This window comes from Miniopterus natalensis, chromosome 6 (assembly GCF_054644295.1).
Source record: "Miniopterus natalensis isolate mMinNat1 chromosome 6, mMinNat1.hap1, whole genome shotgun sequence".
Taxonomy (NCBI): Eukaryota; Metazoa; Chordata; class Mammalia; order Chiroptera; family Miniopteridae; genus Miniopterus; species Miniopterus natalensis.
In genome coordinates this window covers 21423878-21568056 of record NC_142086.1, presented here as the reverse complement: position 1 = coordinate 21568056, position 144179 = coordinate 21423878, and the positions used below count along the sequence as shown (strand labels likewise).

The following is a 144179-nucleotide window of genomic DNA, read 5'->3' as shown; positions in this document are numbered from 1 at the left end:
GCTCTGAAATTATTTACTTCCATCAAAATTATAAAAACAAATATATTACTACATTTCTGGGTAACACACGAGTTAATAATACTTTTAAAAACTTGGAGGAGACAGATGGACAACTCAACTTGGTCCAACTGATGGATTTGAGATAAATCGTTAGTGTATCACTCCTGTAAATCCCTTTTCCTACTGGTGGATCAGAGGCATTTTAATCCCTAAGAAATGATGTCAGCTCAGATTCAATGTCTTATAATCACCCCAAAGCTTGGGTATTTTTCTCTCCTTCTGTGCATAGTGACCCTAGCAAACATCTACAGGTCCCTTTGGGAAAGGTTAGGAGGAAGATTTATAATAAATATTTTGGGCAGATTTTCAGGGTTCTTCATTCAAAGAATGTCAGGTATGTAAACTGGCTGAGATCTAGGATCTTAGTGAGAGGCTGAGAACTTCCATTTTAATAATTACAAAGCTTAGAGCTTTTTCACTGAATTCTTAAGGAGATTGTGCCATGATCATTTGATCACTGTCAAAAATCCCTATAGAAGAAAACATTCTGATTACTATGCCAGCCCTAAGACCCATCTTGGTAGTCTTGCCGACTTAGTCTCAAGCATTTAAAAGCTGCCATTCTCAGACCAGATTCCTAATAAAATCAGAGAGCCCGTTCTGACAGCATCATCTCACAGTTCTAGACATACAAAAAGCATAGCAAATACAGAAGTTTTCCTAGATTCACCATATTAGTGCTTTTCTCTTGCAACATATTGGTGAAGGCAGTCCTCTGGGCCTTCCTAGGAGCCATAGTTGGAGAATATACCTATTCCAATATTCTTTTTTCCCTAAACCTCGAGATCCTTTCCTTTACATATACTAATGCATTTATGACATCTGAACTTGCACTGTTAGGTTGAGATTTCAGTCAATCACCTGAACACTTGTTGGAGCCTCTACTCCTTGAATTAGTTCGATGAATCCAGGGCAGCTATATCTTTAAACTTAGCCCAAACCAGTGATACATATTTTCTTTCCTAGCCATTTCTAATAATATCCCCCATGGTTTTGTTCATAAAAATTAGCAAAATGTTGTGGTTATTTTGGAGTATAATGTGTTTCCCTATGGGAGACCATATATGTTTAATCCTGGGGCATGTTCTAATTATGGTTCTGGAGAAAAATAAGGGGTAGTGGGTGGATCTTGAAGAGATTAGTCACTCTTTGTAGGATAACTGCTTCAGATGAGATAAGAAAGGGTTTGTCCCCCACTCAAGGAAGAAGAGGCTGCTTCCTCCAGGAAGCACAGTGGACTTAGAGTCTCAAGTTTCTAAGATTCTTCTAAGTTAACCAAAATTTCCCTTATCCAATTCCTTGGTTCTGATTGGATTGTTTAAGTACTAAAAATTTCAAATTAGAGTTCTATTAATGCTCTGAATTCAGTTTACATTATAATTTTTCAAACTCATAGAATTAAAATGGCAAGCCCTGTCTTTTGCCTGTATCAGTCACCTTATCTCTTGTAGATAAGAGGTTATTTTTAGGTTAGTCATTGAAACACTCTTGTTTTTTGCTTATAACTTGAACAGAGAATTTAAAGCCCTGAACTCATCGTTTTCTCTATGTCATCCTTTCAATGTAGCCAGGAGTAACCAGTCCACAGAGCACTTGCAATCATCACTTATACCCTAATGGCCACTTTGTCTAAGTGATCTGTATGACCAATATCCCATTTTCTCCTGGAGATGAGGTCATCACTACCTTCAAACAGAATCAGAACAGATAATTACTCCCAGATTCCCATCTTTGAGGGACTGTTTCTTGGAACCACTCCTGGGCAAGGAAAACTACATCCGTCGAAGTTCAGTCAGGGAAACAGAAATCAACTTATATATTTCAAACAGAAAGGTTAATACGAGACCAACTGCTTGCAGCATTATTGGAGAGGATTGAGGAATAAATGCAAGCACTGCAGAGGCCGGCCAGAAATTCTAAAACTGCAGGAAGCTGAGGCTGAAATTGCACCTGAGAAGCAGGACGCTGACTGTGGACTTTGGATTTTCAGAAGCGGCATGAAACTGATGCCATCTCTCCATTAGTCTCTGCTGCCAGCACCACACTGGAAGAAGAAGGAATTCTAACTCTTTTCCTTCTTCTCGATCTTGTGTGAATGCACACAACGGGCAGAGTCTAGACCAGAGGCTTGCTGGTGAGGGCCTTGGGGAAATGTAGTTCTCAGTATGCAGTACCCACAGTAAAGGGGAGATGATAGGAGGCGGGGATCACGCTGGCTACCAAAACATAACACCCAGCACATGCCCTGCCAGGGGTGCCCAAGTCCAAGCACTGTCATCTCTGTCTCATATTCCTGCTGTTGCTTCTTAGAAAAATTGATCTTGACCACCCATAACTCATTTCCACAAAGCAGCCAGAACCCCACCTTTTCTCCTTATTTTGAACTCTCTGGTTACCTTTCATTGCAATTGGAATAAAATCCAAACCCTTGCAATGGCCTACAAAGCCATATATATCCGACTCTTGCCTGTGTCTCTGATCTTGAAAATGACCTCTTTTTTCCCTGTTGACTCCGCTTCTCACTCACCAAGGAGAGCTTCCTTGTGTTTTTCACCAGAGCTTATTTGAAGGGTCTCTGGTATAGTCCAGTATTTCTCAAGTCTGATTCCTCCATGCTTTTCATAGGAAAGAAAAGTTTCTGCTTCTCACTTTGGGCTTTTGCAGTTGGGACCTTAGCATGTGAAGTTTTAATAAGCCACCAAGCTGATTCTTACATAGATTAACTATGTATTTCTTCTATTTTACTTATTTTTGTGGTTTATATATTTTTGAAGCTGCTGGATTAAAAATTATACCAGGTATTTTTATAAGAAAAAAAAAAACCTTTCTAAAAATAAATAAGTGCTAGCCTATCTCCAAGAATATCCCATGAGCATAGTAAAACTGGCCATTAGTGAGGATTTAAGCATATCTCATCTTCAGGCCTTAAAGAGAAAATATATCATCTAAACACAAACTACTAGTAATTCAATAAAGTGTACCTTGCTTACAGACTTGGAAACTATTTAGCATCCTGTAATTGTCCTAATGTTGGACAATTTATGGCTTATTTTCTTCTTTTGATAGGATTTTCATCTCACTTAAAAAAAACCCCAGAAAACAACTATATTTTGGATAAAGAGACATTGAGACACCCACGGGACTGTTTACAAGGCTCACGGAAGCCTTGACTGGAATCTAGAAGTCAGGAGTTCCTCAAAGGCCTTAGCCTTCAGCTGAGGGTGGATATTAAGCTCTCTTCTCCACTATGGATGAAAGCGCAAGGGCCTTGCCTGGACTTGGTGGTGCACTCACTCCAAACATCACTGAAGGCGAAACTGAAGCTATCCTACTTTGGGTACATCCTGAGAATCAGCAGGGCTCTTCGAAAAAGACAATAACACTGGAAAACAAAAAACGAGGCAGCAGGAAAAGAGAAAGGCCAAATATGAGATGGACTGACTCCATGGAAGAGCTATAGGCACGAGTCCACAGGAGCTGAGCAGGGCTGCTGAGGACAGGATATTGTGGACATCACTCATTCACAGGGTTGCCAGGAGTTGGAGCTGACTCAAAGTCATGTCACACACACACACACGCGCACACACACACACACACACACGCACACGGGTGATGGGACTGATGAGATAGGAATAGATATCTTGAGGGGGTGACATTTTTCTGTAATCCTTAAATGAAATAATTTGCATTCTGATCACACTTTAGACTCCAAGAAATTAATATTCCTCCGAAATATTTTTTAGAATTCCTGGAGACTGTGCTTATATGTCTTGGTGGTTATTTATTGGCTCTTGAGCCAAATTCCTGGTTTGGCCGTCTCCTCCCCGATCGTTCTGGTCGTCTCTTTCCACCTCCACATGACCCTTTAGCCTTTCTCACTGGCTTCCCCTCAAAATGTAAATCTAGACTTTATTCCCCAAAGCAGGGGCAAGAGACACCATTACTAAGCTAGTAGTTAATAAATCTGTATTAAAGATATGGGGAGGGTTGGGTTAAGAAAATTTTAGCAAGAATAGGAAATTGCTCTTTCTACACTTATTAATCACACACTGTCTGGGGGAATGTTTGGGCTTAATCTGTACCTATGTTGCCGGGACCTGTTCTCTTTTTGCAAGTATTTTCTCCTAGATATTTTCCTCTTCTCTCTGTCCTGACCACTCCATCTCTTCTCCATGTTTCACAATCCCCACCCCCGAAAAACTGCCAAAAAACCACGGCAACCAACCCTCCTCCTCAATACACAATTATTTTCTCTAGGGTTACCTGTTCAAAGCTAAAAGTATTTTACGTAAAAATAATCTCTTTACATCAGCAAGAACAAATATTAACTTTATTATGCAAAGCAGTTAATTATGTTTCTCTATGTTTTCTCTCATTCTAATTCTGCTGTATGTCTTAGCTTTCATAACAAAAAGTGTAACATAAAAACATTTTTTATTGATTTTATAGAGAGGCAAGGAGAGAGAGAGGGAGAGAGAAATACTGATGTGAGAGGAAACATCGATCTTCTGCCTCCTGCACATGCCCCCACCCCCAACCAGGGATGGAGCCCATAACCTTTTGATGTACTGGATGACACTCAAGCAACTAAACCACACCAGCCAGGGCAAAAAAAAAATAACATTTTTTAAAAGAAAAGAAGTCATTTTCTACTTAGGAGGATTTATGAATTCCTCCAAATATAAAAAAAATCTGCCATCTTTTTCTTTCTTTTAAAATAGCAATATTTCCTGATAGCTACAATGAATAGTGGATGCTTTCTTTCAACTTGGAATACACCCGGAGTGAGGCAGAGAGACTGATACAGAAACGTGAGCACAGCATTTCTAGAGATCCAGACTTTGGATTCCTTCAACACATGTTCATAACTCAGAAGAATTCTCAATATTGGATGCTCATTAGAATTACCTGGGGAGCTTTTAAAAAATTCCAATGCTTAGGCCCCAAGTGGACCTGTTAAATTAGAATCCTGGGAGTGGAACTCAGGCATCAGTAGTTTTAAAAGCTTTACAGTGTTCCTCCAACATTTGTTTGTTTGTTTTTTAATATATCTTTATTGATTACAGAGAGAGGAAAGGAGTGAGAGAGAGAGACAGAAACATCAATGATGAGAGTCATTGATCAGGCCCACAACCGGGCATGTGCCCTGATTGGGAATTGAACCCCGGTCCCCTGGATCTTAGGGTTATGCTCAATCGCTGAGCCATGCCCGGCCGGGCTACAGTGTGCCTCCAACGTTCAGCATGACTGGTCTAGAGATAACAGAGATACAACCATGGCTAGTTAGTGGCCAAGGACACTTTGTCAAGAGCACAAACTACATCAAAAGTAATTGGGGATGTTGAGCAAGTCCGAGGAGTTTTTCCCATTCGTGTTATTTAGAAAGAGTAGAGGTTATTTCTTAAAGAATATCTACTCATCCATGGAGTGTACCATATAAATGAGCAAGAATTAAAGCAAGCTCACATAGTCAAAGATGGGTGGTAAAACTTTGGGCTGGGTGAGGTGTAGGTAGCTGAGTTATGTCAACTTGACCAAAGCATTTGAATAAATATCTTATTGATTTTTCAATATTTTTGAGGGAGGAGTCAAAACCATCTGGCCTTATCTATCAATTCTGAAAGAAGCCATCTATATCAATTCGCCACTACCTTTGTTTTGTAAGAATATGGAAATAGAATTTTAACATAGAAAGAGGCCTCTATGATAACATAATCAACATTCTCACTTAACAAATGAACAAAGTAACTTTGTCCACATCCATATAGCAACTTAGAAATAGAGTTGCTATTAGAATCAGACTTGTTATCTTAAGTGTGCAACCACGCAGAAACTCCATTTCTTTAAATGACCTTTCTCCTGTCTTTCCTCGTGATTCAATCTGGCCTCACCTGCCTCCCTACCCTTTGCACGTCCACTCCCTTAATCATTAAGCCCTCAGGACAATGGGGTTCTAGTCAGCATCAAATGACCTTAGGAGTAAAGCGTCAGGTCTGTGGACCGCAGAGCCAGAGTTGCCGTGTTACTGGAGATAACATCTAAGCCTCAGCTGTGTTTCAGTTCCAGGCCCAGGAAAGTGGAAGGACCCCACTGACCACACCCTTGCAAAACCAGAGAATGAAGTCATGGCTGACCTCAGGACCAGAGGCAATGATCAACTAACTACCTTCACCCTAGCTCAGACCCTTAACTCCACCATGATTGATGATTTCCCCCCTATGTAACTTATTCCCTAGAAGCCATTGGGGAGCCAGGTCTTTGAGAACAAGCTAACTTATGACTCTGGGTCTGGCACCATTTCCTTAAAAATAAAGCTTTACTTTCTTGGCTGCAAACTCCTGCTTGCGGTTGATTGAGCTTTGATGCAGGCAGGGAAACAAACCCCTTTAGTTCGGTAACAAGTATAATGTTGTATAACACACTCCTTTACTTTATTTTTATATTATTTTTTAAACTTATCTTTATTGTTGAATGTATTGCAGATGTCTCCTTTTTTCCCCCCATTGACCCCTTCCACACCTCCCCTGCCGACCCTCTCAGGGCTTATGGCACTACCGTCTGTGTCCATGGGTTATGCATATATGCAGAGAAGTTCTTAGGTTAATCTCCACCCCCCTTCCCTCTGAGATTCATCAGTCTGCTTCCATGTCTCTGGATCTATTTTGTTCATCAGATTTCCCATATAAGTGAGATCATGTGATCTATGTCTTTCTCTGACTGGCTTACTTTAAAAAAAAAAAAAAAAGTCCATCAGTAGGTGAGTGGATAAAAAAGCTGTGGCACATTTACACCATGGAATACTATGCAGCTATAAAAAAGAAGGATCTTTTATCCTTTGGCACAGCATGGAGGGAACTAGAAAGTATTATGCTAAGTGAAATAAGCCAGTTAGAGAAAGACAAGTACCACACGATCTCACTCATATGTGGAATCTAATGAACAAAATAAACTGATAAACAAAATGGATCCAGAGACATGGAAGCATGGAACAGACTGAGGGATCTCAGAGGGAAGGTGAAGAGGGGGCAGGGGGTGGGGAGAGATTAATCAAAGAACTTATACATTTGTAAGAATAACCTATGGACACAGACACTGGTCTGGGGAAGGCCTGGGGGTGGGGTGGATGCAGGGTAGAGGGGATCAGTGAGGGTCAACAAGGGACATCTGTAATATTTTCAACAATAAAGATAAAGAAACTTAAAAAAAAGTTCTCTCTTTCTACGTATACTTTTTCTCTCTCTAAAACTTAAAACTTGTATAAACATCTAGTAAGTTTATATTAAAATCCTCTAAAATTATCTCTTTCAGCCCTGATGAGTATTATGTAGATATAAAAAAAAGAGTAAAGAGACTGACAAAATCACAAACTCTTTGTCTCACTACCTGGTTAAAAAAGTATTGATTAAATCATTGAAAAACAGAGTTATTCTCAGATTTTTATGAATATGAAATGAAAAATAATGTTAAAAAGGGAGATGATGTGTTGAGCCAATTATTATTGTATTCAATTTCTTGTCAGTCTATATTTATTTTCAGGACTAAGACGGTATCCACAGAAGCTATTGTTTAATATCCACAAATGGTAGAATCATTGATACTTATGGGTATAGGCTTGTTTTTATGAGTGTGTTTTTTTCTTTTTGGGTTTTTTTTTGGGGGAGGCAGATGGTGAATTGATTCAGAAAAATTGCTATTTTGTTATTCAAGTGGCCTGACTGATAAAAGAAGAAATGGGATTGTGAGAGATACTAGATAGAACAGTAACTAAAAGGAAGCTTGAAATAGTGATTATCTTCTGTCATATGGCTTTGGCTCAAGAGTATTTGGGTTTTAACAGAGAATTTGCCACTTACTAACTGCAACTTTGGACAAATTTCTTACTGTCTCTATAGCTCAGTTTCCTTGTCCTCTATAAAATGGGAATGAATAACCCCTATGTTATGAGTCAATGTGATGTTTAAGTGAGTTTATATCTTAAAATCTACTTATCTATTTCTATGTATCTATCTATTGATTACTTATAGCAGTGCTTATTAAAGACTCAACCAATATTGGCTATTATAGTACAGCAATGGATTTGTGGTTCCATATCAATAAAAAGTTCATAATGTAGGTAATGAAATACAATATGCACTGTATTTTAAATTTGAGATTAGATGTGACAAAGTGTTACTGTTGGTCATTTGGGGGCAGCCTTGTGTTCAGGTTGTAGCTGGCATTTAAAATGGTACCTGAATCGCTCTGGTCCCTGCCTGGCAAGATCTTCACTTTGAGAGTTAAGAATACTTATGTGGAAATAAAGCTTATTGTCTGGAAGCTATGTATCCAAGCAATGGTATTGAATTAGATGCCAGTACCACTGGAGGTTTGCAGATAATAACAGAAAAGTAGGGTGACTGGTGGAACTATGCTTCTCCATTGTGAATCGCCCTCAGTTATAAATCTCTAAGGGAGTAATTCACTCTTTGGAAACCTTTATCAGCAGACTTTTTGGGGTTGCCTATAAGTATATGACTGAAAGGATAAGCCAAAATTATCATTCATCCCGAAAATAACTGAGAGTTTGAGTACCACTGGCAAAGAATTTAGTTGTGATTCTATTAGAACAGTTATCTCAAAGCTTCTCTTTCTGTAACATTGCATAGATGGCCCAATGTGGATCTTATTTTTATTGCCAACAGGCTTGAAAGGCCACAGTCTGGAAGCTGGGGGTAAAGCAATAGAACTAAAAATGCTGGCTGTAATAATATGAAGAACTTAATCCACATTGCAAATTAGAGAAAATATTTCTCATAGTTGCAAAATAGGAAAATATTTTTCCAGTTTTATAATTGTTATGCCACTTAAAGTTAATATTTATCTCGGTAAGTGATGTTGTGTATGTTTGTGTGTGTGTAAAAGTCCGTGTATGTAAAGAGCAATCAGATAGCCTCATGGCTGGATGTATATTTCCTCACAATCTCTACTCAAATGTGAACTTAACCTGGAGAGCCTCCCAGACCCTCTATCTAAAATAGCTTCCCCATTGTTCTTTCCCCTTACTCTGCTTTACTTTTCTTCATATCCTTTAGCACTACCTAGCATATAAATGGTTTTTAAAACACTGATAGTAGCATTTTTTGTTATTAATAATTCTTGGAGCCGTATAACTTCATAAAATTAAGTAAGAATAATTTTAGTTTTTTTATCTTAAAAAACTGAATCAACAAGCAGTTATTTCTAGATTTGAAGTATAGTAAGAGTATGCAATAGTTGAAATGATTTTGCTGTTTGGAGCAATAATTATGAGTTGTAGAACATGGGCCCTTTCTTGAGCATTTTAGTCATGTTTATTTTAGTTCTCTTATTGTCTTAGACTCATTCATTCATTCAAACAATAAAATACTGAGTAGTTATCATGAACTAGAAAATATGCCAGGAATGCACTAGAACTAAAAACATGACAATTGTGGACTGCTGTCACATTGCTTACATCCTAGCATGGCAAGCAGAGGGTAACCATGTAATAATTACTCAAAGAGATTTAATTTCAATTACAATTAGTACTCAAAAGCAGTAGAAAGTTTATGTAGGGAGATAAAATCTGGTTTGTGAGATGAAGGAGAGCTTCTCTGACTAAGCAAAAAAGGAGAGAGCTGGGTTCTAAATCAGCGGTAGAGATAAGTAGGAACTGGGCAAATTTGTACCACTGGGTTTCCCAAGGTCTGGGGAATCAGTCTTTCCAGGTCCCTGGAACAGGGACAACCGGTGAGGGGCTAAATTAAGGTAAATGGGTTGTAAGCTGTTTACAGTTAGATCCCCATATCCCTTCCCAGAAGAGCTGAAGGATAAAAGTTTATAGTTTCTGGCGAAGTAAACTCCACACTGGAAGATACCGTGTACAGCTGCAAGAGAGGGATGGAGGAGGTGAGCACTGATGATAAGAAAGTGCCCTCGGGCAATTCGACAGGACCCAGAGCAAGAGGCTAAGGACAGTGACTGAGGGGGGTAGTGCGGGCAGATCTCCCTAGTGAACCCCCCTGGCAAAGCCCCGCCACACTCTCAGAAATGCCATTTGATTTTAATCTCCCACTATTAAATATGAGTAGTCAGCTAAGAATTACCAAACATCTGAAAAAACAAAACAAAACACACACACACTTCACTTTAAAAATAAAGACCAAAATAGCAGGGTACAAAGTCAATGTGCAAAAATTCATTATGTTCCTATGTACCAACAATGAAATATCAAGAAAAGAAATGAAAAAAACCAATTCCATTTGTATCTTCAACAAAAAGGGTGAAATACCTAGGAATAAACTTAACAAAAGAAGTGAAGGATTTATACACTGAAAACTACAACACATTTTTTTTTTTTTTAAAGAAATTGAAGTAGATACAAAGCAATGGAAAGATATTCCATGTTTATGAACTGGAAGAATCAACATAGTTAAAATGGCCATGTTACTTAAAGCAATATATAGGTTTAATGTAATCCCCATCAAAATCCCGATAACGTTTTTCAAAGATATAGAACAAAAATCATCAAATTCATATGAAACCACAAAAGACCCCAAATAACCAAAGCAATTCTAAGAGAAAAAGAACAGAGCTGAAGGTATCACACTCCCTGACTTCAAATTATGCCACAAAGCTACAATAATCAAAACAGTATGGCAATGGCAGAAAAATAAATACAAAGGTCAATGGAACAGAGTTGAGAGCCCAGAGCTAAACTCACATGTAATGGGCAACTGATTTTTGACAGAGGATCCAGAAATATACAATGGAGAGAGAAAAGTCTCTTCAATAAACAGTGTTGGGAAAATTGGAAAGCCACACGCAAAAGATTAAAACTGGGCTGCTATTTAACACCATATATAAAACTTAACTCAAAATAGACTAAAGACTTAAATATAAGACCTGGAACAATAAAATACACAGGAAAGGAACATAGGTTACTAACCTCATCAACCTGGTTACACTCTGGCACCCTCTGAGCTGCTGTCCCTCCAAGGTGAACACCTACAAGTGAGAGTTTGTGCCTGCGCCTTTTATAAAAAAATGCCTGGGTTTCCCGCAGCCTTCTGTCTCACCGGGTAGACAGAATCCCTGCTGATCTTCACAGCCAGATGTCGTGTGGGCTCCTTTTCCTGGCACCGGTGCTCCAGGCTGGGGACCCAGGCATGGGGGTGAGATCCATTGATCCTCAGGAGGGACCTCTGCAGCCATGACATCCCTCCAGGTTATGCGGGTGTGGGGCCGGCCTTTTCATGTCTCCACCCTTCCTACCAGTCTCCACGTGGCTTCCTTTGTAGATCCTCATTTGTAAGACTTCTGTTCAGCTAGTCTTCAGATGGTAATCAGGTTGATGTTTCATAACTTAGTTGCAACTTTGATGTGGTCACAGGAGGAGGTAAATCCAGCTCCCACCTACACCATCTTGGACTGAATCTCTGCATAACTTTTCACTTGAGGAGTTGTTTTTAAAGCAAGTCACTGAGAAGGGCCACTAGATTTGACAAAATTATGATGAACTGGTGAATTTTTAGTGTAAATTCAATAGAGTGATAGAATCATTGGTGAGACTGAAGAGTTGCTTGGATGGAAACCCTGACTTTTCATTCTCTCTTTAGACATTTTAAAGTCCTAGGTAATAGTTAGTGAAAGCTTAGCATACCCAGGGGTCGTGGTAAATATTAGGTTTAAAATAAGAAGTAATAAAACCCTTTCATTTGAGGTTTTTCCTCCCCCTTTTGAAATTGAAGATACATAGCTTATACTGTACCTTCGTTTTAAATATACACACATTCACATCTGCAAACATGATAGCCAATATCTGAATGAACAAAAAACAGACAAAAAACTACATTTTCCTATATTTGACCAACTAATTTTGCTCCGTTTACATTTTGCTAGTGAAATGTTCACTTAGCTGTATGGCCCTGAATATAACACAATAAATACAAATTTAAGAATTATGGAGCAGTGTATTTTGGCATAATAATAAAAAAATCACAAATCGCTTAAATTTCAGTCGTTTACTATTTATTAAAACTCTAATTTATGCAAGATCCTTTACCTTCAATTATATAACTTTATTTGCATAATAATCCTATAAATACAAAATAAAACTTGTTGAGGAAGAGAATTAGAGGGAAATTAAGTGAAATTGTTTTTAAATTCGGTTATGCTATTGCATAAAAGTTTGTTTTATGAGCCAACAATGGCAAGGCGCACTCTTATTAATGAGTCTGGAAGCATTCAGGTCACGTAGCTTTCAGGATCATTTGAGATCCTTCTATTTGAATAGTCTTGGCCTGTGTTAAAAGTCTTTAGTCTTCCTCTGTGTACATTAGAGGGATGCTTAGCAACCTGTGGCTGTAATATTTCTGAAACTCCTGGGTCACTTTCGATGAATATCAATTCAAACCTCATCGGTCTTGAAAAGGTTGACTTACAGCTTTGCATTTAGAACAAGACCGACACATGCCTTCCTGGCTCAAGGAAGTCATCTCAATCCCTTCCTTCTCTCTTTTCCCTACGCCGTTTCCTTCTGCAATATCCACCCAGAATCCTGGAGCATGGGGAAGCAGCCTGAAAGAGCCATCCTTGTATACTCTACCCTTCTCAGGGTCTGAAAGGGCCTGGCTTCCCATTGTGCTTGGAGCATCCCTGGAGACGTTTTTACCCAGTCCTTTCTGCTGATTCAGGGGACTCTAAGAGCCAATCTTTTATTTAGGGTTCTTATTTGACCAATGCCATCTTGAGCTTTACCACTGCGGTGGATAATAAACAAAAAGCCTTTGGATAAAGAAGAGAGACACAGCCAAAATTTTGTTTGATATGGTAAAAAAATTAAAGAGGGGGTAATTTTTTACTTAAAGCATAGTTGGTAGAAGAAAAAGTTGTAACAGGATGAAATCCCCTAAAACTGTTTCCCAGAAGCCTCTAAATCTTTATTTAAACATTTGCTAAGGGAATAAATGGTGGTAGAGTAGCAGAAGCAGCAAAGTGATAATGAAAGGCCAGAGTATCCAAGACCTTTTTTTGACTCTGGACAAATCACTTTTCTGGTCTGAGTTTTCATAATTAATAAAATGAGGAAGTTCAACTAAATGACCACAGGGGATCCATTCAGAGCGCATGTTCAAATATTCATTCCAGCCCTCTGGACAAACCTTAGAGGTGAGCTCCGAATATCTGTCTGGTGAGATTACTAATAATAATTTCAATGACTCATTGATGTCAGCCTAAAGAATCGGTTTTCAAAAACAGCTCTCCAAGGTGTTTTAATATAACTCTTAACTTCAATATTACTTTATTAATGTTTGCATAGATATGCAATAAGATAGGAGAATTTGTTTTAACTTCTGGAATATAATTACTCAATTACTTTTAATTCCATACTTAATGCATTTAAAAGATAAAGGATATTTAGTTCCCTCTCCAATGTGTCATTTCCTTTTCTATGAAATATCATTACATTTTAATAGTAGAAAGCAAAGAAAGATATTTATTTTTAAAATATTAAAGTTTTAGGGTTGAGGGAGTGATGTCACCAGGGTTTTAGGATTCAACAGCAAATAAATAATTAAGTAATTTTTTTTTTTTAATTGTATTAAGTGTGTCTGTGAAGCAAAGAAAAACATTTTATGAAACACAAAATGCATGGACTTCTCATTTGCAATATGCTAATGCTACAGAACACAGTGGCTAACATAATAAATCTTTTTAAGTAGTCCTGCAGTAAAAATTTGTATAATGTGATTATTTTAAAACAAAGTCTAAATTAACAAGATGCATGGAATTAGCTTATGAAATCATTCAGATATGTGTGTGTTTAGCCTACACATTAGAGCAACATTCTTCCTTTGGGCACTTTAAAAGGCGATGGGCTGCAGCTATTTGAACATGCTACAGTTGCTCCTTAACACTCTTGGCTGAAAAGCTGTTGTCTTGCAAGGTCTCCTGCTGTGCTGTTAATAGCAATAGGCTCTTAAGCGGAGCTATTACCTCCACTCTGTAAATCACAATTGTTTTTAATCAAAGAACGTGGAAAAGAGCTAGGTGCCACTGAGGAATTATTCAGGTTAAAGGGATTTACTTCATGCAGATTTAGGGTAGATACACTCATTACTTTTTTCAGACAAAGATTTGGTTCATAAATCATACCAGGGGAAAATTCTAGTAGCAAAGGTATAGCAGAATAATTCTGCATCTACAGTAGGAGGAGAACACAGTCTTGAGCTAGATGCAGGTCCCATCACAGCACTTCTACCCTGTGCATGTGCTTCACAAAGTTCAATAATTCTGTTGCCCGGGATCCCGAGAGCACATGAAAAGGGTTCTACGGAGAGAGATATCACCTGTGTAGTGACTCTACCTTTGAAGTCTTCCAGTGATTGTCTACTACCTGACTTTTTAAATTATTAATTTTTAAAGTAAAAGGAAGGGAGAGAGAGAAACATCAATGAGAGATTAAAATATCAGCTGCCTCTGCACATGCCCCAACTGGGGATCAAACCCGCAACCCGGGCATGTGCCCTGACCAGAAACTGAGTCAACAACAATTTGGTGCAGGGGACAATGCCTAACCGAGTCACACTGGCCAGGGCACCTGACTTTTTTTTTTTAATTTCAAAATATTTCACACCGTATGTGATAGTTATTGGATGATTAGTGTCCATGAATTATAAAAACACATGAGGCTAAAAATCTATCATAAGTACAGAAACTCTTAAAAAGCTATTTTAAATCATAGCAACATTTACATACTAACATATTGTAAGTACATGTGTGAGATATATGAGACAAGTTTATTCCATGTCGAGGCAATTCCTGGTGCATTTATGGATTTGCAGATATCAGGGAGGCATAGATCATTTCAAACTTTCTGCACCGTGATAGGCTCAGTGGAGGAGATTCCTGTTTGTTATATGCTGTGAAGTATTCGGCATATCAAGTGGTGCCATAGTGGTTTTAGGTGAGCCATTCTAAAAGCAGTTAGTGATTGCCCTGGACGGCGTGGCTCAGTTGGTTGAGCATCATTCCATACACCAGAGGTCACCAGTTCAATTCCCAGTCAGGGCCCATGCCTGGGTTTCGGGCTCCATCCCCAGTAGGGGGTATGCAGGAGGCAAATGATCCATGTTTCTCTCTAAAATCAATAAAAACATATTAAAAAAATAAAAACTGTTAATGATTATGACAATAATGAAAACATCTATTTAAAGAGGTCACCAATATTCTGGGTGATGCACACTTTTTGGCTTAGTAGTTATAGTACCACTCCTTTTCTCTGGCAAAAAAAAAAAATCTAATGATGGAGCATATGAAACAGATGCATTTTGTACCTACTCTTGAATCTGCTATAATTTTTAAGAGTTAATCATACATTTTGTACTTTCCTATTTTTGAAATGTGACTCAAAATCTATCTCACAGTAGCTGCATTCCACTTGAAAATGACTATAGATCATAGGTTTGTTTTTGATGTTGCAGGTATCCACACGTTTAGATGCACAGGACCTGGGCAAGGTTGCCTCCCACTTCTATGAATCTGATGAAATTCTATTAAGCTCACTATAGGTATGCCTCTCCCTGGCTACATACATAAAATTCTAATATTCAGCTGGGACTTCAACGATTCAATAGCATCGATTGACGTAAGTAAAAAAATGCTGGCACTAACTGCAAAGATATGCTCATTGATCCGCTATTGCTCAGAGCACATTGAGGAAGACATATGCCCACGTAGCAGCAGTTCAGCTCTCAGCATGTCACTGTCATTACATGCTTCAGTGTGTGTGCTCAGTGACAAATGGAATGGGAGCCGGAGCTGCCTCGGAGAACACAAGGCTGCTGCTTCAAAGGTCTACACTTTCCTAGGCCCTAAAGCTTTGATCATTTTTAGAAGATAGGACCTTTCCAAAAGATGTTCTCATTAACTAAATTTCTATTTCCTATCTTGGACAATCTTTATATACTGAAAATCCATATTTACTTATTTTCAGACATATTTCGTTTGTATTTGCCTGTTTAATTGTTGGGGCTGGAGATGTCGAGTTGACAGGGGACTGGGTAACATTGCTTTCTCCACGGCACCAATACTGAAGAGACCATGGGAGGAAAGGGGTGAACAGAAGCCTGGGAGACAGGTGCAGTGTGTTACGCAAAGTGCTGCCCCTCCCCGATTCCCAGTGCTTTCTGCTCAGCACATTATGCTGAGAACCTCATTGCTCACAGAAACTCAATTTTTCTGAGCCTTGGGTTCTTCCTTGTCTCTTAGTAAAGACTCTGAGACTTACCCATTTTTTATTTCCGAAGTGAATTTACTGTCAAACTCATATCAAATCCCTTCTGTTGCATAGCCCCCTGCCCAGTTCCTGTACCTAATTTTTATTCATAATCGTGTATTACTTTTTTAATGATAATTTCAGGTCTCACAAAACTTGAATTCGCTCCCACTCACACAGTTTAGTCTGGCAGCTCTTTCAAAGATCTGGCATTTACATAGAGCCCAAAGGCTTAAAATAAAGAGATGAGTTGTCATAACTGAATTTCAGGTATATGGCAATGAAAAACAACATCCTTTCCAGGGTTTGAAACCAAATATTTCAGCCTCTTTACATGGATATCTCAGTGAACTGAATTTACATGGGGGTCCTCTGAGTTCTCTGTGGTGTGGCTAGATATATTCTTATAGTTGTGCAAAATTGGCAAAAATAACAATAACTGCAAGAATAGTTTAATGAACACTTCATAAATGCCAGGACCTTGGCTAAACTGTGGCTTCCACTACAAAATTGAAATAAACAAATTGAAGAAGTTTCCTGCACCTCAGATATGAATCAGAAGGTAAAGAATTCCAGTTTGGAAGAAGCTTGGGGATTTAGAAAATGCAAGAGTACAGATTTCTTTTTAGAGATATTGAAAAAATAGTCAATATTTTTAGCCAACTTTTTAAACAACCATATTTCAATAAATAGCAGAATATCTTTTCACCCCTTAAATTACATTTCAGGATACAAGACCAAGGAATCACAGAACCTTCCAGTTGGAAGTCATTTTTTTGGGGTTACCAATTTCAGTCTCTCTGTTTTTATTTGTTTTTAAATATGTTTTTATTGATTTCAGACAGAGGAATGGAGAGGGAGAGAGAGAGAGAAACATCAATGATGAGAGCTGTTGATGGGCCGCCTCCTGCACGCTCCCCATTGGGGATGGAGCCTGCAACCCGGGCACGTGCCCTGACTGGGAATCGAAATGAGAGCCCCTGAACCCTAGGCCAACGCTCAGCCATAGAGCCACGGCCATGAGGCTCTCATTTGTTCTGTGAAGATCCTCTCTGCCACCCTAACAGAGGGACCATCTAGCTTCAGCTTTATTGTCAGCACTTCGTTTTCAGCTGCATCTGTCTCACTAAGGCCGAGAGTCAGCAAACTCAGCCCTTGAGCCAAATTCTGCCCTGCTCCCTGTTTCCATATGACCCTCTGGCTAAGAATGGAGACTGCACTTTTTAAATGGTTGAGAAAAATCAAAGGAAGAATAATACTTAATGACATGACTATTACACAAAATTCAGATTTAAGGGTGTATAAATAGATATGTATTAGGACACAGCCATGCTCGTATTTGCTGCTTATTTTCTATGGCTGCTTTCACGCTACAGTGGCAGAGATGAGCAGTTGTAGCAGAGGCTTCATGGCCCACAAAGCCTAAAATATTTACTGCCTGGCCCTTTATAGAAAACGTGTGCTGATTCCTCAGGAACCGCACAAATTTATTATCTTTTCCTCTGATAGAACAACAAATATGTTAAACTCCTCTCTCTGTTTCTATCTTTTACATTTGAAAAATATCTTCATTTTTTCTTCACATTTAAAAAAATTGAGATAATTATAGATTTGCATGCAATTGTATGAAATAATATGAGAGATACCTTGTATATTTTTTCCAGTTTTCCCCAATGGTAACATTTTGCAAAACGATAGTATAATATGACAACCAAAATATTGACAGTATTACCATCCATTGATCCTATTTAGACTTCCTTAGTTTTAGTCATGCTTATTTGTGTGTATGTTTTATACCATGTTTGAGACCTGTCTATACCAATGTACCCAGCACCACAGTCAAGATACTAAACAGATTTCCCTCTTTTATTCTTAAATCTTTTCATACTTTTTTTTTAAATTCAGTCTCATGTGGCATACTTTGAAACGTATGTCCATCTTTGCTAACTTCGGATAGCTTTGCAGTTTATCGATATTCCCGTTAAAGCACCTACATCTGCACCTAGTTCTGTTGCGTACGGGGAGCTGCAATTTTCCAAAGAACTTGGAAAGTGTGCGCTGAAGCGGAAGGCAGGCCGGGCTGCACAGCGCTCCCGCAGCCGCAGGCCGCAGTCTTCTTGAGGGACAGCTGTGATCCCCGCAACACAATAGTTAAAATGCAATAGCCAAATCGAAACCTGCGTCTCATGTAGTAAATTAAACTAAGAAAACCTAAATCAGTAATAAAGTAGAGAAACAATGTAAAATAATGAGGAACTTAGGGAGAAGAATGCCAACCGGGGGGAGGGGAGAGGGAGGGAAGGAAGGAAGGAAAAAAGAGAAGGGGTCGTGGGTTACTAGATGTGAAGGGTAGAGAATGGGAACCCAACATAGAAATAATTGTTTTCAAAGAATAAACCACTGAAAGAAAACATAAGCAACCAAAGTGACACTCTCCCGTGCTGAATAAAAGCATGTATCTAGAGATTAAAGCTGTCTATTATTAATATTATGTACCAAGTAATAATAATGATAACAGTAATGAAAGGCCTATACCCAGACGTATTCTAGTAACATTTTTAATCTCTATGACAAAGACAGAGCTCTTTAAGTTTCTAAGGGAGGAAAAATAAAACAGGTGACTACAAAGGAGCCTCAGGTATTTGAGGATATGTTGTGACCTGATCATTATAAATTGATTTAGCCATTTACTTCTAAATACAAGAATAATTAATTTTCAGGTAATGACAAGTTCAGAAAACATACTACTCATGTGTATTTTCTGGGGAAAAGAATAGGTGTCGGCACTAATTGGGCAATAATTCAATTTAAAAAGGAAAAAGTTCAAAATCAGAAAATTATATGATAAAAAATCTGTGTGAAGTGTAACCATATTACTTCATTTTCATCAATTAATTACTTTCGTTTTGGTGGACCAAGCCAACAGTTCTTAATCTTTACTAGGATTAAAGCTTATAAATAAATAAATAAAAATTATCATGTTTTTCAGGATTTAAAAAAAAACCCTACTCTAAACATTTTCTGGCATCTCATTTATTGAGCCTGTTCTAGTTTTCATTAACACAGACTTAGTGCTTCTGATAACTACTTCTCCTAATTTATTACTCACTTCAACTCTGTGACACTGACTTTTAAAAACTTTTTATTTTGAATTAGTTGTATATTTACAAAATAACTTGCAAAAACAGTGGAGTTTCTTTATATTCTTTACTTTCATCAGTGATAACACCTTATATAACTATGGTGCAATTATCAAAATTAGGAAATTAATATTTATATACCACTGACTAAAATCCAGGTATTCAAATGTCACCAATAGTTTCACTAATTTCTTTATTTCTGTTCGAGGATTGGATTCAGGCTCCCACATTGCATATATTTGTTATTTAATCTATCCTTAGTTACAGTTAGAACAGTTTCTTAGTCTTGTTTTTTGTTTATTTGTTTGTTTGTTTAATTTTCTTTTTTTGTTCATTCGTGACCTTGGTAATTTGAAGAGTACTTATGGTTACGTATTGTTTTTAACTCCAGCACGTGGCTCTCTGAGGTCAAACAGAATGCATACAGAAAAATAGGAGTCTTATTTTGAAAACTATGAAAGTGAGATCCATCTAGTGGACAAAATATTGTATCACACAATAACCAAATGCTGCTCCATTTTTCTGAATGTGTGTAAGTAGATAGATAGGTACATACACATACAACTTAAAGTGTAAGCCAATCAGTGAGTTTCTGCCTGAATTTTTCCTGAAACAAAAATTAACAACCCATTTTATAATCTGATATTAACTATCTTGTGAAACTAAGATAGGAACCCATCCATAAAACTCACAAGATTGTTTTGAAAACACTAATCTCAACTCTCAAGAAAATGTAGCTCCAGCATTTACTTATCTATGTTTGTTCTCAGTGTCTTCCAAGTAATGGACTTTCACAATTTTGGAAACTACACCGAGTAAGTGCCCTGGCATTTTACATACATTTTAATAACTTTGCATCACCCCGTGGCAAATATAAGCTCTCTGCCTGCTGGTTAGTGTCAAAAAAAAGGAAAGAAAACTACCAGGAATAATTCAAGCTGTTCTTATTTCAGATAACTAGTCTTCTAAATAAAATGGAGCCTACTCCTAATTTGTCTGGCAAGATGATTTCAATTCCTCCATTAAAGGTGGCAAGTGGAGCAAGGTAATACTTAAGTGTGAACGCTACATGAGAGCAAGAATATGTGTCCTTCATTTGAACTGAGCACCTTCTAATGCAGACAAGCGATGAACCAAAGGGAGAGAATAATTAGTTCTAAGACACAGGCTCTGAAACTTTTCAGTAGGCACACTAGCTTGACGATGGGCTAAGGGAAGGAAACCATGAAGCTTAAACCCAGCAGGCAAGTGGAACTGGGAGCCGTTCAAGTCAAAATCAAATGAGAATAAAAATGAATTTTGTAAATAGATAAAATTTCCCCTTCCTCTGCACACGGCAGTGCACCTTCTGGTTTCATTTACATTTATATTTACCAAAAATAGTTTTCTGTCATGAAAAAATAAGTTTTCCTTTTAGTAAAATCTGTAAGATGTAAACTGTTCGATATCTGTAGGCTCTTCTATAATGCACAGCTGGAAAAACAAGGATATTTAAACTTTCAAATGGTTTGGGTCTATTTCAAGGTTTTGTTCTTGGCTTTATGCATGAACCAAAAAGTTGCCCTTGGCTTCTATATTTGGGAATGATAATTTGAAACTTTCAAATACATGTGTTTCATTGGTGTATATTATACATAGACTTTGTCTGTTTAAAAATATTTAATGTTGAGCAACTTTAATAAAGGGTTAGCTGAATATTAATAATACTTGGTTTCTTTTCTATGAAAGCAAGCTTTCTCCTAAGCCTGGACATTAACTACAATCCTATCTTTAGGCACATTATTTTACCTTAAAGTCGATCGATACTTTTCAGTTTAATATTTCTAATGTAGTTAAAAAGTAATGTTTTGATATATTTAACATGTTTATTGGACCAAGGCAGTAGAAGAAAGAATCTTTATGCATAAACATTCAGATGGTAACAATAAAAAATGATATTATCCTTTGTAACTATGTAAATCAAACCTGGCAGTTGGTGGTTGGCAGTTAGAAAAGACCCACAGGATTATTATTGCAAATTATGATGAGTAACTGAACCCACAGCAACTCCTGGCACAACAGAACAATGGGTTAGTCAAAGGATTGCTAGAAATTATGTTTTCTGATTGCCTGTAAGTAGACAAAATGTGTGGATGGTAGTCTCATGCATATCTGTTTCCTTCGCTAGCTCCTTGGACTGCCCCTTCGAAGGGAGAAAAGGAAAGGGTTTTATTTTTTCCTTCAGAATTAGGGTATATGTTGATCCTTAACTATCTCCCTGCCTCTGCCCCCTGCTAGCCTGTGACCACAACTTCCTGTAATGCAAGTGAGATTCAGGTGCAAAGATCAACTGTTGTGAATTTACTATTATTAAAGTTTTCACATTTAATGGTAAATAACTGTTAAGTGAGCCTTTCCTGAAAGCATATTTTAGTGGGTTCGGGAGGAATTGGGCAAAGTAAGAGAAGAGTTGAGATGATAGAAGAGATGTGCTGTCTGAAGATCAAGTTCTTCCACTTCACCATTTGACCTACAGCAGCCTTAGAAGAAATCAGTAGTTTTGGGCCCTGCCAGTTGTCTCTGTGTTATGTGTTAGTTGTAAAGATGTTAACAATATTGCTTTTTCCCACCTGGATTTATTCTTTCCCTTCCTCCCGACTGGAGCAGATAGACTCTCCTGTGTGCATCATTTCCAGGACAGAGGTGTCAAAACAGAAACACAATGACCACAGCAACAACCCAAACAGTATCAGTTTCGAAGAGGGAAAACGTGTGGGCTTCTTCAAGGGTTTGGTTTTCAGATACTTAATGCCTTGAGGAAATGAAGAGGGTTTGAGATATAGATATGGATACATGAACAAAAATGGACTCTTTCCCACCAACTTTCCCAACAGGAGGAAAGAGAGATGGAGGGGATGTTATAAGAACAAAGGTTGGGAGGGACATGGGGACTGGACAGAGACTGACTGTGCACTTCATGTCTATGGTTAGGTTCCTGGCAGGTTGACCTCTATATCCAGAAACCATTAAAATCATTGCAGCAATTTATGTGATTCTAACATGTCATAGAAGCATCGTCATATTAGCAAATAACACCTGTGCACTTGAAGGGGCCACGGGATTACAGACTCCACTGCTGTGCTGAATGTCCTGATGACTAAGGACCACTCGCAGCGATACATGGACGGAAGAGTTAAAGATGTGGTTTCCCCACTCCATAAGCACTTGGAATTGTTTAACTCTACCAGAACATAAACCCAAGCCCAGGGGAAGAAGCGGAAAGCCTAAATGGACTTAAAACAATTTTCTGCTATATTGACAAAATGAGTGCCCCAAATAGAATTAATTTGTATTACAAAAAGTTACGTTTCTTGCTCACCGAGTTCTTGCACACTTACTGACATTCACACCTACTATTAACACGCACACCCATAAGCAAACATTTTGCAATAAGAGAAGACTTTGCACTATTAGCAAAGGTGGCAACATTTGAGCAAAGTTGCAAAGATGAGTAAGCATGTGTCTACTGGATAATGGATGGGGAGCATTTAGAGGAAGTGAGAGTAAATGCAAAACTATGAAAGGACCAGAGGGAACTGTGCGTTTGAGAAGGATTGAGAGATGGTTTATAGAGTACATTGACCTAGGAATTAGCTAAGGGAGAGATGTGAGGGTGGAAAAGTAGACAGAGCTCGAACATTAAAGTCCTTGATAAGAAGTGTTGGTTTAGTCCTATAGCTGATAAAGATCTCTCAAAATAATTTTCACCGAGGAGTGGCATGAACAAATAAAATTTTTATAAGGATAATTTAGGCAGAATATGTAGGATTCTTTGAAAGGTGGTAAAATAGAGGCCAGCAGGACATTTAGGAAGCTGATGGGAAATTATTACAGTTAAAACCATGGGAGTGGAGATAGAAGGCAGTTGAGGTTTCCTTGGCATGTAGAATTTATGGGACTTGGCGAGTAGACTAGCTATGAGGGAGTGGTTGATGATAGCTCCCAGTTCTGAATGGAATGCTAGTCTAATTAATCAAGCAAGATAAGGAATATGGGGAGGAGATATGTAGAGATGGCTAGTGGACCATTGGAAAGAGATTCTCAGATCTCTGGAAGATTTCTGGACTAAAAGCAGATTAGGGAAATTCCATGACCGCAAAACGTGGTTTGGGTAAATTTGTACAGACTTTCCAATCTTTGCAGTCTCTGCCAGGCCTTCCTACTTCTCTGTCAACTTCCTTCTTCAGCCTTCTATCTGGCAGCAAAATCTGGTATTTCCAATGCTGCTCAAGTTTGACATCTCTCATCTTTGACTGACTTTATATTTGGCTCCAATTTGCCTTTTATTGCACTGTCCCTCTACTGGTTTAATTTTGGTATCTTGAACATAATCCTCTTGCCTCAGGATGATTTGCAATGATTTTGTCCTGCTTTACCGCAGGAAATAGGCCATGAACCATTCGAACAAAGCAAGAAACTAATAGACTGGGAGGAAACATATTTCCATTTGTTTCTGTGGGGAGACAATCACCTTGCCCACGAACCAAGCTGACTGAGCAGCTGGCAGCTACCCGGAATAAATGAACTGCCAGGCATACCAATTGCTTCAGTACGTATAAGAAGGGATTTCTTTATTTCAGGCTCATACTTTAAAGTGCTTTATGTATGTCAATTTATTCCCTTGTTTCAACCCTATGAAGTTCTATTATTACCCCCATTTTATAGATAAAAAACCTGAGATATAAAACAAAATAAATTTGAATTTCACACAGGAATGTGAATTCAAACCCCAAAAGGTCTGGGTTTGAGACTTCACTTTTATCCAATATAGAATGCCCATTTACATTAGTTTCCTGTTGCTGCTGTGACAAATTACATATGAAAAATCTAATGGCTTAAGAGAGCACAAATTTAGTATCTCCCAGTTTGGGAGGTCAGATGTCCAAAAGGGCCTTAGGGAATTACAGCCAAGCGCTGCACTCTTTCTGAAGGCTCTAGAGGAGAATGTGTCCCTTACCTTTTCCAGTTTCTGGAGGACACCTGAGCTCTCTCTGGCTTGTCGCCTTTCTAACTCTGCTTCTGCTGTCAAGCCTCCTCTGACTCAGGTTCTCCTGGATCCCTCTTACCAGCATTAAATTGGCTCCACACAGGTAATTCAGGATAATCTCTCTACCTAGAGAGCTTTACTTTGATCATGTCTACAACGTCTCCTTTGCCACAGAAGGCAACATCTTCATGGGTTTCCGGGGTTAGGATGTGGACATATTTGGGATAACACTATTCTGCCTGTCATCCCATTCTTAATGTTTCCACAGACCCAGAGGATATCATCTCCCTGGGAGACCTCAATATTAGCCTTGCACTTTTATGGAATTATTTAATCTAAAAATAACACACATACCCCCACAGACACAAACACACATTTGCCCACTCATACAACATAATTTTTCAATGCGGAAAAGAAAATTTGCATTAAGCAAATGAGACCTAATACCCCATAAAGGCCAAAATCTGTGCTCTTGCTTAGACACTGAGGAAGCACCAGAAAGCTCAGTCAGAAGCTAATTTGGAAGAACACCTCCTTTAATTGTTTATCTGCAGGTATTTCTCATACCAGAGCCCTGGCAGATGTTTTGGTTTATTTTTTTGTTTTACACTACTTTGTTTTCCAAAGAATTTAAAGTGATAAAATCCCATTAAAGCTGGATCAAGATTATAATTTTTTGTTCTTAGGATGCTAATGTAGTTTTACCAAACATGTAGAAAGATGACAAATATACAATGGTTTAGAGCTGTCATTTCTTCTTTCCAGAAACCCTATGCTTGAGTCAAGGGTAAAATATATATATGTTAGGAATCACACCATAATGCTTTCAGGTGGCATGAAGTTATAGTCTCAGGCTGGAGAATTGTTCACAGAAGAATGAAGTCTGGATTCCTGGGCCTTTGTTTTATCCCAGACTAATCACCTAGCTGCCATTTGCTTTAACAGATTCTTCACAGTCTTATTACATTCCCAGATGTACCACACGTAGTGTTATACGTTTAAATAGCACAAGTGAAACTCGCATGTCTTAAAAAGCATTGTTCAAATTTTGCCTCCATTGTGGGAATATTTACAAAAGATTTAAGTGCTAATTCTTTTGACCTTTATCACATAAAGAGGACTGGAACCCACCTTTGAGTCACTGCTCGTTGGACAGAGTCCTGGGCTATGCCGGGCTTTGAAAGGTCTTTAGCCCTGAGTCTGCAGGAGCTTCATTTCCCCCACGTACATACTACTTATAGTCTCCAGAAATGAGTAGAAACAATCTCTTTTTCCTTTTTTGTCCTTGGTGCTATTTGGATAAAATAGGGAGTTTTTTTGTAAATAAGCTGTATTTTGTGCATATCTCTTAAACTGGCAAATTGGTACAATTCCATGTTATTTTTAAATCTTCTTCCTAGAACCTGCTTATCTATTTTGAAATATTTAGAAAATTATTCTTTTTTATACACTGATAATTCTTGTACATACTCATCTCCTAAATACTTGAAAAAACAAAATGTCGAATTTAAAACTTTTGTATTGTTGTGGTACAGCCAGTTTTCCATAGTTATGATTAAGACAGGCAGTGCTTATTAACTAAAAAAGGGCCAACCTCCCAAACTCCCATTTGCTATAAAACACTTGGGAAACAAGCAAACATCTTTTCTCTTTTTCCCACACTGCTTAGATTTAAAGAACATTTTAAATTAAGATAAGAAAACATCTTTTACATCACTTTCTTTTGAACACTATTAACTGTTTAAAGCCTGGATTTAGAAAATAAGGCAAGTTAACTATTACGATGGGCAGAAATGATTCTCAAGTTCTGGCTTTTCTTTCAAGAGGTAACACAACCAGCCCTAGTAAAACAGCAGATTTGTTTTAGCTGAAAGGGTGGCCTAAGGGTTCCTGGCCTTTTCTAAACCTTTCTCACTCAACTTGCCCAAGCTCAGCTGTGTGACCAGGGAGGCTTGTGGGCCCTGCAAATTCGTGCCCATGTGCCCAGATTCACATTAAATGCCTGCTGACTGCGTTGCGAGCTGGAGTACGAACTGGCACTGAAAACGTGGCCTGGGAAAGAGCTGGGGTGGGTGGTTAGGGAGGAAACATGGGGAGCAATGGGAAAGTGTGCCACTGAAAGCAGGAGGAAACCTCAGACTGACTCCGGATTTATGGAGTGAGGGGAAGAGCAGGAGGGAGTTGTGAGATACATGCATATTCTTTCCTAGAAGAGGGGTTTCTCATTGCAAAAATGGACCACGATTGGCACTAAAAGGAGAGAACTGGACACGAGCATCAAGAGAACTGGACTTTAACAAATCTGAGACTTGCTGTGATGTCACCTGGAGTGAAATTCTTCACCGGTGCTGTGTCTGGTTCTTACTTTTTACAATTCTGCATGTAGTTCCAGCTCTCTGGTAGAACATCCCCAAGCCCTGGGGACTGTGCGGATGCCTGTCTCTTCGAGAATAAGTGGCTGGCACTGCAAGTCTCTGGGCATCAAATTCTCCATCATTAAAACGAAAAGATTGAAGCCGATATGGTCTAAGGTTGCCCACAAATCGTTTGTTTAAAAATATGAATAAATATAAACGAATCCTAAAATCCTGTTAATCAATGTATCAGAAAATGTGTTATTCACTCTGCAAATATTCATTGAGCAACTATTATGGACCAAACATTTCAGTGGAAAGTGGAGACATACTGATGGGCTGAAACAGAGATCTGCTCTCATTTGTCATAGAAATGAGTCCCATATTAACATGTTTTTGTAGGACCCCTGGGAAGGGAACTTGAGCAAACGTGTGGTGTGTAACATCCCTGCTCCCCTCATTCAGGCGGCCAAACTCCAGACATTGTCTCTTCTCTGAAGAGCTACTTTATTGCTTCTGGGCCAGGTAACCAAGAACAATAAAATTTGCAATAATTTGGAAGGATAGACCTGTTAAAACAATCTGTACACTTTTCCCCAAAGAAATTCTGGGCTAGAAGGAATTCAGATCCTTCATTCTCCTTACCTGGATTTCTCCAGTACATTGTTGCGGGTTTTTGCCAGTTTATTTACAGGAAAAGAAAATGTGTTGCTTCACACGCCTTGGAAAAGTCCTTTCATGGAACTATTTTCAAAGTAGCTGGGGCATCCTAGCTGGCACTTAGCTCTATTTTAAAAGAAAATGAGAGTGTACCCCGCTTAGCAGTGAAACAAAGATACCCCAGTGGTGCCACACCAGCAGATACTCTTGGAATAGCATGAAACGATAAATAGCATGCAAATGTGAATTATTCGAGGAGATATGTGTGGTGACAACACATGCACATGCTGTCTGGTTCTTTTACCCCCTTCTTGCAGGGTTTGTAGACATAGATTTATTTACTAATCGTTTTGGGATTAGGAGGAATTTTACTACAGCCTCAGGTTTCTGGATTTGTCTTGCATCCCAAAGAGTTGCCTTCGCTCAGCTAACCTCATTAAGCCTGACCCAGGAGGGATTTCAAAGTTCTGCTCATTACTTCTTTGGCTCATTGCAGGACTTCATAGGGAATAGCAAAACTCCTGAGCCAAGAGGGCCAGCCTACGAAGAGGTCAACTCCAGGAGGGGTGTCATGTTCAGCGTTTCAGTCTTTACGGTCCTCAAGTGATATGGCCAACGCTGTGAGGCAGAGAAGGGTAGTTAGATGCTGATGCTTTTTCCATAGAGTGACCTTGACAAACTCTCCACTAGTCTCTAGAAAGATGCTTTTAAGAGGAGACAGAGAGAGAGGCTATCTATGTGCTCATGGGGTAAGTGGGAGCATTTGGTAAAGTGTGATTGAAGAGAAAAAAAATCTGAAAAATATGTGTATAAAAACATTGTACACAAAATAAATTCTAATTAATAATCTTTATAGTTGCCCTAGCTAGTTTGGCTCAGTGGTTAGAGCGTCAGCCCGTGGACTGAACGGTCCTGGGTTTGATTCCAACCAAGGAAACATACCTCAGTTTCAGGCTTGATCTGTGGCCCGGTTGGGGCCCGTGAGGGAGGCAACCAACTGATGTGTCTCTTTCACATTGATGTTTCTGTCTGTCTGTCTGTCTGCCTGTTTCTCTCTCTGCAAATCAATGGAAAAAATATCCTCCAGTGAAGATAAAAAAAATAATAATCTTTACATTAAATCAACTGAATGAATATCTCTCAAGTGAATTAAATCCTGAAAGCAAAATGATTACAATCTCTGTGGGCTGATATAGAATCCTGAAAATAATAAGTGGCTTTTCATGAATGCCATATAAAGATTTTCTTTATATTAGTCTAGGGTCTTAGATCATCTGACTTATAAAAATTATAAAAATTGATCAAAATATTTTTTTTAAAGAGTCAGGCCATAAAATCTTGGTTCATTTTTAGGATAAAAGTAAAGAGTATATCATAAAATAGTAATAATAGCAATAATGGTAACTATCATTTGTAGAATTTAGCCAATACGTTGTACATTATGTAAAGGTCTTCATTCAGTCATTGTTCCATTTTATTTATTAAATGTTTATTCAAGCATTGACTTAACAAACATTATAAAAGTCTCCCCGGTGTAAGGCATGGTGACCGCCAGGGCTACAGAATGAGCGAAACAAAAAGCCTGTATGGAACCTGTAGTTCTGGAATTTAATATCCTATCTCATCTACCCTCATAACAAATGGGTAAGGCTGATAATTATGAACACCTACAGCTGTAAATATGGAACGGGATGCGTGGAGAAGGTAATTCTCTAAGGACAGCCAGCTGCTTGGCTCACTGCCAGGAGTTTGAACTCAGTTTGTCAAATAACAACTCTGTTCTCACGGTCTCTGGGCTCCTTAAATTTTAGTGTCATTCAGATTCCAGTATGAGACCAGGGCTGCTTTATTATTAGTTAGCATGAAATAGGAGTGGAGATCTGAAGTGTTTCTGAATGAGTATTGAACTAATAGTAACTTAATTCTTTGGCTACACAGTCTAGTCCGCAAAAGCAAAAGTTTTACAGCAAGTGAGAATGTGATTTATTGATAAGCTACTAAAATATTTTCCCTTAGATAAGTGTGTTTTTAAAATAAAATTGAAAGTAAATTGCAAATCAATTTAATATTGTAAAATTTTCTGAATAAATTTGAAAAATATTAGTCATCTTTTGATCAATGACCAATCTCAAAAATTAGAAACATGTGATGCCTAAATTTTAAAAATATTTATTTGGGTTGTTTTAACACTGGTCTAACTTTCTGGTGATAGTGTTAAAGTTGGGAGAAAATATTTTTTAAAATTTCTCTAATATTGAAAAACATTACCACATAACTCATGAAATTATGAAAATGTATCACAGCAGAAAAGGGAAAAATTAGGCATTTTTCATGGAAAGAAGAATGACTTGGAAAATAATATACACAAACAGTGCATTTTTAGTAAAATTGAGTCCATGTGCAACGCTGTTTTCCAAAATATAGAAACTAAACCATCTTTTCTGAATATAAATTAAATGCAGAAGAGGAAAATAGTTTCTATTCTACCCCACTTCTCTTTATGGTTTATATAAAACTAATTTTGAAGTATTTTTATTTTATTGTAATTGCTTACTGACATTAAACACAAGAACATTCTAATGCTTCAAGTGTTGTTGATAGTTTTAAAATAATCCTTATAAATAATACATATTAACTTAATAGATTTTTGGAAACCATAGCTTCTATGGACTTGTAATCGAAGTGTGCATCTTCTCAAATTAAAAAGAATTACAAAATGTAAGGGTTGAACTCAGTCAGGAAAGCCTATGCTAAACTGGGTAATAAATGCCAAATCTGTGACACAACAGTAGTTCTGCACTCATGCTACTTGTCCGAAACAGGCCATCACGGTGCTCTGTTCCATTTCGGTCTTTGCTTCAAGTCATTATGAGGGAGGGAGCGGGAAGGGGGAAGTGGGCACTACAGTCTCTTACACTGACAGGGACCATGTGTCATTTCCATTCAACTCACTTGACGATACCCTAGTCCAGCCTTATGTGGGCCTGAGAAGTGAAGAAAGAGAATATTTATGAACAGCCCTAATGAATATAATGACCACCATAGAAAGAACCTCTCAGGTCATCTAGTTTATACCCATTTTACAGATGTGAAAACTAGTAAATTTAAGAAGTTTGCTTGAAATACTAACTTAGTTAAAAACAATGGTTATAACCAAAGGTTTCTTTTAATTATGCTAAAGTTATACATCGAACGGCGTCTATGGGCCAGCTCTACTCTGGGACCTTGGGGTTAAAAGAGAATAGGATGAATTATTAAAACAATTCTCAGAGTAACATCTTTGAGGAAAAGCGAAGACTCAGAAGAAAAACAAGAGAGAAGAGGCAGCTTTAGGTGGACAGAAGAGAATCGGAAGGGAGGCATGAAATGGCAGTGTGTTTTCATGGAGCCACGAAGAAAGTTAGTGTGGGTGGGTCATAGGTATAGATGTGGGTCTGGGCCACCAGAAAATAAGGAGCTGGGTATGAGGGAAATACCGAGGAATTTGAGAGCATGTGCTGATCTACTAGGGAGGGGGAGGCTCTTCTGACTTCCAATCCAACATTATTTCAAAACTCCATTTTAATGCCAAACACGGCATGTCAGTTAATGACCCAGTTTTTCCGAGGGAGAAGGCTGTTTCAGGGACTGTGTTCGGTGCTCATTTGCAGGTCTTGGGGACAAAGGAGCTGGGGCTGAATCCCATCTCCATGACTAGGTGTTCCGGCGTTTCACAGCCTGGGTGAATTACTAAGTGATTCAGAAGGTCAACAAGGACAGGTCCAGATCTGCAGTCTTCAAACAGGATTCAGCAGCATGGGGATGGACACCCCTGAGGTTCTTCTGCACGCTTTGCAGGCCCTGCGACATTCCCGAGGAAGGCCTGGCACGCACTGCACCCCGGCTTAGGAGGCTTCTTCCCCCAAGTGCAGTCAGGGCTGGGTACCAAAAGGGGAGTAGGGCTTGATTTTCCTCAGCAGCATCTGAGTCCAGCTGGATGAAAGAATTTAGAAGCACATGAAAAAAAGAGAATCTTTCATTTCACCTTGTATTCCACCCAACTCCCATGCCTGGGAAGATATCATTGATTTTCTTGACGAATAGGGGAAATAAGTACACAGAAGAAATATTAAAGTCAGAGCAGCAAGAAAATTGGTTTAAAGTAGAGTCTTAATGAATACGGCTCTCTGTACGAGTCAATATTCAAAAAAGTATTGCTCATGTCTCATTTTCTTTCAGACCTGTAACTTTCCTTATGGCAGGCATTTTTATGCATTTGATAATATACTACTAATAAGCATGATTGAAATTAAAAACAAAAACTAAATAAAACAGCTTTTGCAGCAGCCCAAACACCCCAGACTACAACAAACCCTTAACTCTGACCACATGCAGAGCATGTTGCTTAGAAACCCAGAGCGGAGAGCTTGCCCAGCAACTTTAGATCTCGCCAGCTGCCCCGGGAAGAAACTGACACTGGTGACCACAGCATTAAGAAATGTAGAAATGCAAGTCATCTGTAAAGGATAAGAAAAGGAACATATGTAGGTCTAAACATTCTTGCTTTTGCTTCACGTTTAAGAAACGCTATGAAATCTGAAGCCCCGCTCTCATTGTGTGTAAGATCAGAATCCATGCTGCTTATGGGAGTTATTCCCCATGTGCTGTGGTTTTCTGCCTCTCTGACTCGAAACTGTTCACCCTGATGTTAACTTTTAGTAGTCAAGTTGATGCTAGGCTTAAATGTGTTTTGTTGGTCTGAAACATAATTTCACCCTCCTCTCTGTATTAAACTTCCCCGGGGTTTCACATGAGGCATAACTGGATCACAGGTGTAGTAATTCAGACAGTTTAAGTTTTGGAGCTATGAGTCTTCAAAGTCATGTCTTATCCCAAAACTGATGAAAAAGACAGATTTCAGAGTACAATTCTTTCCTTCATGGAGTATGTAGAGTGAGGTCATCCCTTGGCCAGATTATCTCTGTAGTCGTCTGACTTTGTCACTCTCGTGGGCCGTATCCTCAGATCGCACGCAGTTAACACTAGCAGCAGAGAAAAGCTTCCTAAAAAGCCAGTCTGATCTTGTCATTCTGCTACTTGGAATCTGCTATTGGCTCACCATTAAAAAACATAGTAAAACCTACATTTTTTAGTATGGCCTATATACTGTCATAATTTCTTCCCAATAATTAATTCTATTTTCTCTATTCTCCGAACAGGCAACACCCTTTCAAACCTCCATGGGTCAGTCCCAGGTCTTCCATAGCCCTGGAGTGTTCACCCCTCCTCTCAGTCTGAAGAGCAGGTACTCACACTTAAAAACCCAGTAAAAATAGCATTCTTTTGGGCAAAGTCTTTCTGATTTCCCTCAGGAAAAGACGGTTATTTCTAAACACCCAAAGTTTGAATCTGGCCCAAAGGAGGAGCTTAATAAATGTTGTGAACTTAAGATTTAGAGCCTTTTTCCATTGCACATTTGACTTTCTGATATAAATAATTTTCTAGTTAAAGTTGTAACTTCATTGTATGTGAGTTATAGTCCTAAAGTAGTTGTAGTGAAAAAACTTAACACGGTATCACTATATAAAATTGTATGTTCATTAACTTATATTTCAGTTTTGGAGCTATGATTCTTCTAACAAAGTTATGTCTTATCTCAAAACTGATAAAAACAACAGACTTCAGAATACAACTTTTTCCTTCAAGGAGCATTCTGGCTTAATCCAGGTATAATATAGACAACTCCAATTATATATATATATATATATATATATATTTAATAAGCACACATGAGAGACTTACTCTTTATTTAAAAGAATAACAGACTATATGATTATCTGGTAATTCTTATTTTATTTGAAGTGAGAATTCTGGGTCTTCAGATTTCACTGATGCACCCCCCATTTCCCACCAGGTCCATTAAGCACTCTTATAGAACCAATTGAGACTACTTCACAAAGATGTGTAAATGAAAATATTAGGTATTTGCTTTCTACATGTTTCCTTTAGAATGCAAACTGCATAAAAATAGGGACTTGGATATGGTATCCTGCTCAACACTCTATCCTTAGTGCTTTGCTCAAAGTTTGAAACATAGTAGTCTCTTAAGGTGTATTTGTTGAAGGAAATGCTTAATGCACATATTAGTCTTTCTATTTTTCAAATATTCAGCACAGAGTTTTATTTTTAACATAAAAGGCCTTGAGGATACATATTTTAATAAAAATGATATCATTTAACAGTAGTAGTGCCACTCTCTCAAATACTATTTCCAACAAGAAAAGGGTTTCAAGTACTTATTATTTGTTAAGAACAACACTTATAATAAAGACTGAATCAACATGTTTCAGTCACCATAAGCAGCTACTTGTGGATCTACAATGAGTTTTGCGGACCAACGTAATTTCCAAAGATTATTTTGTGGCAAAATATCTGCTACTCAAAGCACTGACAAAGTTTTTAAGATACAGATACATGAAATTCTACCTCATACATATACAAATATAAATGTTTACAAATATCCTTGTTTTGGGGCTATATGGATGTCTAAGTATGAAAAAATAATAAGCCTTACACCCACAATAATACTAGGAATAGAAGATAGGCTTTTGTGTGAAGTCAGGGAAAGAGCAAGAGAATGATGGGCAGCCCTAGCTGGTCTGGCTTAGTGGTTAGAGAGTTGGCTTGGGGACTGAATGGTTCTGAGTTTGATTCCTGCCAGGGGCACATACCTCAACTGCAGGCTCGATTCCTGGCCCTGGTCAGGGCGTTTGAGAGAGGCAACCAATTGATGTGTCTCTCTTACATTAATCTCTCTCTCTCTCTCTCTCTCTTCCTTCCACTCGCTCTGAAAAGCAATGGAAAAAATATCCTCGGGTGAGAATTTTTTTAAAAAAATTAAAAAAACAGAGAAAGATGGGCAGGGGCAAGGGTGGGGAAAGAGATAAAGAGAGGCTGGTTTGATCTGAGTAATTATATCCAAGACCTGATGGAGTTTCTATTGAGGTATATATGAATTTATTTCCATCAAGTTGAAAAAAATATAGCAGGGGTGGTAGAGTGACATTCAACATGAAAGAAAGATCATTAAAGATCTTTTCTTATTAGAGAGAGGAAAGAAAGTAATTTCTTACTGAAGAGGACTGGGCTTCTAGATGCTTGGCAAAGCCCAGTGACAATGCTTTTAACAGAATAAGAAATATTTGCTTCAGTTCTTTTTCTAAATCAGGGAAGGATTTTATTCTAGAAGAAGAGTATACTTTTGACAATTTATGCAAATGAGTACATTTGGAGGCTGTGCTCAAGTGCAAATCCAGTGTCGTGGTTAAAGAGCAGTAACACTTGGGGAATGTGTAGAAGTGAGCAAAGTCAGCAACAGATGCTGCTCTTTGTTTTTCACTAAAACTACCATTTAATAGCTTTTTTGACATTGTTCTGACCTGAAATGATAATAAGATTGGTTAACATTTTGGCTGCTTAACTCTCTATAATTTCATGCATTATCCATTTAATGTTCATAACAGCCCTAAGAAGTTGGTGCTATTATTGTGATTTTTCAAGTTAATAAATTGAAGGAGAGAATGGTTGAATACCCAGCCCTAGGTCTCACAGCTAATAAATAGATCTGGGTTTGAACTCAAGTCTGTCTGACTCAAGAGCTGCATGGTTATCATTTTATTTTTGCCACCACATCAGAGAATGGGGGCAGCTTATCTCTGGTGCCCTCAGTGACAAGATCTCAGGCGAGTGGTGCGAGGAAGGTGATTAAAAGTGAAGGAGCTAAGTTCAGTGAACCAGGGAAAGAAATGTATAGGTTCAGTCTGGGATGTAACCATTTTAAAACTGTGTCTAAGACCCACTGCTTGGTGAAATTTATCTCAGGATGAAGGAGCAGGGGTTTACTTTGCATGAAACCCAAAGAGTCTCATTTTCCTGGAAATAAGTCGTTAAAAGAATGATTGAATGCACAACACCTTGAAGGCCCAACATTCTTGACATATGATATACCTTAAAATTTCTTCCTTACCATCTTTGAAGCTGATATTTAATCTCTGCACAAGAATCACTTAATCCATCACTGTGCGCAAGCTGCCTTTTGGATAGAACTCAGGAACTATTTTTAAGTCACCTAACAATTCAATTTAAAGGGAGGGAAATTAGAATTAATACTTACAAAAGAGATTCAAAAGTAATAACTTTTCAAAAAATGCACCCATTCACATAATATTTTCATGGTTACAGTAGAAAGCACTGGGTGGTCTGTTAATATTGAAAGTTGCCACTGAAATACAATGATGAATATAGTGGAAATCTTTATAAACCCTCAAAGAAAACTTGATCTTGGAGATGTTTTTGTCACCAGGGGAGATATCCATTACATTGATCCAAGGACATTAAAACTATATCTAGATTTTTTTTTTTTTTATTGTAGAAAGTCCTTAAACAGTTAACTCATGGGTAATAATGGACCCAATGTTGTAACTTATACTGGTGGTGATACTATAGCACATTCAGAATCCATAAAGTAGCTAAAACCTCTGAAATTCCTCAGGGAGTATCAGAAATTCATTTGCTGTTTCACAAATCCAAGGCTGGGTTTTACAGTGGGACCTCTGGATTACCACAGCTAAAAGATATTCAGAGCACTTGAGGACAAAAGTCCCTCTGTTGCCTGGTGCATGTTCAAGAGCGTAGACACTGTCAGACGGGGCAATACAGTCTAGTGGTCGGGAATGCGGGCTTATCTACCTGAGACACGGGGTCAGACTTGCCACTCTGATCAAATTCTTTATTCTGTGCCTTAGTTTCCCTATGTGTTCAAAGGGAGTGTTTATAAAACCTACTCATTTGGGTGTAATGATGAAATAAAATAATCAGTAGACAGCACACGGTGCCCTGTTTGACAAACAGTCAGCGCTCCATGGAGAGCAGCCACGATCACTTCAAAAAGGATCATAGTTAGAATTGCCAGACTCAGGAAATCAAAATAAGGGATTCCCAGCTAAACTTAAATTTCAGATAAACCTCAAATAAATTTTAGTATCAGTCTGCCAAATGCAATATTAGGAATATACACTAAAGAATTATTCATGGCTGAAATTTTATCTGGCATCCTTAATCACAGTGCTGATGATAGTAGGCATTCAATGGTTTCATTTAATCAGTTTGGTTTGAATATGTAAATGTAACTATAGATTAAATTTTTTTGAGTGACTACATATTCATGAATTTAAATATGTTAATTTTGCTGCTTCAACTAACCTTCAATCTGAGAGTATTCGTAATTGAGAACAACTAGAAATCACTCATTTATTCAATTACTAGAACCTACTAGGTTCCCCTTGTTTGCTGGTACAGCGATGAGACATGCAAACAAGAAGAAACGGCGCTACAGAGTGATAGAGATCTAAATTGTAAATAAATACTAGACTACAAGTCAGTATGGTACAGACACAGAGCGAAGGGTGCAGGCACAATGGCTGTAGGCCTCTGAGAATTGCTCCATGGGTGAAATGGGTCTACAATGCTCACGGGCCCAAACAGATAGACGATGTAATAATCGCACAAGTAAATGCAAAGTTAAACCTGTGGTAAATACACTGAAAGAAGGTTGGTAAATGGTGCAATAAGGACATGTATTAAGAAGTTTGAACCTGCTCAGAGAAGTCAGGGAAGGGTTCTCTGAGGAAGTAACTAGGAAGAGAGAGCTAAAGGATTCCCATTCCAGGCAGAGAGAAGAGCAAGCGGGAAGGTCCAGGCGGGAGGGAGCATGGTGTTTAATGGAACAAAAAGAGGACCCCTTTGGCCTGAATGCTAGAGAGAAGGGAAGAAGCTGCAGAAGTAGAGGGGCCGACTCATCTAGGCCTCAAGATTTTAGTATTTATCCTAAGTGCCCAGTGAAATAGTTTAAGTAGGGTAGAGAGAAGGGGTGATGGACTTATGTTTTGGCTGCTTTATGGAGAATGACTTAGAGGGGCCCCTGGTAACTGAGTGGAGTCAGAAGGAAGGTTTTCCTAAAAGAATGAAATTTAAGCTATGCCTTGGAGAGTTTAAAACAATGGGGAAAAGTAGGGTTCAAGGGAAATTGAAATATCTGTGGCAAATCCTGAAACAAAGAGTTTGCCTGTGTGACTGGGGAGAGTTTCGGTGAAACAAGTAAAAGAAGATGTTGTAATGGCAGAAGTGGAACAGGAGGGAATTCAGGAACCAACCGAAAGTACCTTGTGAACAAGAGACGAACCCTATGCGCAACAAGTAGTTGCTGAAGGTTTTTAGTGGAAACAATATAAGGAGAGTGCTGTTGTTGTTTTTTGTTGTTTTTTCCCCTAAAAAAAGTTTCATATAGTATCAGGAATACATAATTTAGGAAGGGGATTCCAGAGCAAAACTGAGACCACTTAACCATCTGCTATGGTATCATCAGTGTGCGGAGGTAAAGGTGTGAGTTAAGGACTTAGATTTATTCAGAACAGCAGCAGGAGAAGTGAAAATAGTGATGAAGGAACAAAGAAGCATTTGGAAAAGCAAAGCAGTCCTAGATCAAGTTCAAGCGAAGAAAGAAAGACGTTGAAGGAAGTAGATTTCAAATGTTACGGGAAATTAAGGAGGGTAGAAGGAAGCCCTTTCTAGGGTTTATCCACCAGCTGTTGGTAGGTTACACTGAGGTGACAAACTCAAAACCTCCATTTCATGCATCAGCAAATGTTCGTTTTTCACGGAGGGTCCCCGCAGGCTGTGGGCTCCCTGTGCCTCTGCGCCCCACCTCTCCTTCCTCACGTCCAGGCTGAAGGAGCGGCCTCACTGGAGACACGCCGTTCTTGTGGCCCTGACTCAGAAGCTGCACAGGCGCTTTTGCTCGGGTTTCACCGGCTAAAGCAAGTCATGTGGAGAACCCTGATATCAAAGGGGGAAGAGTATAACCTTACAGGAGGGGCTCGTAAGTAAACGTTGAAATGAAATTATACATTGATTAGCATTAGGGCTCAGCGATCCCATTTCTAGCTATGTTCCCAAAAGAAGATCTAGAGCGACACAAAATCTGTATACTAATGTTTATAGCAGCTTTGTTCACAATCATCAAGAATGGGAGGAATCGGGATGTGTATCACTTAGTTTTGGAAAAACAAATTGTGGCACATCCATAGGGTGAAATAATACTCAGTAATAAAAAAGTAGCAGACTACTGATGAGACATGTAACAAACACGGGTGACTATCAAAGACATGATGCTAAGTGAAAGAAGCCAGATGTAAATGGACACATACCGTATTATCTTATTGATATGACATTGTGGAGAGGACAAGACCGTAGAAACGAAAAAACAGAGGTTGGTGATGGGAGAGGGGCATTGACTACAATTGGGAATAAGGGAATTTTGAGGGCTGATGAGAGCATTCTATATCTTAGCTGTGATGGTGGTTACACAACTGGACATGTTTGTCAAAACTCATGACTATAACCCTAAAAGGAGAAATTTTATTGTAGGTAAATTATGACTCAATATATATGAGTTAATCGGAAATCATATTTACTTCCACTAGATATTGTTCCATACTTGAATTACTTAATACACACTTTAAAAAACTAACAAATACCTAAAAATATGTAACCAAACAGAGGCAAAGCGAAGTATTCATTTATGTATAGTTTTGGGTTTTTATTGGGAAGGGGCGAGTGATTTATGAATTTAGCTCTAGCTTTTTATAATGCTAACTTAATTATTAAACTGTACAATTACAAAATTTAATATTTATTTTCCTTTTAAGGAAACAACCCTCAGCATGTGATGCCTATCATGGATTTTATGGCCTGTGTGTTTTATAGGAGAAGTAGGCCTCAGTAAATAATTATAAAATGCTTCTTAAGTCATTCACATTCCCTAACGAATATTGCATAATATAAATAAGGAGTGCTACATTTTAATGAGCATAATATTTTAATTTGGTAGTTGCACAAAACTGTTCTGGCAGTTTATAAATTATGTGAACATGTGCAAGTTCAATTGACATGCATTATTCAGGAACAAATAATTGTCCAGAAAGATGAGTGGAAAAAAAAAAATAATGAACTATAATCTCTGTTCTCTCTCTCTCTCTTTCTTTCTCTCTCTCTCTTTCTCATTTCAAGATAACATAGTAAATACAAAAAAAAAAAAAAAAAGGAAGGAAAGGATCACTTTGTTACTTCTCTTAATATCCCATCACACAATAAAACATAAGCTATGATAGTATAGGGAAAATACGGTTCAAATCTTTGTTTCTGTCTCAAGTATCTTAATGATATAAGTAATTCCATTGGAGAACTGATGAATCGAAATAAATATACTTAATTTTTAACTAAGTGTTTTAATACAGAACAAAAACAAATCACATCGACTGCGTATTTCAGTATTTTGGGGGAGGGCCAGGGAAGATTAAATTTATCAATAACTATTATGCATGAAACACTTGTACCATGATGTATTAGACACTCATTCTGTCTGCTCTACCCTGAATCTTTTCACATGAAGAGATGATTGCTGATCACGCTGTGCAGTCTCTCCTTGTGAACTCTGAGGCAGAAGGACACTACTACAGCTGTGGGTCTCTTGACTGCCAAGGTCTGGAGAAAGTCTGAGAGGTTGCATTTTATGCTCTGGCTTCCCTGTCTTGATTCTACAGTTTTATGTAGGATTTTAGTGGGAAGAGTATTATTCCATTTGAAATCTGAATCTGAAGTGGTTTTTCTTCGGGGCGGTATTATGACCCTTCCTGTCTGGCCATCAAACACTCCCTAGACAACTTTACTAAGGGGCATTGCCAACCACTTTATGCCTAGCAGTGTGTGCATTACAAGGGCACTATGGAGTCTCATTTCTCTCTTTTGCTTCCTAAATCACAACCCCTTTGAAGACCGGAAGAGCTGATAAGATATGCAGCGTCATCATAGATCTACAAGTATTCATCTATACTCTAGAAAAATCAATAGCAAGAAAAGATCAACTTTAATAAAAAGTGAATGATAAGAAACATTTAAATGTCCTCAGCTCCTTTACCTGAAAGTTATGAAATAATTATACTAGATCCAACGGTTATAACAATCTAAGAACCTATTCCATCCTGGATTTTTTTTCCGTTTAAGCATTGTAACAGTCTGACAATATATAAAAGTCACTCCCATTTATTGACTCCAGACAACTAAAATGTTGCACTAATGAGTTGCACACCTGCTCCCTTTACCCAGCCAACTATACACATGCTTGCACTTGGACAGAATTCCTTCATGTCAGATAATCCCATAGTAGGTATTTCACATTAATGATGAAACAAAAAAAACCCCTCATAAATATGCACAAAAATGTACTTGCCTGCAGTGTGTGTAGAGTGTTCAGTGGACACCACTAGCCTTCTGCTTTCTTCTTACATCCTGTGAAGCCTGCTCTCTTCCTGGCTCTTATAATAATGTGGAAAATTGTAGATATGCAAGATATTAGTATCACATTGGCACAGGCATTTTAAAAGAGAACAGAGGTGGAACTCTAACCTTGAAGTTTCAACTCTCATCTATGGTAGCTGAGATTTCAGGACCATCACTCTTAAGTGCCTCTGAAGTAATCCAAGGACAGTTCTGCTGGCAGAAAATTCAATGTCTTAAATGTGACTCTTGCACAAAACAAGGAAGCAGAGTGCCCAAAGGCTGCATGCACGAGACCAGGGAAAACATAAGCTGAAAAGATATATTCGTATAAAATATGAAGGAGAAATTGATCTGTCGAGATGTTCGTTGTGGGGTTATTTGCTTAAAAAAATAAAATATACTGACTACAGAAAAGTTGTTTAAATAATTAGCTATGCAGGTAAGAGAATTCAATTCACACCTTAAAAATGATGGATATAAAAACCAAAGGCTAACAAGGGAAAATGTTTATAACATATTTAAAATGCAGTTTTCAAAATTTGACATATACTATCTAAAAAGCCATCTCTAGGATGCACAGCAGTAATATCTGACTGTCTCATTCTGTACACCCTTTATCCCCAGCATCTTAAGGTGTCTGGCATATAGTAGATACTCAATAAATACGTGTTTTGTGAGCTTACTGATGAATCATTTAAAGTAAAAATTGGAAGAAAATATACAAATTAATGTGATAATGGCTCTATGTTATTTTTTTTTCTGAAGTTTCTTTCCCTTCTTCCACCTTCATACATATTCTATTGATAATTCAGAAATGCATATTTCTTGGTCTCTTTCTACCCCAGTTCATGTTTGTGTGTGCCACCTGGACAAAAGAGTTAATTCTATGAGGAGGGAAATTAAAAACAAATACACAGATTGCATTTTTTGAAAAACAAAGACAATGTGGTATGTACTTTGTGCAACTCCAGCCCTGTCTACATCTAGGGACAGCTACATAGCACAGAAATGACTTCTCTCCATTTCAGTCATGAGCTAATTTTTCCATTGTACATTTATTCCACAGCTAATAAAACAGAGCAATTCTGCTTGTTTTTAATGTCCTGCCAATGAACATACTGCTAAGAACAATAAGTATGAAATAAATTCTCATATTTTTTCCAGAGAGAATTCGTTTTTAACCATGAAGTTTGGCCAAGTCAAGCAAATTAAACGTAGGCAGTAAAGCTTCAATTAGACATGTTACAGCACAGACGTCTATATAGAGTCCCCAAGCACATTGCAGTTACTGAAATAAACAGATACTATAACAATCTGCATTAGCCTCTGATTTTTGTCTGGTTTTGGTGGTATGTGAGGTCTGGGACAGAACTGCCCTGTGTTCAAACTCAAAATTGCAACCTGGTCCATAGCTTGATGCATATCATTGCATTTGCTTATGTTCTGTTTCAAAGTTATTCATCCATCCACTCAGCCCACTTCTTCATGAAATGCATAGTTAAGTTCCACGACTTGTGTGTTGTGTGACCTTGGATGAGTTGCTAAAATCTTTTGGCTTTAATTTCCTCATATGCAAAGGGCAGTTAATATTTGTCGCTATTTTATAGCACTTGCTGGAATTCAGCTGGTTAATGCATGCAGTGTTGGAAAAGCTCTGACATATGATGAGACCTCAGTAAAAGTGAGATCCATTGACTGCGTCCCAGGCACGTGCCGGGAATGGAAGGCGTGGTGATGACAGGATGGGCTCAGCTCTGGTTCGTGGTAGCTTGTGATCTAGGGTGTCATTATGGCGAGGCAGCTCTCCATGGATCTCTAGGGTTTCAGGGCATCTTGCGAGAGAAGCGCTGACCGCCTTTGTTCTGGTATCTTCTCAAGGCACGTTTAATAGAGACAACGCTGGCAGGTAGAGACAGGGACAAGGTCTCCCTGCGAGCAGAGAGCAGGCTCCATCTGTGATGAGACGTGGGAGGCTGAGGTCTCCCAAACTTGGGGTTCCCTTTCTGCGGTGCGACCCACGGCCTGCGCTCGGGTCACCTGGACCTCACCGTTCCTCCCTGTGGAAACCGGCCTTAAGCAATCAGTGCAAATGCCGATATTTTGGCTATAGCTCTTGCTGTGAAAAATAAACTGCGCTTTGTTTCTGATCCAGGAGTCTTTTGCCTTCTGCTAGCATCCAAGCTAACTTGTTCACTTCCAAGCTGAATAAAATCTCAGATTCTTCCCAATTTCTGGCAATCATTATGTGAATTATCAGAAATATAAGGAGTGTCTGTATGAATACAAAAATGCATATGTGCACATATTCTCATGCATATAAAAAGATGACTATGGCTAAACGTTACAGGAACGTTATCCAGTAGAATGTGGCAGTAACGACCGTCTATTAATTTATTGACTTGACACTAGAAACCTTAGAATTGGGAGCAAACATGAGAATCACCTCATTGAAACTACTGGTTAGTGCTGAGAGGTCATGCTGATCTCACCCACCACTTTTTCTCCAACAAATGAGAAAAACTGGCCCATAGTATGTACTCAATGAACACATAGGTTAATGAACGTATAAATAATTTATGAATACATTTATTAATAAATGTATTGTCTTTGCTGCTTCACAAGTTCCGCAATAGGATAGTGTGGATGAAAAAATGGTTCTCTGGCAAGTAACCTCCCAGGGTGATCTGATCGTAAATTCCTCACCGGGCGAGTCACGGTGGGCAGTCACGCCTCAGGCCTATAACCTTGCTGGTGAAAGATGTTAAGCCAGCCCTGTCCGTTGTTCTTGCGCCTCTAGGTTAAAACACCTTTGAAATACCAGAAGTAATATTCCTCCAAGGGGATATTAACACTCGAGAGAGCACATAATCCTGTTAATTATTCTCTAATTCGATCCCCACCTTGCTCTCTCCAATCTTCGGCAGCCTCTCATTAATTTCAAATGCAGAAAAGAAGCTAAAAAACTATTATTTTGGGGGGGGGGGAGGGCATCTGAGATCTGCTCCCTGGCATGTGTCATCAGTTTGTTTCAAATAAACTCATAAAAATTCTCTACAGGTTTGGACTTTTCTAGGCACTTCTGCATGAAAATCTAGGCCGTGGCTGAGCTGCTCCCGTTGGAAGTTCTTCGCTGTATGTTGTGCTCGCAGGGAACATGCTGTGGTAACATACATGTCACAAAATGTTAGTGAATGACCTTACATGACAGAAACGTTCAATTTTCTCTCACATTAGCACTGAATAGGGGTTAGGAACCTCACCTTCCTGGTGGCTTTCCCTTTCAAGTGATGGCTTAGAAACTGAGGCCCTTCTATAATGTTGCTCTTTCCAGGAGTTAAACAAAAATGGCATTGTTGTCTCCGCCATATTTACTTTGAATTAACATTTGATTTCTTCAATTTAACTCATTGATTCTAATTCTTTCTTTTGATCCAAACAACAACTAAAGTTTACTCTTTTTCACATGATATGACAGACATTCCTATATTTATTTCCTCTTAGCCTTGTCGGTGTAAGAATGTCCAAACTTGTAGAGAATTTTTAGAAAAATTTATTTGAGCCAAATAGAGGATATGACTAGAAGTAAGTCTCGGCAGACAAAGATAGATGCTTCCAAGGAATGGCAGGGTGCATTTGGAACTAGGGAAGATTACATGAAGGTGGGAGAAAGCAAGGCCGGGATCAGATTATGGGACAGTTTAGATTATGTGCTGTCTTGAGAGTGGTTTCTTTGAAAAAGATGCATTTCAAAGCTGTGTTCACCTGGATACACAGAGCAATGGACAGGGCTTGCTTAAGGTAAAGATATCCTTTCACACAAAACTTTATATGCCTGGGGTATGACTACCCACCATGACCTCCCAAGTTAGGAATTTATGGTCAGATCACCGTGTGAGATTTCTTTCCATTGAAACCCTTTTTTGTTTACAGTTTCGACTTTGTCTAGGCTAAACCAAAACAATTCCTCTAGCTAGGCCTCACTGAAAATTATTCTCAGACACCTCACCATTTTGAATGTTTTCCTATGGCCATCCCTTAGGGTGCCAATAACATTTAAAGAGTACCCCTGAGACCTGAGGATAGCACTTCAGATATTGTCAGACAACAGATAAGAGTGAGCCTAAACTCCCGTGATTTGAACTCTAGAGAGTCCAATGTCTCGAGTTCAGTGTCTCTGGTCTGTCCTATTATCTCACAAGAATTACAAGACATCAGGGACAATGTTTTTAGTATTGATTGATGTTTGCCATACCTCATTTCATTTTACCCTGTCACCCCTGCTCCACTTAGGCCACCAGACGCAGGCAGGCATTGCCACAAGGGGGAGTGGCAATAAGGGAAACCGGAGAACAAAAATATCAAATTCATGACTTTTAAGCTTGGAAAAAAAAAGCCACATGAGAATACTTGAAGATCAAGTTTTTCCTGCCTTTGGAGAGATAAGACCTCTGTGGGCTAGAGGAAACAGGGACCAGTTACAGGAGCTAGAGAGTTAGACACGGGCGAAGGCCTATGGGAGCACCTATGTGTGTCCTGCCCACTCACCTCCCACCCTCGCCTTTGGAATCAGTTCCTGAAGAAGAGGGAGGAACTGAAGAAGTGAGGCATGAGCAGAATTTTCAAAGGACAGAGTACCTGTGCCATTGCCCTCTGGCATGCTGAAGGCAGAAGTCTCCAGGAATGTCAACTGGAAATGGGTACAAATGGCCATGCAAGGTGTCAGGACTAAGAACCTGGGGCCACCATGGCAGAGGGACACACAGGCACTGCCCAGTAGCCTAATATTATCTCAGGCAGGAGAAAAAGGGAGAAATTTGAAATGTTCAGTTTAATATGAAGTCCCTGAGTGTACCCAGAAAAAGTTGAGAAAATCTTGAAGTCCCCAAGTTCACTTGTACTTGATTAAGTTGACCTTCTCTGCGTTCAGGAAGACCAAACGCTCTACTAGGGAATAAACTGTGTCTTAGAAAAACTCGTCAACTCTTTTGCGTTTCCAAGGACACAGCTTAAAAATATTCTCACAACTGCAGATGATTCGCTTGTGAATGGGAAAGGTGCTAGATTTGGATTGAGAAGATCAAGGTTTAAATTACCTCCTCTACGGATTTGGCTCCATGACAGTTTCTCTCTTAGCAACAGTTTTATCACAAAAAAACACTCACATATTCTGACTTTCTCATAGGCAGAATGAGGATATTAAATGAGGCAAATGCCTGGGAAACAGTTTTGTAATATTTAAATGACCATAAATATATTACCATTAGTCTGTTTCTACCCGGTGTCTGTGGTCTTAGAATTAGGCTTGATTTAACGGAAGTCATTTGATATTGGGTATAGGGAGACACCCTAGTTTAGTGCTTCTCAAATTTTAACGAGTATAGGAATCACCTGGAAAATCTTATCAAAATTCAGATTCTGAGTCAGCAGGTCTGGGCTGGGGCCTGAGATTCTCCACTTCTAATAAGGTCCTAGATGATAACCATCCTGCTGAACCATAGACCACACTTTGAGGAGCAATGCTCCAGCTGACGACTGATTTTTTGCACATTTTCTGAGCTTAAAATAACAATTAACATCCAATATTGCCTTTCACATTGCCAGAGAGTATCTCCCACATTTCTTTATCTTTCCCATCTGCTGATACAAAGTTCCTCATATTCTCAGCATATCTGAAGTAGGTGATGTCATGGACCTGATTATCAAATGCTCTCAAATTACTTTTTGTTTTTAAAAATGTTTGTTATTTCCCGTAAAGAACATAGTGTGCTTTCAGAGAAAGTATACACCGCTCAGTCCTTGAGAATTTATGAGATTTAGCCCCACAAAATTGGCAGCTACATGCCATTATTTCAGTTATAGAACAGCATTTATGTTTGGCTATTGTAAGTAAGAAACTGGGTAGGAATGAAAGCAGTAGAGGTGCTCTTTTATTTTAGTTGGCTTGTTTGATCTTTACTGTCTCTATCTCCTTGAGGTTCCAGGAGGGTGGTGTATGTAGGACAGGGTGTTACCTCTCACCTGTCCCTCAGGTGAAGACCACTGCCATCTAGAGTACAGAACATCACCGCAGACATTAGGCATGGCCTTGTCTGTTAGCTACTAAGAAAATTTTGTAGACAAGAGACTGTGGCTTCCTCTGACAGAATGGGTAAAATTATCCAGAACTGCCAAAATTACTCATCCACTTTCTGGAATTAACACCCCCTTTGAGACATACTATGCACACCAGTTAAAAGCTGGACTATGGAAACAGATGGCCTAGGTGGATAATGTTGAGAAGATCAGTTCACTCCCTGATGACTTGATTTCCGAATCTGTATAATGGAAGTAATTATTATACTTACCTCATGTGGCTTTTGTAAAGAATACATGAGTTAGTATATGTAAAGTGCTAAGACCTGCCAGGCACATAGCAAGCATGATACAAAGGCTAACTATGATTGTTATTATTGTTACTATTATTATTACTCTTACTGTATTTCCTTACTTTGATCAAGTTTCTGTTACAGTTAGATAATTTCAAGAAGCCTATCCCTCATGATATCATCATGGGTTTGGTTTTGCAATCCCTTTGGACACTAACATACGAAGGATGATCTGCTATAATTTGTAGTTACTGGAGATGATCTATATCTTTTGAAACCTGAATGGGTTCTTTGGTTTTTAGCTGTACTACAGTTGTACTAAAGAGACTGCTCATGCTAAAATCTTTAGAAAATGGAAAAAAAAAATCATCAAATATTTTCAATATTACTCATCACATCCGACATTTTGACATTATTTTATAGATCATAATGAAAAGAGACATGTATTTGAAGACAAGAAGGGACTGAAACTTGGGCCAAAAAATTATGACAGGATAAATTCTGTGTAAAGTTCACATAAAAATTCCTTAGCATCTATGTTCTTCCTATTTGGTACTGAAAGAGACAAAAGCAAGAACATTAAGATTAATAATCTTACAACATTCACGGATCACAGAATTGTTCAATTCAAATTAACGTCTGCAGGTTTACACTGCGCCCCCTTTTCTGCCAGCCGCTGAAGAAATATCCAACTCCACCTTTTCCCTCATGGAATTTGTGTGGCTTTTTTCCCCATAGGGAGGCAATTATGATAATTAAAATAATCAGAGCAACACGGTTCCCGATTTATGAAGTTTTGTTTTACGGTATTTCAATTTCATGATGGTGTGAAAACAGTGTGATTCAAATGTACATTGAATTTGGAATTTCGATATTTTCCTGGGTGAGTGGTATCCTCCTGTACAATACTCTCTTGTGATGCTGGACGGCAGCTGCCCAGTGATTTTGCCCAACTGTGGACTATGTAAGTGTTCTAAGCACGTTTAAGGTAGGCTGGGCTGAACTATGATGTTTGGTAGGTTAGGTGTATTTTTTACATACAGTGGTTTCAGTTTATGATGGGTTAGTCTGGATGTAACCCCACTGTAAGTCAAGGAGCACCTGTAATAGCTCACAAACTAGTCACCAAATATAAGGTGCGGGCAATACAAATGGTGATGGTATGAAAGAAGTGGATTTTCAGATGTGAAGGCATGCTTCCTAGAAGAGGTGCTACTTGGAATAGGCCTTGGAAGTAGGTGGCTTTTCCAATATATTCCAGGCATCCAAAGCCAATGTTAAGACATCTTCTCTCCAGTGACCTATTTACACAATAAGAATGAAGTGGCAGCTGGGATGCAACTAAATTACTTTTAGGTAAAGTAAAAGATACATGCATACCTCATTTAAAAATACATGCATACCTCATTTAAAGATACATGCATACCTCATTTTTTGATAAAATACAGCGCATGAAAATCTGGCAAAAACGAACCAAAAACAGTACTAATTTTTTTCTGTTTTATACAAGTTATTAGTCTTTAAAATGGTTCCAAAAGTTTTTCTTAAATACAAAGTTTCTTTTGTGCTTATTAATTATAAGTTACTTGTAAAAACTGCGGCTCACTCTCAGTCTTGCATGTTGACACCTTCTGTAGAGAGTGAGAGCACAGCCCTTTCCGTCAGTTGGGGAAGCTGTGTAGGGTAGCTTTCTTTCTCTGCTTTCTTTCTTCTGAATGACAGCAACATGAGTCTTTGGCTTCATTTATCCTAAAATATTTAAATCAAATTATAAAACTAATATATTAAAAATGAGAAATAAACTCAAACCAGATTGTTCTGGCTGCTGCGATTTATTAGTCCAGTTGGTCTTTGTCTGTGGCTAGTTAGCTGGTGGGTTAGAACACAGTGCTAATGATGCCAAGATCAAGGGCTTAATCCCCCCTGGCCTACTTCGCTTTGTTCCATTCCACTGACAGAGCTGTACCCATACTAAGGCCAGACTTTATGTGAATGTATTCCACTTGTCAGAGCTGACAGAGAGAATGTGGTTAAATTAGTCCAGATCTGCCATTACCACCAGGAAAACTAGCAAAGAAACAAACAGCGAACTCAAGGTACACATTGAACTAATGGTCTGTCATTATCTTCCGTGGGGACAAATGACCTTATTTCATGGGTAAGTACATTGCTGATTTTTTAATACAGGCTAAGAAGTGTCTTGACATCTCTTCATCTCACTTTTCCAACTTGGATTCTTCTATTATTAAATCTCTATAAAATATATTAGGTGAGGAGTACTATGAAATCCTATAATTCCAGCCAAAATTACTCAAGGGAAAAAAAAAAAGACAAAATAAGCTCTGCAGAGAGCATGCTGACTGTTTCAGGAGTACGTGGTAATGGTAAGGAGAGGCACTAGGAGAGGTCGGCCGCAAACGGCCCGGGCCTGAGGAACTTAGGAAGCAGGGGCTGCCGTTGCCGTGTGTCTTTACTGGGCCCACTGGGGATATTCACAATCTCACTTTAGATTGAACAAGCCAAACGTTGAGAGTTAAAAACACACACTCATCCTCAAAGTCTTTAAATAAGGTCTGCAGCCTTTAACTAGCACTGCATGCTCTCATCTAAATATGAGAGCCTGGCCAGGCGTGGCTCAGCGGTTGAGCGTCGACCTAGGATCCAGGCGATCGGGGTTCGATTCCCGGTCAGGGCACAGGCCCGGGTTGCGAGCTAGGCAGCCGATCAATGACTTTGTCATCATTGATGTTTCTAGCTCTTTCTCTCCCCCTCCTTTTCTCTCTCTGAAATCAATAAAGATATGTTTTTTGTTTTTTTTTTTAAAAAAAATCATTATGAAAGGGGTAAATTTATCAGGTGTTAAAAGTTATGAGGAAAAAAAATAATATCAGAGTACAAATCATATCTCTATAAGAAGCACTGCTCAAGAAATTCTTGCATAGATGTTTTTAAATCACTCTACAGAGAGAAAATGCTGATGGCTATGAGCTTACCCATTACATCTTCCCAGGCAGAAGATAATAAAATAATGGGAAATATAACAGGCCCATGCTATGCATAACTCTCACGCGCCTCACACCCCAGATTGTCCTTGAGCTCACAGGACTGGATGGTTGGCTTGTGCATTTAAAAAGATCCCCCAAGTTATGTTTTTTTAAAAGTTTCTAGTTGCTCAATGATAGGCCTTATTCCGGATTTTTGTCTATCCCACAATTTACCTAGGGAGGTTTGTGGCAGGCCAACACACTGACATTTTAAAGTTCAGCATGGGTCAGGTCCCCCCCCCCATGAGCTTACTACGCACGGTTTAATCACCCTCCCAGACGCCCTGTGGACATGACTCTCTCCACTTGGATATGAAGATCAGAGTTTTGTCCGAAGCTACTGTTCATGCTCTTTTCATTCTTCAAGTGAGACCCTGAGGGCCCAAGCGTGACCCTGGTTTTACTAATCACCGTACAGCGTGGGCAGCCTCTGCTCTCCGGGCAGGGAGGTCTGCCGCCCGGTGACCTCTCCGGCCACCCCCACCTGCCCAGCGCGCTGTCCGGTCCAGCAGCCTACTCGGCCACTCTTCGCTATTCCATCCAGAGCCTCTGTTTCCTGAAGCCAAGGCCCTGTTCCTGGTACTATAAAATGCTTTTTTATTTATTTATTTATTTAAATGTATTTTTTATTTTTTTAAGATATCTTTACTGATTTCAGAGAGAGGGCAGCAGAGGGCGAGAGAGAGAGAAACACCAATGATGAGAGTCATTGGGGATCGAACCCGCAACCCAGGCCTGTGCCCTGACCTGGAATCGAACCTTGATCTCCTGGATCCTAGGTCGATGCTCAACCCCTGAGCCACACCTGGCCCGGCTGCTTTTTTATTTTTAATAGGTCATGAAAGAAACCAAAAGGAAGAGAAAAATTTAAATAGAAAAGTGCTTTTGAGATAAAAGTTTTCAATTCTACCCAAAAAGAAAGTTTTGAATGTGCTTTTATAATCCCTTGTGATTAATTTTCCCACTGAACTTGGGAATTTTCAGGAGTCTCCTACTCACTCCATCCAAACCAGTTCTTAAAGCTAGAAACTTGGGCTCAACAGGAATTTTAATTAAATTGACCCATTAGACAAATCATTGACCTAGGAAGTTTCCTCTGAGCTTGTCAATCCTCTGATGAATCTATTTTCTTACCTCCTTTATACAAATATGTGAAGTTAAATATGTACATAGGCCATCTTATTAGAATTAGTGCCCACTTACTATTAGATAATATGGTATCATTATAATTTTTTTAATAAAACACAAGTGTTTTGGAATCCAACCTATGGTCAAATCCAAAATTTAGTTTCTTTAACCCTCAGCTTTTTTATATCTAAAATGGCAATAATAACTACTTTATAGGATTATTGCAAGAATTAGCTGAATGAGAGAAAGCAATCTTAACATAAGTGCCTGGTCCATTGCAGAGCCTCATAAAATGTGAGTTCCCTTTGTCATCATTTTCCTCAGAAAAGCACAAAAAATCATAAACACCTGATCTTTATAAACCCCCTTTATTATTCTTCATTCTCTCATAAAAGCACATGCTTTAAATTATCTAACAAGTCTATAACCTACATTTGGGGTAGTAAAAGCCTACTTTTAAACAAAGCCTATCCCTACCACTGTGACTATGTTGAATCCCAAAGGAAATTATTCCTTAATAAAGCATAAAATCATTACCTCATTCAATAAGTATTTAATGGATACCCATTAGGTGCTATGATGCTGTAGTAAATAAAACATACATGATTTATGCCTTTATGGACATAATGGGGAGACCAAAAAAAAAAAAGTTGAGAAAAAGCTTGTATTTCTAAATATGGTAAACACTAGGGAGGGAAGTGAGCAGGCTATAAATGGAGAGAACGGTGGGCGTGGGACAGGGTGTACTTTAAATCGGGGAATGTCTTTGAGGAAGCGTGTTTAAGCTAAGACCTAGATGGCCTTAGAAGATGGTGAGGGGGAGAATTATCCAAGTAAACAATGGGTGCAAAGACCAAGGGAGAGAGGTCCTTGTACTTGTCGACATAAAAATCATCTAAACCTATAGCTAATTCTTATGACTTAATTTGAGCCAAACTGATGACGTATGCCAGGAAGCAAGATCTCAAATGCTCCAGATAATAATAGTTTTGAAGCTTCTTTTATGCATTTGAATTTATGCATGGGATATAAAGAAGATTGGAGAAAGCCTGGCAAGAATTAGATTACAGGACAGTTAACGAGATTACGTGCTCTCTTGAGGACTTATACCCCCTTGGGGAGGAATATTTCTGATATTTTATAGGTGTGTTAACCTAGGTGCACAGGAACAATGGATAAGGTTAGCTTAAAAAGAAGTTAAGGGCTGCCCTGGCTGGGTTGCTCTGTTGGTTGGAGCGTCATGCCTGATGCACCAAGGTTTCGAGTTTGATCCCCAGTCGGGATACATACAGGAATCAACCAATGGATGCATGGAAAAGTGGAACAGTGAATCAATGCTTTTCTCTCTCTCTCTCTCTCATCTCTCTCTACAACCAATCAATAAATAAAAATTAAAACAAAAAGAAGTTATGGGACTGGGGTGTGACTACCCACCATGACCTAGTTAGGAATTTATGACCAAATCACCTAGTGAGGTTATGAGGTTGCTTTCCACAGAACTTCCCCTCCCCCCCCTTTTTTTTCATGCACACACTGAAGCAAAAGAATGTATGATATATTCAAGAAGAAAGCTGTGGAGTAGACAGGGAAGTATTGGATAGGATGTGAAGGTAAATTGGCAGAGGTAGACAGAGAGAGAGAATTTATGATAAAGAAGCACTATAATCATCATTCAGTGCCTTCAAATCCATGGGCATTGAGCTAGCCCACGGTAAGTGTAAGATGGAAGACATGAATCTATTACTTCTTTATTTGGTTTAAATTCCCACATTGCCTCTCTCATATTATGTGCACAGCTTGCCAATGTGAGTATGATTTTAGCATTTAAAGATTGGCATTTTTTAAAAAGACATGGCTCATAAACATGAACCAATATTTCATTTGATGGCCAACCTAACAAAAGGTAGCCTTTTCAATGCTGGAGATCAAATTGTCTGTCGAACTTACTGAATATATGTATGTATATATATATATATATATATAGAGAGAGAGAGAGAGAGAAAATGTTCAGTACTAATCTGGGCTACATATGGTTTCATTTGCTTTATTTATTGACTTCAGAGTTCCATATAAGATATATCTCCACCCTAGAAATCTTTGGCTAATTTTTGTAACTTATTTGTGTATAGAGGTGATTTGGAAATTGATGAGATTTCTTTTTTATCATTTTTTATTTTCAATTACAGTTGACATACCTTATTAAATTAGTTTCATGGGTACACCCCAGTGATGAGACATTACATAACTTACTAAGTGAGCACCCCGATAAATCTCGCACCATGTGACACCGTACATAGCTATTAGACTATTATTGACTATAGTCCCTACTCTGTACTTTACATCCCATGACCGTTCCATAAAAAATCAATGTGTACTTCTTAATCCCTTCACCTTTTTCATGCATCCCCATCCTCCAGGAGAAGAAAAAAAGATAGAAAATGTAAACACTAAAATGACAATAAACACATATCTATCAACAACTGAATCAAAAAAACAAAATAAATGAACAAGCAGAACAGAAACAGACTCACAGATACAGAGACCATTTTATTTTTTCATCACTATTTATCTTTCTATGCCCTTCCACCTCCACCCCCACCCCCGTAATCTCTACTGTAGTCTTTTTCTATGAGGGCTCACCCTCTTTTTTTTTCCTCTTTTGCTCAACCCTTCCATCCCCCCCAATACCAGCACCCTCCAGCCCGAGCTGTCTGCCTGATACAGAGAACATTTTGCCTGTTGCCAGATGGGAGGGGGGTTGGAGAGATGAAATTTCTTAGGGTGAGAGAATAGAGTCAGATGAGAAAAAGACCCAGGACTAAGCAACTAGGAAACTCAATATTTAAAGTTTAAGTAGAGAAGCACTTGGCAAAGAAAACTGAGAAAGAAGACCCAAAGTGCAAAGAAACTGATCAAGATGGGGAATGTCAGGGAAGAATGTCATGAGAAGAGAGAATTTTAGGGAGAGGCTGATCCATAGTGTCAAAAGGTAAGAAGAAGCATCAATTGGGACGAAGTTTTAAAAAATGAACTTCAAACTCATTAACATGTCCATTACTGGCAACCCTAATAAATGTTGGTGGGGTAGTGGGCCGGAAGTCTGATTGTCAGTGGCCCCGGTAGTAAACGGGAAGGAAGAAAGTAGGGAAAGTGAATTTGAGGGATTTGAGAATGGTAATGACAGGTGGCAACAGCAGCAGGACATGAGTAGCTATTCCAGAGAAACACAGTTTAAGGCAGGGGATTCTGAAGGACAAATGAATAAAGAGATTTTATCGCCTAATGTGTCAGTTGACCTGTTTTCACATCTATTCCATTGGTTTATTGACACCACCCTTAGATCCGGCAACCAGAGTCCATCCCCGGCCTTGAGCTTTAGAATATTCCTCACTGGCCCTCGTCCTGTTGTGCCTCTCCTCAAAGGACTCTGTAGTGGAAAGGGGACAAGCTCACCCCAGTCCCCCGTTTCCTTTCGAGTGCCCCTGCCCCCATTAAACGATTGTGTTAGTTTCCTTTTGCTGCTCCAACAAATTACCAAAACTTTAGTGACTTAAAACTAAGCAAATTTATGACCTTACAGCCCTGCAGGTCAGAAGTCCAAAATGGTGTTGGCAGTGCTGTGTTACTTCTGGAAGCTCTAGGGGATCCCCCATTTTCTTGCCTTTTCCAGCTACTAGAGGCTGCTATGTTCCTCGGTTCATGGCTGCCTTCCACCCTCCGTCACCTACGGACTGTAGCATCTTCTCATTTTACGTCAGTATGACAGGCTCTTATGCCTCCTGCCTCCCTCTTAAAAAGATCCTTGTAATTACACTGGGCTCACCCAGAAAATCCAGGATAATTTTACCTTAAAATCCACTTATTAGTAGCCTTAATTCCATCTGCAATCTTAACTCCCTTTTGGTATGTAAAATAAACATATTCATAGGTTCCAGAGATTAGAACAGGATATCTTTTGGGGGGCGGGAGTGGCATTTTTCTGCCTAGAATAACCATCTATCTGTACGTAAGACCTGGGAATGCCCTGTGCAGATGACCCAAGCCCACTTCCTCAGAACCCTGATTTCTAGAGCAGGCTGCGTTATCAGTGGGTTCAGCCTGGCCAGAAGGCTGGCCAAGAATCAGGGGTTTGTTTGGTGGCCTGGGAGGAGGGTTTGGATACATAGGTTAATACATCCACATATGCCCACTACAGGTCCCATATGATCTCCTGCACTGAGAGCCAAGTGAAAGACAAGCTTGATTGTCAAAAACAACAAAAACTGCCCTCAAACGAACAAAAAGCTGCCCTCTTCCCCCTCCCCCCATCTTCTTTTAAGAGATATTGGGAAAATCCACTTCAACTTACCCCTGTAAATAATCCTGGCTTGGGGGGCTCACTTCATTCAATTCCAGCTGAAAAACTTGGGAGCATTCTGGGAAATTTGGTGAGAGGGGCCAAAAATGTAGTAACTGTGAAGCCCTGACTCAGAGGGGTTGGAATCATTTAAGGACATTTGGGTGTTGGGTTCAAGTTGTGGTGGCTGGACCAGGAAAGGGGAGGTGGGTAACCACAGATGGGTAGGCTCGGGCTCCACATCGGCACTGAACCAGGAGAGGCGGGATAGCGTGCGAGGAGGGAAAAGTTAAAAGAGTAAGTTTTGAGGAACTTAAGCTCAGAAGTGCAAATAATCAGGTTTCATCCCATTGCCATTTTATTCCGAGTAATTGTGACACCTCTCCATGAGCAACATGACCATGACTACACCAGTGGTCAGACCGCATTCCCTGATTTGGATGACTCACTATTGTTACATGCGATCTTAAATGAATGTGTATAACTAGGTACACATGTGCATACATACGCACACATAACTTATGCATGCGCATGAATATACATGTGTGTTTATTTACATGCCCTTATCATGGGGCGATAGAAAAATAACTGAACCAAGAGTCGAGAGACCTGAGGCTTTGGTTTTAGTTCTGCTTCCTGTTCCCTAGAATTTAATCTGACTACATGTTTGCTTATCTTTGAAAGAAGACTTTTAGACTAGATGACCATTATGATTCTTTTCTATTCTAAAATCCTTAAACATCCCCCTGGGGGAAGTCAGGTACATCTGTTCTTCTACCAGAAGTCTAGCTTAGTTCTTCTTAATGGGAATTATCCTGCATTTTATTAATGAGCAAACACTTGAGTCTTTGGCAGGTTCTTTTTCTCCCTCTGCTCTTTCTAGATTTTAATTTGGGGCTGAATTTATCATTATCATCTCATTTTCTTCCATCCTTACAATATAGAAATGAGGGAAGTAACAAAGAGTGATATTGCATTATAGGAAGATTTTGCCAAATACCTCCAGACTTTTGAGTGCACAAGTTATTAGTACCCAAGAATTATATCTTTGTCATATAAAAATTTTGAAGCATACTGGAGGCCATGTGGGGTGCAAGCAAGATGAAGAAATGGGGTGTCTGTACATGTTGGATCTAGTTCTGGCTTATTTTTGAGGTCAACAAATACATACTGAATATCTTCTACATTAGCTATACAAGAGGTAAATGGTCTCGGCAATGGTCTAGCTGAGGAGAGAGATGCTGAACACAGAATTATACCAAAAAATAATCTACTACAGATATGTAAAGTTATTTAAGGATAAAGTGGAAATTGTTAAGTACATAAAATAGGAGGTCTGGGTTTTGAGGAAGGGCTGCCCTCACAAGCTAATTGTGTGGCCTAATCCACTCACTTGACACGGTGGGTCCTAATTTCTCCTATTGCATGGTCCTTCTCATTCTAACATAGGGGAAAAGCCTGAAAAAGAGTCTGAAACCACGCCCCATGTTTCAACCTTCACTGCTTTCATGTATGTTTGGATCCTTCACAGGTTTGTAGGGTTTTTCTCCCCCTTTTATGCTCTCTTTATCCACTGGATGTTTACTAAGGTGGCTATTACACGACTGAGGTTCAGAGATAAAGGTCACAGTCCCTGCTCTCAAGCAGGCACCGTCGGTCATGTGGAGGAAACAAACAAATGAGCAATTTCAAATCGGGTAGTTGGTTCTTACTACGGCGGGAGCAGTATTCATGGGGTGCCGGGGTTGCCACGAGCGAGGGGCCTTGAAGCTGGTCTTCGGCAGATGCGTTGGAAGATCACTCCTTGAAGAACAAACAGTTAGCAAGTGAAAATGGTGGGGGCGGGTATGGGGGCAGATGTTCTGGTCACGTGTATAAAAGCCTGGTAGGAGTGGGTACCATGCTCATCCTTGGAAAGGGAGGTCTCCGTTCAGGTGGCTGAGAGGACAGTTGAGGGAGACAGGGACATAAGCAGGGGCCAGAATTTGGAGGTTGGGACTGCAGACTGTGGGGAGCCACTGTGAAAAACTTTAAGAGTGATGAAACATTACTCTGTTGGATTTACAGTGGCTAGGACAGAAAAGAGTGGGAAGATAAGTTGTGAAGCATGGATCAGAGGAGGGTTCAAGCTGGGGCCTGGAAATCGGGGAGAAACCTGGGGGAGAGATGCTGAGTGAACTAAGGACTACAGCTGCAGAGATAAAGCGGTGAGGGGAGAGAATCAGTAGAAAGGCCAACGCTGGGATCAAGCAGACTCTAAAATCTTAAGGAGGGACTGTGGGGTCGAGGAAGGAGTGTTGGAGGATTCCCAGAATTCTAGCTCAGCAACCGGTGGGTGAGAGTTTCAATACCTGAGATGTAGGTTAAAAGAAGAGGGTCACTTTGGGTTGTGGGGAAAATGCTAGTGCTGCTATGATTGAGGTTCCTGTGGAATATCTATGTGGAGCCATCCAGACAGAAGCTGAATGGATGAACCTGGAACTCAGGAAAGGGGTCTAAACAGGGAATGTCAATTTGGGAAAAGGCAGTAATAAACATTGTAAAGAAATTCTTATATATCTTATTGATAGGAAAACTGCTCTACTACAAAGGACACATTTAATGCCCAAACTGTTTAAGCCCTGAATAAATACATTTTTAATATTCAGTGGATGAAAGAATGGGTGAGTGAATCAGGGCTGTTAGGAGTAGCAAAGTGTTCCTATCCAATTATAGTTTGTGTGTTTAAGTGTATGAAGTTTGTGTATGTGTAAGTGTATATGTATTTGTGTATGTGTCTGTGATGTTATACACACACTTTTACAAAAATTAATAATGCATATTGGTACTATATATCCGCATTAGTCTGATAGGCCTGACATAACAAATACCAAGACAGGGAGGCCTAAACAACAGAAAGTTATATTCTCATAGTTTCAGAGGCTAAAGGTCCGAGGTCAAGGTGCTCTGGGGATTACTTTGTGGCAGACCTCTCTTCCTGGCTGGTGATCTGTGCCTTCTCACTGGGTCCTCACAAGGCGCATCCTCTGTGCCAGCACAGAGAGAGATCCCTGGTGTCTTTTTTTAATAAGGTCACCAGTCCTAGATTAGGACCCCACCCTATGATCTCATTTAACCTTCATTTTCTCCTTCCAGGCCCTGTTTCTAAATAGTCCCTCGGGGGTTAGGGCTTCAACATGCCCCCCTTGGGGGCGGGGCACAGTTCAGTCCACAACAACATCAGTTTATTTGACACCTAGACGGACTCTTCCTCTACAAAGGATAGTCTCCGTGAAAATAAAGAGCTTGTTATGTCATGGTAGGATACCTATGTGTAATGGGAAAAATATATTTGTTAAAGGTCAGAGCTAGAGTTTACTTATTTATAAAACAAACACAATTCTTTTCTGCTTTACCTGACTCTATAGCAATTCCTGCAACAGATTTTCTTTTTCTCCTTGGGGGAAGGTTGTAAGCCACTTGCAAAGAGATAAACCTTTAAATAGCAGCTGAATGGGCTTCATGGATTGTTACTATATGTTACTCTATGGAAACCAGGCTGGAAAAGTCAGAAAAGATTGACGTCCCACAAGAATGTGATACCACGAAGGTTACTGAGAGCGGAGATTACTTGTTGAAAACTGTTGCATTCCTGGCGTGCGCGCACTTGCAATCAAGTTAACTTTCACTTATGTTACAGTGCATGGAGGGGAGAGCCCCGCTGATTCCGAGCCTGCTCTGTTTTACCCCGGTACCCCGGGCTTCCCTTTGGCCCGGCCTCTGTGCTGCTCCCCGTGGAGCTCCCGGGGTTGGGGCGCCCTCGCCCTGGCAGCCAGGTGACGGAGACTGGGTGGGAACCGGGCTCCGAGGGCGCGGAGCCTCTCGCATACCATTCCCCTCCCACCACCGTCCCACGGCCGGGAGGCGGAGAGGGCTGCAAACTTCGCTCCAATCCGCGGCCGGCCCTTCCCGGGTCCCCCTGCTGGGTGACCCGCGCGCCGCCGACGGGCTCGGAGGGACTTCGCGGCGCTCGGCGTCCGAGCCCGGGGTGGCGAGCGCTCCCTCCTCCCCGGCCGACCCCTCCCTCTGCCCCAGCCCCCGGCCCTCGCCCAGCCGGGAGCGGCGGCGATAGGACGAGCCCGGGGCGCGCATTGTGTGCATGCAAACCGGAGCTGCGGGAGCCCGCGGGGCTGCGGCGGCGGCCGAGGCTGGAGCTGCCCTGGGCGCAGCTGCGCGCGCGGGACCGGCCCCTGTCATGCCCCCGCCGCGCGGCGGGCCGTCCCGTCCCCAAGCCGCTATATAAGCGCGGGCAAGGGGACCTCCGGAGGGGCTGAAGATGAAGGTGCCCGCGCACGGGCTCCCGCCGATTGCCAACCCCTCCCGAGCCCGCGCCCCGCACGGAGCCCGCGGCCGCCGAGGACCCGCCTTCGCCGCAGTAGCAGCCGGAGCAGCGACAGGAGCGGCAGCGGCGGCGGCGGCGGCGCCGGGGGCGCGAGCGCGCGGAAGGGCGGCGGCAGCTCCGGGGCCGCCGCTGCCCCGGCTGCCATGAGTTGTGCGGAGGTGATGTATCACCCCCCGCCGTATGGAGCGCCCCAGTATCTGCCCAACCCCGTGGCAGCCGCAACCTGCCCCACAGCCTACTACCACCCGTCGCCCCAACCTGGCCAGCAGGTGAGTCAGCGGCCGGGCAGCCAGCCGGGGGCGGGGGCGGGGGCCGGGGGCACCGGGAGTATCGGTCTGGGGCTTCGCCACGTCCCGCCGCGCGGGGACCTGCGGCGCCCAGGATGCTCCGGGACCCGCGGCAGCGCCCTTGAGCCCAGAGCCATCGGAAGAGAGGCGAGGCTTCGGGGAGGGACGGCCGCCGGGTGGCCGGGCGGGGACCCGAGCGAGGCGGCGCCCGGCGGGGGCTTCACCGCGCGCTGTCGCCGGAGCTCGGAGGCTGCCCCGGGCCAGCCTAGCTCTTAGGGCTCAGTTCTCTGAAGCTCACCAAGGGCGTCTGTCTTAGGAGTATGTGAGTAAACTTCCCTTAAACCGGATATTTTGTTTCCTTTGGCAAGGTGGAGCGTTGCAGGATTTTCTTGATTAAGGGCATGAACTGTGTCCCAGGCATAGGAGCGGCTCCCTGGACCCTGAGCTCGGGGAATAAATGGCCTTTTGGGGATTTTTAGGGTGGGTTGCTCTCCATGGGTGCAGAGGAACGTCTAGCAAACGTTACCAGGACTTCTTTGCAGTGTGTCCTCTTGTGACTGCGACTTAGGGGACAGGGATTGATGCCCAAGTTCCTCATTCGCTTTTCAAAAATTACATTTATCGGGGTAACGCTGGTTAATAACGTTAAATGTTTCAGGTGTACAGTCCTCCGATACATCATCTGTATAATGCAGTGAGCGCTCACCACCCAAAGTCTAGCCTCCTTCTGCCACCATATGTTTGGCCCTGTTTATCCCAGCCCCACCCTCACTCACCTTGCATTTCCCCCAAGCACAGAGGTGTTATAGGGCAGCTTGTTGGATGTGTGGGGTGTGTGTGTGTGTGTGTGTGTGTGTGTGTGTGTGACTTCTGGCCAAGAGGTAACCTTGGATAACCAGTTCTGTACCACACCAAGAGTGACCGAGAATGCTGTTGATGAAAGGGGTTCGGGAACCAGGGAGATGACATAGTTCCTTCAGAGGAGGGGAACTTGGCACTAGGTACCCCTGGTGTCCTCTCCGGACACCAGCACACTGCGTGTCCAGGCTTAGTTAGTGCTGCGTGAAACACATGTGAGTATGTGGCACTCGGCTATACTGAAATAGGGTCCTCAGACCCCTGGAATTAGAGTGGGTTGATTCGGTGAGACTTAAAAAATACACATGTGAGGGAACTAGGTAACGTTAGAAAATTACAATCCACACAACCTGGTAATTTATTTTTTAGTTTCTTAGGAACCATATGTTTTATGATGGTCTTAAGGGTTTGGCTCTTTAGTTAATTTTGCCTTTTAATTTCTATATTTTCTTTTCCTCTGTCTCTTTGCTGGATTTGTAGCGCTACTCTTTGGAAAGGAATCATAACTTCTGTTTAGAATTTAGGGACTGTGCAATTCATCTGATCTGGAAAGGGTACATGCCTCAGATTTCTCTGCCACACAGTACGAGGTTCACAAGGACCAACTAAGACAAAAGAGGAAGGAACCCCACTTTCTTGCTGTCATTTTTATTATTTAATACTCAGCAGGTTCAGCATTTCAGAGAAGATTACTTCTGGGGAGGAGAATGGGAGAACATTTTGTAATTTGTGGCCAAGGGTGACAGAGTAAAACACTTTGGTTATGCTGTTTGTCTTTCTTTGGCTTTAAATATAAAAGATATAAATAATGGAGAAAACCATTTAGTACAAGTTAGGCAAGTGAGGCAAAGAGGTGCTGGAAATCAGTTTATGTGTTTTATAAACACTCTGTCCCAGATGAACCACCCTTTCCTTGCTTCCATCTCAGAGACTGTAGAGGCCTTCAATTATCGACTGGAATGTGGATGTGTAACAGACTCAGGCTGGACTGAATATTCAGGGAAGCATTTTTTCCCTTAAGAAAATAACTTGAACTAGCAGATGTCATGAACAAGGTTTTATTTTCTAGAGTTGTGAAAATAATTCCATTAAAATATGACTCTCTGATGGGGGTTAGAATTGTAATACTTTTTTTGAGCTAGAAAATAAAATTCAATGTCAGAAAAATTATAAATTAGAAGTCAAGACATTTAGTTTTCAATAAGAAACAACTCCAGTCCTTTATCTAGCATTTGCAGTAGCCCTGAGAACTCAGTCCCCAAATTTCGTTATTTTGCTAAGACCATCAATAAACTGAAGAATGAGCTTTCTCTGTCAACATTGACGAGTGGCACATATTAGTAAATAATGGTCATTTTCCACTGTACTTCGGAATTCCGTAGATCTCGTTTGAATAGATGTGTGTCTGAGTTGACCTAAATAACTTCGTTGAGAGATGTGCTTGGAAATTTTCATGTTGCTTTTACCAAAATGGCTTGTTCAAGATTACATTTTTTTAATCATATGGAGAAACTATTTGCCTACGACTGGCTAACAAATTAAAAAGAGACTTGATAGTATAAATACTGTTCTTTTACTGTCAGGAGTTTATTTTGATGACCTATATTTTCTATTGGAAAAAAGAGTAAATCAGGAAATTCTTATCAGGCTGACAGCATTTTTAGACTGTGTGGTGCGTGGGTGAAGTGGGACTAATATTGACTTGGCCCTAATGCAGTCATCTGAGAATACATATTTTGGTTGTTTTTGCATTCCATAAGGTTTTATCATTATTATCCATGAAGATTGTTTTCTCTGTACATGGGAAGTGACCCCTAATAGCATCGTGCCTGGGAGACAAAAATAAGGGCTACAACTTCTACTGCATTTAAACATTTGATTTGCTGAGGAGAAAAAGGGAAAAGAGAGAAAATGACAAAGTTACAAAGAAAGTTTAATGATTATTTATAAAATGTTAGAAAACGGCATTGAAGTTTTATATTACTTCTGTGTTCAGTTGTAGTAGTGTATCTTTGAACTGATCCCCCCCCCAAATCTGTATAGCTCTGAAGTCCTTGTAAATTGGTAATAGCTCATTATGATAGATTTTAAACAAGTATATTTTTCCTCTTAATGTATGATCATATAGCTGAAAATTCTTTTTGAAACAGTAGAACTTCATACTCCAGGCATGTGTACTTTCAGCTTTTTCCAACAGCACAAATATACACTTGAAATTTTAAGCTAAGTTTTTTATTGAACATATGCATTATAGGTATGTAATAGGTCAGTATCTTAAAGCCATGCTAACTGCATATAAATCAGCTGCACTGCAATGTGTTACTCAGACATACAGTAGGCTTAATGAATCAAAGTAATATGTAAATATGTCTGAAGGGTGAATTTTATAGGCCCTGATGTTAATTCCTAGAAATTGTGTGGCTGTGCATAAATCTTTCAGCGTGCTCTGCAGAGTCAGGATTTGCTGAGGGATGCTAAGCTCCCTGGTCCCTGTGCTCACCATCTTTTTACATTTTTTATTATTAATAATTTTTAGAGAGAGAGGAAGGGAGAGAGATAGAAACATCAATGAGAGAGAGACAACATCAATCGACTGCCTCCTGCACACCCCCAACTGGGGATCAAGGATGCAACCCAGGCATGTGCCCTGACCGGGAACGGCACCGGTGACCTCTTGGTTCATGGGTCAATGCTCAACCACTGAGCCACACCGGCGGGGCCCACCGTCTTTTTAAAGTCTTAATACATCAGCCCCTAACACGTCGAGAGAACTCTGGACTCAGTGTCTCGGCACATCTCTGAAGGCACGATGACACTCGGAGCGTATGCAGAGAGGAATGCACTTGTCTCCTAACAGGGACAGTAGGAACCAAGAAAAAAATTCAAAGTATGTGTCAGGAAAAAGTGAGGGAAATGCTATGAAATCACAGATTCTCTTCATACCCAGTGGATTTCTCATCTTAAATGCAGACAGTCTGTTGTTCTCAGCCCCGCCCCACCCCCTCTAATCATAACGTTAACATCAGGAAGGTGCTTACAGCAAAGCTTTCAGAATTGTATAGTTCGTGGATGGGGCAGTGAAAGCTGAGAACAATCGCTGGTTTTCTTATTAGGCATAGGAATTTTGAACAAGTGTATTTTGGGCTTCAAATAAGTTAGAGCACATTTACTCTGTCGTCTTTAAGGGTGGCAGTTACTACATATGAGCTTTCACTTGAAAGAGTTAAACGCCCTTGGCAAGCAGAACTCCAGATATAAGGAGTTTTTTCAACTCTTTCTCTGGACTCTGCCACCTCGTTAGGTCATAAAACCTCTCTGAGATTCTGTTTGTCAGGGAAAAACTGGAAAAACATGCCTCAAGCCCTCCTTTTACAAACTGGGGCAAGGATAGTCATAGGACTGAGATGCCTAGCTACACACCTCAAAGCTAACTGGTGACAAAATTAGGACCATCAGAATCCTTCGCGCCCCAGTGTAGCATCTTCCCACCATGCCATGCAGTATCCCAAGCTTTTTTTTTTTTTTGCTATTGCACAATAAGCTTATTCTTGTCTTTCGCACTCCAAATCAACTTCTTGATAAAGAAGATTAATATGCAGTAGATTCTTTGGCCTTGGAGCTTGAAATTCTTTCCAAGTCCTTGGTAGTGTACTTTTTTAGTTTAGGCATTCCAAAGTCCTTTTGCAAGCATTTGTGTTATGCTAATGACTTATGCTATCCATGTTGTATCCTTTGTTGATGAGGTAGAATATCCATTTAACAAACGAACATTTATTTATGTAAAGTAGTATGCAGGAAGTGGTATTAACAATTAGCTTTAAGTGCCTCATATGTCATTACTATTCCAACATAAGTTTGAATTCACTAAGAAGAAAGAATACAATTATATCTTAGGTAGTTTCAACACACAGTCAACTTATTTAAGGTGCGGGATCTAATTTTTTTGCAACAGTAAACAAGGACTTAAGTTGGTTTAGAAGAATTCATCCAGGACTTCTTTGAGGAAAAACAGCCCCTATAATTCCACTCTGCACAAATTCACTTGATTGTAGAGACTTAGAAGCTTAGTGTACCCCACAGGGTTTTTCTCCCGTTAACTTTCCAGCCAGAAGATTCAAAGCTAGAGAAGAAAATTAAACTTTAAAATAACTTACCTGCCCTATTGCCTCTGGCAGTCAACCAGAATGAAGATTACAATAATGATAATAAAGGCAGGCTTGAGGTCTATGAAATCATGTGGAGTGAGGATATGCTCACCAGGAAACCAAATGCCAAGAGAAGGTAACACTCTTTTAGCTTAAGTGCAGGGTGCTTTGGATAAATGCAAGGAAGCCCTACTTCACCTAACACTTATTAAGCATGCTTAGGGCAGATCCTAAAACAAATTTGTGAGTTAGATGACTATCATTCTAAAACCTGGGCACTTAACCTGGGTCCTACTCCCATAGTTCCTGTTTCAGTTAGCATAAAAAAAATTCAAAATTAATGCATCTAGTAATGGAGACTAACTTAAGGTGTTATTTCCAGAAAAATATTGTCTTATGACCCAGTGATTCCACTTCTAGGAATGTATTCAAAGAAACCCAAAACACTAATTTGAAAGAATATATGCACCTCTGTGTTCACTGGAGTATTATTTACAATAGCCAAGATTTGGAAGCAGCCCAAGTGCCCATCAGTAGGTGAGTGGATAAAAAAGCTGGGGGACATTTACACCATGGAATATTATGCAGCTGTAAAAAGGAAGGATCTTGTACCCTTTGGGACAACATGCATGGAACTGGAGAATATTATGCTAAGTGAAATAAGCCAGTCAGAGAACAAGAAATACTATAATGAAGAAAATAAACAAAATAGAAACAGACTCAAAGGTACAGAGAACAGACTGACAGCTCTCAGAGAGGAAGGGGGTTAGGGGGCTGAAGAGATTAAACAGTACAAATTAGTAGTTGCAGAACAGCCACAGAAATGTGGATTGCAGCATAGAGAATATAGTCAATAATGTTGAAATAACTGGGTATGGGGCCAGGTGGGTGCTTGGGGCAGCAAAGGGCGACCACTCAGTAGAGTGCATGGTTTTTTGGCCACTTTGCTGCACATCTGAAACTGGTGCAGAATGGTATTGAATGTAAACTGGGGTTGAAAAATAATAAAAAATTAGTTTAAAGAGAAAAAAGAAAGAAAGAAAAGCTGTCTAGTACTTGAATACCAGTCTCTGGCAGAGACAAGTGAAGGAAATAATTTGGGGCAAAACGGTGCCCTGAATCTTTCAAAAAGCATGTCTGTAAGCAGCTGGTTTCTGCTTTAACTGTTCACTTAGGAAGACCCTAACAGTGCCTTGAACCATTAGAGCCAACATCTGCTGCTAGGAATAAATGCCATATTTATAGATATTTCAGTGGATGCCAGATTTATGCCAGTAATTTACAAGTGTGGTCTGAACTGGGGTAGCTGAACTATTTTTCACTTATCTCGTACTTTAATATAGGAAAAAAAGAAATGAATGACCTAAAGTAAACAGGTGCCTTTTGCTCTGAAAAGTGTATTATTTTAGTATGCCAAAACACTTGTCCATGTGGGATTTAGTGGAGGGCCTCAAAGGATACATTCTTTCTTGTTACTGTGAAGACGGATAAAAGAAGTACCCAAACTAATTCCTAGGAATTGGGTTAGATGACCCATGTCTGGAAATGAATTAGTCTTCAATGGTCTGTGGGGTGTTTTTGGCTAGTGTCCTGCAAAATCAGATGAGGCAGCCAATGGAAGAAACAAAATTAAGTGTGAATTTTTCTAGAGCTCCAGCATGTTGCTTATTAGGATATAGAATTGGACCAGACCTCTAATATAATCAAGTCAAAATATCTCATTTTCAGAAGAGGAAGCTGAGGGCTATGCAGATTCATGGACTAGTTTTGGTTCAATCCTCCCTCCCATTTCAGTCCTTTCTATTGTGCCTCTTTCCCATGTAGGTTTCCTTAGAAATAAGAAAACAATTAGTAACTTACCTAATGCTATCTTCTTACTTTTTTATTTTATTTTTAAGTTTTGAGTGTTAGCTACTTGGAGAAATAATACAATTAGCCATATGGATAAACCCCGAGATTCCCTTTATTTTCTGTTGCCCTTACAATGTTTCCCAACTATGAGCTTAGAGACAGGCTATGACTTTCATCTTGTGGCTCCCAACTCTTTGCACAATTACTGACACAAAATAGGAATTAATTGACAATTCAGTGAATAACAGGTATATTTTTTAAAGATGAAATAATACCCTAAGTCTTGTAACAGACTTATACAAATGTACCGGAAAGATTGTTTCATTCATAGTAGTCGTTTTGAGAGAGAACACATACCCTTAGTTTGTGATCATTCCTTAAAACATTTTGGGAATGAAAATTTTGAAATTCTCTCTAAGCCTGTGGCATATTTTTTTCGAACATCATCAAAACTGGAAATTTTTCAGCCTTGGAGGAGATGGGTTCGACTTTTGATAGTGACCAGAATCATTGCGAGGCAAGTATGCTAAAAAATAGCTGATCATGTTTAATATTATTTTTGGTTTGCTCCTTCCAACTGTTAAGAACAAAACAAATTTTTTAAAAAAGTAAACAAACTCTCAAGGTGTGACTGTGCCTCATACACTGGCTGTGCTCACTGTCCCAAAATAAGATTTCCAGAGAAATGGTAAGCAATTGCATTCCGTATCTCACTTGTCAAGGGGACAATTCATGTTTAGATACGGGAGTTCAGTTTCATCGAGAGATACATAGATTTGGAAGAGTACTGCCTTTCTTAATAGCCATACTTCTAATATATGCTTACTAATTGTTTTAATGTTATAGATAACTTTAGACTCTCCTTAGCATGTGATGTCACCACGCTGACACTGGGCGTTCGGTCTGGATATTCAATTAAAATAAATATCCTATAGAGACTCATTTCCTTCAGTCTATTTTTTTGGTACATGCTTTACAGTCAGACAGAAATAGGTTCTAATTCCATCTCTGCCATTTACCAGTTAGATGATCCTAGCCAAGTAATTCAGTTTTTGCATATGTAAATTGAGAGCAATTATTCAGACAAAATGTGAGTCAATAAAAAAATAAAATAAAAATTTGTGGCATATCTTCCCTCTCCTGACCCACCCTCCCCTGACCTGATTCTTACTCTTTTAAGTAGACTGAGGATCCAAAGTTCATGTCTCTCTGACATATTTTAAAAAATCTGTTATTCAAGGGAATTCAGAAAAATATGATCAAAGAGCAATGTGCTCTTTTTATGGATGTTACGATTTTGAAACAGTTACTCCTGGCTAGTGTTATAGGCTACCCTTATAGACTCCAAACATGTTTTGGACATAACAACAACAAAAAAATGTTGCATTTAGAGAAGACAGCCAGTAGAAAGTAAAAAAAAAATAAGCAAAAAGCTGTTTCCAAATATCCAATGATTCATTAAAATACTTTTGTTTCCTTAGGAAAAAAGTTTCCACATATGCACAGTAATCATTTGGCATTTTGTAGGCCTAAGCCTTGGGGAGTTAGTGGTATTTGGCTCCTGACATGGAAGTCTTTCTCTTGTCAGACAAACCCTTTCCCCTGCACATTCCTGTGCGAGTCCGTTTCGGCTGTGCCTGGTGGCAGGCGCGAGGTGGCCGGGCCCTGCCTGCACCGCCCCGGCCGCGCTCGGCCCCTTTGGCCTTTCCTGAGTTAGTTTTAACTCGGTGGCTACTAACTCATTCATTGTCTCTCTTAACTGGAGTGTCATTTTACCTGGACGACGGTTGTCATTGCTCTGAGATGGGGATGAGCCAGTTTAAGTGCATTAAATAAACCAGCTTGTAGTGTTTGAAGTCACTTAGGATGGTTTCTTTATTTTTGTTAACAAGTCTTCAGGGTCTCATAAGAAAAGCAGGGTCTCATATTTCTGAGAGATGTGGATCTTTTTAGGAAGTGATTGTGCGCTTTGAGAAAAATATGGACTCGGTTGCCTTTCGATGTTGATTCAGGAAATCTAGGTTTTGAATATTTGAGATTTATCGTTCTCAAGAAAGACAATAACACTAGGGACGTTTCATTCCAGGGAGCCCGCACTAAGGCAGTACAGAAGAGCACACATGAGTAACATAGTTTAAAAAAAGGCAAAGAATTGATTCATAGTCACGGAAGCGCACAGGGCACGGAAGGAGCTGGGGCTTGAGTCCATGGAGAAGAGTATTAGGATGTTGTGAGTGTCAGCATATCAACCAGTTGCTGTTTAAATTCTGTGTTCTGTTTTTTTCATGCTTACACTCAATGTTTGAAAAATTATGCAAATAAAATGTTCACATTTTAGGTAGCTCTCAGGCCATTTGGGTACTTTAGAATTCTCACTTTAAACATTTGTGGTGGTGAGGCTGCAGGTGTGTGTGTGTGTGTGTGTTGTGCTATGTGTTGTAAATGTAAATATTTAAATTGATTCACTGTAATCTGTGAAAATTGACCCAACTTTATCTGAAAAAAATTACAAGAGGGAATGAATGATAGGTATGCCCTTTTCCCTGCCTATTGGTAAATATATCATAGGCTTCCTTTTCATTTTATTTGTTTGATAGTCTCCAAGGAAATTTATTTTTAGTGTACCTGCCTTAAAGAGTTGGGAGAGCAATAAAAGGAAGTATATTTTATAATAATTCTAAACATTTGTACTTCACTCGAGAAATACTATATTACATATTACATATGTATGAAATATAAAGAATATAGGGAATCAATGCCTCCATCAACAAAAGAATGATTTTTAGAAAATAGATTAATGAAATGTATTATGATACAATAGCAGAGTTTGCTCAGTTTTCCCCATTTTATGTTGAAACGTATGAACCTTTTAGATTATTTTGCTTGTATCTGGCCATTCAACAATGGCTTAAAGAGAATAAAATAAAATAATTTGGCATTTAGCAAATTGTATAATAAATAGATAAAAAAGCTATACATTAAATTCATCTGCCATCAATTAAAAATTAAAATATTTTATTATTGGCATAGGTCATAATACTCTGCTACATTTATTTCAGGATTTGGAGTTTACGCATTTTTACATATATATAAAACTTTAATTTTATTTCATTTAATAATTGGTTGCTAATTGGGACAAAATAAAACACTGCCTTTCTTAGGATAAATAACACAACCAGGGCTTTTTTATTTAAAAAAAAATATAAATGTTAAAAGTAAACAAGAGAAACAATAGCCGTGAAACGCAATTCTGACAAACTGATGCTGAGCTGAACATTAACAAGAAAATGAAATCAGCTACATAGATGATAACGAATGAATGTGGACAGTGAAGCTACTCTGTAGATTGGTTTAAATTTCCTTCCCATATAAAACCAGGGCTTCTTTCTAATATGCCAGAGTACTCGGCGAAGAGTGTGTGGATATGCTTAACATTTATGACTTCAAGTAAATACACATGTGCCCAGAGAAACAGTACTGTGATCTGACTAATAAATCATAATATTTGTTTAGTTTTATAATGGAATTTAAAGCCAAGAGTAAACTTTAGAGGCTTTAGAGGTCATTTAGACCAATCCCCTCATTTAAAATTTGTTTTTAAGTTATTCATTTTAGAGAAAGAGGAAGGGAGAGAAAGAAACCTCAATTTGTTGTTCCACCCATTTATACATTCATTGGTTGCTGCTTGTATGTGCCCTGACTGGGATCAATGCCTCACCCTTGGCATACTGGGACCATCAAACCCCCTGAGTTGATATGTAACTTATGTTATTGTGGGTTTTTTTTACTGTTGAAGTTAAATGCAAACATGTTCAAATTAGTGCAAAACAGACTGTAAGAAATATAACCACAGTCATTACAATCATCTATTCATCAGCAAGACATATGTACTCATGAGGAATGAATTATCTATTCATCTACAAGTGATAATTATATTGATATACATTTTAAAATAAAGAATCAATACACACATTTATAAATAGCAGCCCCTAAATAATAACCAGCAGCTCATAATATACCTGAACGTTTCAGAACTCACCTCACCCAAGAACAACATAATCGTTGCTAGGAGGAAGAGTTTAATTTACTGAATGATGCATTTATAATTTGGGCTATAGATTTTGAAGCTAGTAATTAGCTTAGAAACATAAGGGTCTGGATTATGTGTTTTGATAACATCTGCAAAATTATGTGCTTCCTGAGTATTCTAGAATGATTTATTTTTTCTACTCACGTTGGTTTTCAGCGTGCATTTTTTTCTGAAATTAAAAACATGGTATCACAAAGGGCCAGGTTTTGCAGGCATATAGATGATAAAAAGCTCATTTTGTTATTAGGCTAGTGGATGTTATTATCTTTAGCATTACCTCCTTATGCCTACTTCACATTGAAATTGTTGATAATAAGAGTAGTATGTGTTCAGTGAAATATGTTTGAAGTCCTAAAAAAGCAGGAATAAGAAAGTAACTAAAAACAGACCAGCCAGAAAAACGATACGAAATATAACATTTTGGCAATTTTTATTTCCGCACTTAGAAACCCCTCTCCTGCTCTCCTCCATCACATACATGCACACACGTATGTACACCTGCACACTTTTATTAGACACCCTGACTCCACCACGTACATGCTTGTGAGCTCTGGCAGGTTATTTCACTTCTCTGTGCCTTAGTTTCTTCATGTTTAAAATACTGATAGGAACAATATCCAGGTGATAAAATCGTAAGGATTGCGTGGGGCAATTAATAAATATAAAGTTTTGTAAGTGCCTGGCATAATATATGAACTCTTATAATCACCATTATAATGTTTAAAAATGTGTTAAAATCACCAGATCTGCCTCCTTTGCACCTGAAAGGCACACTGGCCGCTGTCAGCACCTTGCGTTGCTCGTGGGCCGCAGCGACACCCTTTCCCCTCTGTGATAGTGGTGCAAGTGCAACATCTGAAAAATGTGTTCCGTGCAAAATGGATCTTCACACGGACTTACTCTGTCATTTCAGTTTGATTTTTGAGAAATGCGTTGGGCACATCTGCCAAATCCTTTCCTAAGACGCTGCATTCCTGCTTTATTTTAGTTTATTTCATTTACGAAAAGCTCTGTCCTCCTGCGCCCCACCCACCCTCAGACAGCCGGGCCTGCGGTCGCCCTTGGTCCCCGACCCCAGCGACAGCGTTGCTGCGGGTTCAGTGCGCAAAATAAAAATAGAAGGAAACCGGGAAGGAATCGGGCCGCTGTTTTGCTTTTTTTTTTTTTTTTTTAAGTCATCTTTCCTTTGGTCCATCCCCATGAACAAAACCCGCGATGCACACTCTGGAAACACCCAGTCCGATAAGGGCCTGGGTGTCTCTCTAGCTTTGGGGTGGATTCCTCCCGAGGGTGGGAAGCCGGAGGCGGGCGCGGGGAGGGCAGAGCGGGAGCCGGGCAGGCGGCGGCCACCGGGAATCCTTTTGAGAACAGATGTGAATATTTATGTGTTTTAAATTGAAACGTTAAGTAGCCCGCGCGTTTTGACAGGCCGTCTTTGATACTGTGTTTTGTTTATTCCACCCCAGAAGAAGTTAGCGGTATACAGCGAGATGCAGGACTCTCTGGAAGTCACCCTGCCCAGCAAAGCAGAGGAGCAGGAGCAGGAGCAGGAGCAGGAGCGGGAGCAGGAGAAGGAGCGGCCTGCCGAGATGGAGTACCTTAACTCTCGCTGTGTCCTTCTTACTTATTTCCAGGGAGACATTGGGTCAGTAGTGGATGAGCACTTCTCAAGAGCTTTGGGCCAAGCCAGCACCCTCCATCCAGAATCGGCCATTGCAAAAAGCAAGGCGGGGCTAAGCCCCCTGTGGCGAGGTAAGGCTTTAGCAGCAGATGCTCTCCGGGGGGCTCCCCCCCGTCTCTGTTTCGCAACAACGGCCTGTACCGGGCCTCCAGCTGGAGGCTTGCCCCCGAAGGACGGATATCCACTTGCTTTTTAATTTTTAAGGACAGCGAGGAATTCCTCTCAGACAAACAGCTGGATCGGTCTTGTCACATGGGGAACGCAGGGTTGGAAAAGATGCAGTCACACCCCTTAAATTCCTCGTGGAAGGTAGTGAGGCGACCGGCCCGAGGTGATAGGGGCGGGAGCTGGCCGCGAGACACCGTTCCTTAAGCCCCCCGCGATGGCCCGGTTTGGATGTCTAAGGAACAGGCGGGCCTGGATCAGCTTTTAAAAGTTAGCTCTCGCTCATTCCACTAGGTGCTACGTGGTGACATAGCAGAGACCTGAGTCTGACCCCGAAACGCAGGCTGTGAAAGCCTCCTGTGTTCTCTTGATAGCTCTCTCCGTCTGTCCTGTGTTGTTGTGTATTAACTCTGTCATGTACAATCCAGACATTGCTGACTGACTGTATCTGCGTGGTTTAGACCTCGGTAAAGTAAAACAGTAGATTGGGCATGCCCTTCTTTATTTCCCTCTATATGGAGCTCACAGATTTGTGTGTGAATCTGGTTACCCGCTCACTGAAAATTGTTGGGTGACATCTTCATTGGGATCATTACAAGGTTAGAGAAAAAATAAGCCATCATTCCAATGACAGTTTAGAGAAATGTGCTATGGATGGTGTTTTCTGAACTCACCAGATTATTCGAAGCTTCTGGTAAAATAGTTTTCAAAATGCAGTTTCCAGGACTAAGAACATGGGAACTTATTAGAAATGCAGATTCCTGGGCCACACCCCAGACCTACTGAACCAGAAACCCAAGGGTAATGTGTGTTTAACCAGCCCTCCCAGTGACTCAGATGCAGGCTCCCATTTGATAATCACTGATCTCGTGCTGTTAAAAACACTGGTTGCAGGCCGCCTAACTCAGTCCTACTGAGTCAGTGTCTCTAAAGGAAGGCTCTGGGAGTCACCCTTTAACAACTGCCCCAGGTGATCTATGATGAGGAAAGGCTGGTCACCTGTGGCAGGCTACCTGTGGTTGGGGGCAGGTGAGAGGTGATGAGTGGTCGGTTCCCTCTCAGCATCAGAGGAATGGTTCTGCTCCATTGTAGGAGAGGTCCTGGCCGTATGAAATTACCGGGCCTGATCTGTAGATAGGATGCTTGTCTGTCTTCCCCCCCTCCCTCCCCCCTCCCTCCCCCCTCCCTCCCTCCCTCCCTCCCTTCCTTCCTTCCTTCCTTCCTTCCTTCCTTCCTTCCTTCCTTCCTTCCTTCCTTCCTTCCTTCCTTCCTTCCTTCCTTCTTTCCTTCCTTCCTTCCTTCCTTCCTTCCTTCCTTCCTTCCTTCCTTCCTTCCTTCCTTCCTTCCTTCCTTCCTTCCTTCCTTCCTTCCTTCCTTTAATAAATATGAAAAACACTAAGATAGCAGTGATTAAAAAGGGAAGGTGAAATACAAACTCAAGTGACCGAGACCTTGACAGAGGTGAACTGGGAATCATAACTGCTTATTTGATTAGTACATATTACAGACTTCCCACAGAACTGAGAATTTATTCCTTGGAAACCTAAGATGTTACGTAATCACCCGATATCCTATTTGATAGGACATGGTGAATAGGTTTAATAACTCGTAGAAGGTAAACATAAGAAAACTTCAGTGAATGAGCTGACTTTAATGGTTTGGTATATCAATAGTAAATCCTATAGGATAATTCATGCCAGGAGAGTAATAAATACAACGCCTACTTCTTTTAGAATATCGACACAGGCAGCCCTAATAATCATTTAACCTGGAATGCAGGAACAAGAGCCCCAAATTATAGCTAGATGCGAGGGTGATTGTCTATAGTATCATAACCAGAATAGTGTTAAATGAGGTGTGTATATGAACAAAAACGCTACAGTTCAGTGTTTTTCCTATAATCTGCATGACTGAATAGAGAAGACCTTTGGACAGATGTCGAATTTCGGTATAGAAAGGGTAAATCAGGGTAAAGTTTTAGTAACTATTGTTGTAATTTTCTTGGCGTTATCTTAAATTTGGCCTTCAGATCTATCTCCTCTTTTATTCATTGACTTACATAGCACAAATTCATTAAGGCCTCACTATGTTCTAGGTAGTGGGAATATATCAGTGCGCAGGAGAGTCTAAGGCTCTACACTCAGGGATCCTTTTAGTGGAAGAGACAGGTAACTAACGCATAATGAACTGCAAGGGACCTATTTACTTCGGGTAATAGACGGTCTCTCCCAGGGACCATTACATGTGAGCATAGACCTGAAGGAAAAAAGAGTGCTCCTCACCACGTGAATATCCAGGAGGAGATTATTCGAGGCAGAGGGAACATCCAGAGCAAAGACTCTGAGTAAAGACTGAGTTTAGGGTGTTCAATGCGAAGTAAAAATGCAGGTGCGTATGTAATGCAATGAAAAGTGATAGGTAGAAGCAATAATTTTTAGAGGTTTTTTTAATATCACTTTAGTTTACCAGAGTAGCAGAGGCAAACACAATGTGCTCTTCAATTTTCTTTCCTTCACTTCCCACTAATTATTTTCCCTAATGCTTGGGATAATGCATTTCTATAAGGAAGGTCTGGAATAAATATGAATTGAATGATTAAGTAACTGACTTAGATAAACCAAGTTCATACCATGTACCCCAGATTAGAAAACAAAAGGGTCCTCAGTGGAGACTTTATTAGCAGTAACTTTATGAAATCATTGATTAGTGTTATTATTTGTAAAATAAGAGGGTTGAATTAGGTGATTGTTGAGGTCCTTTCTCTGTGAAGTTCTGTGACTTCAAATGCATTATCTACTTCCCATTTGTGAGTAGAACTTTGCCATAGTTGTCTCTAGTCGTGAATCAGTCAGTTTTAGATAAACGTACATAACTTGAATACAATTCATAAATTCATAAAATAAAGGTTTAGAAAATAATATCTTAAAAAGAGGTAAAATAGATCAAGAGTCCCATGTCTAGTGAAGAGAGTTATCAGGAGTTTTACATTAATTGCCAAAGCCATACAAGTTTGGATAATGCAGTCTTTGGATTCTGTTTGTTTTGGGTTCAAATTTGGGCCTTATTACTGTCTGATTGCAATGTGATTTGGAATTAATTACTTAAAATCTCTCTGGGCTCAACTTCATGCACATAATATGTGTTTATTGATATCCATTTCCTAGGGTTATAATAAAGATCTTAAAATAATGTGTATGAAGAATTTGGCATAGGGTTTGATGCCAGGTGCTAAATGAAGGTCAGATACATTTTCTTGCTTCCACTTGTTTTGCACATAGAACACCAACCTTGGGTCTTTATGTGGGAAAACATTGTGTTTTGGAAGTTTGTATTTCTAGCAAAAACACAGTGTCTTGGGCATAGTAGGTCCTCAAGGCTATTGATAGTGTTGACGGCCATGGTGATAATACTTTATGCAGGAGCTGCCCACCAGCTGCATTAAATTAAAGGGCCTGATTTACGGCATGAGATTTTTACAGTGCTACAGTGCTACAAAGGAATTTAAAACTGAATTATGTTTGATTGCAGAATATATTGACACAGTAAATCTTTAGACAAGAACAGAGTGTCAGCTAACAATGGAATAATGCTCATACTTCGTGTATCTTGATGGTGTGAGGAAAGTCCTTTTTAGGTGTTTCGCAGCTGTTAGGTAAACAGTGGACAAGAAGTATTTGTACTTTGTTTGGGACAAGATAACATCAATCCCCTCGTATTTCACAACACATTCTAGCAGGGATTGATTAGGGCTTCTCAGTTAAGAAAACCTAATGAATCTCATTGTCCCCTTACCCCACCCAAATAGAAACATCGGCTCCAAAAATGACTGTGCATTGAGGTCAGTGCCCAGCACTATCTCAGAAAGTGGTGTGTGTGCGCAAGTGAAAGGGGAGTCGTTAAGTTGAGCCACAGCAAAATATATCACTGGCTTAAAAACATGCCGAATAGTAAACTTATTCACATTTTTTTCTTATTGTAGTGGCAATGCAGTTGTTGCTTGATTGATCTAGTGGCGTGTGCTTGGAGCAACTCATCCTGGTCGGAAAGACCTCTCAAAATGAGTATTAACCTAAAACAGCCAAAGGGAGAGGGGGGAAGGCCCATGTTCTAAGCCGGTTGACGCTGGGAAGCAGATAGCTGGGCTCTATGTCCAGGAGGCGCTGCCGGGACAGTCGCTGCTGGGGCACTTAGAGCAGGCACAGGGAAGGAAAGCGAGGCTCCATGCACCTAATTGTCCTGCCTCCCGGGTGTGGGCATCCACTGTCACCCCTTGAACCTCTCATTTTAGTCTCAAGTCTCATTTTGAGCAACTCTAGAACAAAGTAACTAGAGGGCAACCTCTGGACATAATGGTAACACCTAATTCCCGCGTGGCAGAAAATGTTGGGACACATATCCTTTCACCTTTGACCCAACAATTTATTTTCACCAGAAGCAGAACTAGAGGATGGAATTAAATTACAGTGTGGACCCTTTAGGTTAAAAATGCAGTAACATTTTTCCCCCACTGAGATTAATGAAAAGGTAAATGTTATCTTTTAACATTGATGCTTTAAGTCAATATTTATTCTAAAACTATATTTTCTGGATATTTTTATGATAACTTAAGATAGTGGCTCTATAATATTTTATTGTCCCATTTTCCATTTTAATATAATTTTTTTCCCAAGTTATATTATTTGCCCTTAGATTATTTTCAGAGACATTTAGAGTTAATATAACAAGTATCCCAGCTGTTAAGAATTGAAAGAACCACTTGATGGTCCATGGTCAGCTCTTCTATATCTCTAAGGTATATATATTTCTGCTATAAATCACACAGTAAGATTACTAGGTATGCTTTGGGTGGGTTGCAGTGGGCAATGCACCAGTTTTGTCATTCTGTTGTTGTTGTTTAGGAATATGTGTGTGTGTGTAACTTTTTTAATCCCAAATGCAAACTGAACCAGAGTATAGATCTTTTGTATGTGTCAGATTGTCAGTGTTAACATCATTCAACTGTCAAGTAACACTGATCCCGCAGTCGCCATGGAGTGTTAACGTTGTACAGTTCTGAATTGGCCTCCACTAACCTGAAAAGTAATATTGCATGGAATTAGCCCTTGCACAGTTTCTCATATGCTGTTTCATCCAACAAATGTGGCTGTGATTAAGTTCTTTTGAGCAAAGAGTCATGTAATGAAAAAATTTACATACATATGAAATGAGTACTCTGATTCCCAGGCATGAAAAAAAAGCATATCATCTGTTTCTTTGTATCAAGACCTTTTTTTTTCCCCCCTTCTTAACAATCAAGATACCAAATAGTGGTTTTGAAGTTTAGACTTGTCCATAAATATATTTTCTATCCAATATCATTTCATTTACTTGTAAAAAGCTACATTGTTTTTGAAAGAGCTGCACAGATCTCTGCAAAGTCTGTATTAATCTCAGGAGACATACCAACTGGGAAAATACTAAGTTGCTTCTAATTTTATTTTTCCCTGGGACATTTTAAAGCTTTGTTCAGACTTTACGAAGTGCATTATTTTTAAAAATAGAGTTCCACTCCAATGACAATGTGTTCACTAATCACAATACAATACTTCATAAATAGGACACAATTTGGGGTAAGGAATTTGTTCATTACTCACATTTGTACATGCATATCCAAAATGCTTAAGCATCTATAAAATAAAATTGAGTCCATGTACATATAAATGAAAAGAAATAAGAGGAAAGCAGCCAGAGAAATGACATAGACTCCTTGTACTTTTGCTATTTTAATGGTGGATTTTAATAAGGAACTCTATCTCTGGCACACACCTGTGGGTTGGGTTCAGCAGTTTTTATAATGGGATTCCGGCCTTCCTGGGAGATGAAAGTTATGAGTAGAATGGTTTGGTGCCAAAGATTGGATCTGTGAGAGCAAAGCGGTAGATTGGTGGTGGCAAAGCTGCGCTGTATGATGTAAGGAGCCTCCATAAACTCCTCGTATGGGTTTTAAATTTGACACATTGACAGCTTCCATTGTGGGTGTGACAGAAATATGCCATAATGGCCATCATTTAAGGCAAGTTGAATTTTCTTCTCACAGCTTATAGAATTTTCTTTCTTGTCATTAGCAGCTATTTTTCATATGTCAAAGGAAGACCATTCTTAAATAAAACATATTTGCTCCAGTGCCAGTAAGTTTGATTTTAAGTGCTATTTTCTGATGGATTGTGATAAAACAAATTCATTCAATGATACGTTTGCCAGGACTGTTTGAAGACGTGAAGAACGAAGAACATTTCCATCCTGTGCCTTTAGAAGACTGTTATTGGCTAGATTTCCCCAAGGATTTTGAGGCCCACGGAGATTCTTAGGGGGAGAGACTTGAATGTGAGACATGAATAGCTGTCTGTCCACAGAATGAATGGGGTGAACGATGACAGCTCCGGGCAGACGGGAGAGAGTGGGAAAGTTTGCAGCGCTAGCGCCACAGCCGTCAGGGAAGCTAGAGAAAGGAAATGTTCGAATACCACAGCGATATCCTAATTATGTTAGTCGAATTACATATGTGGTGGTTGACTCGCGTTATACAAACTTTCCCTGAAGTTAAACAAACAAGCAAACACACTGCCTTGGAAACATATGAAGTGAGAACACGGATATGTCAGGCTTCTGGATGTTTTTATTTCAGAGTACCTCTTAGGATATCCTTTATTCAATGGAAACATCTAGCAAGGTTGTGTGTGTGTGTGTGTGTGTGTGTGTGTGAGAACCAGCATAAAAATACTATCTTACTACACATGCATGACTGATGTGCTGAGAAACCTTGTCTTAATCTGTGGATAGAAATAATTTATAGGCCACTTTACAGAGGGATAGAAATGTGAAGCCAGGAGATATTTGGAATTTTCATTCAAGTACCTCATATTTTAGTGGAAGAAACTGAGCCACAGGAGGTCAACAGATCCATTTGGGGGTCATAAAATAAGATAGTGTAAGCTAGTAAGCTAACTGGGTGCTAGTTCTCTGGCTGAGCTCTCTAGACTCCCAGCCCAGTGCTCGCTCAGTTACACCACACCATGGCCGCAGGCTGTCCCTGGAGGTGTGGATCTTCCTAAACAGAGATCTGACTCTATCAGCATCTAGACTCAAAGCCTTCAAAGCTCACTGAGACCTTCTCAGGACAGCACCCACATTCAGTACGTGGTTGGCAAGGCCATACCCACCTGTGTCCTTCTTGGACCCTAGTCTAAATTTTTGCCCCCCTTTCCCATTGGTCTCTTTTTATTTCTTCAAATGCTACTTTGTGTGTATAGATGTGTGTGTGTGTGTGTGTGAGAGAGAGATTTTTGGCCTTTTATCACATACTTTTTCATTTTCCTAAAGTACCCTGCACTACTTCTCCCCAAGGCTGGCTTTCCTCTCCCTTTCAGTTCTGCTCTCACTTCCCCAGGCGGCCTCTGTGCCCTCGCTCTGTGCCTTCCCTCGTGAGAGCACCTACCATGTCACGTTGCACATGTGATTTACTGATCTGTCCCCCATCAGACTGTGACATCTGCTGGATTGTCCGTGACCTTCTTATGTTTGGTACATAGTAGGCCAGCTCTATTTATATTTATAATATATTTATATTATGAGATTGAGTGGAGAAGTTGAATTGAAGCAGAGTTAGGGAGGGTCACCCCTCTTTCTAATTTACTTCAAGTGCTAGTCTTCGACACTCTTTCCCTGTCCCAAACACGTTCTCACGCCTGTCACTCCTACTTGAACCTCTTGATTTCCACAGAATCGTCACCAAAATCTAATGTTCAGGTTACAGTGGCAATTGTGCCCTCTTGTGGCACAGCTATGAAGACTGCCGGCCATCAGGCAGGCTACCTGCCTTCCCCGCTCAGTCTCCTACGTGCCAGCTGTGAAGTCTTGGGCTTCTCCCCTGCCTCGATATGCCCAGGGATGACATGGGGATAACACTAACAACAAAATAACAACAACTACCTCACAGAGCTGAACAAGGACCCATTACAATCATCCACAAAAAGCCCCGGGTCTAGTGTTGGGCATTAGGTCACTCTCATTAAATGTTAATCACGATTCTCAGCCCAGAGACTCCCAGACTGCTATAAAACAACAACAAAAACAAGCTTAGAATACCCCTCCTGAAGGAAAATCAGTGTTGCTGAGCACAAACAAACCCAGGCTCACTTCCATTCATTTCTTTCAGCATTAAAACGTTTCGTTTGAATGAAAATTATATTTGCATTGAAAAGAAGTTAGTAAACATCACCCACGCCAACCTACCTGAACCCCATCTGCGGCACAAGCTCTGTACGGTGAGGCAGGGACCCATGGCCTTTGCTCAGACTGGACGGCGGCAAGGCCCTCAGGAGGCAACGAATCCCCACTTGCAGACCTCAGTGTGGACGGTGCCTGCGTAAGGCAGCCAACTGGGCGCGGGGGGTGCCCTGGGCACCATGAACCCTGGGCTTGCGTGCGGATCAGCCTGCTGCAGAATACCGGACATGCGGAGGCAAGTCTACCCCAGAACTGAATCTTATGTAAATAATATATTTTCCTTTCTTCTCAGACAGCTCAGCTCTCGCAAGTCAGAGGAGTAGCTTCCCGACTTCCTTCTGGACCAGCTCCTACCAGCCCCCGCCCGCACCCTGTCTAGGGGGAGTGCACCCCGACTTCCAGGTCGCTGCACCCCCTGGCACCTTTCCCGCGGCTGACCCCAGTCCCTGGCCAGGACACAGCCTACACCAGACTGGCCCGGCCCCGCCCCCCGCCGCGTCCGAGTCCTGGCACTACCCGTTGGCATCTCAGGTGAGCCCGTCCTACAGCCACATGCATGACATGTACCTGCGGCACCACCACCCGCACGCTCACGTGCATCACCGGCACCACCACCACCACCACCACCCTTCCTCTGGCCCGGCCCTCGACTCGTCCTACGGGCCCCTGCTGATGCCGTCGGTGCGCGCAGCCAGGATTCCTGCTCCCCAGTGTGACATCGCGAAGACAGACCCGACGACAGTCACCACTGCTACCTCAGCGTGGGCCGGAGCCTTCCACGGAACTGTGGACATAGTGCCGAGCGTGGGCTTTGACGCAGGTGAGCTGGGCGACTGCCTCCTCTCCACAAAGAGAAGAGAAGTTAAGAAATAAATATTTAAAAGCGAGGGATGTTCTTAGTACTTCGAAATAGCTTTTCACGTATATGTAAAGTTTTGCCAATATGTTTATAGAGCCTAACTATTTTGCAATAATTCCTGCATCCCTGCAGAAACTGGTGTGACTAGTCCTTGGAGTACAGTCTGAGAAGGGTCTCTGAAATTTTCTCCCATTTCTTAAACTAGTAACGGGTTCCTTTGGACTGGAATCCCTGGTACCTTATGTTTGTAAAGTGCTGAGCATATTCTCTAGATCTCCTGTCTCTGTACTGTATGTAATGCCTAATAGAAATCATAAACAGTGTGTTTCAGTAATTTTTCTCTCTCTCCTTTTTGTTAGGTGTTATGTGTGATTTATAAAACAAACCACTTTCTGGAATGTAGTCCGTGATCTACTCTTTGAAAAAGATTAGGGAATGTATTTAAGAAAAACTGGATTTTCCTTCCCTTCCCTTGCCCTTTATTTTTCCCTCCATTTCTCCTTTCCGTCTCCCCCTCCTCTTTCCTCTCTTTCTCTCTCTGTTTTAAAAAACTCCAGACTTAATAAAACTATTATAAAGTTTATATTCAACAGATTTATAAAAGATGGTAAGGGAAATATTTATTCACAGAGCATTCAGCTCTTCTCTGGAATTCACTGGTTCTGAAGGTCATGGTGTTAAATGGTGTGAGCTTGGTATTTGGACCGGACTAGTCACATTAATAGTACTAATAGTTCTGAGTTCCCGAAACCACAGGCATCAGAAGCTAAAAAAGACCAATTAAGTCAGTGATTACATCCCCAGAGTCTACGTTAGTCACCCACCTTCACCTCTAGTCCCAGGTTCTTTCCCTGGAATACTCTGTGACATATTAGAATGCTCTTCTCCAGAAGTGTAAAGAAAGTCACTCTTTCCTCAGTTTCCCATAGTGTGCAGGATCTTTAATCTGAGTGCTGATTCATAGAAGAGGACCCGCAGAGGAGTGAATGCCAGCGTCAAGTGGCATTCGCTCTGACATGAGTAGACCAGCCTTGTCTTGGCTACCGGCTCTACACTGAGCTTTCCAATGTTGGTCCTTGCCTGGCCTCACCCATTTCAGCTTCCCATTGAGTCTCTGGGTTCAAACTGCTTTTCTAAACAAACTGCCAGGGAACTTGGTTCTCCCTCTCTAGGAGAGAGGAATGTGGTGGGGCTAACCACCTCTGGCCTCCCTTCTTTCTTAGCCACATACTGGCAGATGAAGGCAACTCTTGAGTTGTTGGATGCCTGGGGCCAGATCTGAGTAGAGTTCCAGCTTGGTAGCTGCCATCATGGGTAGCTCATTTTTGAAGGCTCTGTCCTATCTCCCTTCCATGGTACCCATGTGGCCAGAGTTAACAGTGACCTTAGTAGGCAAAGGGGATATTCTCTCCTTTCTTGGTCACTTTGGGCTGCTAGAACAGAATACCATACACTGAGTGGCTTAAACAACAAACATTCAGTTTTCACAGTTCTGGAAGCTGGGAAGTCCACGGTCAAGGTCCTGGCACTTTCGGTGTCTGGTGAGCGCCCACTTTCTGGTTCATAGACACTGTCTTCTCAATGTGTCCCCACATGACATAAGGGACAAGCGAGCTCTCTAGGATCTTCTTTATAAGGACAGTAATTCCACTCATGAGGGTTCTGCCCTATGACCAACTCACCTACCAAAGTGCCCACCTCCTAATACTATCACATTGGGCCTTAGGATTTAACCTGTACATTTTAAGGGGACAAAAACATTCAGTCCAAAGCATCCCCTCTGTGCATTCGATAACATGAAGATGGAAAATGGATGTGATGGCTTGTTGCGCTCTGTTTCTAAATGTTACCTGTTACTGACTTTTGTAGTTGTCAACTTTGTTGTGAGCTGGATTCACTAATTTATTGTTCAGCATTTGAGCTTTAAATAGTTTCTTTGGCATAGAAAATCCCCCTCCTACGTTCTAGAAGTGGGAGGGAGAGCAGTTTTGTTCTCTCTGAGCCATGAATTAACATTTTTGAGTACCCATTATATAAGGTATTGCCAGAGGCACTTTATATATATTATTGCTCTTAATTCTTAAACTAATTCTGAATGGGTCATCTTTAAAATTCATTTACAAATAAGGAAACGGGCTCAGTTTTTCTACTTGAAAATTGCTTGCCTAAATTTCAAATACACAAGTTCGGTTTGAACTAAGACCTGTCGCTATCTAAGGAATTGCTGGGGCAGCACCTCTCTGTATATGTATGTAAATTAGACTATTAATGTAGACTATTCATGGTTAATAATGAGGAGTAAAGATTTACCTATTGGACGTACACGATGCTATTCTTGGTGAGTGTAGGTTTAGGATAAAGATCATAATCCATCCCTGTCCCATCATTTTGACACAAATGAGAAAACAAAGACAATGGAATTAATGAAATAAAGATCAAATTATTAGCATAGTCATTGATCAGGTTAAATTGCAGATCCTAGATTAAGTTTACTGCTACAGCTGGATGTTATAGTATCTTGGGCTAAATTTAGATTCTGGGAGATCGAACTCTAGGGAGAACCTTAGAGCTCAGAGGCATTTCCCCATAGTCATCTTACGTGTCACACAATTTGGAGCACCATTACTGTGAAAGAAATCTGAGAAGAGTAATCTGAAGGATGACCCTGGTGTGCTTACCCTACAATGGGCAGTAGCAGGTGGAGGTGCACACCGCTGCGTGGGGGCTGGCCCAGAGAGAGAGAGGAGGGGCTGAGCCGTGTGAGCTCATTGTCACCCCCTAAACGCAGATATCGTATCAAATATCACATCTCTCTTCCTTTGGGAAGAGCTAGAGAGGAGTGTCTTAGGGCAGTTTTCTGAAGAAACAGGCTCTAAGATGCAGATTTGATTGTAGACAATTCATGGGGTGATGTTCTCAGGACAACAGCTTTGGTGTGTGAGAAGAATTGTGTAGGAGGAGCCTCACTATGGTTAAGTTTAACTGAGCTTTAGCTGATTCTACAGGGAGCTCTGGAGTGTAGATGGCTTTTTATAATGGTCCTGCCTTAAATGGAGGTGGATGGGCTTTTTCATTCCTGCATTGACTGGTTATTGGATGGGTTTGCCTATGGAAAGGGGACATGACATTAGGCAAGATGGTTTTATTCGGCTGGAGGCAATTCCCGAAGAGAGAAACAGCTGAAAGTCATGGGCTGCCAACACCAGGGGAGTGAGTGTCTCAGCACAGAATGGGGAGGGATCAGTGGCTCAGTGGCGCATTACAATATCCACTACAAGTGGATAAAAAAAGGGTAGTAGCTCTTCTTCCACTTTTCTAATTACTTAGTAAAGAACAGAAGTGTCTGTGTAACAGGCCCAAGCTAGGGAGGTAGGGTGGTTGAGAAGAATGAGAGATGGGCTCTTCTGTCCAATCTGTGCAACCTTGACCCCACCGTGCAGCCCAAAGAGGTGGCTCAGCTCAGGACTCAGCAGCAGGGTCGTGTAGCTACTGAGCAGCTGAGGGAAGAGCCTGCATTCAGGTGGGACAGATGATAAACTTCTCAACATCCAGGTACATTCCATTAGGCGATAAGTTGTTGCAACCGTTTTGAAAGCAGTTTGGTAAAGGATGTGACATTTTCATCAGTAGGGGAAGAAGGGTTTAGCGATAGTAGGTGCATTTTTATTTTGCAGCCATCTGTAAGAAATCTAGAAGGTTGGACATAATATAAAACTTAATGACCGAAGAAAATTTTACTAGAGTATTATGTATGATAAAATCCAAGGGTCAGCAAAACTTTTCTGTAATGGGCCTGATAGAATTATTTGCTTTGCAGGGTCATGCTGTCTGTCACCACTACTCAGCTTTGCTTCAGTAGTGCCGAAGCAGCCGCAGGGAAGACTTAAATAAATGACGATGGCTGTGTCCCAATAAAAAGTTATTGGTGGACACTGAGATTTGAGTTTTATATACTTATCATGTCATCAAATGCTACTATTTTTTATTTCCTTCTTTCTCAATCACATAATAATATAAAATCCATCTTTCCATACTTAGCTCATGGGCTGTGTATATGTACAGACAGTGGGCCTGATTTGGCTGATGAGCTGTAGTTTTCTGACCCCCACATGGTCCTGTGTGTGTAATTTTTATCTGTCTACCCAGGCACACACACACGTGTGCACCTGCACTTCCTCAATGAAAATTATCTGGAAGTATATAACTCCACTTCTAATGAATATTACTCAGTAATTTGTGGCCATCCTGAGTTTTGAAGACAGACTGTTTGATTTTATAAGCCCACCTCTATCACTTATTAGCTACAGGATTTTGGACAAATTACTTAACCCCGTGGATGCCTCAGTTTATCTTTAAAAGATGCCTCTGGGTTCTGAAGATTAAAAGAGCTAATGAAGTAAAACATTTACAAATGTGCCGTGTGCATAATAGCTATAAAAGGGAATGGGACACACCCTCACTTTTTTAGATTTTAAATTATTATTGAAATATATTTCTTAAGTCATATACTGCACCATTTAAAAATATACAATTTACTGGTTTTTAGTATGTTCACGATGTTGTGCAATGATCCCCACTGTCTAATTCCAGACAATTTTTTATCACCTCAACAAGAAATCCCATATCTCTTAGGAGTCATTTCCAGTTTCCTTCTACCCACCCATATGGCCCGGCAACCACTAATCTACTTTTTTTCTTTGGACGGTTGATAGAGTCATACAATATGTGGCCTTCTGGGTCTTCCTTCTGTCACTTAGCCCATGTTTTTAAGATTCATCCATGTAGCATGTATCAGAACTTTACTCCTTTTTAGGGGTGCATACTATGCCATTGTATGGATATATATACACCACATTTCATTTATCTATTTATGAATTGGTTTATTTCTATTTTTGGCTAATAAGAATAGTACTACAGTGAACCCACATGTTCAAGTTTTGTTTTCAATTCTCTTGGGTATATACCTAAGAGCAGAACTGTGAGATTGAGAGAACTTCACTTTTTATTTTATATACTTCTATAGTTTTTGACATTTTTTCAAAGGACATTTATTATATATGAAATTAATTTTAAAAAGTTGTTATACAACATAGTAATAGAATTCTGATGTTTTGTAGGCAAAATTCTTTCCCAAGAATTAAATGAAACGGCCCATCTTTTCTGAAGGTGCCAAACTGGGGTGAGGAGAGCAAGGTGCCTTAGGCATGAAGCTTGAAGAAATACTCATTCTGAGTCCTGCCTACACATGTCTTCTTAAATTTTGCACCCAGGGTACCTCGCTTGCTTTACCTGTGTCCTGGCTCTATTTCCTGTCATACCTGGTTTGTTTCCACTTATTGCTTCCCCTTTTTTGAATAGATATTATATATCTATTGATATGATCATAAGACATCTGTATCTACCCTCCTCGTGCAAATACCCATGTTACCAAAATGCTGTTATATCAAATCCCACATTAGGCTTTTCCCACTCCCTTTAACAGTCTCAAAACGGGGTTTCATGGGAACGGTAGTTTCAGCATGTGATAATGAGAGCTTAATGGAAAAAAGAAAAGGCCCATGGTGAAATGAATTAGCATTGCCTGCTGCATACCTCTCTGTGCGATCACAATTCACTGTAGCATGTAAAAAGTTATTACACATTCTTTAGTAAAGAAACATGTTAAATTTTAATAGGAGATTTTTCCACTCGGACTTTCTTATGGGCACATTTTGTTTTTAGCATACTTATCTTTTCATGCAGTGCTCTTTGGGAAATGCTATTTAGCTTAGTTTCCCCCCCATAATAAAAACCATAGTTTTCTATTTTTATCGCTGACTTTCACCTTCCATTAAGCTAGTGTAGAGAGGCAGGTTAAGAAGGGTAGCTTGGGCCAAAGATAAATACCTAGAAGGGTAAGATGAAGGGAGGGTCCAGGGTATGGAAGACCAACTGCAGTGAGCTGTGCATTGTACAGGCCCCTTTATGTCAGGAAAAAGCATTAAATGTGGACGTATTTGTGACTGTGATACAATATAGCATTAGATATACCTATATGAATGTAAGACTACGTCCCTTCCTGTCGTGCTTAGATTTTGTGTGACGACATTAAGTAAATTCTGACCTACCTTTCATCTTTCAGCGCCCATAGCCATACAATGCATTTTACTGAAACGCTGACATTCTTATTTCCTGTTACTGCCAAACATTTCCCTAAAATAAGACATACAGTGTTCCATATCCCAGCCAGTTTGAATTAATTTTTCAAGTCAAGATTTGTTAATGAGGTCTTTTTACTGAAATACAGAGTTGACTTTATTTATAGCTTCCACTTCATCCACTGTTTTCAAATTTAGCAAAAGGAAAAAGCAGTCAGGCTTTGTGGTAGGACTACTTCTTTACAAACACAAGCTGCTCATGCCTTGAGATTGTTTTCATCTCTAGAGTCACAGATTTATTTTTCTTAGGATCCCTCATGTTGTTTTAGCTACAATTGTGTTATAAAGTTATAGATGTTTTTTACTTTGAGGAAAGTCACAAGTACTCAATATAAAATGTACAAAAGCAGCTTAGACTTGGAGCACACATATTCTTTTCGGTCAGTTGTATTTAGGTAGGCTAAAGTTACCCCTACCCCCCAAAATAATATTCTGTATTATAGTACAGGTCCAGGAAATCTGGAGGTAAAAAGAATTTAATATGTTGACGTACCTCCGCCTTCTCAAAAAATTGGTCATGTAAACATTAGCTATACACTGGCAGAAAGAGCAGATTCGGTGACTGAATGACTCTCCTTCAAATGATGACAAGAGCCGGATATTAAACACTATCTGGTTCATCTCTCACTAACAACCACATCCTCAGCTATGCAGTGAAATCAAGATTATGTATCATAGCGTGGGGCATTTATTCTTGCTAAACAGAGAAAAACAAAACTGCAGTAGCTACTAGATCTACAAATGATTTACTCAATGGAGGTTGTGAACATTTCTTTAAGTACAGGAAGCTGTGTTTCTAGAATTCTCTCAGGTGTTGAGGCATAAACTGAATTATTTCTGAAGAGACTTCCATACCAATGAGCTTGATAAACCTGTGAATAGAATTATCCTGATAAGAAACCTGGGACAAAAATTGAGAACTTAAAGTTTGACAATAGCTAGGGAGCACTGGCCACCAACGGGGACGTTTGGAGGACACAAATATCCTTCTGATCTATGCTTCTCATAGACGCTTTGTGTCTGATAATATCATAAAAGTCAAGTGGCCTTAAAAGGTTTTCTGAATTCTTTATGGTATAAGGCCTGTAACCTACATTTAAAAATTCTAGTCTAATCTGGATCTTTTAATCTGAATGTTTTGTGATAGGGCCCCCCATTTACAAATTATAAAAATTATATTTTAATGAGATTTAAGTTGTAATTATTATTGCTCCAAATTGTTATATAGTGTTCCCTTTAAGACAGGTGAATTAAACGATTTCAGTTGTTAAGGTACGGTGATCAGTCTTGCTTAATGCTGTACAGATGCTTTACATTGCTGTTCATTAGTAGAAACATATATATCTTTGTTTTATCAAATGCAGGAAATAGAAAAGCAGAGTGAAAATAGCTATGAGCTAGAACAGCAAATGGAGAGGAAGTTTCTCTCCAGGAAGGAGGGATGGATGTCAAGTTACAACTTGCTTTTCCATCCAACCTGTAAGTTTGCCGTCTCAAGGCCCATGCCTTCTTGCAGGTGGTCTGGTGCTGACAAGCGCAGGCAAAAAAGACAGTGAGTGTGTGAACGTTCTCGGAATGACCATGCTAAACTATGTTAACATCCCCTTTTAAAATGTGACTAATTTTTTAGTGTTATTGAGAATAACACGAGAATTAAAATCATAGAGCTTTATAGCCAATAACCTCTTGGAAATTATTTCCCTCTCTGAACATATACATTTGCAAAAAAAAGACTGAAAGAAACCAAGAGTCACTAACCTCAGGTATTTGAATATTTGCTTCATGTCCTAATGCTCTCCCATTCCAGACTTCAAAATGAGAGAGACACAAGGTAAGCTAGGAGAGAAATCATCAGAGAGTCACAGTAATAATGAACAGGATAGTATGATTTGTGGAAAAGATTAAAGCACTAAGGTATTTTTCACCCTAGAAAAGAGAGGACATCAAAGTAACCTATATTGAAGGTGGCCAACTAAAAGACAGTTTCCCTCCCTCCGACTTTACCTCTTCTCGTTGAGTATATATGTTTGTTGTTGCAATTCTGAAGGTTATGGGGTTAGTGATTCATTGAAGCCTATCCTGACATTATTAGTGGTTCATATAAATGGTGAGGAAATGAGAAATTTTCTTCAGTGTTATAAGATAGCATAAGCCTAGAAGTTTACTTCTAATCATTTGATTTCAGCAGGGAGATACATTAAATAGCATTTTATAGAAGCCAGCCCCAGGACTCTGATTTCTCAGTGGCAGTTGCACTGTTCAGTAAAGGGGGCGTTATCTGAGTTCGGATAGTTAAAATGTCACAAGGCAATAGTTGCTGATTTAAAAAAACAAAAAACTCTAGGCAGAATGTTTGTGAACTAATACTTTCTCTGGACTTTTAGAAAAGTTTATTATGATTTATTTGATAGCAACAAGGACTCTAGTAATTAACAACCAATTGCTTTGCACTTTCTGCCAAACTTTTTCATTGGTTTCTGTCATAAGTTTATTTTTCACTGAGAGAGAAAAAATCACCAAAGGTGTGCTAAGACATTTATGCACTCTTGAATGGCATTAGTTGTACAGGGCACATGTCCAGAATGACAATTTCGTGACCAGAAGGGTAATGGGAACCATCTTGGAGATGCATGCAGAACGCCAGGCGATCCCAGCCAGAGAGTGAGATCTGCATGAAAAGGACCTGGATGGTGAATCAGAGGGAGAAATGCATTCCAGAGCACTGCTGTCAGTGTTGGGTTCTGCAGGGCCTTAATGAAATTCCACTGCTGTCCCAGAGCCGTGCGATCTTGTCCAGGCTCTCCCCTGGGCCTTACTCCATAGCATGGTGCCATATGTCACACTGCCCAAAGCACGGGAGTTGTTCTCACGGATCCTCCTAGCTACAGGCCGAGTGCAGAGGCTTTCTGAGAGGAATCTGCATGTTTTAGGATGCATTTGCTTAATAATACCAGTAACCACATGTGCACGTGAGTGGGAGTGCGTGTGTGTGTGGGTGTGTGTGTGTGTGTGTGTCAACTTGAATCCCTGTAAAATATATTTTGCTTTAGGGAAAATGCTATTTCTCATACATTGCTGATAGAAAATTAAAAAGTTATAAGCTTTTTGAAGAAGTTAACTAGAAAATGTATTACAATTTAAAATACTCATCAACTTTGGCCCCGCGAGTCTATGCCACATAAATATGAGCAGCAGCATATGAAGATATATGTACAAAGTTGTTTATTGTGACAACGTTCACAGTGGCAAAGTACTGGAGTCATGTGACTGCCACGGAGAAGGGGATCTATGAGTGAATTATGTTCTATGTGGTGTTGCTGACTAAAAAAACAAAAGCTACAGAAGAGCATATATGTGCACTTCTTGTCAAAAACGGTTGACAAGCAATCCCGTATGTACATGTGTGTGTGCGGTGTGTGCATGTACCTATAACTCCATGAAAGCAGAGAGAACTAGCTGGCCAATGTGTGTTTCCTTAAAGGGCTGCAGATATTGGGGTCACTAATTTGAGTTTAAAGAGGAGAAGAGAAGCGTTTAGAACAAAAAATCATATGTATGTATGTATGTATGTATGTGTATGTGTATGTGTGTGAAACAGAAACCGGTAAAGAAAAAGGAGAAAAGATATATTAATTTTATTAATTTTCCTCACCATCAAATCACTTAGGGACCCATAAAAATGATGCCAATATAGGGAACTTTGCAGAGTTGTAGAGATGGGTATGGGAAAAGCAGAGGACCGAAAACATAGACTCTGGGACCAATATCACCACTTAGCTTCGTTAGGTTGAATAAGTCTGTAACCTCTTCCTTAGATGCAAAATGAAAACAATGTGTTCTCCTTTGACATTCCTGGCAAGGAGGTTTCAATGAACTGAGGCCCATGCTTGTGTTTTCTAGATGGTAAATATGAGGCAGAACGAAAGCTCTCCTTATTCTTAATAAATGTGGTGCATTTCAAACAGAAAAAGAAATTCACGCTGGAGATCATGAATAATTGAGACGCTGGCTTTAAATGCCTCTGCCACTTCCGGGCTGTATCTGACTTAATTCATTTCTGTTCTTGAAGATTAGCTGTGATATTTTGGGAGTTAAATTTCCTAGTAGTGGTGTGTGCTGGTATTGGCCATACAATAAGAAATGGGTGTTTTTTCTTGGTTGGGCAGACAATGGGAGAGGTGGGATAAAGAATAAAGAAGGATTTGAGGAGTTATCAGGATGTACAACTTCAAGACGTGTTTAAACATAGTTTTCTCTTTGTAGAACAAATAGTGTGCCACGTGGAATGAGAGGGCACTAAAAGAAATACATCCTATGCCATTGTGCTTATGTATTGCTGAGGATGTTTGTTCTTGTCACTCACGAAGGTCCAAATGAAATTTTATGTACCGAGCAAGGACATTAAACTATGCATGTAATTAAACTCACCCAAACTCTATTAATGCTTGCTCATTTTAAAAACTGTGAACTAGAAACGGATTCATTTTCCATTCGAGTATTCATTTTGTAAACAAGTTTTTATGGATAGCTCTTTGAATTTTTTTTTTTTAATTGTAAGCAACATAAGGCAATTCAGTCACCTTTTGATTGTTTCTTAAAGGAGTTGTCGTCAACTAGCTGTGGTTGGGATTGGGGACTTTTTCAAACTGTCATGTCCTTCCAAGAGAAACTTATGTTGCTCACCTGAGAGGGGAGCTGTAGAGGCTGAAAAACACGCCTGGGTAATTCTAGCATGACTCCAAATGGCAAGTCACTCAAAGGGTAAAAAGGCCTGTTTCAGGGGCCAGCGTCTTACAAAGTATCTTTTCGATAATGCTTTGCTATTTCCCCTATAGCACATAAGGGTCCATCTAAAAGAAACAACTCCCAAGAAGAAATCTGTTTCAGAACTTGTCCCCAGACAACTTTACATTAGCCTTCAAACAGGCTGCAACGATTATATACAAAAATTCTATATGGCTTGTGGAATTTACAGATTCTCTTTATTCTCTGTCAGGCTGCCTAACTCTTCTCTTATTGTTCTATTTATCAACAATATAAGGTTTCACAAACAGTTGTCTGTGGCCAACATGTTCGGAATTCCTTGGCAAAAAGATGACCAAAAAAAGTCTTGCAAGAGACCGATGAGAGGCAGAATGTGCCGTTTTTCATTTGAATGCAGCCTGACGTACTGGAGATCTAACTTCACAATTTTTGTCAACCACAGCATGTGTTATAATAGTTATTTTCATGGCTGCTTTGTTTGAGCAGTATCAGATGATGCTTAGCCTCCTCATAATCATTGCGTTTCTATTTATGTGTTCTTGGATTAGACAGACTTTTCTGGAAAATGTCAGAGAGCGAGCTTGTGAAAAATTACTGATGTTAATGTAGAATTGATATATACGCAACATATCTCCTTCTTACCAAATATTTTCCAATATGTTTTGATTTAATGGAGAGATTGATTACTTAAACCAAATAGGCATAAGAATAGATTTGTATTTCTGCAGTTCTAAAGTGATTTTTAAAAATCTCATGCCTAACCTACTCGTACTCCCAGGTAAAGTGTTTCCTGTGTCAGTGTTTTGTCCCTAATTATGTTTTTGTGGATAAGCAATGGATCCCGATTAGCTCTTCCTCTGGTTGGATGATCTATTTTCTGGATCATAAAGCTGTCACTGCATAACCTAGAAACCTCTTTAAAGATGCATGTTTGGCTGTATTTGTTATCCAACAGATGTCTGGATAGTTAGAATCTCTTGAGAGTACTATAACTTGTGGTTTCAGTTACAATAAGTGATCCAAGCATTTTTTGGAATTGCTCCTCTCCAGCCCTGGGAGAAAATCTGTAGAAGAAATTACAGAGGGTGTTCCATTTCACTCTTCCCCTCTCCCTTTTCCCTTTATTCCTTGCCTCTGTCTTCAAAGTTTTGTTATATCTGCTCTTGAAATTGAGGTCTCTGAATTGGCCAGCAGAGCCTGCATTCCGCATTGCACCTCCTGATCCCAGGCTTCTTCCACCCGAGAGGCTATCACACTGACATGCGGATTTTGAGCGTGGTGGATTGCCACTCTGATGAAAAAACTACCCAACTCTGTGATTTGTATTTTATATTGTCCGCAAGGCCGGTTTTAGAATGACTGATCATCAGATCTGGAGCTCCATATCCTGGTTCCTAAAGTACTTGCAGGCTCCCTTCCGCCAGGGCCTTTAACATGCACACATCCGAGGAAATGGGTGTCGCTAGGGGCAAAGGCTGAGGATTCTGTGCCTGGGAGGGTTTGGGGGTTTGGGGGGAGAAGGTTCTAGAGGGCAGACAGACGAAGGTGGCTCTCTGTCTGGGTCTGGAGGAGCGGGAGCAGCGGGAGACAGCTGGGCACTAAACCGCTTGTCACCTGCAATGTGGCCTCGGGTGTGCAGGTGCTGTGCTGCTTATGAGAACTTAGTAAATCATGGTCTACCGGTAACGTGAGATTCAGTGGGTTTTATGTTTCTACACTTCTTGAATCTGAATTTAAAGATATTTTGACAAGTTCAGACAGTTTTCACCTCATTGTTTCTGACAGTACTACTGCGTGGAGATTTCAAGTCAACTCTAAATGTGCCTTGAGGAAACATCTTCATATCCAGAAAAACCTCCCTCTGCTAATAAATGATTACACGGTCACAGTTAGGGGTCTTTTACCATAGTTTCAGTGTGAAAAGTTGTAATGATAAGAAGGTAATTGTAATTCAAGGGTCATAATAAATTTAATCTTTTTTTCTGGTTCAAGAATACATCTTATTTGGAATGACTTTGAAACGAATTATTGTTCAACACTAAGTACTAAGTATGGAGGTACTTAGTACTCATCAACCTGGCAAAAATATTTGTAATATATGAGGAAAAAAGTTTATATGCTTAATATACAAAAACACTTAGAAATCAATGAGGAAAATAGTTTCTTAGAAGCATAGAAAATTGGCCAAAGATAAGCACACAGAAAGAAATGCCCTAATCACTGATGGTCAGCTTCACTAATGCTGGGAGAAGTGCAAATTGAAACAATTAGGTCCTCTTCATTCGTAATAATAATAATAATAATAATAATAAATAGTAAAGATACCTCCTGAAACATTTAGCCCCTTGCAAAGAAATATGCAAATGTAAGTGCACCTAAAGGCTCGGGTTCGGCAAGCATATTTTCAGGAATTTATCTTATCTACTAAAATATTCACATAAGTAATATATAGTCACACATTTATGCATGTGTGTGTGTCTGTGTTCAAATGATGTAGAGCTATAGAAAATTGTGTAATTTACAGTATAAGGCACAACGGATATATTGGGTGTGAGTCTGTGTGTACATCCAAAGTATACTGAGCAAGGTGTTTGATGATGGGATATTATGTAGACTTTTTACTTCCTAAATACTCCATAACTTGATTTTCAAACAAGAAATTTATGTTGTTTTAAAGAAAAGAATAAAGGGGGTCTCCATGGTGGTTGAACATGATCTATCTTGATATGCACCTGAAATGAAATCATAGTTCCCAAACTGGGTTTCTCTCACTCTTACCTCCCTCCCCCCACATTAGTGTTAAGGTGCTACCCCCATGTAGATCTTATCTGGAAATTCTTAACTAGCATTTAAACCAATTGTCTCACGGCTCAGACAAATAAATGCAGTTGTATGATCATTACCAGTGATAATTCTATAAAGGAGGAGAAGATCGTATGACTGTCTCTAGCATCACTTTCTTTGTGATCATTTCTCAATGTGTCAGTGTTAGAGGTCAGGCTGTTGGTGAAGGTTGAATATTTTGATACAGCATCCAATACAATGATGTATATATTTATATTTTATAATGAATATGACGTCTTTATTAAAGCAGAGATTCGTGTGTGTTTTTTTAATGTAAGAATAGGTTATCAGCTTACGATCTAATAGTAAGCATTCTGATTCAAAAGGGATTTTCGCCTCTTATTATCTATGAAATGAAAAGTTTATATTTATTTATTTAAGTATGTTCTTTTAGGTCATAAAATATTCTACCCACACTTCCATGTTTCTATTTTTCTTCTCTTCATATCAACAGCATGTTCCCCAGTGTATGTTTACCACGTTACCTTTTTATCTCCAGCAATAAAATTAATTGGAAACATATTTAACTTCCTTAAGAGCTATAGTTAGTGGTGTCAAGCAATTATGCTTCCACGTGCTTTTCTAGTGGATGTGGCTAAAAATAGTCCCCACAACTCAGGTGTTCCAGAGTGTCACTTTTTCAGTAGCCCAATTTATTATTCATTTCTACTCAATAGCAGAAAACTTAACCACATCAATTCTGAATATTCTTAGCTCAACCCAATGATATCTCCACTGGGTTTAGTTTAAAACAATTTCCCAGCCCTGGCCAGTAACTCAGTTGGTTAGAGCATTGTCCCAGTATGACAAGGTTTAGAATTTGATCATGGTCGGGGCACATACAGTACAAGAATCAACCAAAGAATGCACAAATAAGTGGAACAACAAATGAATGTCTCTCTCTCTCTCCTTCCCTCCATACCCTAGCTCTAAAATAAATAAATAAGTAAATAAATAAATAAATAAATAAATAAATTTCCACATAAAGATAAAACCTCCTCTCAGACTTTTCCCTCATTTTCTCCCTGAGATTTTCTCTCTACTCCTAGAGTTAGTCACAACTCACAAATTGTCAATTAAGAGGTTGCTGTCTGATTCTTGGTCTTGTCATTTCAATCCTATCCTGACCTTTGTCTCCAAGCATATTCCCACCCCCCACTCTGTCTCCCTGTGCATTCTCTGTACTGTGCTCCCCTGATAATGACCTATTTAACTTGAGTTCAGCTTCTTAGTGTTTGTAATCCTCCAAAATGCTCAGGTGGTGTGGCCCATGCCATTCCTTCTGCCATGGGGTACCCACATCATAGCTATGGGACATACTAGCAAGTTCACCAGAATTATTTCTGAGCTAATTAATATACCCTTTTCGGAGAGCCCACGGAAAATTCAGGATCTAGGGAGGGGGGAATTCTCCAGGCTTTTCTTTTATTCCTATCTTTGCTTTTATTCACAGAATCTTTTGCAAAAGTTAAATCTGTGAAGCTATTACCTCCCAAAAATATCAGCCAGAAAATGAGTTCAACAGACAGATTGTTCAAATTTTAAAGGGAGATCATATTATAATCTTCCTTGACCAAGACTATTCTCCTACTCCTAATTTTCCTAAATTTTTTCTTGTAATGTTTTTTATTGATTTTAGAGAGAAGGGAAGGGAGAGGGAGAGAGAGAGAAATACTGATGAGAAAGAAACATCAACTGGCTGCCTCCAACCTGCCTCCTACTGGGGATTGACACCTCAACTCAGGCATGCGCCCTGCCCAGGAATTGAACCGGTGACCTCTTGGTGCATGGGATGACGCTTAACCATCTGAGCCGCACCAACCATGGTCTAAATTTCTTTTTTATGTACATACTGTTTTGCTCTCTTCCTGGGTCTGGATTTTTTTTTTCCTTTTGGTGGTCAGGTGTAGTGGTGATAGAAATGAAGTGAGGAATGGGGTCTGTGGCTGACGTTTCTTTTTAGGTTTTTCTTCTAACTGAATCCCAGACTCCCAAATTCCAAAGCCAACAATGTGATGTCTTTGTTTTCAGGTTCATTTCTCACAATGACCTCCTAGGCCAAATGGCTATCTCATGTCTCCAGTGTTCACACTGGGGAGGTTTGGGGGTGGTGGTGGTTATATACCAAAAAGCATTTCAGTTAATATGACATATCCTATTGCATGATTAAAGTATGTAGTCTTCATAGGAATTATAACAAACTACTGTGTAATCATTGACTACGTCCCAGGAAAAACATTGCAGATATATAGTTAAAAAAAATTACTAAGACGGCTATTTTGTTAATCCTGATATCGGTTCTGTTACATCAAAGTGTTTCTAAACAGTGTAAAAAGAGCATAAAAATGCATTAACATTTCCTTGAATTGGTTTTATGGAGTTATGGAAGTACAGGATAGTGTCACAGCCTATAGAGCCCATATAGGAGGTGCCATATGCATTGTAGTTAAGACTATTGTCCCTGACATCAGACTACCTCATTTTCAATCAAACTACTTCAACTGTTTGATAGTTATACAACTTTTCTTAGTTTCAATTTTCTCATTTGTAAAATGGATATTATAGCATGGTGAGTGGCATTAAATATTTCAGGTAAAGTTCTTACCACAGCGTCTGGCATATTCAGCCTTAAGAAAATGCTCATTAACATAAGTTTTATGCTGTTTATTTTCCTTTCTACTGACAATCTCGTTGATTAAAGGATAAAGCCAATCTGGGTCACAAATATCAAGAAGATAAATATGGGTGATTTCAGACAACCAGCCAGTGGGGATATTTCAGGGTATGTTATAATCTTATTTTATATAAATTTAAGTTAGAGAAGCGAGAAGGCAAAAAAGTTCCGAATAGGAGCAAAATCATAGCAGCGGATTCTGTGTTCTGGTAAGAAAATTTAGGGAAATCCCAAATATATATAGATCACATAAGGATTATGGGTTAATGATATATGCAGACCACATAAAGTTCATGGATTAATGGTTTTGTCCTTTAACCCTTACTGGGAAAACTAAGTGTACTGCGTGGCTTTTTAATATCCCGATCTAGCCTCATCGACTGTATAATAGGAAAAATTATAGCTCTGCTTCTCTGTTGCAACTTATTAGTAAGTAGGGCCTGTCGCTTGTGGTTGTTCACTTTCTTGTGCTTTATTTGTGCCTATTTTGAAATTTACAGGTATGAATATCTGGCTTTAATGCAAAGGTTTGATTTATGCGTCTTCACCACCTTAGATGTTTAATGCATTTCAGGTCATAGATGAATTGAATTGATTTTTTTTAAGGTAATGCAAAGACTTGAAAACAAAAAAAAATTGAAGAGATGAAGTTATAATGAGAGAATGCCTTCTGTTATTCTGGTTGGAAAATTTAGGGCTATGTTAAGTAATTCAATTCTTGTCCACAGCAAAAGGCTAACATGATTCTGCAGGAGTCGTATGTCTTTGCAAAGCAAACTAGGGATTGCCTTTATTTAAGGGGGGAAAAAAGACACTCAAACCACTTGATGATTCCAACACTATTCATGACTTGCGGTGCTGACATTCTATAGATTGATGGAGTCTTCAAGTGTGGAAATACTGAGTCATACAGAAGATGAGACGTTTTAATAATGAAAAAAATATTTATGCAGTCAGCAGATTGTCAGTTAAGGTGGTTTAGATTATAAGAGTCACCCAACAGAGACTAGGGTATGTTGTAAATTATTCTAACCACACAATCATTTGAAAATGAGTAAAGCAAACAGAGTGAATTGGTATACCCCAAATCCTTTTATCTCTTCTTTCTCCTCTCATTCCCCTCATGCTCCTCTTCTTCCTTTGAAATGGGGGGAAAAAAACTACTGACTTTGTATCTAAACATACTAGTACACATGAGAAAAACATTAGGATGGAACTAATCTTTCTTCACGAAGTGTTGCTTTTTCCCAGTACACAAATGCTGCAGAACTCAGATAGTGACTTGTGGTTCTGTGAGTTGCTTGTCTCCTGTTTGTTCTCTCTCCCTTTATGTAGTCTGTTTTGTAGATTGTCTTAATGTCTCCCATCAACAACTAACTGTGTCTGTTTTGTAATGATACTCATTGTTTTATAAAATTCTTTGGCAAGTTGAAGGGACAAGAAATGAAACCACTGCAGCTGTTTAACAATTGCAGTTGAAAACCATACTGGCTCATTTAATGGTTCTGTTGCTGACATCCAGCCCAAGCTTGGTTGTAGATCAAGGATCAAGGAGACAGCCTGTGTACGTGATCCTTCTTCTTTACAGCTGCATACTATTCCATGGTTTGGGACAGTATGGATGGACCTGGAGAATGTTATGCTAAGCGAAATAAGCCAGGCACAGAAAGACAAACATCACATGATCTCACTTATATGTGGAATCTAAAGAACATAATAAACTGATGAACAGAATAGATTCAGTGACACAGAAGCATGAATCAGACTGACAAATCTCAGAGGGGAGGCTGGAGAGTGGATGGGTCGGTGGGGGAGAGATTAACCGAAAAACTGGTATGCATATATGCATAGCCCATGGACACAGACAATAGTGTGGTGAAGGCCTGGGGTGGGGAGTGGGTGCAGGGTAGAAGAGGTCAATTGGGAAAAAAGGGAATATCTGTAATACTTTCAATAATAAAGATAAATTTTTTTAAAAAGCCTGTGATTCTCACACCCACACAACAGCGATCAGGCTGCATTCTACCCACTTCTGTAATAGCCTTACCTTCATGTTTTGGTGTTTGGTTTTAAACATATTAAGAGCAACCATTATTCTGAATTTTTACTCTCCCAAACAATTATGCCCCAGGACAAAAATAAAGGAAACTGAAGAGAGTGACCTCAAGTGGGTGTAAATTGAGCTATCTAATTTCACATATCAGAAATTAGTCTATTGACTATATGAGTACAAGCTCAGAGTCACATTTTTTTTGTTTTGTTCCCTCTTCAATAAGCTTCTTCCTAATCACTTTAGCTGTGAGTTGTAATTCACACATGTTCACATATTTTCTTTTTGTTACTATTCTTTTAAATTTGCCTGTAAATTGTATTTCCTTTCTATGAAATTTGAATTTTTGTAAGCCATCTTAAATATCTTCTGGAGGAAGATATGATACAAATAAATAAATTTATAAATAGAATATAGGTCTCTGCTATTAGCTGTGAACCAACTATATCTATTTTGCTGACAATACTAGATTCTGTTTTTAACATGTCCAACTGCTCACCGTAATTTATAGCAATGCCACATGGAATACATTTCAAAGTAACACTAGAATTTATTCACTACTTTTATCCAAAAAGTATCATTTTTGTTACTGAAAAGGATTAAAGTATTAACTGAAGTGCTGCCTAAATGCTCCAAAAGATGTGTTGCATTATTTCCCCCCAATATCAGCTCCCTTTGAAATTAGAAATATAATGGTTTATTTCATTTCCATCCATTTTTTATTCACTCATACTCCAAGGAAATAAAAACCACAGTAAAGGATTTGTACTGTACAAATAGCACTACTCTAGTTTAGAATTTTTGTCACCTGTTGGTTGACATTTTTAAAATTATGAGCTGAAGCACTGAGCTGATCGCCTTAGAGATCATGAGTTCCTTAGGCCATACCTCGCAGTTGCCTAGAGTGTCTTTCCAGTGTCTGTATCCCGTGAATTGTAGCTTATGCCCCATTTTTCCAGTGTTACATATATTTATGCTTTTCATTTTTCTCATTGTCACTTTTTCTAGGTCTACAGCACCAAGACAAGAGCAAGGAATCACCATGGTACTGAAACACACAGTATTAGTCAGTCAGATTGGAGCGTGAGTCCACGGGCCCACTGGGAACAGATGCTGCCAGGGTTTTCCATCCTGCAGTGAGACGCAATAGACACTGAAGGAGAAGTCGACGTGTCTGCCAGCTGACTTTGGTTTGGAGCCTTTTCTTGAGAAAGCAGAGTGGGTCCTAGACATTGAAGAAAAGCATTTTTGTTCGTCTTTCCCCTCATCTGAGCCTTTGCCAACTGTGCAACTCTTTTTTTTTATCTTGCTTTTATCTCAATACATGGTTTAATTTTAATTTTAATTTTTTTTTTTTTTTTTGGGAACCAACCATCTTGTCAGGAAAAGATGAACCACAGAGGAATATGCTCATTGTTTCAGGAATACAATTTTATAGCTCTATGTGCATCTATTTTTGTAGAAATACAGAAAGTTTGATTTAGCATTGATGGGCTATTTTTGAGGGATGTATTTTTTTTAATATTGTAAAAATTGTTAAGTTCTGTTTAAAGAACTTGCTCTCAGAGAAGCACTGGCAAAAATGTTTAAAATGCTTGTCTTTAAGATGTCTGTGATATGCTCTGTGCTTTCTAGGTTACCTCAAGTGTTTGATAGTTTCTCCCGTTTTACAAAGTAGCACCATAGCCAAGCCACTATAGTGTTGTATTACATCAACTCTCAGTGAAGGTTGAGTTCCGTGCTCGCTTACTCAGCTTTGGGATATATGTATGGCTTGAAAAGGAAATTTTTTAATGACCACACTAAAGAAAGAACATTTGATTACTTTGATTTCTCCCAACGAGTACTTGTAGGTTGATTAAAAATTTTGGCATAAACTTGCAATCAGATGAAGAATTTGTATAGAGTATGTAATTCTCTTTCTAGACAATCTGACTTTGATAAATAGAACTAGAGTTTATACAAGAGTTTATACCCAACTACTGGGGGAAAAAATGCATTTAACCATGCTACCTTTGAGTGCCAGTGACTTATTTTTCTTGTTCCTAATTATTCATGCATGGCAATTTTTAAGGTCATATTTTACCTGGACTTTTTTTCCTGGAGATAGTTTGAAGAGATAATATTTGGGAAGGTACTAGACACATTACAAAGCCTTTAATTCAGTGGGTGTTTCTGATAATGTTACCAGCATTACGAATTGAAAACTAATATAGTGTATATGAAATATTTTAAACATAGGTTTTTGCAAGTGGTTTTTGTTGTTGTTGTTGTTTGATGTTTGTTTTTTGGTTTAAATCTGGTTTTAGCTGATTTAATTCTTTATAAGAAAAACACTTAGGGCAAAATGAAATTTCAATTTGGATTTATACCACAATTTCTGAAATTGGGTTGATAAATTAACAGTTTGTTATTTGAAATTTATTATTGAAAACTCCAGATTCCAGTTGACATGGCCCTCAGAATCCAAATAAGGTGAAGTTGGAATTATCATTAAGAGAAAGAGGTTATGAAAATAGCAGTTAATGATATATTAAGGACTTTTAAGTCAATGTCCAATATTTTTCTCAGCTCTTTTCAGAGATGGATCATGTTAAAAAGTTAATGTTATAAAGAAGTTTTTGTTTGGTAAAAAAAAAAAAATTCTCAAATTTTCCCTGTCCCTGTCCTCGCCCATGTGAGATACAATACTTAGTAGTGAACAACCAGTTTTCACCTTAAATCGTGTATATTCTGTATGTGAACATTTTAGATAAAAGAACAACAAAACCTCTGCTTAGCAAGGCAGAGTTCTCACAGAAAATTTTCCAATCTTTCCCTTAGCTGCATTTGATGTACCAGTTTTCTTTCCTGGTGCATCTCGTGAGTTGTAAAGCTGCCCACTGTCTGGTTATAGTCCCCCCCCCCCCCCCCAATTGCTGCTTCCTAATCAGACCTTCCCTAGCACGATATGCACACTTTTACCTAATGTGGGGTCCAAACCTAAGGTATCGTCTACTTCCTAAGGACCTGAACTTAGATTTCTGGGGCCTGGCTTGGATACATTATCCACGTTTTGATTCACAATTTGATATATTACAGTTGTTTGTAATTTGCCCAAATCTGTGGAACACAGAGTTGAATCAATCTATAAAATTGGTTTCATCTTGAGCCCTCCTGAGTTTTCCAAGACAAGTATTCAGTAGTTCCCGTGGGATGACTCACTGAGGATTATTTATTTTTCTCTTCTTCCCTGGGAACCTATTAACTTCCTTTCCAGTGTCTCTGAGACCGGTGTTGTACACCGACTCATTTAAATCATTCAATCATTTTTTTCCCAGTTAGGAGAAGAAATGTAAGAGCTCTCTGCTCCTCTCCTTATGCCCCTCTGAATTGAACTGAAGGAGCAGACAATTAGACAGCTTCACCCTGAATTGAGGCTGTGTTCTGGGTCACTCCTGGCAACCATAGGAAAAAATATTCCTTGGCTCGGGGGGTCCAAGAAAAGTTGGGGACTTAAATTCTGCTGTACACAGGAAAGGTTTGTGAGGACAGGCCTAGGTGTTGAACAGGCACAGCAAAGATTAGATCCTTGTACGTACAAGGAGTGGGTCAAATCTAAGCGAAAAGGGAGCGAGTGCATGTCTGTAATTGCCTGGCACCCCTTGGTATCATCACATTACTGTTACCACCATAAATTATCAAAGAGGAGGAGTTGTAATTTAGCCTAGTATTCTGAATTTATTTTAGGTTTAAAATGCCAGCACACTTTGGGTCTGGTTTTCTCACATCAAAATGATGCTGTTGAACTTAGAGTCTTCCAAACGGCTTTATTGAGAACTACCACCCCCTCTTCAATTTCCTGTGCAACCATTCTACCTTTGACTATTTTATAATTTATTCAAGCTTCCTAAAGAGCTGAGAGCTAGACCTTAGAAAATTACCCAATGTATTCGGCATCTAATTAATGCTTCAACCTAAACTATCATGAGCTAAGGAACAACATAATAGTGATAAGTTTGATCCTAACAGGTTATTGGTTCCTCATTTATTTGAAAAGAATTCTAAACTTTTAAAAATTCAATGTTTCTTCTTAAGAAGGTTAACCATTCACTCCTAACTTCCCTCTCTGTTTTTCCTTCTTTCTCTTTCCTTTTAAAATTACTTACAATATTATTTTAAGCAAAAATGGTCAGGACTGCTTTGAATTTTGCAAATGAGAACTAGTGGATGACAAATAATTGAGGAATTAACTTCTTTAACTTTATAAAAAAACTTAAAAAGAAACACGTTCTAGGAACTGGCATAAAACATGCCTTTGAGGAACTCGTTCAGTATGCAAGTAGTATTTGCCCATTCCTACTCTAAGACCTGTAGGATATATGACAGAATCTAACTTTTACATTTACTGTCTGGTTTAATGTTACATTTGTAATTAAAGGGGCAATCAGAAACTCTATTTCAAGAAACTGCATTTTATTTCTTACCAAGTGTCACTTTCTTGGTAATATTAGCTGAATTAAGTCAATGGGGCAATGGCATTAACTTGTGGAAAAGGAAAGTGTTTATGTTAGAGTTCTGACGGGGGTATGAATTAAGAAGTAGAATGAATTAATGGAAAAGAGCATTGGGTTAGGCATTAGGTTATTCTCTGAATTCTGGGTTAGCCACAATTAAATATGTGTGATTTGGGGTTTCATTTATCTCATGAGCAAAGTGGGATAACAGTACCTACTTGCAGGCTGTGAAGGTTGGAAATCATATATATTTATAATCAATCATTGGGTCATAGTAGATGTTCAATAAATAACAGCTACCACAAACGTCTATCAGTTGATTAAGTAGATCATAAAACTAATCTCCCAAATGTCCTCTTTACTTCCCATACCCATTTCTGCAACAGAATTAATAACAAATTAAGGAGAATCTTTGCCTTCTACTAGGTGTTGAAGATAAAATGTAAAATTCTTAATTATCTTTAGTATTTGAGTGCGCCATTTATGAAGGAAAATAACCTTTCAATGGTATGTAGGTTCAACTCTGAGTTTTCTTTCATATTCCAAAATTTTATTCATCTAGGATCTTATGGATTATTTTCTTCAAAATTAAGGCAACAAGCTTATTAAATCACCAAAATTTATATTTTCCTGCTATATTTTGGGCTTCTTTAGCACCTGGAATAAAAACATCTTTTTTGAAACTATTCAATTTTTTTTTCTACTTGCCTTGGAGGAAAAATTGCAAAATATGGTGGAAAAAAATTGTCCACATGTAAAGGGGAGAAAAAAGAAAAAACCAGAACCCTTTAAGATCTCAGTCAGCAGATTTACTCTGCTTGAGAAAAAAGAAACAACTTTATTGGAAGCAGATGTTGACACTGTGTCAGTTATTGAAGATGGAAGGAGTTCAGTTGAACCATTGCAGTTACAAAGGGGTATTGATGGCAGTTAGAATTCCTGTGATTGATCACCTTCACAGCAGAAAGAAGGATAGCAGAAAGCAGAAACTGAGACCAAGGCTGCGGTCCGCCTGCCAATTTTAATATGCAGGACCCTAAGGATGCAGTTTTGTTGTTTAATTCTTTCATCCAGGATAAAAGGCACATCTTTTAGAAAATTTAAGGCTTGTTTGAGAGAAAAATTAAAATGTATTCCCTAAAATCATGGCCCAAGAACCCTTTAAATCTAGTATTAAAGCATTAAAACTATGATCAAAGTTGTCTAAGAAAAATTAAGTTAAAGTTTTAGTTCAATAATGCATGTTGAAGACGAATATATAAACTCCACAAAAGTGCATGACTCTGGAGATTGGGGTATGAGTGGGACCTACAAGGAGACCTCAGTCTCAATAGCTTCAAAATGTTAATTACCTTAGTAATTTGGTTATGGATATTGGTCACAGAACAGACTTTCAGGATTTTTCTGTAGGTTTTTTTTTCTCTTATCTTTTAGTGCTCTCTGGGAATATTACCCTATACACTTTCCCAAAGTATAGAAATAGCCATTATTATTAAAATGTCTTAATTTCCTTGTTTCTTTTAATGTCCATTGTGCTTTTTTTTGTTTGTGTGAAAAATATTTCTATAGTTTCAAATAATTGATCAAACTAGTTATCTTAAAGTTGCAAATTTAGTCCAATAAAGTTATCTGAACCCCCTTTTAAAATTCCAAGAAATAGTAAGTGTATTTTACCAATTCCATTGTTTAAGTAAACAATGACAGTTTCTAGAAAAGGGCAGGTCACCATCAATTAGCTTTCTTTCAAAGAGTTTCTGGACTACTAAATTTTGACTTAAGAATAATTCTTTTAGTATGCAAGATTCTTTATTTAGCTTTTTTGGTATATGCATAAGATGTGAACTTTTTAAATGGTATCTCTTTATACTAATAGAGATGTACATTTTTTCCTGTGCTGTGGCTAGGGCAAAAATTAATAATGATTATTTACATACTTGATTTAATTCCTTAGGATATTTACAATCTTGGATATTATATCTGATTTAAAAATACTATGCCATATGTTTTTCTGGATATACAATATAGGGAAGGGTGTTCATGTGAATTTTTTGTATCATTTTAAAGTGCATATATTGAAAGGAAAACATGGATTCAATTTGTTTTCATCATATAAATCTAAGTAAGATGATATACTTTTATAAAAAAATACATAGTATGGTAAACATTTGTCACTTGATTAGGTAAGCTGAAAACTAATGATAGAAATATCGTACAACCTTGAAATACAGTGAAACTCCAGATTTGTTGTTTTATGAGCAATTTTTTGCTATCTTAAATTTACATTTCCAGAAAGATAAATTAAATTTAGCTATGTTGTCATTCTTAATTTACAAAAATACATATAATTCATAAAATTTTGTGCTTTAAAGCTAATTATAAATTTCTTTTTTTCTGTTTTTCTTGGGTTGGGGAAAGACATTTTCATATTTCTATTCACTTTTCAAATGCAGGTCTCATAACTATGTGTTGATGATATAAGATAATGGAGGACTGTAATAAAAACGGATGTCATCTTCAGTGTGTTCAATAAATAATTTAATGTGAACTCAATGTTTATATTTAATGTAGCATTTTGGTTTTGTTTACATATCTTGACAATTAACTGAAGCTCTCTGTTTTCTTTTTATTTGAGTAAGCAACTTATAAATATCTTTGGAAATTAAAATATCATAGTCTTTTTTTTAATGAGGTATTAATTTCTAGAGCCAAGGAATGTATATGTTTCAAGGAGGAATGGATTATAAAACAAGTGTTAGTAATGGATGAGCAAGTGAAATGGGCTACATCATATAACAGCAGGAAGCTTATGAATCTTTTAATACAATACTTCTAAAATTATTGATTGACTCTTTGGAAGAGGCGTATTTTGTTTTGTTTTATTTTTTACATTTGTTGATAGGAAACTTGCTATAAATAGTATGGAAAAAGAAACACAACTTTCCTAACCATTCATTGAAATCCACCTAGAAAGAAGTTCAAGACCTTATATTTTTAAAGGAAGCTAGAGTGTCCCTACACAGGTCGTCTCCTCTTTTATGAAATGAATCTTTAACATGAAAGTGGAAAGTCTGAAAATCAGTATTGAAATCAGTAGACCTTCCAGCATTACAGGTGAAATAATTTGGTACAGGCTTTTGAACAGTCTGCCATATATTTAGACTACACTAGTGATACAAGTTTTCTATGGATGCTGTAAAAAATTACCACAAATTCAAAGACCTAAAACAACATAAATTCATTATCTTACTGCTCTGTAGGTCAGACATTCGGCCCTGGTCTCAGTGGCCTAAAATCCGTGTGTCAGCTACATTCCTTCTGGATATTCCAAGGGAGAATCTGTTTCAGGGCAGTTTTCAAGGTGTAGAGTCCTTGGCTAATGGCCCCCTTCCTCCATCTCCAAAGCCAGCCATCTCGGATCAAATACTTCTCATATGGCTTCGCTCTGGCCCTCTTTGCCTCCCTCTTACACGTTTAAGGACTTTTATAATTACATTGGCTTTACCTGGATAATCCAGAATAATCTTCCCATCTCAAATTCCATCTGCAAAGTCCTTAAATGTTGGGCAACATATTCACAGGTTCTGGGGACTAGGATGTGAACATTTTGAGGGAGCCATTCCACCTACCACAATTACTATTAGATTTCAATCGTTTTTTCAAAAACCAGCTTTATTATCTGGGGGAATTTACTATACCACTGGAACTAGTAAGGCTTGTTCCATGTTTGCAAAGGTCATTTGTGTAAGATTCATTTGCACTTAAATAATTGCGTATGAAGAAAATTCCTGTTGCTCTATTAAACATTTCACATGGTGATTATAATGCCTTGGGATCCAAAGGGTTACGTGGTATTTATTTCAGACAGGCACTCAGGGGGGCGGAGAGCAGGACATCTGGTGCAGATTCTTCCTAGCTGAAGTGTGTTTTCTTTGGGGACAATCACTACCATTTAATTGTTTTCTTCCTTTTTGGGAACATATGCCCATTCTGTGATGTTCTAAGTCTCCAAGCATCTCATTTGACTTGCTTATACACATTTGACTAAATATCTATATATATGACCACATTGACGTGGTAAAGCTTTTAAACATTTCTGTCTAGATTGAATCATTGCATCTGTTATCAGTTAAGCAGTGGAAACACTGTTATGGAAAGCAAACATGTTTTGATACATTTAATGTGTAAAGTAGGTACGTACACTGTAAAATGCTGTTGATCAATAAATGAGCTAGACTCTCTTAAAAGCAACACTCAAGCGCAACTGTTTTACTTTCCATACCAAGTTTGGCTGTGGCTGAATGAAGAACACCAGCATTGATCTTTACTTTGCACTTGTACGAGAGACTATTTGCAGGGAGCCAAATATAGCAACAGAGGATTTAATATCTTGCCAAAAAATACAAAATCTGTTCCCCTTTAAGCACGACACTCTATCCCTTTCTTGTGGATCTTGCTAAAAGGAAAATATAGCTTTAAACAACCCCATTCCTTCTGCTGGAAGTTTCCTAATCTTTCACAAATGGGCTATGTGTGGTTTTGTGGTGTTTTATGTTTTCAAAAGAAAACGGCTATATGAGAAAGCTATCCAGTGATACCATTTTTCTTACAAAAAATAAGCCAAAAGACTTATAAATTAAAGATGAGAGTCAACAGCAACACTGGTGGCTTCAGGACTAACCGAAGATCATTGGGTGATTCTCTATGTTTCATTTTGTATTGAATCAAAACTAACAATTTAAAGATAGAAAGAAGGTGGACAGCTCTGGGGGGTGGGGTGGAAGTTGGGGGAATGGAAGGATTACGCAAAAGAGGGAAAAAAAGAGCGAGAACTCATAGACGTGGATAACAGCGTGTGATTGCAGGGGTAGGGGGGAATGGGTGGAAGTGGAATTGGAAGAGGGCATAGAGGGGATAAATGATGATGGAAAAAATTAAATTAAAAAAATTGACTCCTACCAACCGGGTGCCTTCTTTTTTTAGAACATGGGTGTTTTTCTCTGAATGTTGTCTGATGGGTACATGGACTAACCCAGATGTCTCTATAATGTGGGTAATGACTGATTCTTCTGCTCCACTTATGATGTATATACAAAATTTTAAAACAGTTTTGCAAACATCACCAAGAAAATAAGCTTTCCACAGTAACAGCTTTACCAGACATCTCTGTGTGGGATTTTAAAACAAACACAAGGCTGTTTGGAAATACTTGGTATATGTAAATATGCAAAATATGCTGAACAGTGCTGACAGCTGTAGGGTGTACTCTCTCATCCTTGAGCAGAATATTTTGGTGGCAGTGGTGGTTATTTTTTCCATCCTGGCTTGTCATTTCCCCCCCTTTGTCTCCACCCACTCCCCCATCCACAATATCTTCCGAAAGCACATACTCCAGGCCCTTCCCCCTACGTCCACACTGCCTCCAGGAGAATCATCTCAGTGGATCCCACGGGGAAAGGTGGGTGGTGTCCTGAAGGAATGCTTGAGTTACACAATGTTGTAGAGGCTGAGCTTTGGGGAACTTGCTTGCACTTGCTCTGACACCAGCCCGCGCACAGCCCAGACACTCTGCAGGCCGGATTCCATTAAGGCTTGTCATTGCAAGGGAGCGAATGTCTAGTTGAGAGTGGCTTTCTGCCTTGATGATCCCAACGATCACAGAGTAATCATTTTAAATGTGTGGTATCAGGTTTTGAAACATCAGGACACTCAGCTGTTTATGAAAATAAGCATATGCCTTTCTGCCTGAGGCCAAAAAGCAAGGGAGGACAGGAGAGAAAAAGGAAAGTCTCTTCTTGCGGGATTTTTGTAGAGGAGATAACAAATGCGAAGAGAGAAATCCTGGGTCCTCAGACCAGTTCTTCTGGTAATTTGTTGATAAAAATCAAATAAAATGGTAAATATAAACTGTTTTGAGAAAACTAAACATACTATATAGATACAAAGAGATAGGAGCTGACATTTATTCAACTCTCCTATATACCATGAACATTAAATGAACTTAAAGAATTCTTACAAATAGCAGTATGTAGTTAGCATTATTTAGGAAGTTATTAGCAACATAAAAAAAAAAAAAAGGATTTGAGTTTTAGTGATGCTACTTAGAAGTTGTACATCCACCCTTGGATGATTTCCTGAACCTTTTAAAATCTCAGTGTGTTCATCTGTAAAATAAAGATACTGAAAGTAACTACTTACTAGAGTTATTAAGGGGATTAAAGTATATAAATTTTCTACCACTAAGTAAATACTATTTTTATATTAATCATTTCATTAGTAATTTAGGCAATTGAGGAAGTCATTAGTTAAACACTTGCCCAAGGGCATTAGTCTACAAGTGACTGAGTCAAGATTCAAACTTAGATTTAACAAAAAAAAGAATCTTAGAACACCATACTGCTCCCTTAAAGTTGTTGCTATAGTTCATCTGAATGTATTTTCTGTCAATGTGTTTTAATACTCTCTTAGCCAACTGGAATAAAAGAGACAGTAGGAGGAACTGACAATGGCCAGAAAGGGGAAGGTAATTTAGAAGAGTGTGCAAGAGTAACGTGGTTGATATGAGCCAAATGGAGCTATGACAGATTTTGCAATTGCAGACATTCTTTGCGACTTGTGGATACAGAGTCAACTAATTCAACATATTCTTCTGGTCTGAAGGATCATGGTTGTTTTTCTGGTCAACTTCAAATCTCATTTAAAACAATGAATGATGGGTTGGAAGAATTAAAACTTTTTGTTTTGACATCTTTTTTTATCTGAAAATGTCAACTCCCTAATATCTTTACTGATGAGTTCTTGTTTTGTCCGCTAAAAATTAGAATGTAATTTTGATGTATTTTTATAACCAAGGAATGTTTGTGAAGTAGCCTCATTTCACACCCTAAGAGTTTGTTGGGGCAAGACAAACACTTAGGGTGTGAAATGAGGCTACTTCACAAAAGTGATAGAATAAATCATTTAAAAACAGACTCTATCTGCCCTAGCCAGTTTGGCTCAGTGGTTAGAGCATTGGCCTGTGGACTGAAGGGTCCGGGGTTTGATTCCGGACAAGGGCATGTACGTCCGTTGTGAGCTCGATCCCTGGCCCCTAGCGTGCAAAAGGCAACCAAACAATGTGTCTCTCACATCGATGTTTCTCACTCTCCCTATTTGCCTTCTGCTCTCTCTCAAAAGCAATGGGAAAAATATCCTCAGGTGAGGATTTAAAAAAAATAAAAAATATAAATAAATAAATAAATAAATAAATAAATAAATAAATAAATAATGAAAACATACTGTATCCTAGACAGTTTATAGCCTAGACAGCTTCTCTGTCAGAAGGCTAAGATGTTGCAAAAAGATTTAGCTTTAGGTCTTTTTACCCCTACTTGTCAGTTGCTTAACATGGGTAAAATGACTCTTCCCCATTAATAAAAAATGCATGGCAATCACCCATATTTTAGAGTAGATATGTGGATTAAATGATATTATGTACAAAAGCCTGTTGAATGCTCAACTTCCTAGGAACCTTAGGATTTTATGTATCAATTACTAACGACCCCAGTTTATTAGGTACCCGTGAGAAGAAAGTTGGAAAAGTTGTCTCATTGAATCTTCAGCACAATTTTCCAAGGTGAATTTTCTTCTTCTTTTTTCCCCTTAACAATTTGATTTGAATTCACTCTTCCTAGCCGGTTAGGCTCAGTGGCTAGAGCATCTCACATTGATGGTTTTCTTTCTCTCTCTCTCTCTCTCTCCTTTGCACTCTCTCTGAAAAGCAATGGAAAGAATATCCTTGGGGGAGGATTAAAAATAAATTTATCATTTGAATTCACTCATTATATTATATTGATTAACATTTTGAAAAACAGAGAATCAAGTTCTTTTTTTTTTTCTTAATCCCTTCACCTTTTTCATCGAGCACCTCCCACTCCTTCCCCTTTCACAGCCATCAGTCTGTTCTCTGTATCTATGAGTCTGTTTCTATCTTATTTATTAGCTTATTTTGTTCATTATAGTCCACATATAAGTGAAACCATATGATACTTGTCTTTCTCCGACTGGCTTATCAAGGTAGATTTTCTTATTCCCACATTACAGATGAGAAAACTGAGTTGTAGAGATTTTAAATAACTTGCCCAAATCAGAATCAGGAATGAATGCTCAGTCTTTGAAACTTCAAAGCCCATGTTTTTTTCCACTGTGACAAGCTGCCTCTCAATCTACTAAACAATTAATATTGAGTAACCACTGTTTCCTCACATTCCCATATGAAATGTAAGTGAGTGAGAGTACTGGACACCTGGCATCTAAACTTCTTATACTATGGACAAGCTGTGCTCCCTGAACTAAATTACAGTTCAGCTAATATCATGACTCAGATATCATGATGAATAATGGGAAAGTTTAGTCCAATTTCTGCATCAGAAATCAGATTATCATAAATTTGTGGAAGAGAGAAACCCCATTTCCTTCTTCCTTCAAATCCCATGAAAATAGAGCAGGAGAAATCTCTCTGCTCCCAGACCCCAGAACTCGTGTGTGTGTGTGTGTGTGTTACATATTTTTTCTTCTCCATTTAGTTTTCCTACAGGGTCAACTATATATCCTAATAGTACTAATATAAGTTAAATAAAGTAGTGATTTAATCCCTAGGGGCTGTGGCCTTGAAGTCCTGTGAATGTCAAATCCTTTCCCTTGATAATTGACAGTGGTTTTAGTGTCTGGACAGACTAGTTGAAATAAGCCAAATACCCTCCTAGTAGGCAGTGTGCATTCATAAAGCAAGTCTTGAAAATAGCTTTTCAAGAACTATGCAGCTTTTTCACAGAAATATTCTTAGGTGCAACAACTGCTCCTTGCTCTCTGCTGTGTGTTTGGGCCTGTGAGGCTTCTGAACTTGTCTTTTTTCTGTCCCCGTGATGATCCCTTTAGACATGTCAACAGAATTCAAGTTCTCTGATGTTGATCTTTTTATTGCACTGCCCAGAGGAGATTTTTACCTGTTTTGACTTCTTTGGTTGCTCATAACAGGTCTTTTCTGTCCCAGTCCTGCTGAGCTCTGGCTTCTGGAATGAACCAGGATCAGGCTGTCCTGAAGCCTGAAAGGATTAACTTTGGAAAGTTAATCCCCCAGGGGAGTTTGGGCCTAAACTTTATAAAAGTTGTGGGAGAGGGGAGCTTTTAAGAAAAAATAATATAAAAATGAATCCTAAATCATATATGAGACTAAATCTTTTTAGAATAAGAGATCAGAACTAACAATTTGGAAAAGCCGATGGATACTATAAACACGAAATCCAAAAAGCCATGTAAATTTGTATTGACTTCTTGCTTTAGACTCGTGAATAATATAACACACTACTCTTCTAACAGGTAGCTTCTCTCTTCACATTTCGGATGTGTTTCTTTTTCACTGTCTTCTTACATTTGCTGGTAGAACATTCATAGGACCTATTCAGAGAGTAATATGAATCAGTGCAGTGACTGGTCAAAATATTTCCAGACACTAGTCACGCACTAGGACGTGATTATTTAATTATACGTGGAAGCGCTTGAGAATGCTATAAATCAAACTAGATGCAGCTACCAGCTCAGTTTTCCCTTAGCTTGACCCCCACTGCTGCACAAGGGGAAAGTGTGATGGAAAGGACATCTGAGGGAAAGAGAATGTTCTTACATGATTATAATTAAAATAGCGAATGCTAGGATTCATCCCCAGGCTTAGGAAGGTCCTATGCAAACAAGGGGCCCTGAAGCTTTGGTCTCATTAGCTCAGTGCGGCTCTGCCCATCAAACATGACCCCACAGTGAAAACGGAAGGCTTACCTACAAGAGCGTTGGTGTGCAGCCTTGCATCTTTAATTTTCTGGTTCCTGTCCGTTGCTGTACATTAAACTAAAAATTCAAAGATAGTAAGAGAGCTCCATACCAAAAAGCCAAGATTTAAAAAGGTTTCAGGGTGAGAAAGGGAGGCAGAAGGGAAAGCTGAAGAAATTTGGAAGGAATTCAATATAGACAAACAAGGAAAAAACAGTTTGCAAGATGACTCTGAACTGAAGAATTTATGTGCAAATAACCTGAAGCTGGGAACAGTGAGGAATGAGTGTCAAAGCCGAGAAACAGAGCTGTCTTGTTCCTTTTAAGAATAAAAAAAGACTATATGATGTTTACAACCATTTATGACCACAAACCAGAACTATATCACATGAATGGAGTCTTACTATATAACTGAAGCATTTCTTAAAGAATGTTTTCTTGGATTATCTGGAAAAAAAATGGATTCCTGAACTAGTTCTGTCATTAACAACCTATGAGCTTCTGGAAAAAAAATTGCTAAATTTCCTTGGTGTGTTTTCTCTATAATCTTGGACAATAAAACTAGACAACCTCAGTGGCTTCTTCCAGTTGTAAATGTTCTGTGATTCTACATGTATTTTCTTTTAATGTAATAATACTATAACCAATTTTGACATCAGTTACTACTTTCATGGAGCTACAACACTTTGAAAAGATGAACATAATTGGAAAAGTTTATTTGACAACATCATATGTCAATGGAGTCTGAGCTATAAAAATTCAATACCGACAATGTTGTAGAGAGTGGAACAAAGAAAAATTCCAAAGAATCTCTTTGCAACAAATGCCATGGCATGTATGTAATCTAAAGGGAGGAAAAGAGACACACGATTCCCTTAGGAAATTGAAACCCTGGAATTTGTATTTTTAACACAGTTTATCCCTGTGTTAAACTGGGAGCCAATATTCAAACCTGTGTATAATTTAAACTTTTGCTCATCCCATGTGTTCCTCGTGCTGGTTCAAATTACTCAGTGGTGGAAAATAGAAATGTAAAATTTAAAAAAACACCAGCATTCCTATTACTAATTATGTCCCACACTGGATACAAAGTAACAGACGTGTACCATTAAAGACATAACAGCCTTGCCCCCTACTCACTTTACATGGTTTTAAAAACGAAATCCTTGTGATTTGTCCTTCATAATTTTAACAATCCATGTTGGTGTCTATGACTTCTACTGGGAAACTAATAATTGAATACATTTCAATATCAGTGAACATTTGTTGGTACTTAATTTCTGTGTGTCTAAACTTCATGTCATTACCTACAGTCATTCGCACTTTCATCGGGAAGAACAATTTATGATGATAATCTGAAAGCGTTTGCCATCTCGTGATGCCATCTCACATGTTGAGTAAAACGAGCTAAATGGATACAGTCGCTGTGTTCTAAAAGCACCCTCAGTCTCCTTGGTCTGGCTGTACCATGTGTTCAGGTTTCTATCATGTTGTTTTCTGTTAATAGTTTTGCCAAATTCATTTGACTTCCTTCATTTCTAATAAATGTCTGTTTTGCCTCAATTGCTTCCTCCTACTAAATGTCCTGATGCATTCTTGCTCAGTTCTCACCCTCCTAATAGCTTTGTTTTAGGTCGACTGGCACATGGAGCCCGATGCCCTCTTCACCAGCGCAGCCTCCCCAAGGTGGAGGGAGCAATTGTTTCTCTTCCTGAGCGAACCTATCTGTCCTGGGAAGGGCAACCACGTGTGTTTCTTTGCAACTCTGGGCACGGTTTGCTATCAGATCTCTCCCTGTACCTTCCAATGTTATAATCAGTATCATAGGAAGATTAACCCCTAGCACTGGCAGGGGATTGACATTTGAGACCAGGAGGTAGGGAGAGGCCAAGATATTTCTCCTAATGTCACTCTACTTTGGACAGCATTTCTGGTAGCAGCTATGTCTCCAGCGGTGACTAGGCTCCTCCGTGGCCTCAGCTCCTGCAGTTCTCCCAGTTCCTGCCAGGTACGCTTGGCTTCTGTCTTCCTCAATATAGCTCCTCATTTTTGCTGTTCTGGTGGGGAGTGGCTCCCTGATGTTGCTAACCTGTGGTTTGCTTCACCATCTCCTTAGCTCTGTTGTTACTGTGTCACCAATTTCCTGCTCTGAACTTGCCATTTTAGGCACTCAGAGCAGTTTCCATTCACCTGGTTGGAATGTAGCACATACACTTTTGCCTATAAGGAATGGTCCCAGGAAACCTTCAAGAATGGATTGTGGCATAGTTATTAACATGTTCGGGCCTGAGTATAGCAACGATCCCCTTGCAGGCAAAAAGGGGAATTTTAGTAATCCGTGGTATGCAGTGACATCACAACCACCGGAAGTGTCGGGGCTCTAAGACGCCAAGTAATCTGCTGAACTTGGCCACTGTGGCAGTGGCAATGGTTACAAGTATTGTAGAGGCTAGAAAGTATTTGAGACAGCACTGAATGGTTTGCGAAAAAATAAAAAATAAAAATCAAGGTTTTGAATTCTTTGCTTAAATACAGGTAGAAAAACAGAGAACTTCAAGAAAACTTTCAATGAAAAAATTAATATATTATAGAGACAGGGTAGACATGGTTGAAGATCAGGACTAAACTCATGGTGCAGTTTGGAGAAGAATGAAGCAGATTGGTCTGACAATGTTGCCAAGTTCCATAGTGAAGAAGGAATGATTCCCTTAGACGTGGGCACAAATATTACAAACATTTGAGTGTCCTTAGATTAAGCTGGAAACCCTGGATTTCCATAATGAAACAAATTCCATACTAGAATCTCAAAATTTATTTGCCAGTTGAAACAACTCCCACTTTGTGAGAAAACTAACCTTTTATCATAATCTACCCACTTCACAACTCATTGCCTCTGACACAAAACTAGTGTCAGATTCCCCTAAGACTCAGGGGAGAATTACTAGTTATTTTGGGCAAAGATAGCCCACATATCACAGGGATTGCAAGAACTTGCTCACATGTATCGCTTGGAACTTGAGAAGCATGTACATCTTAGTCTAAGGGGGTGGAATAGAAAGTTAAGTTGGTTATATGTTGGATACAAGATTTAATGTACTAATTTGATCAGCTAGAAATGGCTTTAACAGTGTGCTTGGTTGACTGACGAAAGCATGGATTCTATAAAGGGCCATGTTTAATAAGGCCAAGATGCCAGAACTTTCCTGTAATTGTTTAGAGGAAGGAATCAACAGACTTACAAATTTGGTAATGTTAGACTAAAATTATGCACAACTTGCTTTCTCTTACTATGACAATGTTGCCTGAAAATTACAGAAAACACTCCCATCCCTGGGGCATTGAGAAATGAGTTGTGAGAGAAATAGCAGAATTTTTGGAAACTTGGTGTTGGCTGAGATCGTAGAATGGGGATGATGGCGGAAGTTGCCACTTGTGACGGGGTATACACGATTTTAATGGAAATTGCAGGATTCCAGGGACAGAGGCCAGATGTCAGCACTTAACCATCCGTGATAAGAAGGCTCAGTTACCATAACTGACTGTAGGGATGAACTGCCATTCAGAGTGTTTTAGCCTCTCTGGATCTGGGGCATGGCAAATTGGTTACAGGGTCCTAGGAACAAAATAAACAACCGTAAAATATTACTTGATCTATATTTTAGGAAATGAATTTAGTCTGGGGAACAGAAATGGCATTTGAGTCATTGCCATATGCAAGAAGTCATGGCCTCTCACCCAATACTTTCACCCAAGCTAGCCCATAAACTTGAACCCCTTGAAGGACAGACAAGTCCCCCTTGAGGAAGATCCCACAACACTGTCATGTGTACAGATTGTAAATCTTTGTCCAAGCATCCCCTGAAGGGGTATGTGGCCATTTTGCCTGTGACTCTGCACTGGAGAAAGAGAAGATCCCAGACACTGAGCTGACTCTGATCCCTGTGGATCTGACGTACCATTCTGGCCCACTAAAGCTTATGGAAGTTCACTGGTGAATGGAGTTTTTGCCCAAGTCTATTCCACGGTGGGTCTATTGGATCCATGAATCCATCCTTTGGTTATTTTCTTAGTTCCTGATTACATGATTGGGTTAAGAAACTGACAGAATGACTGCATTGGCCGTTATGATAAGAAAGGCCCTATGCTAGCTCTTGGTTTAATTACATAGTAAACCAAAAGCAAAACCTCAACTCTGGAGGAACTAAATATTATATCAGCTTTTTGTGTGAAGGTTTAAAGATAAAGGATTATTACTTCCTAGGTCCTCCACAGTGAACTCACCTGCGAAAAGCAAGAGGGATCTTAGAGAATGACTACAGACCATTCTAAATTTAAGCAGGTAGAGACTCCAACTTACTGTTCCATATGTATCCCAAGTACAAGAAATCAAAGCAGCCTTTAGAACTTAGCACATCGTTAATGATATGGCTGTCAACGTGCTTTTTTATTTGCTTTTGCTTTTTTTCTTCTCCATAAAAATTTGAGAGAATGAAAAAGAATAGCTCATTTTTACTTGCCAGGGACATTGGTATATTGTATACATATTGTATACTTTACGAACACAGCCGTATCTTAGGCCTATTTAAGCTTCCCTGTTTTCTGTCATAATAGAGTCTATAGGACCTTGACCAGGATATTCCTAAGAACATTCCACTGGTCCATGACATTGATGGTGATTGAATTTGGTGAGGTGGGAGTAGCAAGAATATCCTAAATGCCTAGGAAGTCATTTGTGTGTAGGGAAAAGGAGATAAAACAAATAAAAATCCTGGCTTCTGACTTGTCAGCAGGTTTCTAAGGGTAGGTTGGAGTATTCTCTCCAATATGAAAGCTAAGTTGCTGCAACTTGTCTCTCAGAAGGAGAAATAACTCTTGGGGAACACAATTTAGAGAAATAGGTACATATTTCAGGGGTGGGTTTGCCTTACCTGATCATCTTGTTTCTTTGTCTAGCACCGCCCCCCCATCGTCATGGAATCCCACACCACTTTGCTTCCAGCTGAGAAACTCATTTCACAGCCAGAGAAGAGGGCAATGAATCCACACCCACCGAATTTACTAACTCCTCACCAGCTGATCTGGGGGAGCAGTGGAATGGGTAAAAACTCAGTTTTGAGGCCACCTGGGAGAAAACATTCTTCAGAGCTCATTTTGCAGTCTTACAAATTTTGCTCAACTTGCTTTGAAACAGCGATCAATATGTGGTGCTCTTTTCCATAGAACACACTGTCTGGGAAAGAAGTCAGGGAAGCTGAGTGACCCTTCTCATTGGTACATCTACAAACCTTACAATGATAAGTCTAGATGGGCCTGGAGGCTCATTTTTTTCCTCCCCTTTTGGTGTTTTGGAAGGGAGATGATTCAGTTGTACTAAGGTCCTACAGAGAGACAAGAAGGCCTTTAGCCAGTGTCTGCATTCCTAGCATGAAGACTTTTCAAGGACATTCAGTATGCAGACGTGATTTTTATGCAGCCTCTATAATGGTAACTAGGCCCAAAGATGCCTTGATATATTTCTAAATTTTTATTGAAAGTAGGTGTTTCCTCTCCCTTTTTAGGTTAAATAAGAAATCTGTAATGCAGCATGGGCTTGGGTTTATTCAGTGTCATGGAGTGCCCTCAGCCACTCTTCCACAGTTCTAGTCCTGCCATGACCAAGGTTATTGGTCAAGGTTAGTGGCCAAGGTTATTCAGCCCATCTCCACCGTGCCTAAACTGTGAAATAGGAGAGTTTGGAGATCATGTGCCTTGTACTACTCTACCGTGAGTTATTCACCAATAAATGCTACATATGTATGCTTCTTTAATCAACCTGCTATATACATCATAAACACAGCTCATGGTGTGTGTTTGGCACTCCCTTGCAACAAACAACCCACTTGGCAAGCTTTTGCTTTACTTTCCTGCAAATTGATCACTGCTTATTTTAGAGATCTTAGTTCCTAATGGAGGAATGATTTAACAAGGGGATGCAATTGTTTTTAATAAATAGGGAGTAAAGACTGATTCCTGGTTATTTTGAGCTCCTCCTGCCCCTGAACCATAAGGAATGGAGAGAGGTTACAAAATCAAAAGGAAAATAGGTTGCTAATAATTTGTGGCAAAAAGAAATATGTATGGAATTTAAGAGATTCTTAGTGGGCATCTTATTACTTCCATATTTCATAGTAAAGATCAATGGAAAATAATATAAAACCTATAAAGTCAGGGCCTTGGAATTTAGACTCTTCAGAAATGTAGGTTTGATCACCCCAGTGGGTAATGAACCTGACCATCTGAGCTACAGGCTGAGGGCAAGAGTAACATTTTATACAGGATAATTACCATAGCTCTTGAGTGCATAAGACATGGTACCATTAATGCATGTTACGTGTTGAGTGTGTGGAGTTACAGTTGCTCCTGCTGTTTGTTGGGCCTTGAGGTCAGTTCTCAGAAGAGGAAACTAATTCAGACATGGGTTTATCTTACAGGGGCTCTATACAATAGGAAAGTAAATCCAATTTTCTGCTGTAAGGGTCAATGTGGTCATATCAGTGCAGTCCCTAAAGAATCTGTTTTTACTCTGTACTACTCAAGAGTTTTCAAGACCTCAGTACATTTATTAAGACCATCCTAAATGAATTGATCCCTCATAGAAAACACACTTCTGCTCCTGATTTTCCAGACACCAAATAATTCTTTATGTAGACTTTTATTCTGACTTCATGTCATGATTTTGATTTAGCACACATAATTTTCCCCAATAATAAATTGATTGTTTTTTACACTAGGATTTGTACTCATTTAGGTAAAACATTCTTTTCTCTCTGGAACAGATTCCCCTATCAACCCTTGTCTCAAGGGCAACTTGAACATAAATGAAATTCTCATTGTATTCCCTCAAATAATTTCACATATCTTTTAACACAGTAACTACATAATTTAAAGTAGACATTCTTATTTTTGCACATTTATCTTAACATTTTATTGATAGCTTTTTAGAGGAGAGCATCTTATTTAATTAATTTCTAAAATTCTTTATGCATTGAACACTATGCCTTCATGATTTACTGATTGTGCATGCTTAATACATTTCTTCCAGTTAATAAGTAATTCATGTCCCACATTTTGGAGATTCTAAAATCCTATGCTCATGTAAACTGTTCTTACTTCTTCAGGTAGAATCTTTAAAATGTTACATAATTAATGAGCGCACCTAACCTAGAAATAACCACATCCATTGCCTACACAAATCATCCTGGCTTTTGATTTTTGTCCTAGAAATCTGACTCTTTGATAATTCTTTCCTAACTTATGGGACCTAACTTAGAGTCACAGATATTTTATTCATGAAATCTATTTAAAGGCTTATTTGAGAAAATTTTGACATTGCTTGTCTCAAAGGATATTTTTTTCACATTCGTCTCTGTTATTTAACTTTGCAAACTTCATTACTTTATAGAGGGAGTTGGGATTGTATTCGTATGAAACATGTTATGAAAGGAACAGTTAATCATTCAATTTAACATTTGTTGATTATAAGTGATGTTTTAGATTCTCATTCTCAGTATTATTATTAATATAGGTAATTTTTGTTGAAAGCAACTAGCTGTGACCAGCTAGATTATTGTAAACCAAAGTTAATACATTACTTTGTATATACTTTTTTACTAATATCTACAATGACTAGTATTAGCAATATATATCAGCATTATAATTTCTGGAAAATATAAAGAAATCATGTATTTTTCCCTTAGGTCTAATATATTGTCCCTTAAACTTTTAAAAAATTCACTCTTTGGAGTTTAAAAGTGATTCATACTTTTGGTGAGAAAATATGTGGTTTACATAGTTCAAGATACTGAACATTATAAAGCTTATTAACAAGGATCTAAAATTCTGTTATTTCCCAGTCATAGTTCTATACATCACCAGTGTTCGAGTTATGTAAAGTGTTCTGCTGGTACTAGAAAAACCCTGTTAAGAATCATCAGAGATAATTGAAATTGTTTTTATTCACACTCAATTGTAGAGCCATTTCAATATCTAAACATTCTGATAATTAAAAGATACTGGTCTTCAGATTCTGACAGAGTCCCAACTCTGCAATGATATGTGAGTGATAGTAGATATGCTATTTTTCAGAACCTAATTTTATGAATTTTTACTATAAAGAGGTTTATATTGTAACTGAAAATATCAAGCCCATTTAATACATGGTAGTCTCATTAAAATTAATTAGACCTACTGTGAGGAGCCTTGGGATGAATTTTACCTGAAATAAAATGTATATAAATTTCCTGAACATCAAATGTTTAAGACTCGATGAATAAACAAACAAAGTGTTAAAAGGAAAACACACGTACTCTTTCTGGTTCAAATGGCTTCATTATTGTTTCTTCTGACCACAGAGTATGTAGATAATTCCATGTATTTTACTTAATACAATGGTTGCTCGAAGTCTCTAGTTACTTGGGAATGTCAGTTATTAAATATAAGCATGGTGAATCACTCTTAGATAAGATGGGAAAGTTAGGCTGAGCTTACAATCGTCTAACATCAGGGTTTTGAAACAAGAAACATTAGTTTCACGCTCATACTACAGAGGTTGGCAGGGGCCGCTACTCTACTTCGCCACTCTACTCCCAGAATTAGGAAGGCTTTGGGTCTTGAAGTTGCAACATCTAGAACAATTGGTCTTTTACTTTCTATTTCTTTTTTTCTTTTTTTTACACATTCAGTTTGGCAGTCAAATGTGTTTCTTCTGCTCATATTTAATTGGCTCAAACTGCTCACATGGTCCTGCCCAGCTGCAAGAACATAAAGAAAGGCGGGCAAGAAATGTTTGGTGAACATTTTCTCTGCCTCAGCAACCAACAATAACAAATATTTATCTGGTACCTTCATATATGTAAATCACTGAGCAAAAGCTGAACAGGGAGTAAAATATTCATTATTCTTTGTCCCCTGGAAGTCTATAAGCAAACCCCAGAAGTATTTCTTCGATAAGAGAGTCTTCCAATTGAAATGATACAATGACTTCTCCAAAGGATTCCAAAAACCAAATATCTCTTCACATTTGAAAGAAAGAAAATATACAGTAAAAAAGAATTAAATTATTGTAGAGTGCTTTTCCTATGGGTAGAAACATATATATTAATATCATAATATGTATACATATCATTTATAATTTTAAAATTAATTACAATTTAAAAATGATGAGCCTGTGATTCAGAGAGCTTAGGTGCCTTACTCCAAACATATAGCCAATAAATATGGAGAAAAGGTGCAGTTTATCTCTGAATCTAGAGCACAGACTACCCTGCCTCTTATGGTAGTATTTAGTAGTTCTCTGCCTGCAAGAGAGTATTCCAGCCACTACAGTCCCAGGCAGTGATCAAATGCTCACAGTGATAATTCTCTATTGATTTCCATGTCACTCTCGTGCTTTCTGTCAAAGCATTGAGTAGCCCATGTTAATGGTACATTGTAAGATTTGTAGCTTGATGGTGTATTAATCAGTGTTCACCAGGGAAACAGAGACAGTAGGATGTGTGTATGTGTTTCATATTGTATGTATATATGTATTCATTCATTTGTTCATTCATTGAGCAAGTCCAAAAACAGTAGAGTAGGCTGGCAGGAAGGAGGTCCAGGGAAGAGCTGATATTGCAGCTCAAGTTCGAAGGCAGACCGCAGGCGAAACTTCCTCTTCCTTGAGGAATGTGAGCCTTTTTTCTCTTAAGGCCTGCTTAAGATGGAAGAGAAGAGTTAAACCGAGATGACAATCACTAAACCTCAGATGCGTAAAGGCAAAAAACATTTATTTCAACCGATTGCATGAGGCCCCCCCACGCTATGAAGGTAACTTGCTTTGCTTACTACAGTCTACTGATTTGGATGTTAATCTCATCTAAAAAATACCTTCAGAGTAACATCTAGACTAGTGAGTGACCCCATTCAGGGTACTGTGATCTAGCTAAGTTGCCACCCGAAATTCACTATCACAGATCAGAAAGCTCTGGTAAAAATACTTCAAAAATTATTTAAAGGTGTTTTTCCCCCCTCACATATTAATATATTCTGTACTTCTAATGTAAAGTTTATTAAAATAAATGCATTAATACCAAATGTTTTTCTAGAGTCATTTTACATTTAAATATGTTTTTAAAAATATCCACAATTAAGCCCAAGTCAACAGAACTCTTCCTGAAAATGAGCAGGTGACAGTGTTAATTTACCCCCTTCTCTTCCAGGGAGGAGCTGCTCACCTAGTGAATACAGCTTGATGCAACTCGTGAGTATCCCCAGACACCTGCAGAAAAACAATGGAAAGCTCTATATTACTGTACCTACCATGTCATTCAGTTTCCATTATATATACCACCTTAGTGTCTTAATGATATTTTCACGTGCATCAGCCCTGATTCCCCAAAGTCATTTCCCTAGAGAATGATATACTTCATGACATAATGGACTGTGTCTTACTAGTAGGCTCTACAACACTGTGCAAAAAGCAAGTGCTCTAAAATATTGCTTTCATATGTTAAAAATGAAATTCCTTCTATCTCAGAGACTTTTATTTAGAGAGGAATAAAATCATTATAAAGAATTGACTTGAATGACTTATGTGTGACCTAGGTGTCAAAGTGACATTTTAGGGAAAGTTTGGTGGAAGGAGTGCTGAATTCAAAATCAGGAAGACTGGCATCTCCTTCTGGCTCAGAGGTGAAGAGAAGGAGTGACTTTGGACATGACAACCTTCCTGGCACCTGAGCTCACCACCTAGCAAGGGAGAGACTTTAAGGCTCTAAAGATGCTAAGATTCTGTAATTCTGCTAAGACTCTATTCACATTTTTATTTCTCTTAAATTATCTTGGTCATGTTATTCATACTGTGATAGTCTTCTTAAAGTATAATGAGTATTGGATTTCATTTAATGCTCTATTAGTTAAACTGCACCCAGATTTCTGATGTTCAGAAACTGTGATGTAATAAATGATGCTCTTTAAGCCATTAAAAATAACATAATAAATATTAAAATAATATCTTTAAATTGTTTTGCAATTCTCAGGAGAAAAGTCTTGTAGAAAAAAGAATTATATAATTAATAAAGGAAATCCAGATGGCACATAATAAACAAACATTCTGGTTGTAGTTGAAAGATATTTTGAAAAATAAAAATAAAAGCAGTGCTAATAGTTTTGAAAGAACCAACTTCCTTCAGCATTATGGCTGACATTTCTGACTATTTTCTATGTCATTATGATTGACAGCTTGAATAAATCTAAATGAAATATTAGCAATCCAGCCCAAAATAATGTCAAAACCTCCATGTCCAGAAGGAGTGCCAAACTCCCAACATAATCCACAATTACAAGACTCCTGAAAATCACAATTCTGTCATTATTTTTATGGGAAATCTACAAGCATAGTAATTGCTTCTTGGGAGGATACTTTGTTGTTGTTGTTGAGGAGTCAAATTTAAACCATCTGCAGACAGATGGAAGAGAAAGTGGAATTAGGGCTGTTACCAAAATCTTCTGCAGCTGTCAGGGTATGTTTGAGGAGGTCCTAACGGTTCATTAGCAGTAGGCAATACTACATCCTGGGACAAAGAAACAGGACCTGGGGGGAGAGGAGTGTCCTTCTCCTGGCTGGTTGTTTTGGCAAACATGAGTAAGTGATGATTGGTGTTGCAGAATACTGTCCCATGGGCTCGGACTGCAAATTCTGTTCAAAGGCTCTGGTATCCTTTTTGGTCATCAGGCCACATTGTGACTTCCAGTCGTTCAAAGGAGAACCAACTGGGGCCACAGGCACCCACGCCATCCACATCCTCTCCCTCCTAACAATCCCCCAATTGCTCCTGCTTGTTCAACCATTCATGAGGAAGAGAAAATGAACAAGGTGCCCAGGGCGCCACAGGGCAGGGGCATTGCACGAAATACAGTAAAGCTAGCTGTACAGGAGAAGCAGCCATCTGGAGACACTGGCACCCATTTCATATTGAGTACACCACCCAGGCTCTTTTCAGTTTGGGGGCTCTTCAGGTGCCATTCTAGATTTTTGTTTGTTTTTTATTTTCCTTGTTTTTGTTTCATGTAAGCTAATTAAAGACATTCTTGATTGGTGTCTCACATAGCCTGCCAAAGTCAAATGGATTCTTAGAACATTAGGTCCCCATTAGAAAGGAGAAAAGAGGAAAGACATACAGAAAACAAGTTTATAGCAAGAAGACTGTTTGTCTAATAGCTATCATGCAGGTTGTGTTTTTGTTTATTTTTTTTACTGTTATGGACTTTGTAGCTTTTATAAACTAGAAAAAATAATTCCATATTAAAATTGCTCATAGTGGCCAAACCACCCTATTATTTCTCAGACATGTCCCATGCCTTCCAGGCTCCACAATGTCAGCTCACTACAAACTTGTTGAGGATGCTCTGTTATATTCATTTCCCTTGTATCCATCTTCCTCGGCTTTTAAGACCCTTTAAAACCATTTTCTACCCTGTATGGAACATTTATTACCTGCTGCAATTATAAACCACATGGTTAATCTTGCCTGGGAACATCATCTTTCCGTCCTAGTACAATATCCCCAAATAGACTCTTAACCTTTATGGACAAGATCCTGTGATACACTTCTCAGTACTTACAATACCTCTGAAGCACTTTTCACAGAGTAGGAGTTTCCACGATGATGATGGTGGTAATAACTCGAGGTCCCATTTGGAATGGTACATTTGGAATGGAAAAACAGTTTTAAAAAAGTACTTGTGGAGATAATTGCATCATATAATATTTTCAAGATGTTAGGGTGAAAATATGTTCAAAGATAAAATCCTGTGGGCTTAAGTTTCAACATTTATCATGACTCAGTAGTATTCAAGTTCACCTCTTATTTAAGGGCACAGCCCCTTTCCAACAAGAAGACAGGATGCAGGGCAAAAATGAGAAAGTAGTTTAACTCTTACAACTCTGAACGTAAAAATAAACATCATTACTGGAAATGTAGACAGAAAGAAGATGGGAACCTAAACATAAAAGAAAGAGCTTGTGAGCAGAAAACACATGGTTGGTTGGCTTCATAGAAGCTTTTGGGGCATGGGATCTAGATCTATTTCTATATTAAAGAAGCTATAGCAGAAAGGCCTAAAGAGGCTCTGACTTTCTTCATTGGGTCATTTGATTTGGGAATGAGTTGGCAATGTTGTTGGCTCTCCAAGAACATCACAGAAGTACTTCAAGGGTCAATCATTTTCATGACCTTTAAAACAAAAAGCAAAGTAATCACTAATGTGATAGCTATTTATATCAACAAATTGATACAATATTTGTTAGCTCTTCATTTGTTCCTGGAAGGAAGGGAGACAAGAAACTGCAGGTAACAACACTTACATTTTTTTAGTGCTTATGTTGCCAGATTTCTGAGTGCTGAATGTATATTAACCCTCTTAATTCTCACAGCAACCTTAAGAGATACGTACTGCTATTATCCTGGTTGCTCAGAAGGAGAACAGAGGCACAGAGAGGTTAAGTAACATATTCAAGCTTGCACATGGCTTGTGAATGGAGGAAATAGAATTCAAGTACAGACAGTCTGGCTCCATAACCACCATATTAAGCCACCTCACCTCATCAGATATTCCAAATAGTTGTGTGGCAAGAATTGGGCAAGGATGAGACAGGTTCTAAGTTGGTAACCTGAACAGGATGACTGGACTTTGAGAGCAGTTGACAAAGATAGGCAATCAGTACATTTGTTACCCAATAGTTACTGTCTGTACCTAAATGAAGACATCTATCTGTAGATAAATTTTTATATATCCCTAGAGTCCTCGCTTGGTTATATATTATGTTCTTGGCCATCAGTGTGCTGGCAGTCACACTTAACAAAAGCAATCCAGGAAGTCACAGTTTCTTCCACATCTCTGGATTTTAGCACAGTGGTGATTCTGATGCTGAATGTGGTCTTGTTGTGTGGTGATTCCCTCTTCAAGCTGGAGTTGCTACGTGTTGTCAATAAAGATGCCCTGGAGTTTATCTGCAGTGATTGACTCTTACAGAGTGGAATAGAGCACTGACTGAAGGTCAAGTCACACCCCCAGTCTAACAAATTCCATATCTGCAATGTAGAAAGACCCCACTACTTACACTTATTAGATAACAAAAATACCCATTATATTCATGCATCACATCTTGGTACTTTGTTGAATGCTTAACACAGAACGTGAGCTATTTTATAACTCAGATTTATTTGGACTAAAATTTATATCCTTAAATATTTTTCAACACTTCAAAGTATTAAAAGCTAAAATATTGACCATCACAGTTTCCATATATGCTCATGTTCTAAATTTGTTTTCTCACTTGGCAGTTAGTTTAAGAGGATCTTTATTCCTTAGTATTCTGCCTTGTATTTATTTCTCTTTTTACGACCCTTATATAAAGCATAATCTTTTTTTCAAACATTCCAGATTTCTGTTCGCTCTCATCTAGGATGACCACCTCACAGTTTTGTTTTGTTTTAATTGCCCATTACTGCTACTCATATGCTTTTTTAATTGCCCCCATTTCTCTTCCTAGAGATGCTTTTCTTTAGGTTTTCTTATAATTTCCTCCACCCAACACAGAAGATTGTTTACTATTTGTAAAGCAATGTTAGACTAAAATTCAGACTTATAGAACTTCCCGTTCAAGTTATAATACAGAGCACATATATTTACTTCACCTCCTTCCTGAAAATTCAATGAAGTATCAATACAGAAGTTCAAATGGCAAAAAAAAAAAAAAAAAAAAAAAAAAGTACTGAGTGAAGTGAGGCTATCATTAGGACAAATATTTAATTTTTGAATAATAACATTCAGGTGAAATTATTCCAAAGATAAATCAGATCAATAACACCCAAGTTGAGAGCCAATATAGAAGAAAAATTCATAAAATAAAAAATAAGCTACTAGTATTGAAAAACCCCAATGAGCAATATAAAAATGTTGAAAGTAGGCTTGAAGAAAAAGCCTAGAAAATTACTAGAGCATACGTAAAAAGAGAAAGAGATAAAAGTGTAAGAAAGCAGTATTAGAGATACGAATGATCATTCTGGGAAGGTCAACATCTGTGAAATAAGAATTCAGAGAGGCAGAATGAAAAAAATGAAGGGTGTGGTAGACAGAACAGTGACTCCCGAAGATGTCTACGCCTCAATTCCTAGAACTTGTGAATATGTAACTTTATACGGTTAAAGAGAATTTGCAGATGTGAATAAAATAAGGATTTTAAAGACAGGGAGATTACCCTGAACTATCCAGGGGCCAAAGTAATCTCAAGGGCCTTTATAAAAGGAAGGTGGGATGATCAGAGTCTGAGAATGTGATGACAGAAGCAGGAGTCTGACTGATTCGAAGAAGGAGCTATGAGCCACGGAAGGCAGGCAGCCTCTAGAAGCTGGAAAGACAAGAATGTGGAGTCTTCTTTATAGCACCCAGGACAGATAGAGTGTGGTGGACACCTTGATTTTAGGACTTCAAATTTCCAGAAATGTAAGATAACTTTGTGTTGGTTTAAGCCACTAATACAAAGTGTGCATTAATTTGTTATAGTAGCTGTGGAAAATTCATAAAATGAGAATGAAATAATCAAGGGGAAAATATAGAAAAATTTCCTACAGGCAAAAAGAATAGTGCTTTTAAGATTAAATGAATCCTTAAGTACAAAACAGCATTTAGTGAAACACACACACACACACACACACACACACACACACAAACACCCCAGAACTAGAAACATCACAAAATTTAGAAGAAGAGAAAAAGGTCTTAAAAGTTGCTAGGAGGAGGATTCAAAACCAAAGTTAAAGCTAAACTAAACACCTACTTACAAAGGATCAATTTTAAGATGTACATCATATTTCTCATAAGCATCATTGGATGTTAGAAAGTGATGGAACGTGCCTGTCTAGGTAAATTGGTTTTAAAAACTGATATCTATTCTCAGGCAAACTATTAAGAAGGTGAGGATTAAAGGCATTTTAGAAATGTAAAAACTCAGATAGTGTACTCCCTGTAAACCCTTCCCTAAAGGAATTCATAAAACTGTACTCTGGCAAACGAAGCACAAATCTGAGAAAACAGGGAATCCATGTACCAGATTCAGGAAACTAAAGAATAGAAATTTCTGGATAACAGATCAGTAGTAGTATAGAAAGCAAATAAGTCAAATTAAAAGGAGTAACTTTTGAGAAAAACTTGTTCAAGAAGAAAATGAACACCCTGAGTGTTATAGTAAGAAAGCTGAATGGTGTTGGCTATGAAATAAATGCATATTGAAAGATAAAACCTTGTAAAAATACACTACACCCTCACACTTATACTGGTCTTTAATATTTCTTTGTTATTTGACCTTTTCTCCTCTTGTATATTTGAAGAATTTATTTAAAAAATAGAGGTTTGGTCACATCAAGAAGCCTAGATGAGTTGGAAAGTGGAGTTTTATTTTTATTTTCTTCTGCAAGGCAGGAGTGGATTTGAATCCAGGCTCTGATTTTTAGTGAATATTGAATCTGATATGGTCCTCACTGAGCTTTCTTTTTATGATCTCCAAGCTGGGCAATAAATTCCAATTCATATACATAGGTCAAAGAATTACCTTAAATGAGGTATCATAGAAAAGCCCTTATCATAATGTTCAAATTTATTATATGCCTTTTGCCTTCCTGTCCTACCCTTGGAAGCATAAATGTGAGTCTTTTTATAATTCACTATCCTCAATAAGATCGTGGGTTCTCATGGTTTATAAGATCATAACACCTCAGTTCAGGGTTCAGATTCTCTGTAGAGTCTCTAGAAGTAACTCCTTTCCTAGGTGTCTACTTACAGCCAAAGTCTAAATTTTAAAAGCCTGCATTGATGAGAAGATTCCTCACATTTTCAAGTAAGAATTATTATTGTTATTATTGCCCTAAGTCTGTCTGTCTGTTTGTCTGTCTCTCTCTGTCTCTCTGTGTCTCAAATCAATAAACATAGCCTCGGGTGAGGGTAACAAAAAAAAGAATTTTTTTTTTCTTTTCATTTTGGCAGTTAACTGAATGCTTGCTTAGGAAACAGGAAGGAAAATCTTAAATTCCTTCACAGCTTGTTCCTTTTTACACCTACTCCTACTACTTATTGCCCAGGGAGTTTGAAAGAACATCCCAGGACGCCTGACAGCATAGTTGCAAAATCTGTAGCAGTTGAAATGGTCCAACCATTATTATAAACTTTTGGCTTTCAGTTGAGTCTTTTGGAAGTTTCAACATTATTTGCAGTTTCTGGAAATATTTTTTTCAGAACAAAAGGAAGGAATCTGAATTTCCACTAACAACAGCCTACTCTTGTTTAGCTAGCTGTAGCCTCCAATTACCTGACCCCCTAAGAAATAAACATTCTTTTGGAACATTTTCCGTCTTAAGAGCCCAATATAGATTTTTGCAAGATGGTTCCTCCATAGTAGATATATCTAACATGGTGTTTCAAGACATAACCATATCAGAAAAATTTTGGGTTCATATTTATATCAGATTTTATGAGTATATGTACTTCAAGTAGACATTTCTCTACAGACAAATCCAGGGCATTTTTTTCTCTAGTGTCAGCACTTCCAACTAGCACTGAGTCTGTGAGACCTTAGGAATACATGGTGAGGGCGGCATCAATGCTCCTGCTATTCTGTGGGGGTAAAGCCCTGGGATCCTTCCATGTCACACTCACAAGGGACAGAGATCCGCTGCAGCAGGGGATGGGTGTCCTCTCCTGCTTCCCCCTGTCAATTCCCAGCAAGAGGGCCCTCTGAAATGAGATAATCTTTTCAAATTACTTTCTAATATTTAAGAGCCTGAATAATGCTTTGCTGCTGTGACTTTCCCCCCTCTTATCCACAAGCATGCACACACAAATACAGGGATTCCTCTCAGAGTCTTGATTGCAACCTGAAAAAGAGCATGGGTGGATTTCCAGTTTCTGGTCTGCATGTCTGGAAATCGGAAATTGCCACTCTGTTTTTTTCCAGTTCTGCATGTAAGGAGGCTGGAAATTGTCACTTCCTCCTAACAACAAGTAAAAAGCTGAACGGACTAAGAAATCAATCACTCTTCTTGCATCTGTAAATGAGGGAAGTACACAGGCAAGCAATCACCCTAAGACCGGAGAAACAGGCCTATACAGGGAGTCTTGGTTTACAGGAGCAGAAACTCACAAGTGGAAACTGCTGATAGAACCTGCTGGTGTAGGAAAACCTGAACTGTAATTGAAAGGTTTCTGGAGGTTCAGTGTGGACAAACCTAAGAGCTAAAACTCCAGGGGGACTCTGTCATGGGAGCAGGGTGTGTGTGTACAAATATTGTGAGATTTACCTCCAGGAGCTTGACCAGATTCCCACAGGAAATATCTGAGAAACATTCCCTCAGTATTTCCACAGGGCAATGAGAAATGGAACGATTTTGTAATACCCCAGAGCACTCCGTCTTAACCAGAACCTAACCTGTTGGGATTTTAGCAGGGCCTAAGTGACAGGAGGAAAGAAATGCCCACCTCCAGCTCATCTAGCCATTCTCTCCCACCTAAGGGGAGAGAAAAATACTGAGAAACACTTGTGAAGTTCACAGTCCCAAGTCACAGGCTCACTCAAACACTGAGATCTAATCATAGGACTACAAATGATTTCTCCTCCTATCACCACCACAAAACTAAAGGTTTATTTACAAGAGTTCATTGCACTCAGTACGCCATGTCCAGCTCTCAAGAGAAATTACAAGGTATTCCAAAAGCAGAAAACCACAATTTGAAGGGACAGCAAGCATAAGTACCAGAGATAGCAGGGATATTGAAATTATCAGACCAAAAATTTGAAACAACCATCCTTAATAAGCTAAGAGTTCTAATGGATAAAGTAGTTATCATGTAAAAACAGATAGACAATGTAAGCGGAGATAAAATCCTACAAAAAAACAAACAGTAACAAAAAAGCCAGAGAGCAAAACCACTGTAACAGGAATGAAAACATTCCTTGATGTGCTTATTAGTGGACCTGATACTGCTGAGGAAAGAATCTCTGACCTAAAGGATATATCAATAGAATCCCTGAAAACTAAAAAGGAAAGATAATAAAGACTGAGAAAGACAGAATGAAATATCCAATGACTATGAAAAACTAAGAGGTGTAATATACATATACTGAGAATATTAGAAGGAAAAAAAGAGAGAAAGGAACAGAAGAAATATTTGAAGCAATGAGAATTTCCTCAAATTAATGTCAAACTCCAAACCATAGAATTAGAAAGCTCAGAAAACACCAAGCAGGATAAATGCCAAAATAAACCTCACTAGTAACCTCAGGGGATCATCGTTGCTTTCTCTATTAGAAAACACCTCGCTTAGCCCTTCATATATTAAATAAAAACTAAAGAAATCAAATCAATCTTTATTTTTCTCTACTATGTTGGAAATTAAGATTTGTCTTGTAAAATATTACTAATATGTTAATTATTTTCATATTATTTCTCTTTGCATTTCTTCTGAAACACACTTTATCTTCTCATCTCTGTGATTCCTATGGCCCTGCCCCTCAGGTCAATGAGTGTGATGGTTATATATGCAGAAAAGAAAAAGACCAAAGTGCATCAATACTTTCAAATTATTACCAGCATTGCTATGCATTTTTTTTTTTTTTTAATGTTTTTATTGATTCCAAAGAGAAGGGAGAGGGAGAGAGATAGAAACATCAATGATGAGAGAGAGTCATTGATCGGCTGCCCCCTGCACGCCCCATACTGGGGATTGAGCCCACAACCCGGGCATGTGCCCTGACCAGGAATCATCAAACCGTGACCTCCTGGTTCATAGGTCGACACTCAACCACTGAACCACACCAATGGGCTGCATTGTCATTCTTATCTAACTTCTCTTCTGAAGTCAGATGCATATGTCAACTGCGCATCTAAAACTTCTACTAGGAAGTCCAATAATCAATGCAGACTTTATGCAAAACTGGGATTCCTTATGTTCTCCTTTAACCCTAAAACTCAGCTGTAAAACTCATTTATTGTTATCATTTCTTACTCAGAGACCTAGTCCAGAAACTATAGTCACTCTTCACTTCATTGTTTCCTTTCTCTTAACCTCTATTCCAAGTAAGATATGTCTCAAGTGCACCAACTATAGAATAATCTTCCCAAAGTCTTTAGGAAAAATGATTGACCTCTTAAACTTCCTTTTCTATACTAAAAATATACTATTATGTAGGTCACAGGTTGTTGGGAGAATTAAGTGAGACAATGGATGGATATAAATTTCTTGCCAGTGGGAGCAATTACTCTTGTTTCTCCCTCATAAACTTTCACAGGCTTCTCCTTTCCTATTGGGTCCTTCTGTATTACTTTCATGCTTTTAGCAAAATAGCCAAGATTCTTCATCGTCTGCCCTCATCTTTAACACTCTGAGCATTCAGGGCTCAGGCCTCTTTTAATTTTCCTCACTCAGCATCATACCTTGCTTTTCACAATTAGATGTGCTCTCCACAGTTTGTCTCACTGCTTAAAATGCACTGTGATCACTTTGCAGCTTTGCCATGTACTCTTCTCATAACCTTGGGAAAATGCCATAACCTCTCATGGCCCCAGTTTCCTAAGTTCAAGGATAGAGGTGAAAATAAAACTGAACTCCTGAAAGCTTTCTGATGACTAACAAAATAACACCTATTTATATTACAAATTGTTTGGCCTATTGTAAGGGTCCAGTATATACTAGCCACTAATTAAAGATTGTATTATTATTATTATTTTTTAAATATATCTTTATTGACTTCAGAGAGAGGAAAAGAGAGGGAGAGAGAGAGAGAAACATCAATGATGAGAGTCATTGATCGAGCCCGCAACCCGGGCATGTGCCCTGACTGGGAATTGAACCCTGATCGCCTGGATCCTAGGTCAAAGCTCAACCACTGAGCCACGCCCAGCTGGGCAAAGATTGTATTATTAATTACTATTTATTATTATCATTCTCAGCAGCAGCATCAGTGGCAAGAACTTTTCAGAGAGCTCTTACTTAAGCTTCAAGGGATAGTTAATATATCATCTCATCCACAAAGACTGCTCCATGGCCATCTGCTCATTCGCGCTGCTGTGGGGTCTTGTGCAATCTTGTGTTCATTTCCTCCTACTTTCTCAGCATCTTGAAGGCAGAGACCATGACAGTCATCTTTACATTTTCAGTATCTCGTCAATGACTATTTATAGTAGGTGTTCAATAAACAGTTGCTGAAGGAAGGAGAGCATAAAATAATAAAACTTACTGCGTTCTTAGTGTGTGACAAATTGTTCTAAGATCTCCTATGTATTAAGGTGCTCACTTCTCCAATAGCCTTGTAATTAAACACTGCTGTTATCATTCCCATTGCACAGCTGAGAAACTGAGAGGTAAAGAACTTAGGGAACTTGATCATAGCCAAGAACCAAGGTTATGTGGCTGCACAACCTGTGTCTAGCCTTAATGTTATATAGCTTTCCCTAGGCAAGAAGGAAAGGCAAAGGATGAAATTGGGTGCTATTTAAGGTCCTTCCTATTTAACATTCTGTGATCCCAGGATTTCTCTTAGTGTCTTTGAATCTAATATATGCAGAAATAATATATAAAGAAATTATGTCTTTAAAAGTTCTATAAAAGATTCTAACTATTCATATTTATTCACTAGGCATATCTAGTTTGATAAAATGACTTTCATATTAATTAATCATAGCATGCCTACTCATACTCTCACCTACTTATAATTTTATTCAGGTTCTTTTTCCTGCTATAAGTGGTTATGTCTTAAATGGAATCTATTAGGAGTCACCTTAAATCTGGAATTTTATAATTTTCAAAGTTTAAGCTCTAACTGCCTTCATCTCACACAAAAGTTTTACTTCATGTCTGACTATGCTAGATTTATACATTTAAAAACACACTGTACTCACGTACGTGCTCCTGGAAAGAAAGTATTGTATAGCAAGGGGCAGGCATTTCTCTTAGGGTTTTAACCAGCTTCCTGTCTCCCTGAAAAGAGGGGACCTAGGAACACTTAATGTTTGTTAATACAACTATTGTAGAAGTAATGAGAGTAGGCAGACTGTATGATAGAGTAGATTAAGTGAGATGACATTCCATGGAAGGAAGAGATGCCAATGGATGCCAGTGGATTACCACCTTGGGCAACAGGGGCTCAGTCCTGCAGGGACCCTCAGAATTGTTCCTTTGAAGCTGGGGCCTTTACTGTAATTCCTGTCCATTGTTGTTGAGGGTTGTACCCCAAAGGCATTACAGTAATTATCCCACACTTCCAAGCTGCCCTCCTTGTGTGCATAGTGAGTGAGCTTCCCAAAACTTCCACAAAAGCTATAAAGCAGAAAAACAAAGAAGCAGTCACTGGAGGTAGGATGCTGCTAGGGTGCACGGGACTCTCCACAAATGCAGCTGAAATTGTAGGTCGAGTTAGGGACCTTAACAGAACACCCACATTGTCTACTGCAGTATCCTTTTTCAGGCTCAGAAATGTTACTTCCCACATTAAGTTCAACTTTTTCGTAACTCTTCAAAGTTGAGGTTGGCCACACCTTCTTAAAATCAACATCAATGTAAATAGGTTTGGTATAGCAAGCCACCGGTCCTGCTACAGTAGTGGGTCCTAGGCTGTAAATGATATTCCTCTCCCTTCTCTACCACCCATTCTAGACCTCACACTTGGCTGGCTCTCTAGCTGGAATATAAGCTGTTTTCCTGAAAGTGAAACATAGACCTTTGTCCCTTAGGTGTGTGAGTCTTTAATTGCCTTGGCCCTCATCAGGCAAATGTTGCTGCAAATAACTTTTTCTCTTATTACCGAGCATAGAAACATCAGAAGGTACCCCAGTGATCCCCTGCAGTGGCCAACACACTTCTCCAAGTGTCCATTACATGCCAGAGACCATAGAAACTCAAGACAATCATGGTCAATAATTCTGTTAACTTACTAATTCCTTTACTTGCTTATCCACAGGCATGAGCAGACTAAAAAGACTAGGCAAAAGCTGAAGTTTAGGTTTGGAGAAGCCCTTAGTGTGTCCCCTAGAAGAAATATTTTCCAGCTGAGGTTCAAGGCCTTGAATCCTACAGAGTCTAAAGTTGCAAGAGTGAGCAGCACAAGCTCCCCAATGTGTCATTGGAGGGATAGTGAGAGTGGTCAGTCTTTCAACATTTGATTCCCAAAACCTTATTCTAGCACTGGGCACAAAGAATCATATAACAGCTGTTGATTAAAATGAATACTGCATTATAGGAGGTAATATTCCAACCACATAAAGTGTCTTTCCCATGCTGACACCTTGGCTGAGCCTTAAAGAGGCCATTTTTGCATGCTCTGATTATCTATGATCTTGTGCTTGTACACGCCCACCTTGGAGGTAGCATTACTTCTGATTTACTACCATGAATGGGTATGGGTTTGCTCTTGATATTTCACCTTCATATATCTTATTCTGCAGATCAGAATTCTAATGTGATGGTTCTATCAGATTCTTGATATTTATGATCTGATTAAAACTAAGGGTCTTGGGAAATGACCCGAGTGAGTCCATGGAATGATTAGATCCATTTCAAGGTAGCTTGAGGTCAGAAATCTGTTTACCACCTTGTAATAATACACCAGGGATAAGGGTTAATTTCATTTTATTATCCAGTAAGACTCAGTTTCAACATATCTTGAGAGATCTTGGATATTCCTATTCCTCAATATGCAGTTATTCTGGTTCAGAGTCCTTCCAAAGAGAGATTGGTGTAACATTTACAATATATGCTTTGGTGGCTTGATATCTTTACTCAAGAGAACTAGCTCCCTTTTAGTCACTAGGCCCTATGTCTGAAGCTAACCCAGATCTCGAAACTGTGGGAGGGATAGTAATTTTCATTGCAGAGGCTGATGGAAGCCTTAGCCTACTAGCTCTTTCGTTTTTTCTGGTTATACATATCAAGCAACATTCTTGTTGACTACTCATTTGTTTTACTTCTAGACATCCCATAGTCTCCCAGTCATTATCACTGAACCCTGTAGGTGAAGGGCCTCTTTTGTGCCACACTAGTATTGCTGCACTTTATAGTAATTGTATTTACTTTGCTTCTGATGGATAGGTGCCACCACCTGCTTTTTGCTATCCTGGAACTATGTCATCTTCACTAACACTAGGAGCCTCTCTCATGCCATCATCTCCTCCTGTTAATTCTTCCCTACTGAAGAAAGTCACACTGAGCTTCTCAAAAATGCTAATTTTTTCTGGCCAACATGTCTTCTTGGTGCACCAAGTATTGTCATCCCAGATCTCAGGCTTCTACTTATTCTGTATTTTTGCCATAATTTTAGCACAGAAGACCCACTAAAGCTGAACATTCCATCTCCTTTGCCATTTTGCTACCTTTCCTTTTAAATTCTGGGCTTGAATTTCAGCAAAGTTTACCCACAGCTGTAGAAAATAAAGGTCTTTGAAAAATTCCCATGGAGGCCTCTGACTTTCCCAGTATTCCGTTTGCTAGGGGGCTGACTTCAGGCTGTCATTCTCTTTCTCTAAGCTTTCCAAAGCTAACAAAATAGGTAATTTCACAATCTCTAGGATCACCATCATTCCCACCGAGTTCAAATACTAGAGCTACTCCATAAGTTATTGTTTTCCCTCTTGCCAGCTCTTTATTCCATTCTAAAACAGGTGAGACTATAAGTGGTTGTGATGTCAGAAATGGAGCTTCAGACAAGGGCATATGAAAAGGTCATTTATTTGGAAGGTTATCCCTGGAAATAGATATGAAGAGAAGGGTAAAGTGACAAAAGGAAAGGGGGAAAATGCTTATTCCTACTGAGAAAAGGTACAAAAAATAATTGACAGGACTTCATGGTTGGTATAAATGGAATGAAGGAGATGATGGCAATGCATGATAAATGGAAGAATTTGAGGAATAGTAAAATGCTCCTTACAGTATCTCTGGTTGAAGAAGAACAAAGCAATGGCCCCAAATCACAGAACTGGAATGCTTGAATAGAGGCATCAGGTTAGCCAAAGATATATAACACCATTAAAAAAAATTTATTGATTTTTAGAGAGAGAAGAAGGAAGAGGGAGAGATAAACATTGATGTGAGGGCAAGACACCGATCAGCTGGCTCCTACACGCCCCCTACGAGGGATCAAGCCTGCAACCCGGACATGTGCCCTGACAGAGAATCAACCATCAACCTTTCGATGCTCAGGAGGACACCCAACTAACTGAGCCACATCGGCCAGGGCAAAACACCATTTTTTAAATTGATTGATGTTGAGAGAGAGATATCAATTTGTTTTTCCACTTATTCATGCTTTCATTGGTTGATTCTTGTATGTGCTCTGACCAGGGATAGAGCCTGCAACCTTGGCCTACCGGAATGACACTCTAGCCAAGTGAGCTGACATACTCAGAGAGAGCAGGCTGACACTTGTGTGTGTGTGTGTGTGTGTGTGTGTGTGTGTGTGTGTGGTGGGAGGGGGTTATGGGCTGGTGGAGGAATTGGGAAAAAGAGGAAAAACTCACGGACACGGACAAACAGTGTGGTGATTGCCAGTGGGGAGGGGAGAAGGGGACGTGGAGGAGCATATAGGGGCATAAATGGTGATGGATGGGACTTGACTTGGGGTGGGGAACACAGTACAGTGCACAGATGATGTGCTATAGAACTGTGCACCTGAAACCTGTAGAATTTTCTTAACTAGTGTCACTGCTGTCAATTCAATAAAAAATAAAAGAACTAAAAGAAACAAATATTTTTAAAAACACACATGCCAATTTTTGCATTCTCACTTCAGTATTCTTTTCCCTTGCTGTTGCAGGTTGTCAAGATGGACATCACCTGTCACAGTGCATGTTCCATCAGCTGGACATAACCACTAGTAAATCTCAAAATAACCCACCTATTCAAGTTTCATAACAATTAAGATCTATTTGCAGGAACAAAATGTCATCTTAGAATGTGCCTTTTCAACAAAAATATCAGCAGAGATTATAGTAAAGTATGGGCCCAAATTGTTAAAAACATGACTTAAGAACAGTTTTAAACCAATTAGAGTACAAGCTGTAATTAAGTCAGTCTTACCACTAAAGAAAGATTATTTTTTTTACACATACTCAAATGTTGTCTCCTCTACTTCATGAACCAGAAACATTATGAAAAAATAATGGAATAGATAGAGTATGACGCATAGGATGGGCATTTGTTTGAACACCACTGCAAAGGAGATTATTTAAAAAACAAAAAAGAAACTCAATAAAACCCTTAGGAAATTATTCATTCAAATCCATACCTTGCTGTAGGTTTTATTGCTTCAGTTCTTCTAGTTAAAAGTAGTTTTTATTTTTAGATTAATTTAATAGACATAAACACAACAAAGTTGGAGATCATACAACTGTCTCTATTGTTTTTGGTTTGGCTTCACACACAAAAATGTATTGTGTCAAACACTTTTTATCCCTAATTTTTAAAGCCTTGTGCGTTTTTAAAGGAATTGTAATCCACTTGTGTCTTATGCATTTACACTTAACTCCTGAAATTTCTCTTGTGTAAGAGTGGCTTAGAGACCAAAAGACTTGGGAAATTGCCTTCAATTTGCCTTTCAAGCTCTTTTTATTAGGAAATAAATAGCATATTTATTGGTATAGTTAATATTACATTACCCAGGTGTTTAGTTGTTCAAGTATATAAATAATACTATCTAGAACATCTATGTTTGTTCTTATATCTTGATTCCCCTGGCCTATTAATATAATGGTCATCTTCAATCTTCATCATTATCATCAATTGTAGTATGTTACTATTATGTTATTATTTATATTATGAATGTTATAAATTTTATAGTGACATTACTGGCATTATAAAAATGCCTATATTTTTATAACATCTTTATTTACAAAATAAGTACTCATCTTTACTTAGGTGCTTGTGTGGTCAAAGACTTTCAGGCTTTGTAGCACATTCAACTACTTCCTTTTCTGATATACTGTCAGGCAGAGAGACTTTTCCAATTGCTTTACATCCTTCAAAGAGCTCTTTTTCAGTTCATCTGCCCTATTTTTACTTTCATGACTTTGAGTGTGCTATTAATCTTCCTTAGTTATTTTAGCCTTCTCTGTTCAAACCTTTGTACAATTGTCTCTGTCTTTATAATATGAAGGAAAACTCATATCTCCCTAAAATATTTAATCGTTAGATTCAAAAGTTTTGTCCTACTGACTCCATTTATTGCCTCCTTATACCTCTGAACACTACATCATTTTAATTTGTTTATTTTCTGAATCACAACCTGTTACAGATCTTTAGGTATTCTTAAATAATCTTGTGGATGTGTGCTGAGACCCTAGAGAGCCCCAACCATCTTTTAAAGCCCTGTCTATGTATTTTTTTCCTTTCATGTTTTTTCATTGTGCTTAGTTCTGATGGCTACAACTTATGGTCTCACTAAATATGGCTGGTTGGTTGTAAGTTTTTGCTTTATTATGTGGCATGGACTACTTGTTTTCTACATAAAAATAAGGTAAATACCAGATAAAAGTGGATTTTGACTCAGTCTCTTTTAAAAAGTAGTTTGCATCTTTGTAATTTGTTGCACTGTGAGGTTGGGCCTTTCACGTATTTTTTTACTTAATTAGAATCTTGAAAACAGTGCACTCAAGAAGAACAAGTGGTGAAAAATACCTTAACCAAAACTGCCAGTTATAAAATACTGTTCATCTACAAAATAGGTAATGCCAGTCCGTGGCTAGTGGGAGGACATTGCTGAGGTTTTGTGCTAGAAGCTGATGATGAGGAAAGGAAAGACAACCTATCCTCTCAGACATTGTCTATTTTTGGAGTCTCAAATTCAGGCAGTTCAACACTGAAAAGTGATAGGACAAAGATAAAGGAGTAGAGGCAAGCATCTCAATCTAGTTCAGAAGAAACACTTTTGCAGAGATCTCAAAGTCAGGCAGGTTGTGCAAGTTAAGCAATATAAAAGGCAAAATGAAAAGCCTTTATTTAATAAACATTTCCACAGCACCCATGCCAGTTACTGCTCCAAGCACCTTCCAAGTATTCTTTTTCAATCCTTATAACTATACCATGAGTAAGCATTGTGATTAGTCTGAGTTTAGAAGGAATACACAAAACAAGATAGGAGAATTGCCCAAGGTCAACAGCTGACACAGGTAGAACTTAAATCCAGGCAGTGGGCCTCCAGAGCTCCTGTTCATACTCCTACAGGATGCTTCTAATAAGAAATTTACGGACTCATGAAAGAGCAACAAGGTCAGAGTAGACAAGGGGTTTGGCATTGCCTAAGGGCAAGTTAAAGCTAAAGAAGTAAATGAGACTGACGTTACATTTTGCATTAAAAAACCAAGATATTATCTTAAATGAGTTATTGTAATCACTGGAATGACAGTGTTTCATTTATATATTAGAAAGAATATTTTCCAGCATCATGGAGTATGGGATAGAAGATGGTTGGAATGGATATAGAAAGAACTGGAAGGAGGTACTTGCAATAACACTAGTGGGAAAAATGATGGTAATATGGTTGGAGGGGAGCTGAAGCTCATGAGAGTTATTCTGATGGTGGGCATTTGAAGGCTTGGTAAGCTGTTGGTGTTGGGCAACTGAGAGAAAGTCATGTCTGGAGTGAATCATCTGAGTTTCTGATTAAGGCAATAGGGTAAATGGTGGTGACTATTGAGACAGGGAAAGTTTGGGGAGTTGGGTGGAGGGAGAGAGCATGGAGGCCCTGTGAGCACTAGTTTCTATGGCCCTGATGGAGGCATCTATCAGGGTGTGGGGACTGAGGCTCTGGAAGGCCACCTCTGGTGGAGGGGCTTCCTGAGATTTATAGCAACATTACCAGCTTCTCAACTGCTATTGACCAAACTGATAGAAATACAGAATGATCTCTTTAATAAAGAGAAAAACAGGCAGCTAGCACTAACTCCGTGATAATGGGCTG

General features: G+C 39.0%; 1 protein-coding gene and 1 pseudogene across 2 annotated transcripts; both read left to right on the top strand.

The window, feature by feature from the left end:
* Positions 1–60270: 60270 nt before the first annotated feature.
* Positions 60271–102548, top strand: VGLL3 (vestigial like family member 3). Of its 2 annotated transcripts, none has more exons than XM_087818105.1 (4): positions 60271–60413; positions 72842–73127; positions 81779–82306; positions 101883–102548. In XM_087818105.1, the coding sequence occupies exons 1-4, from the start codon at positions 60288–60290 to the stop codon at positions 101924–101926; spliced, it is 984 nt and encodes a 327-aa protein (XP_087674231.1). In that variant the 5' UTR covers positions 60271–60287; the 3' UTR covers positions 101927–102548. The 2 variants fall into 2 exon arrangements, with proteins under 2 accessions (XP_087674231.1, XP_016052023.2); XM_016196537.2 differs by lacking the exon at positions 60271–60413 and adding an exon at positions 60678–60753.
* A 41623-nt stretch (positions 102549–144171) lies between these two features.
* The window catches only part of LOC107524607 (large ribosomal subunit protein mL39 pseudogene), a 556-nt pseudogene continuing 548 nt past the window's right edge, over positions 144172–144179 (top strand).

Coding starts and splice junctions, on each gene's coding strand:
- VGLL3 (XM_087818105.1), top strand. CDS start 60,288: ATGAGTTGTGCGGAGGTGATGTATCACCCCCCGCCGTATGGAGCGCCC. Junction 60,414..72,841: donor CGCCCCAACCTGGCCAGCAG/GTGAGTCAGCGG, acceptor ATTCCACCCCAG/AAGAAGTTAGCGGTATACAG. Junction 73,128..81,778: donor GCTAAGCCCCCTGTGGCGAG/GTAAGGCTTTAG, acceptor CTTTCTTCTCAG/ACAGCTCAGCTCTCGCAAGT.